Here is a 135,576-nt window from a genome sequence, read left to right on the forward strand (position 1 = left end):
GCGACGAAAACATGAGAGAACAACGTGCCAATTTTTTCACGAGTTAGATAACTAGAATAATATTGTGGTGCCTTTTGCTGTATGCTGAAGTTGGAGGTCCCATTGAGTTTTTGTAGCCTTTCTTATAAAGACTTCTCGTTTTTATAGACCAATCCTCTTCCTTCCTCTTGCGTTCTTTAGGGTTTTTTTTTTTTTTTGCCTGATTTTGGGATCTTCCTGTTTTCGAACTGTGATATATGATTACGTCATCATGCAATATGAATTCCTCCTGTGTAAAAGGTGTCTGTTTACATGAGTATGATCAACGCGACGCGCTCGTTTCACAGGGACATTTACCACTGACGCAACCGGATGTGTAGGGTAGTTTTCTCGGGTCCGCATGCCACGTGCGGAGCTGGTTATTTTGTTTCGGTTTTGTCTCTCCCGCTGAACACACGTTGGTCATTTGTGTCTTTGTCCGCTGCCTGTCAGTCATGTGTTGTCTCAGAGAGCCCGTTTACACTTGGTTTTAAAATGCGGGGGGTTTTTTTGTTTTTGCGATCGGATCACAAATGGGCGGGGCTAAATGCGCGCGTAAACCACCAGCAAGTCGTTTTGTGACGCGGTCACGCCAACCGCGCGCCGAGGTGGTCTGGGCCGCATTTCACCACATGGCTCTTGTAGCGTAAACGCTGACGCGTGATTTTTTTTTCGTACCCGTTTTCCGGGAACTCTGCCTCTGATTGGCTAGTACTCGTCGCCTCCGTTGGTTAAGGTTAGGGTTAGCCAATCAGAGATAGAGTAGGGGCGGGTCTACCCGGGATCCAGGTGAACGCTCTCTCAGCGAGTACTGGTCAATCAGAGGCAGACTTCCCGGAAAACGGGTACGAGGAAAAAAAATCACGCGTCCCACCAACAAGGACGTAACCGGAAAGTACGTCATCAACGCAGGATGTGGAGGTTGTTTTGGGGAAAGCCGCTGCTTTTCTAACCCACTTCCTTGTTCGCCTTGTCCTGCGCTGTTCTGCGAGTCCCAGATGACCTCCAGCAGCCGCAGTAGTCCGTACCTGTTTATTAGTGCTTGACACACCTTCAAACGTTAGCTAGTCACAGCTAGTAGGCAAATCCGGCGCCTGGCCGAGGCCCTTTGACCTTGCAGCGGAAGTGACGTAGACGGTAACGACATCTTCTTCGGAGTAACGAAATCTGATCGCAAGTGGTCAGCGGGACGCATTCGGAGACGCGTAGTCGGCACAGGTGTAAACGGCAATGTGTCTCGCGGTCCACTTGGGATCCGGTCGGCCAAAACGCGTTTCAAGACCAAGTGTGAACCGGGTGCGAGTGTTAGGGGGGTTGTTTCGGGGAAAGGGATTTAACACTATAGAGAATCTTGCACGGGTGTTCAGGGCGGTGTCGCCGGTGGTTCCGGTGTGTCGGTGTCAACTCGCAGTCCGTGAACGCCGGCGATTCGCCGGTCGTCTCGCGTGCGCCTCTCGACAAGGCCGCGCGGTCTCGGTTTGACTTGACACGCCCCTCCCACCAGTCCCCGCGCCGCCAGGAAGCTCCGTTGCACCGTAAGAACCGCCCTCCTCTCCGTGAGCGGCCATTGGCCAGGGAGCTATCATTCCAAAACCGACCCAACCAATCCGGTTTGTAATCCAGCCTGACTCTGGCCTCCCGCGGACTGCCCAGACCCACCCACCGCCCGTTTCCTATGCCAGCAGTTTAGAGCCGCACTGTGTCTCAGGACTTACCCATCACATCACAGCCGAGAAAGACTCAACAAGCGGAGAGAAGCAGCACGCCGCCGCCCCTCAGCCACAGCCCAGTCCGCAGGCCAGAGCCCCATCTCCTCATCGCCCCGCCCTCCACATCTGTCCGTCCGCCGGTTGGTCCGTTTGCATTGGCGTGTCAACCGCGATGTACGGGAATTTGAATGTTGTTGTTTCGTTTGTTTGTTTTTGTTTTTTCAAGGCCGCGTGTGTGTGTGCGTGTGCGTGTGTGCGTGCGTGCGTGTGTGTGTGTGTGTGTGCTACTGCGCGGCTCTGACCAACGACGATGAAAACAGTATTAATGCTAATGAGGAGTGACGATGAAAACTATTAATGCTAATGAGGAGTGACGATGAAAACTATTAATGCTAATGAGGAGTGACGACGAAAACAGTATTAATGCTAATGAGTGACGATGAAAACAGTATTAATGCTAATGAGGAGTGACGATGAAAACCGTATTAATGCTAATGAGTGACGATGAAAACAGTATTAATGCTAATGAGGAGTGACGATGAAAACCGTATTAATGCTAATGAGGAGTGACGATGAAAACCGTATTAATGCTAATGAGGAGTGACGATGAAAACTATTAATGCTAATGAGGAGTGACGATGAAAACTATTAATGCTAATGAGGAGTGACGACGAAAACCGTATTAATGCTAATGAGGAGTGACGATGAAAACTATTAATGCTAATGAGAAGTGACGATGAAAACTATTAATGCTAATGAGGAGTGACGACGAAAACAGTATTAATGCTAATGAGGAGTGACGATGAAAACTATTAATGCTAATGAGGAGTGACGATGAAAACAGTATTAATGCTAATGAGGAGTGACGATGAAAACTATTAATGCTAATGAGGAGTGACGATGAAAACAGTATTAATGCTAATGAGGAGTGACGATGAAAACTATTAATGCTAATGAGGAGTGACGATGAAAACAGTATTCATGCTAATGAGGAGTGACAATGAAAACCGTATTAATGCTAATGAGGAGTGACGTACTCAGCGTGGTCGCGGCTCGCCGGAGGGGACAACCGTTGGCTCGGACGCGCCGGAAGACGCGCACGCGTTCACGCGCCGCGTAGGGCGCGAATTTGAGACCAACAGACTTTCTTCGCCTTCTTCCTTTCTTCCTTTCTTCCTTTCTTTTAATTCAGCTCACAGCCAAATGATAGTATACAATGATCCTGACTACTGCATCCTGACTGCATCTCTGTACCTTTATTGATCGAACATACTTTGCTTGGTCATATTGACTGAATGATCTGTTACGTGTCTGTCTGTCTGCTCGCCCTCCCCCTCCCCCTCCCTGTCCGTCCCCCCCCCCCCCCAATTAACCTTCCGGAAGCAACTAGCGCACGTGGGATAAAAGTTCTGCCCTCCTCGGAAGTAGTATTTCCTACCTTTACAGTGGCAGTTGTAGCTCCCGTCAACAACGAAATGGCGACACAACTCACGCATCGGTCCACTCTACAGGACGGGAGGAAGTCCTGTCCTTCACTTCCGGGCTACTGCGCATCTGGCTTTAGATAGAAGAGCTTCGCAAGGTCCTGTTAGCAAAACGCTAGAGTCAACTATAAAACACCTGAGCCCCGTATGTGAGCCACGCTTCAGACGAGCACGAGGCGTGTTTTTTTTGGGTTTTCCTCGAACGCAAGACGCGTGGATCACAGAAGGGGTCCTAGAGAGGGTCTTCCGAGCGAAGACGCCCCCCTCTGGCCAACTCGGAGGAGGTTGCTCGTAACCATACTAGGGACAATACAAGAAGAAGAAGGAGAAAAGAGAATTAGATGAATATGTTCGTTTTTTTTGTTGGTTTTTTTTTTCATGGCCCAAAAAGGTCAGGCTAGTTTTGTCTTACGATCACTGTAAACAATCTGGAATTTGCAACGTGGAATTACTGCAAGTGAGGGTAGTGTGCTTCTAGAGGTAGCTGAACTGTAACCCCCTACCCCACCCCACCCCCAACTAAACCTCCTTCTGATCTCTCTCTCCCTCCTCCACTTCCTCCTTCTACCCATGCACAACACACACTCACACATCTCACACAGACACAAACACCTGCTCAGAGATAATAAAGCACACACACGCACGCACACGCACACACACACAAGCCATGCACAACGCGAACCATGAGCTCCCACCACACTGACGTTTGTCAAGTCGTTGACCTTCGTCTTTTCTACCTTGCCAACCCCCCCCTTTTCTCCCTTCTTACCCCTGCTCTCCCCTCTTCCTCGTCTCACCCACAACCCCTGCATGTCCTAGTGGTACTGGTAGTTGGGTGCATGGAAGAAAAAAAGCAGCAAGCAAATCATTTTTCCACTTGGTGAAAATAAGAAAAAAAAAGTGTCTTCATTTTAACATTCAGCAATAAATCCCCTTATCTCATGTTCATTACTCTTGGAATATGCTAGAAGATTTTTTGCAAGTTTTATCAACAACATACTACTTGTAAAAGAAGAAAAAAAACCCTCCAAAACCACCCCTTCATATGAAAAATAAATCTTTATTCCTACCATTTTGAAGCCTCTCGTCCTTATGAGGATAAAACGTAATTCTTTGTTTTTGTAGTCCATATTTCTGTAAATCACGACAGGGATCCAAAGCTGGTACAATGCTCACACAGAGAGGGTACTTGGGGCAGCACGGTGGCCCAGTGGGCAGCACTGTGGCCTCACAGCAAGAAGGTCCTGGGTTCGAACCCCCAGGCCATCCCAGCTCCTTTCTGTGTGGAGTTTGCATGTTCTCCTCATGTCTGAGGTGGGTTTCCTCTGAGTGCTCCGGTTCCCTCCTACCATCAAAAAGACATGCATGTTAGGGTTAATACTCCTGCCTGTACCCCTGAGCAAGGCAATGGAAAAGAACTGGAGTTTGTCCCCGGGTGCTGCAGCTGCCCACTGCTCCTATAAGTGGGTTAAATGCAGAGAACACATTCATTGTAAAAATGCTATTTGTTATAAGAACACAATGTGGAATAAAGGGGCTTTCATTCATGATCTCTACTAACAGATCAAGTGAAGTAGCAGGAGCTCGGAATAGAATGTAACAAAAACACAAAAGAAGTGTGGTGTTTGACTGCAGACACTAGAGGGCAGTATTGGCTGGGTCTTCTGTCTGGCCTGCCATCCTGCTGCCAGAGCTCCAGAAACAGCTTATCACGTGCTCATCCCAACCCGGCTCTGAAGTCAACTGAAAGGTTGCAGGAGGTGAAAAGAGTGGGGTTGCACAAGGGAGCAGGTGAGAGAGAGAGAGAGAGAGAGAGAGAGAGAGAGAGAGAGAGAGAGAGAGAGGACATGGCTGGAGAAAGGTTAACACAGAAAACGCCCAGGTAAAATGACTACCCGAGCCCCACGTCTGCCTGTTTCAGAAGTGCTGATTTTAATGAACAGTAAATAAAAGTCAAGTCAGCTTTATCAGAAAGCAGTTTAGAGGAATAAAGGATCCAAAGGTCCGAAAGTACCGGAAACACAAACCAGTCACCAACATCACAAGGACGACTGGAGATAGATTAGGCAATGCCGCGTGTGGGAAGAAGTAAGTATACGCACGCACGCACGCACAAACACACACACACACACAGAAATTATTAAAAATGGGAGTAATCAGCTTTACTTCATAAAAGTTAGCCAAACCAAGGCAGAGATGAAATAATATCCATACATAAACCAGCTACCGAGGATGCACAAGCCAGGGTATTCTTAGTGCCGGAGGGTTGCGTCAGGAAGGGCATCTGGCATAAACACTTTGCCCAATCAAATATGTGGATCATAAATCAGATTTCCATAGTGGATCAGTCGAGGCCCGGGTTACCAACGATCAACACCGGTACTGTTGGCCAGCAGGGTGCCGGTGGAAACTGTGCTACTCTTGGGCGAAGGAGAAGGAGAAGGCATGCCCAGAGGCAGCGGGAGAGGAGGAAGGGTAGGAGTGTGCAGGAGAGAGTCAGAACTTTGAATATTGGCACTATGACTGCCTGATATGATGGAGAGAAGGAAGGTCGGCATACTGTGCGTGCAAGAGACCAGGGGGAAGGGGAGTAAGGCCAGGAGCATCGGAGGAGAGTTCAAACTCCTCTATCTACCATGGTGCGGATGGGAGGACAAATGGGGTAGGGGTAATTCTGAAGGAAGAGTATGTCCGACGAAGTGATGAGTATGAATCTGGGTGTGAGATAGAAGAGAAAGAATAATGCTGGAGTGAGTTGGATGAAGTGCTGGAGAGTGTACCCAAGGAGGGGAGCGTAGTTTCTTTCCGCTCCCAGTGTGGGAAGATGACGGCGCAAATTCACGTTTGCGGCGGCCTCCCCCAGTACCGTCCATGCAGTGTCTTCGTCCACATCGGCGTCTGAGTTTGTCTTCGTTTGATGGCGTCCTGTGGGCCCAGGGACCACGGCCCTGCCTGGAGCTGTGACCGAAGAGGAAACACCAAGGGCGGTTTTACAGGACGCGGAAGCGGGGCAGGCTAAGCTAACTGCTAGCCCATGCAGACCAGCAGTTCCAACAGTCATCCTGGCTGGCGTTCGTTCTCCTGGACAGTGATTTTTTTTTTATTTTAGTTTAGTTCTATGTGTTAGTTTGGTTATGTGTTCTTGTAGTTCTTGTAGTTTTTGGATATGTGTTTTTGTCTTTGCTGTACTGCTGTTGGAACGGCAGGGGGCAGGGCTGGGGGAAACGATGTTTCGTTTCATGGGCGCAAGTGCATGAAATGAAATGACAAATAAAGTGTTTCTGATTCTGGTGATTGGCGCTTAACTTAAATGGGCATCTTGGTGAAGGGAACAGAGGTGATGAGGAGGTATCTATACACGCCTTCACCCGAAACGAGTAAGAACACAGGTTAATGTGAGGCTGCACCCTAGATGACGACACTATTTGGTGCTCTATAGTGTCCCTTGGCAAGATTTTCTGTTGTTCGGTGGCACAGCGTAGCTGAGACGGCCGCAGAAGAATCCTGTTGCTTTTTGCCAGAACCGCTGCCGAGTTGACTGACCGGAGCTGCCATGGTTTACCCTGACAGCTGGGTAGACTGTGCCAGGGGATTTGAATTCAGAGTTACCTTCTCCTAGCCTTTGCCTAAAGAGGCATCAACCCACAAGGCAGCAGGTGAATTTGAAATCAGACTTCCCTTCTCCTATCCCAATGTGGTGGCTGAATGGGGCACCATGGGAATTACCATACAGGCATGTAGGAGGACCAGATCTACCAGTAGGGACGTCGTCCTTAGCCAAAGGGCCCTTGCTGGGGTAAGGTGCTGCCCCTCTACAGCCTGCGGTTGCAGTTTAGCATCTTACCCAGGACAAAATGGTAGGTATTGTGTCAAAGAGAAAAGTTAAACGACAGACGGTGTTGGATTTTGCAAAAACGATGGAAATGGCTGTGGTGAAAATATATTTCAAGAAGAGGGGGGAACACAGGATGCCACATAAGAGTGGAGGAAAGTGCACACAGGTGGACTATATCTTACGCAGGAGGCACGATCTGAAAGACATTGGAGACTTCCAGGATGATGACATGGGAGAACATAGCTAGGCAGCATTGGCTGGTGGTCTCAAGGATGACTGTGGAGATAAAGAAGAGGAAGAGAGTGAAGGCAGAGCAAAGGATCAAATGGTGGAAGTTGAAGAAGGAAGACTGTTGTGTGGAGTTCAGGCAGGAGTTAAGACAGGCACTGGGTGGTAATGAAGCGTGAAGAGTGGCTGGGCAACCACTGCAGAGATAGTGAGGGAGACAGCTAGGAAGGTACTTGTGTGTCATCTGGACAGAGGAAGGAAGACAATGAGACTTGGAAGTGGAATGAGGACGTACAGGAATGTATACGGAGGAAGAGGTTAGTGAAGAAGAAGTGGGATAGTCAGAAAGATGAAGAAAGTAGACAGCAGTACAAGGAGATGCAGGGTAAGGCAAAGAGGTGTATGGTGAGTTGTATGAGAGGTTAGACGCTAAGGAAGGAGAAAAGGACTTGTACCAATCGGCTAGACAGAGCAGCCGAGCTGGGAAGGATGCACAGCAGGTTAGGGTGATGAAGGATAGAGGTGGAAATGTGCTGACAAGTGAGGAGAGTGTGTTGAGAAGGTGGAAGGAGTACTTTGAGGGGCTGATGAATGACGAAAATGAGAGATAGAGAAGGTTGGATAATGTGGGGATAGTGAATCAGGAAGTGCGGTGGATTATCAAGGAGGAAGTAAGGGCAACGATGCAGAGGATAATAATAACTAAATTAAACTTTAAAGCGCTTTTCTAGAACTCAAAGTAGCTTTACAATAAACGGGGTGAAACAAGACAACAGATAAACATAACGCAGACATACAGGGGTGGGTGGGAAGGGGGGCTACGAGAGGGAGAAGCGGCAGCCACACACGACGCCAGCAGTACTCTCCCACTTGGACAGATACAAAAGGGAAAGAAAAACAAACATCATGAATCACAGATGAAGTCTGAAGAGGTGAGTCCTGATTAATGACTTGAATGTGGGCAGATCGCAGCAGTGTCGCATGTGTTTGGGGAGGGGGTTGAGGGATGGAGCAGGTCAAGTGCTCGGTCCGTAGTCTGCCTCAGATTAGGGGTGGATGAGAGGACGGGGGGGGGGGTGCACGAGAAGGCAGTGGAGAAGGGGTGTGTCTTGAGACGGGATTTGAAGAGTTGGAGGGATTCTGGATCTCTGATGGTTTGGGGGAGTGAGTTCCAGAGCCTGGGAGCCGCCCTGGAGAATGTGAAAGTGAAAAAAGGCAGTTTTGGTGATTTCTTTAATGTGCTTATCAAAGGAAAGGCTGGGGTCAAACGAACACCAAGACTTTTGGCTGCCACACTTTGTGAAAACACAGAGTTGTCGATTGTCATCGTTACTTGATCAAATTGGTGTGTGTGTCTAGCAGGGCCAACAAATGCAGAAGAGAGGTGAAGAAGAGAGTGCAGGCAGGGTGGAGTGGGTGGAGAAGAGTGTCAGGAGTGATGTGTGACAGAAGGGTACCAGCAAGAGTTAAAGGGAAGGTTTACAAGATGGTAGTGAGACCAGCTATGTTATATGGTTTGGAGACAGTGGCACTGATGAAAAGACAGGAGGTGGAGCTGGAGGTGGCAGAGGTGAAGACGTTAAGATTTTCATTGGGAGTGATGAAGAAGGACAGGATTAGGAACGAGTATATTAGAGGGACAGCTCAGGTTGGACGTTTTAGAGACAAACCAAGAGACGCAAGATTGAGATGGCTTGGACGTGTGGAGGAGACATGCTGGGTATATTGGGAGAAGAGGAGGTTTATGGATGTGGTGAGGGAGGACATGCAGGTGGCTGGTGTGACAGAGGAAGATGCAGAGGACAGGAAGAGATTGAAACGGATGATGCGCTGTGGCGCCCCCTAACGACAGCAGCCAAGAAGGAGAAGAAGGTAAACATACATCTACATATACATTTATATACACTACACACATACGTATCTTCTATTATACATATAAAGTGAGTATGTTCACTTAAAACTCCGGAAATGCTCATTGTAGAACAAAAAGAAGGGTATCTTTAGAATCAGCACTTTCCAGTGATTGCACAGTTCGAAATTATTTCAAAAACAAAGTAAAAATTTTATTTGCCAAATTGAGTTTATTTAGCTCGCTCTGGTTGTTCTTCTTCTGTCCCCTTACAGCAGTCCCTCCCCGCCATCCATCGTCTCACAGTGCCACCGAGTGGCGACGGAGTGTAGTGTCCACACATGAAACATCTCCCCTAGTATTCATGGAAATACTACTATGTCACTCTGACTGAACTTAGCCTAAGCGGCTTTAAACATCTTCCATCTGGAGAAGCAAGCAAAAAAAAACAAAAAAAAAACACGTGACCTCCAGATGGACCACATACAACTTAAAAAAAGAAACTGAAATACTGGAGCACAATTTGGTGGGTTTGTAAAATGACAGGTTAGGCTTCTTACACTGTGAAATTGCAGTTAGTGATGGGGGACATCTGATTGTTGGTGTTTACCGTAAACCAGGGGCGATTCTAGGATCAGAGCTTTAGGGGTGCTGAGCACCCAGAGTGCTGGCCGGCCAGGCAAGATAAATTTGGGGGGGTGGATCAAACCATTTTCGAAGCATGGGGGGTGCTGTATTTTTGTTGTTAAAATGTTACGTTTAAACCATATACTGGATATGGTTTTGACATTTCTTCAGCTTATTAAACATGGACATACAGTAAAAAATAAAAAAATCTCTTCAATTTTAGGGGTGCTGGGGTTCAATTTAGGGGTGCTGCAGCACCCCCCAAAATGGGCTAACGCCTATGCCCTAAACCAATACAGACTTTTAAAACGACTGGAGTAAATCTTTCTGCTCCATGTTTCTCACACGGCCAGTTGTGTGTAGCTGCCTCCACAACTGGTAGTGCAGAAAAGCTTTCTATCCCAGCTCCAAACAGTGAGACACGCAACGTGGTTTACCCTGAGGCGCGTCAGCACTGAGCGACTAATGCACACGCTGGCAAAGAAGCTCGAGGAATGGATTGAAAATAATGACATTTGATCATTTTCGTTAATAACAGTCGTTTATTGCACATTCGTGTGTCCATATATATATATTTATTGTAGCAAATTCGGGGGGCAGTCGGGGACCGGCACAGCCGGGACGCGAACCCGTGGCTCCCACACCGCAAGCGACAACGTTAACCAGTCAAGGACTAACGTGTCTACTTATCCATGCATGTTACATTATCCCCCCTCCTTCGGGAAGCGCGTCTCCGCACATCAGCTCCTTCACGCCTCTGGGCACATACGCTTCCGACGGCCTTACGATCTCACCATCCCACTTCTGACACTAATGTAGCGAATTCAGGGGGGCAACCACAGGAACTGCCGCGGCCGGGACGCGGAACCATATCGCCCGCACCGCGGGAGACATCGCTGACCACTCGACTAAAGTGTCCGACCCGTTTGCCGAGGACCAACGTGTCTACTTATCCATGCACGTTACAATATAAAAAGTACATAAGAAATAAAGGACGAAATAAAACAGGACCAAGTCGGGCACATTAGAGGGCTAGGAAGTACAAATAAAAAATAAGAATTATTGTTTTTATTTTGATATACTTTAATGATCCCAGAGGGGAAATTACACTCTGCATTTAACCCATGCTAGCTGTGTAGCTAGCAGCAGTGGGCCGCCAGGGACCAATTCCAGTTGGTCTTGCCCTGCCACGGTCAGGGGCACAGGCAGGAGTATTAACCCTAACATGCATGACTTTTGATGGTGGGGGAAACCGCAGCACCCGGAGAAACCCCACCGCAGACACGGGGACAACATGCAAACTCCGCACAGAGGACGACCTGGGATGACCCCCAAGGTTAGACCACCCCGGGGTTCGACCCCAGGACCTTCTTGCTGCCCAAAATGGGCTTTTTGTCAGTTTTTTTGTAAAAATTAATCAACACATAACTACTGTGATGCTGCCGAGGAGGCGGGGCTGCTGCTGGGAAGGTTTTGTGGCCCTCAAGCTCTCCATGACTCCCACGGAGCAGACGTGAGGGATGTGAAGGGCACACGTGGGAGTGGGCGGTAAGCGGGCGGGTAGGTTTGTGTAGTACAGGTAGGTCTGTGTAGTACAGGTAGGTTTGTGTAGTACAGGTAGGTCTGGGTAGTACAGGTAGGTCTGGGTAGTACAGGTAGGTTTGTGTAGTACAGGTAGGTCTGTGTGGTACAGGTAGGTCTGTGTAGTAGAGGTAGGTCTGTGTAGTACAGATCACACATCTAGCAAAACACACGACACGCCAGCATGTCAGGCCCTAACCCAGGGGGAGGCGGGGAGGGGCAGATACTGCATCACGGCCCTAACCCAGGGGGAGGCGGGGAGGGGCAGATACTGCATCACGGCCCTAACCAAGGGGGAGGCGGGGAGGGGCAGATACTGCATCACGGCCCTAACCCAGGGGGAGGCGGGGAGGGGCAGATACTGCATCACGGCCCTAACCCAGGGGGAGGCGGGGAGGGGCAGATACTGCATCACGGCCCTAACCCAGGGGGAGGCGGGGAGGGGCAGATACTGCATCACGGCCCTAACCCAGGGGGAGGCGGGGAGGGGCAGATACTGCATCACGGCCCTAACCAAAGGGGAGGCGGGGAGGGGCAGATACTGCATCACCGCCCTAACCAAGGGGGAGGCGGGGAGGGGCAGATACTGCATCACGGCCCTAATCCAGGGGGAGGCGGGGAGGGGCAGATACTGCATCACGGCCCTAACCCAGGGGGAGGCGGGGAGGGGCAGATACTGCATCACGGCCCTAACCCAGGGGGAGGCGGGGAGGGGCAGATACTGCATCACGGCCCTAACCCAGGGGGAGGGGGGGAGGGGCAGATACTGCATCACGGCCCTAACCCAGGGGGAGGCGGGGAGGGGCAGATACTGCATCATGGCCCTAACCAAGGGGGAGGCGGGGAGGGGCAGATACTGCATCACGGCCCTAACCAAGGGAGAGGCAGGGAGGGGCAGATACTGCATCACGGCCCTAACCCAGGGGGAGGCAGGGAGGGGCAGATACTGCATCATGGCCCTAACCCAGGGGGAGGAAGGGAGGGGCAGATACTGCATCACGGCCCTAATCCGGTTTCTCTCCGGGTGCACAGCACGGCCTGCGGAGCCAGTAAGGAGGGATGCCGGGTCTAGCGGGCGAACGCTGCAGTCACGGGGTGAGGCTCAATCCAGATTTCCCAAATTCAGCTTGGCAAGGGCGCGAGCAGAGCACGTGAAGACGTGAGGCACATGTGTCTGGGATGGGACCCACCTCAGGGTTCATTGCAGCATGTTTTGTTTTGGAAATTTCAGCGCGGTGTCTAGTTCGATCTGTCCCGGTGCATGGAGGGCACATGTAGAGAGGAGTGTGTCTAGCTGAAGGCCCCGGTCCCAAGCGTCATCTGAAACATACAAATCTAGGGGGCACCCCTGTGGCCTGGCAGTCTATTCCGTTGCCTACCAACACAGGGATCACCGGTTCGAATCCTCCGGCTTGGTCGGGCGTCCCTACAGACACAATTGGCTGTGTCTGCGGGTGGGAAGCCGGATGTGGGTATGTGTCCTGGTCGCTGCACTAGCGCCTCTTCTGGTCGGGGAGGGGGGTAGCGTGATCCTCCCACGTACTAAGTCCTCCTGGAGAAACTCCTCGCTGTCAGGTGAAAAGAAGCGGCTGGTGACTCCACATGTATGGGAGGAGGCATGTGGTAGTCTGAAGCCCTCCCCGGATCGGCAGAGGGGGTGGAGCAGCGACCGGGACGGCTCGCAGGAGTGGGGTGATTGGCCGGGTACATCCATCCATCCATTATCCAAACCACGTATCCTGCTCTCAGGGTGGCGGGGATGCTGGAGCCTATCCCAGCAGTCGCTGGGCGGCAGCTGGGGAGACACCCTGGACAGGCCACCAGACCATCACAGGGCCTGGCCAGGCACAACTGGGGAGAAAAAGGGGGTGAATTTTTTTTTTAATCTAGGTGCTGTTCCCATGCCGTTCCCCTAATAGTCGACAAGGGGGAGGAGCTTGAGTTTGAAGTGGAGGACTACAGACCTGACATTGATCCTTTCAGGGGAGGATTTACAGACAAAAATTAGTCTATAGGGGGTTGTGGGGGGGGGGGGTCTGGGAACTGGGATATAAGGCGTTTCATGCAATCCCTGACTTGTAGGTATTTGAAAAAAAAGCGGGTCGTGGGTAAACCAAAATGATCTGTTAGCTGTGAGGAAGATGCAAAACCATTATTGAGAGGTTTGTGAATTTTAAATTCAAGTCTATATTCATATGGCGGTGCGTCCACGTAGCAGGAATATGAACCACTCGTTTGTAATTCATAATTAGGTTAAAAGCAAGAAGGTCGTGGGTTCGAGCCCCGGGGTAGTCCAACCTTGGTGGGTCGTCCCGGGTCGTCCTCTGTGTGGAGTTTGCATGTCCTCCCCGTGTCTGCGTGGGTTTCCTCCGGGGGCTCCGGTTTCCTCCCACAGTCCAAAGACATGTAGGTCAGGCCCAATGACTGCTGGGATAGGCCCCAGCATCCCCGCGGCCCCGACAGCGGGATAAGCGGGTTTGGATGATAGATGGACATCTATATTCAACAAGGTGGGGCTGTAATGTTGTCCCCTATTTCAGATCTACACCGCATCCGTAGGAGTCACATGCGAGAAGCGGAGGCTGGAATGACACCAATGTTCTGCAAGAAGAAGAGCACGGCGAGGACATGGCGGAGTGGATCGACCTCACCTGGTCACAGGAAGGAGAGACATGTCTCACCTGGCACATACTGGATCTAGACTGAACAAATCTGAGAGAGCTCAAGCCGAGAGTCTTCACAAAAAAGGGGGAGGTAGAGAGAGAAACCCCCCGCTGTACCTACTGCAGCTGTGAAAGGCCACACCTCCCACTGACATGACTACCTTTTGACTCCTCTTGTATCAATTAACATGGCTTTCTGGAAGTGCGTGGTCTCATCTCATCTCATCTCATCTCATCTCATCTCACCTCATCTCATCTCATCTCATCTTCAGCCGCTTCTCCGGGGCCGGGTCGCGGTGGCAGTAAGCTAAGTAGGGCCCTCCAGACGTCCCTCTCCCCAGCAACGCCCTCCAGCTCCTCCTGGGGGATCCCAAGGCGTTCCCAGGCCAGATTGGACATGTAGTCCCTCCAGCGAGTTCTGGGTCTACCCCGGGGTCTCCTCCATGTTGGCCGTGCCCGGTAAACCTCCAAAGGAAGGCGCCCAGGAGGCATCCTGATCAGATGCCCGAACCACCTCAACTGGCTCCTTTCAACGCAAAGGAGCAGCGGCTCTACTCCGAGCTCCCTCCTGTTTCATAGGTATTAATACTGATTTTATCTAATAATCAGTGATGGGTGTTGCGTTACGATGGTGAGACAGATGTAAGGACACACCCAAACTAACACACACACACAAGGTATGTGAAACGGGTTTTTATGGATGTTAATTCTTTGGTATGTAAATTTCCATCGTGACGTCAGATAAACTGGCTCCGACGCCATTGGGCCCCATGATGCTCTGTTATTTGTGGAAAAGTTGCGTACCTTACCTGAATAAAACACACAGAACAGTAATTTACCGCCACGTGGTCAGAGCCAACGTCCTCACACCTGCACTCAGTACAAAACGAAAATGAAAATACCAATATAAGCTCGATGAGCCTCGTTTTTTCAGAACCAGACTGGGGCTTACATCTCTAAACGGTCTCATAGGGACATAAAGGATTTATAATTTAGGGACTAAAAAAAAACAAAAACAGTCACGTTTCTGACCAACAGGCTTGAAACATGTTTTGCAAGACTAACCCTAGCTAGCTATTCACAAGGGGGGGTCAGTGTCCCACTGCTGAAACACAGAAGGATGCAACATACATTTGCACTGAGCTAAGACCGATGCTCGAGCCTACGCTCACATTTCCAGTTTAACCTGATCAGCAGTAAGAAAAGACAGACAAGGACCAGGGTGGAGCAGAAAAGAAAGGCTTTCCTATTGTGGTTGACTGCTACGCCGCAGATGTATCATCACTGCCACAGCAGGGGGAAGATTTGCAGACAGATAAGACAGGGATCTCTGCACAGACAAGAGCAGAGAAGAGCTCTGCCCTGCACACACAGAAGAAGAGTTCTGCCCTGCCCTGCACAGAGAAGAGCTCTGCCCTGCACACACAGAAGAAGAGCGCTGCCCTGCACACACAGAAGAAGAGCTCTGCCCTGCACACACAGAGAAGAGCTCTGCCCTGCACACACAGAAGAAGAGCTCTGCCCTGCACACACAGAAGAAGAGCTCTGCACCTGCCCTGCACAGAGAAGGACTCTACCCTGCACAGAGAAGGGCTCTGCCCTGCACACAGAGAAGAGCTCTGCCCTGCACACACAGAAGAAGAGCTCTGCCCTGCACACACAGATAAGAGCTCTGCCCTGCACACACAGAAGAAGAGCTCTGCCCTGCACACACAGAGAAGAGCTCTGCCCTGCACAGAGAAGAGCTCTGCCCTGCCGTGGTGACTTGGCTAAGGGCAGCATGTGCTAACATCCAGCTCTCGTGGGCGGCACGCGTCTGCATATCTCCAGTTACCAAACAAAGTGGGCTCACTCTCGGGGTCAAGGGTCAGTCATGAGGAATGAAACCAGTGTTTTCTTTATAAAACGGAACTACGTCAACGGCTCACCTGGTGAAACCCTTTTGCCCCCGCCCCGCCCCACCCCCCTTATACAGCCCTTTGTTATGTTGAATATGCAGGCGTCCCAGACCCACGCCTGATGAGTGAGGTAGAGAGCGTCTCTGCCCCCCCCCTCCTCCCCCTCCCTTTTTTTCCCCTGTTTGCACAAGTGAGAGCAGGCATTTCCCTCGAGCGCATCCCAGCCGCTCGTGCCATCTTCTCTCGAGGCGCGAGTTTCCTCACAGCCGCTTCGTCTGTACCGCAACCGACGGGGCCCGTGGCAGATTTCCATCAGCTCACCCGGCGCACGAGCTCGGCACCCCGCGGACGAAGATAGCCCCCCCCCCTCCAGACGGACCACGGAGTCGCCTCCACTTCTTCATCCACCCACCCGTTTGTCCTCTGGGGAGCATCTGTTGTTGACGTCGCCTCCTACTAGTCAAGAAACCCATAGTCAGTGGATGAGAGAGAGGTCGTTTCTTTAAAAAAAAGAAAAGAAAAAGGTAAGTAAAGACATTTATGGATCATTGATTGGTAATTGGTTGTACCTTAACCTAAGTTGGTGTCTCGAGTGTAAGCGTTGATCGGGGTTGGTAAGACACTTCCACAAAAGTCATCAGAGGAGATGTTATGGCGCGACACGTGCGCTGTGGTAATGGTTGAATGGCACTCAGCAGGGGCGATTCTAGGGTCAGAGCTTTAGGGGTGCTGAGCACCCAGAGTGCTGGCCCGCATGGCAAGATAAATTTGGGGGGGGGTTGGATCAAACCATTTTCGAAGCATGGGGGGGGTGCTGTATTTTTGTTGCTAAAAAATTACGTTTAAACCATATATTGGATATGGTTTTGACATTTCTTCAGCTTATTAAACATGGACATACAGTAAAAAATCAAAAAATCTCTTCAATTTTAGGGGTGCTGGGGTTCAATTTAGGGGTGCTGCAGCACCCCCAAAAATGGGCTAGAAACGCCTATGGCACTCAAGTTTGAGAATCCGTTTATGTTTGAACCCCTTTCCATCACTCCTCTTATTATATACTGAAGCAAATGCCCTTCCAGAAACACTGCGGACAGACTCTGTCTCTCTCCTCCTGTCTCGGCCTCGCTGTCCTGCTAGATGCCGCCTGTCTCTCCGGACTCATCTCTTAATAACTCCACAGTGTATATTATATATATATATATATATATATATATATATATATATATATATATATATATATATATATACCCGTTAACTCCTCTTGCACTTCTTCCCGACATTCCCCACATTCCCGTCCTCCGCGACAACCCACATGGTCTGTTTCGCCCCTTTAAGGTTGAACGTTGGGAAGGGCGGGTGTGGTGCGTTGCACGCTTCTTTTGTTTAGTAGTCCATGGGCCAGACGATATTTCGGTACACTCAAGGTGGAAAAACTTACTTATAATTTTTGAAAGGATCCATGTCTGTAGATGATATTTTGGTATGATAACCATTCCTGAGTGGCAGCTGTATCACAGTTATCAGCTCATGAAGTTAACCACCTGCTAAACTAAATTGCATTTTAGACGCTGGTGCATATCCTGGTTTAGCCTCATGGTCAGGACATTTTTCAATGTTCTATAATATTGTCTTTGGTGTCATTTTAAAGGGGACCTTCTTAGCTTTCATTCAAGCCCTGTTGTGGATATTTCTCACAAATATAGAGGTCACTTGAGCTCTTCAACCCGTCAATAACACACATCTTTCTGCAATGTTCGCCTAAACTATATACTTTCTTTTAGCCCTGTGGCATCTAGGAATATCAGGGACACAAAACACAAAAACTGGAATACTCACAGGACTGTAAAGATTCAGAAAATGTATAATATACCCATACTATTTCATTGTGTGAGGTGACTGTGAGCCTTAAATGAGAACTAGACCAAAGCCAGTTAGGTCACAAACTGGTCTCTATACATTTGTTTAAATACACAATCAAAATACATGATAAAAAGGAATACCATAGTGAGGTAATGAACTATTTTAATATTTTAAACAACATTGACATTTACATATACTTAGTCAATGATACATGTAATCCCATATCATTAGTGGGTATATGTAATGGTAATGGGTAGGGTAATGGGTATATGTCAATATGGTTACATTATTGTTATCAAGCTCTGGGTAACCAAGTCCAGAATCAACATCCTGTGCATCAATAGACTACTACCACAGTAATACCATCAGAATCATCACACTGTCATTCATCAAACTGCTCGTTTCTCTCATCATCTGACTCCCCAAGTTCAAAGTCCAGTTCTGGACCATCCTGCTGTTTTTGGTTACTGCAGGTCTGTAACCTGCACATGTCTGTGCATGGAAGTCCATTTGACAGGCACATGCAGCTTGGCATTTTGCATGAATGCACACACTTGCATGTTAGCATTTCCAAGACCACATCTGGTGCAGGTGGGGAGCGCATCCAGTAAATGGCCAGCTTGCCTTCATCGTCTGTCCATCCATACTCAGTAGGGCTTGGCACCACAGGGTTAGCCTGCAGACAGCACTTCCATATTGCTGCCTGATAGTTGGCTCGTTGAACATGCATAAAGAGACAGTCTCTACATGGTGGCAGCTGGCTGGACTCAACCTCTCCCCTTTTGGTGCAGAAGAGCTGGTAACGCAGTTTGTTCACCTCAGCAGTGCTGCTATTAGCAACATACATCCGACAGGTGAACTGCTCAATTTTCTGGAACAGCTCATCACTCACATTCCATGTCTGCCCCAGTTGACTAAAAGTCTCTTGGCAGGAAGTGTGCTTTCTCACTATCTTCAGGGCATTCAGCTTCCCTCGACCAGCGAATGCACTGACAGTGTCGCAGCCTGTGAAGGCATGTAAGCCAATTAGGCTGTCACAGATGCTGTCTCCAAGTGAACTTGCCAGTTTGGTGATGTCGACAAACCGTGTGCGGTTCTGAGTCCCACACTTCTGGTAGATGGGACAGGTGATGTCCTTCTGGAAGCCAAGACAAAGCACCATGACATCAGTGTCCTCAGCTGTGATGATAACTGACTTTGAGCCCGCATTTGCTGCATGCAATGCATGCAGGAGCAGACGGGTGTCAGCTTCTTCATGTGTGGAGTGCAGTTCTGCTGCTTCCTCACACCCATCTTCTGTCAACTTGTAGCAGGTTTCCTCACAGGTCATGTACAACACCTTGCCATGCAGCATAGCTCTGTATCGTGGGAGTTTCCACTCTTCCACCAGAAGAGTGTCATAAGCAAAGCACCATGGGATCGTTGCTCGAATGCTAGCCAAGTGTAGCATCCAGTCTCCCTCTCTGGATGCTCGGATGAGCCCCAACAAGATTTCAACCATGTCCAAATAGGACATCCAGAAGTTCGAGAGGCTGCCGTTTCCACCTCTAAGGAACTCACGGTAGACTTCAAATAGATCCATGATGCGTGTACAAGAGCTGTTCTCGAGGACCTCCTTCAAAGCATGTTGTGAGACTTCTTTCCCAAGGCTGTCAATGGTCTTCAGTGTCTCATTCAGGTGAACCATGTCATTCCTGTGAGTTTCTTCCAACCAGGACAGGAAACCATTCAAGGTCAGTCGCATGAGAGCCTCATACAGGAGCTTGTGTAGTCGCACTGCCCTGTTGTACTTGCGGCCATCCATAACACCAGCAATCGAGCCTTCTGCAATCATGCCAGACTCAATGCAGAGGTCTTTGAGTCCAGCATCTTGGAAACGCTTTCCTATTATTGCCAGCAGTGTGCAGATGGTGTGGAATACCCCAAGCCTAACGATGATATCATGGAACTTGTCATGGTGTTTCCATGTGATCTCGACAGCCTTCGCATACAGGGCTTGGTCAAAGACACAGACAATCTTCCTCAGGCCTAAGCACTGCATGATGCTCAGTGACTGGTTAAGCACCTCGTTGACAGTAGACATTTGTGTCGCTGGAGCATTGATGGTAGGCAGATAGCCTATATTGTCGGGGATGACCGTCATCTCTCCTCGAGTCAGGATGTTGAAGCCTGTCCAGCTGCTGACTGACTGTTCTTCTTGTTGTGACATGCGTGCTAGGACCCAAAGAAGGTTTTTCTCTCTGGCAAGCTTAGTATTGGCTGCAGTATCGGCATCTGACTTTTTGCTTTGTGGTGGCCCTACCCGTTGTCCAGCATTGTAAGTTGGTAACATTGGTGGGGGTCCATCAATGCTTCTCTTCTTTGTTTTGGGAACAGTGGGCATGGGTTGGACAGGAAGTGGGTTGACTGGCTTTGCTTGCACAGCAATCCCATTGACTCTGTGAGATGTTCCCTCACCACTGACAGTTTCTTCAAGACGGTCGATATTGTCCCAGGCTAAAGTTGTGAATATGCCAGGATGGATGTTAGCTGGAAGGGCAATGCCACTCCCTGATGATGAGAGTTTCTGGAGACACAGGGCAGTGTTGATCTCTTCCATCTGTGAATAGGACACACTGTGACCAAGTCGGTTGAGGATGTTTATCAACTCTACATTTCCTGTCAACGATTTGACACTGAATGGCAGAACAATGTGCTTGGAAGGCTTGGTATTTCCACATGTCACTGCATATACTATGTCATGGCCAAATGACTGCAGAAGGCACTGCATTCTCTGGGATGCATGATCAGGATCATTTGAGCCTGTGAGTAGAGAGTACAGGAAGATAATGAGCGACTCTGGAATGGTAGGACATTCTGCTTCTGGTTTGACTTCAGGCGGCCAGGTTTGAGGAACATCTTGACTTTTAATGTCTGCTCTCAATTTGATGGCTGCTTTGGCTATAACATCTTGTGCACTGACACTTTTCAGGGTCTGCAGCTCCCTTTTGAGAGACTGATTTTCTTTGGCAAGTTCCCTCATGGACAAGTTATCGGGATAGAGGAGGAATTTTCCTTTCTCATCAGGGAATATCTGCAAGGCTCCAGCAAACTCACTCTCCAGGTTTCGCCTTATGTGCTTCTTGGTTGATTCCTTGACTTGGGCAATGCCTTGGGAGTTCATTGAAGCTACCAGTCTAGAAGAGAGATCAGTCATTGTCATCACTTGAGGATTGCCAAAAAGCTCCATCCTGATGAAGAGGAACAGCTCATTGTATGCCTTATTCACAGCAGCTTCATACTGGGCTGCAGCATCATCATCTTCATTGCTGGCAACCTCTCCTTTGGAAACCTCTTCTTTGGTGTAAAGTCTATAGCATGACCTGTGGTAGTGCCCTTCAGCTGCTACAAGGTCTCTACTCACAATGGCAAGGATTCTGCTGTCCCTTTTCTTTGTGGCTGCACTCCTGATCTTTGCATCAGCTCGCAGTTCTCGACACTGCACCAGTACTTCTCTCGTATTCTGTCTCTTGGAATACTTGCTGTTTTTCTGACAAAATATGCACTCTGCATCATAAGTCCTAGATGTACTTGGAGCATGTCGAGCTACTCTCTTAGATTGTTTCTCTTCAGCAGAGACACAACTTTTCTTTTCTTTTGCAAGGAGGCCATCAAGAATTTGCTTCATAGTGAAGATACTGCGACACTTTCTGTGGTAGTAGATTGCTGGAATCTGTCCCTCAGGAATGTCTTTTGCCAGTTTCAAAACTGGTGCATGATTTCGTATCTGAGCTGCCCTGAGCAGAGTTCTCCATGAGTCGACACTTTGTAGTGAAACCAGCTTATCTGTATCATCAGAACAGTGGATAATGCACTCCACCCGTGGGCGCTTTGGTATTGGGTAAAAACGTGCTTGTTCACCAGTGGCCATATTCAGTCAGTTTTCACCTGCCACATACAAACAAATACATGTAACTTAGGTGTATGAACACTACTAAAACAAAGTTTACTTTGCTTCACCAGCGTCATATTACCATTATTTATCTTACATAGCCACAAATAGATACATTACCTAGTTGCTATGCAACAGCTGTATTTTGTCCACATGAGGCCGGTAAAATCAACACAAGATGAAAGTTCCTCGTAGCCACTTTAACTAATCATATTAACATATACATTAAAAGAACATGCTAACATTATGGGAAATTAGCTTACAATCTTCTCCAGAGTGAGACAAGAAGATAGATACCAGTTTCCTCTATATGTGTTTAGTAGAAAGCTATCTGGCTGCACGTTAGCCTAGCTTAGCACAATGAATGGAAGTACACAGTACTGGTTATCCTTGGTTGTTGGCCAACTAAGAACTGTCCCAGAGTTTAAGCTAGGCTAATCAGTACCAGGGGTGTTGAAATGCTATATTTGTAAAAATCTGGGCAAATACACAATCGTGAGAGGCACAGAAACAGGTTTCCTGAAAGAAAAATGAAATAGCTGCTCATTTGGAAAGGTTATCATGTATTATTTTACTTCTGTTAGTGTACCAAATAAAATGGCACCAGTGAAGTTGTGTCACCTTGGGTGATATCGATATCTGGTCTGACCCATGGACTAACTGGCTTTGGTCTAGTTAGTTTCTTAGTAATAATGCCCTTCTAATTTAAGGTTCACAATCACCTCTCACAATGAAATAGTATGGGTATATTATACATTTCCTGAATCTTTACAGTCCTGTGAGTATTCCAGTTTTTGTGTTTTGTGTCCCTGATATTCCTAGATGCCACAGGGCTAAAAGAAAGTATATAGTTTAGGCGAACATTGCAGAAAGATGTGTGTTATTGACGGGTTGAAGAGCTCAAGTGACCTCTATATTTGTGAGAAATATCCACAACAGGGCTTGAATGAAAGCTAAGAAGGTCCCCTTTAAAATGATACCAAAGACAATATTATAGAACATTGAAAAATGTCCTGACCATGAGGCTAAACCAGGATATGCACCAGCGTCTAAAATGCAATTTACTTTAGGGGGTGGTTAACTTCATGAGCTGATAACTGTGATACAGCTGCCACTCAGGAATGGTTATCATACCAAAATATCATCTACAGACATGGATCCTTTCAAAAATTATAAGTAAGTTTTGCCACCTTGAGTGTACCGAAATAGGAAATTTTGGGCTCTGGCCCATGGACTATAGGTGTGGTTTACTGAACCACCGTTTCTCCCGGTGAAGCGCTGGCTTTCCAGCTTGTCTGTGGTTTACTGTCATGTACACGAGTTGATGATGTCATATGTGTTGGCATGCCCCCCCCCCTCCAGGTTGAATGGCACGGTTCTACCGCCGCTGTTGGAAAGCGCTGATCTGCGTGTGCACGCCGTGCATTCTCCTGTTGCTGCTCTTCCTCTACGTCACCCTGACGTTGTGTTACGTCATGACAAACAACTCGGCAGCCGTGCTGCACACCGACGGCTGGCAGCGGGCAACTCACTTCATCGCTCCAGGAACCCACGAGTCAGAGAACTGGGCCCTCCTGCCTGAGACCTTTTGGGACATCCGGCCACAGGGGAGTGCTGTTTGGAACCAAATCCAGCTGACCATCGACCGCTTTTACAATCCCATCCTGAGCCCTCAGAACTTCGAGACAGGATTCCAAAGGACTCGCAAAGGTTACGAGTCCGCGCTGGTTGAGAGCTACCGTGTAATTGTGGACTTGAGCAAAAGCATGAAGAACTTTATCAGTCTGCCGCTGCAGTTGCAGGAGTTTGTGAACCACATGCACGAGAGGGAGTACCCTGTGACCATCGGGCCACACTCGGCATGTGGTGCCGGGGCTGAAGGACAGACGGGGCCCCCCCTGCTCCTCCTGGCCATCAAGACAACGGAGCTGAACTTTCAGAACCGGCAGGTGATCCGCCAGTCGTGGAGCAAGGGGGGGGTGGGTGGAAGGACTGAGAGGGAACATCCACCGAGGCGGCTACATCCGCAGGGTGTTCCTGCTGGGCAGACAGACCGAGGAGCTGGGGGTCAACATGTCCAAGTTGCTGCAGCTGGAGAGTGAACATTACTGTGACATTCTCCAGTGGGACTTCAAGGACTCCTTCTTCAACCTCACCTTGAAAGACGTTCTCTTCTGGGACTGGTTCTCGCGCGTGTGCAACGGGACGCGGTTCGTCTTCAAGGGCGATGACGATGTCTTTGTGAACACCCCGGCCATGATAGATTACCTCCGGGATCAGCTGGGACGGCCGGGGAGCTATAAGGCCATGAGGAGCTTCATGGTTGGAGCGTTTCAAAGTATTTCGTCCCACAGAGCTTCTACAAAGGCCTTTATCCAGCATACGCAGGCGGCGGAGGGGTCGTGTACTCGGGCCTGTTGGCCAGACGTCTGAACCTCGTTTCTAAAAGGGTTCACCTGTTCCCCATCGATGACGTTTATGTGGGGATGTGTATGGTTAGGTTGAAGGCCTACCCCACCCACCACCCTGCGTTCCTGACCTTTGACTTCCCCGGCAAGGAAGAGGCGAAGCCATGCGCCTACCACACCATCTTGGTGGTCCACAAAAGGAACCCGTCACAGGTTATGAAGTTATGGGCAAGTCTAAAAGCGACAAAGAACCAGTGCTGGCATACAGCTCTGAGGGACACAGACAAGAAGAAAAAGGAGCTCCAAACAGCAACTCGTCTTGACCCGTTCTAAAAGCTGCCGTACTGGCGACTGATCGCCCTTTAACATTTTGACAATCGCTTCAGTTAGCCTTCATCAACACTTGGTGGTACAGAGGGAGCAAATGTTCCAGTTCAATTAAGCGGCAGCGAACAGTGAATGTGAGAAAGCACCCACAGAGCCTCAACATGCCAGTGGCATACGCCATTACTCAAGTTGCAGGTTCACTCGAGTATTTTAATCCTAACTATTGCTGGCTTTTAGTTTTGGGTAGGACCCAGAACCAGTGAAATCAGCCCAGTGCACAGTACAAACCATCCCTTCTTCGCCTAACAGACTCAAAGTCCTGAGGTGGGCGTCGATAAGACCCGCCAGGTACATAACACACTCCCCGAGAAACCTCCCCTAATTTAGGCGTTAACCTTAAAGGAAGGCCTTCATATTATGTTGCATTCTGGGATAGGCTCCAGCATCCCTGCGACCCTGAGAGCAGGATAAGCGGTTTGGACAATGGATGGGATGGATGTTGTACAGGATCAAATGAAAATAAGCATCCATCCATGCTGGCAGCCAAGCATGGCATACATTAACATCTGAAAGGTGTCCACAAAAACCGTATTTAATTCTCTTAGAAGACTGGAAGCGGACTTCCGGGTGATATTTGTGGCAGTCGTTCTGTTCTATACATGCAGAAATTTAAAAAAAAAATGTGGAAAACGTCTCCATTAACAGTATTATAGGCTTCTATGTTGAACCAAAAAGAAAAAATATATACGTTTATATGTCATCACTATGTAGTGTAGCGGGAACGTAGACTACGTAATGTGTTGAAGTATTGTCACCATCATGATGAAGGGTGGAATGTTTCTGTCATGGTCCAAGTATATGACATTATTATATTGCTATAACTGTGATGTGACATAGGTCCTGTAAAACCTGTTTTGATGCCGGAGGCTGCGTGGCTGCCAAACCGATTCAGTCAACAATGACACGTTTTGTACGGAGTCGCATGGTGTTATTTCCATGACCATGACGCTCATTACTGCTATACATTTTCTAATTATTCCTGCACACTTGCAAAAAAAGAACTTGCCAGTGCCCTTTCTGGAAATTTCCTGAATAAAAATCAACATTCAACACACTTAATTTTACATCGAGACCTACTTTCCTGCTTATGTCTGTGCTCTTTCAGCACAGAATAGTGGATGAGGATGAAGTGAGGGGGGAACTAAAAGCATCTGCGTTTATCAAAGGCTGACTTCAACGACTTGATTTGAGGCCAAGTGGGCTACCCAGTCTGGAAGGTCAGCTAGCTTACTAAACAGGACAAACTTACACACTTGAGTATATGATACAAAGCCAGGTAGAAGTTGGGCAAAGTAGGCGTCCAGGTAGCGTGGCGGTCTATTCTGCTGCCTTCCAACACGGGGCTCAGTGGTTCGAATCCCCGTGTTACCTCCAGCTTGGTCAGGCGTCCCTACAGACACAATTGGCTGTGTCTGCAGGTGGTAAGCCGGATGTGGGCATGTGTCCTAGTCGCTGCACTAGCACCGCCTCTGGTGGTCGGGGCACCTGTTGAGGGGGGAGGGGAACTGGGGGGAATAGTGTGATCCTCCCTCGCGCTACGTCCCCCTGGTAAAACTCCTCACTGTCAGGTGAAAAGAAGTGGCTGGTGACTCCACATGTATGGGAGGAGGCATGTGGTAGTCTGCAGCCCTCCCCGGATCGGCAGAGGGGGTGGAGTAGCGACCAGGACGGCTCAGAAGAGTGGGGTAATTGGCCGGGTACAATTGGGAGAAAAAGGGGGGCAAATCCAAAAAAAGTAAGCAGTTGTTGAACGGCTTCTTTAGCCTGCCGCACACAGAGATGGTGACAGAAGTTCCACCGGGACTTTCCAGGAGACCTGCAATACTGGGTAGACGTTCATCTTGGGGATGTTCCCCAACAACTGACTACTACTTCCTGACAACTTGGGACTCTGATAGAATCACAACTTCAAGATAATTTCATACTAAGAAATCCAACAACTGGGTATTACCTTGCTTATGATTCAAGTTCCCATCATAAATTATCATTTTTATTATTATTATTTTTATTGGGCAAACGCCATAAAGAACCCATGTTTCATTTTCCCCCCAACCATGATGTCTGACTTGTGACAGAAATGTATTCAATATCCTCACACTTCCAGTGGAGGTCAGCTTTTGTAGCATGTACACATGTACAAATCTGAAATAAAGTGTTTAGAATAAGAAATTTGTCCTCGACATGTTGATTTTGAGATCCTTTAATGAGCCCCGTAGGGAAATTCCTCTCTGCATTTCGCCCATCCTAGCTGTGTAGCTAGGAGCAGCGGGCAGCTGCCGGTGCAGCGCCCGGGGACCAACTCCAGTTCGTCTTGCCATGCCTTGCTCAGGGGCACAGACAGGCGTATTAACCCTAACATGCATGTGTTTTTGATGGTGTGAGTCAAGGCCACTGCTGGAACAGATCTTGCATCTTAGAAGCAGGAGTCGCTTCACTGCACTCCTTTGTTTCTAGCTGGGCAAGATGTCCGTGACTTCATGTTTTTAGAGCTTTAAAAAAGATTTTAAAGAAAAGAAAAGAAAAAAAGAAAAAAGCTCATCATCTCACCGGGAGACCGAGTGTTCGACTCCCCTGTAGTCGTGTCTGATTTCAGCACTAAGTCCATCAGCAACAGAAGAAGCGGATCAGAGCTCCCCACCACATTGTCCGTGTCCTGAATCCTCCCACTAGGAGCTGGTCCCCGTCCTTCCCTCTTTGTCCTCTCCATCCGACTCAGCCTCTCCCTCGTCTTCCTCGCTCTCGCTGTACTGGTAGTTGGCACGGTTGGTGTTGACGAAGAGGTCGCTCTCGTCGTCCTCCGACTCGCTGCCATCCTCCCTCTCCTCCGTCTCTTCCCTTGTTCTCTGCCGTCTGTCTCCCTTCTCCTGCGCCAACGGCTCCTCTGCAAAGCCCTGCGGCCTGGGTACGGGAGAGGGGGATGAAATGGGTTATACGTCCACTAGCACCAGCAAACAAAAACAATGACGACCGTGAAAGGCCTTGTGTACGTTTGCGGGTGTGCGTCTTCCCATTTACCAGAGCTGCAGTTTCTGCAGGTGCTGAATGTGGTCTTTGTAAAGGATGAAGCTGATCTCCGCCTTCACCTTTTCTCCCTCCTCAATGGGGTCCACTATCACATAGTCACCTGAGAGAGCACAGGCAACGTTAGCATGATACAATTAGCATGATAAAAGACGTAGCCACAAACCGCCATTAAAGGCTTCGAGGCCTGGACGGTGAAGCGGCCTACAACGGCGGTACTGCCAACAGGCCAAAGACAGATGCTCAGAATCACAATTACTGCCTAGTAGTGCAAGAACACACAAGGAACTTGGCTTAGTAGGTTGCTGCATGAGGGAAAAACTGACAGCAACAGTAAAGTAAAAGTTACAAGAATAAAATATTAATACAAGTCAAAAAAGAAATAGGTGCAATAATGTAGAAACACTGGGAATATGGTAAGTACTCTATTTACAAAATTTTCATTTTTGGGGGGATTTTTCTCCCCAATTGCATCCAGCCAACTACCCCACTCTTCCGAGCCGTCCCGGTCGCCGCTCCACCCCCTCTGCCGATCCGGGGAGGGCTGCAGACTACCACATGGCTCCTCCAGTAGCCAGCCGCTTCTTTTCACCTGACAGTGAGGACTTTCACCAGGGGGGACGTAGCACGTGGGGGGATCACGCTATTGCCCCCCAGTTCCCCCTCCCCCCCGAACAGGTGCCCCCGACTGACCAGAGGAGGCGCTAGTGCAGTGACCAGGACACATACCCACATCCGGCTTCCCACCCGCAGACAAGGCCAATTGTGTTTGCAGGGATGCCCGACCAAGCCAGAGGTAACGCGAGGATTCGAACAGGCGAGCCATGCATTGGTAGGCAACGGAATAGACCGCTACGCTACCCGGACGCCCTTTAAATGGGAAGTTTTAAACAGGTTCTTTACAGAATGAGTAGACCAGCTTATGCATAGTGCCCATGTCCAGAGGGCACCTGATACAGTAGGGCATGTCGTGGTGTGGAGAGAGGGTCAAAGGGCGTGGGGGGGGGGCAGTGTAAGGATAAGTATCTACAGGTGACTGAGGGCACTGCGGTGGGGAAGAAGCTGTTCTTGTGGTGCGAGGTTCTCGTTTTTATAGACCTGAACCTTGCTTGTTTGTTTGTTTACCCATAAGAAAATTTAAATAAAGACACAATATATATATAACTGGAAAGAGAAGGTGAAGAACGGCCCAAAAACCCTTGGGGGGGCTTGAAAAGTGACAGTCTCCTGGAAGCACGCCACAGGACGCACACTACAGCAATGTGGTATGTACAACATGTACGCATCTATCAATAATTCCAGACATAGCAAGAGACGGAGACACGCTTCAGCCTAACAACACCCCACACACACCCCTGTTACACAAGTACAATGAATCAGTCACACACACACACACACACACACACAAGCCAGTATACACAAAGGCTATCATTAACAGACCAAGAACACACACGTATTGGTTGGACCAGCTATACGGGCAGACCACATGGAAAATATTGGTGGGTTAGGAGAGGTGATTTCAGGGCTCTTTTAAACTGCTGTGAAGGCAAATTTTTATATATATATAAATAAAGGCAGAGAATTCCATATTTTAGACCCTAGGTAGAATATACTAAACTGAGATTGGGAAGTACGGGAATGGGGGGGGTCTAAGGAGAGAAGGACTACGTGTGGAATAAGTGTGAAATTGAAAATTTTATGCAAATATGTCATGAAAAAGAAAGGGGGGGAGGGTCTTTTTAACATGTAGTCGGAACAGCCAGAAAACAGAAAAGACATCTCAGCACGCGTATTGTGCCGGTCAGGATCAGTCACTCGAATGAAAACAGCTGAGGGATATTAACATTGATGATATAAAAATGCTTTTCTATAGATAAAGCTGACCCGCCTGCAAGCCAGCTGGGTGTCAGTAAGCAGTGTTTTACGAGTCAGCCTGTTGCATCACTACTACACAAGACTCGGGCCGTTTCACAACTTCGCAGGTTCGCATCGCCTCAGACTCGGACATCTTTGCACCAAATATTGGACTGGCTCTGAAACTTGAAACACTGACTAACTGTTATTCAACGACTCGGTGCGGCGGTGTCAAATATGAGCAGTATCAGTGTGACACTGCTCATCTGGAACCAAGTGTCCTGCAGTTGTGAATACTGCATGACACGAACACGTGACGGCTTTTGTAGTTTTTCAGCCAACGGCCACTACCATCCACATGACTGAGACGCGGACGTCATCACCTTTCCCCCCCTGGGGGTAAACCATGGGCGTAGTGCAGTACAACTGGATACGGCGCCGCCGCTCAGCCTTGCAGCCAATTTCCCCCCAGTGGTCACTCGCGGTATTGCGGCGAAAAAATCCCCTGCGGCCCGAAAAGCATTTTCCCCATAGAGACGCCTGTAAAACTGTTGCCAGGACACCTGCAGCCATAATCATAGTCAATCATTAATCTTTGTATCGTATATTTTCAAGCCATGGGGTTTTAATCTTCTTTTGAAAATTTCCAAAGCCCAGAAAAATCTTTTTTTTTTCCCCTTTTCTGCATGACGTCACGGCGGTGTACGAGACGTTCTCATAGCCAAGCGGCATGACGGGAGTAACGCCACTGCGCATATTCATTCGGGCCCGTGTACCCGGAAGTAATCCGGAAGACAGAAACTTTTTCGGCCTATGTGCTATTTTTAGCCCTTCCCTAGCGGAAGCTTCGCAGCAAACGGAAGTCAGGCATCTGATGCACTAGACTACATTAGAAGTAAGCAGTTTGTTGTAATTTTCTTCGTTTTTTGCGTAATTTAATATTATCGGATATACGGCAGCATAGACGTGAGTTGGTGTTGTAAACACAGCCATGCTGTACTGTCTAACGTGCTCCGCATGTCTGACTTCCGGTGACGCGTCCATAGCGACAGCAATGCTGTGACACCACTCGGACACTGCCCCGTTCTCATAGGAATGAACAGGCGCCATTTTTACATCCGGTATCCCGTTCTACTATAATACACCCACGGGTAAACACTGAAAACCAAGACAGGGTGTGTAGACACACAACACTGGTATCAGCATTTGTGCCACCCACAATGCACCAGCGCAGTGGTCAAAGTGAAAATTTCCACATTTACTCTGCAACACACCAGTGACCACAGACAAAGTTTTGAATTACAGTTGTGGTGTCCACAGTCATGACACACAGTCCAAATCCAGACCACCTTCCCCACCGTACTGGCATGTGTTCATCCATCCAGCCGTTATCCAAACCGCTTACTCAGGGATCCTGGAGCCTATCCCAGCAGTCATTGAGCAGCAGGCGGGAAGACATCTTGGACAGGCCGCCAGTGCATCACAGGGCCGAGACACACACACACACACACACCTAGGGACAGTTTAGTACGGCCGATTCACCTGACCTACACGTCTTTGGACTGCTGGAGGAAACCGAAGCCCCCGGAGGGAACCCACGCAGACACGGGGAGAACATGCAAACTCCACACAGAGGACGCCCCGGGACTCAAACCCAGGACCTTCTTGCTGTGAGGCGACCGTGCTAACCACTGCTCCACCATGTGAGGACTACAAGTTGAACAGCTTAAAACCAGCATGATGAGTTTATACTGCAGAGAGGAACCATCAGCTCGTCTATTAAAATAGGACAAGACTGACTGTCATGCCTGCAAGACCAAACAAAAGAAAAGGTCTTCACTCCAGACGCCCTCATCTACGAGGCAACCTTTTTGTGTTTAAAAAAGGAAAAGACGTGCCAGTCTGCAGCACACAAACACTTGCTTCTTGTGAGACTACAGAATACACAATGCTGTTGTATCCGTGCTCTGCATCAACGTGTTTAAAACACGCTTACACCTTCAGTAATGAACATTTCTAAACATAACACCGAGTCTCACTTGTTTGTGTTCTACTGTGTAGGGACGTCTTACCTCTAGGCTGTGGGAAACATGAGGAACAGAAGAGGAAATCTGCAGAAAATCTTACCCCTCTATTTGGTTCTTCTAATCTTTTCTTTGTCTCCGTTTCCTCAGTTCTTTGGCTATTGCTGTGTGTTTTGTGTAAACCCACACTGTCCTCTACACACACCGGAGCACGCCGTGTGATTGTAGGCACATACATAATAAAATAATCTACCTACCTATACCTACGAACACATCTGTATCATCACACATACCTACCTACACATCTGTATCATCACACATACCCACAAACAAGCCAGTGTTTTTTGAGATGTTAGACGGCTGGAAGTCAAACACAAAAATGAGACCGTCAGCAGTGGTGGTGGTCCAACACACCATTTCAAAGAATTGGGGTTATGAGCCGTCATATTACCTACATTAATAACTTGTTATTAGTCTGTCTCCACCTAACTCGCATTTAGAAAAAAAGGGTGTAGATGTAGAGGACAGTGATGAAGGTGTCCATGTATAGGATATAAAGGGGTGTAGATGTAGAGGACAGTGATGGAGGTGTCCATGTATAAAGGATATAAAGGGGTGTAGATGTAGAGGACAGTGATGGAGGTGTTCATATATAAAGGATAAAAGGGGTGTAGATGTAGAGAACAGTAATGGAGGTGTCCATATATAAAAGATATAAAGGGGTGTAGTTGTAGAGGACAGTGATGGAGGTGTTCATGTATAAAGGATATAAAGGGGTGTAGATGTACAGGACAGTGATGGAGGTGACCATGTATAAGAGATATAAAGGGGTGTAGATGCACAGGACAGTGATGGAGGTGACCATGTATAAAGGAATATAAAGGGGTATCGATGTAGAGGACAGTGGTGGTGGTGTCCATGTATAAAGGATGTAAAGGGGTGTTGTACAGGGCAGTGATGGAGGTGTCCATGTATAAAGGCTATAAAGGGGTGTAGATGCAGAGGACAGTGATGGAGGTGTCCATGTATAAGGGATATAAAGGGGTATAGCTGTAGAGGACAGTGATGGAGGTGTCCATGTATAAGGGATATAAAGGGGTAAAGCTGTAGAGGACAGTGATGGAGGTGTGGGTTAGACCGAGGGTGTCAGCATTGTAGTTGAAGATCTCCCAGCTTCTCAGGTTTATTTTCTAAAGCTGGTCAGTGGTCTTCCTACTCTGCTCTCATTGGTCTAAACGTTGTACCCCGTGTGTCGCCTGGGTCACGTGAGTCTCGGCATATATGAAGCCCTAAAAGCAGCCGTGTGAGGAGTCTCATTTTTGTGTGAAATGATCATTCATCCCTTTATCATGAGGACACTTAGGGCAGATTTGTAAGTTGTATTACAGGGCTACACAAATACAACTGACTTGGCTTGACAATTAGTTCTACCACCTTTTCAGCTTAGAAGAAAATATCTCCCGTTCCATGGTTTACCTCTTTTGATCCAGAGGTTCTTGCGGAACTTGGTGGGCATGCTTACGAGGAAGGTCTCACCCTGGGCGGTGACCGTTTCATGGAGGTTGTTGCCACGGCTACCTGTGACCTGGAAGTGCATAGGACCAGACAGAGCAGATACAACACAGGCTTTTAGGGGCATGTAGCGTGACAAAATACTGTGAAATGAATTAGTTTAAATACTTGGGGTCAACTGTCCAAAGTAACGGGGAGTGCAGGAGAGAGGTGAAGAAGAGGGTGCAGGCAGGGTGGAGTGGGTGGAGAAGGGTGTCAGGAGTGATTTGTGACAGAAGGGTACCAGCAAGAGTTAAAGGGAAGGTTTACAAGTTGGTAGTGAGACCAGCTATGTTGTATGGTTTGGAGACACTGGCACTGATGAAAAGACAGGAGGTGGAGCTGGAGGTGGCAGAGATGAAGATGATAAGATTTTCACTGGGAGTGATGAAGAAGGACAGGATTAGGAACGAGTATATTAAGAGGGACAGTTCAGGTTGGACGGTTTGGAGACAAAGCAAGAGAGGCAAGATTGAGATGGCTTGGACATGTGTGGAGGAGAGATGCTGGGTATATTGGGAGAAGGATGCTGAACATGGAGCTGCCAGGGAAGAGGAAGGCCAAAGAGGAGGTTTATGGATGTGGTGAGGGAGGACATGCAGGTGGCTGGTGTGACAGAGGAAGATGCAGAGGACAGGAAGAGATGGAAACGGATGATCCTCTGTGGCGCCCCCTAACGGCAGTAGCTTAAAGTAGTAGCAGTAGCAGTAGTAGTAGTAACAGTAGTAGTAGTAGTAGTAGTAGCAGCAGTAGTAGTAGCAGCAGTAGTGTAGTAGCAGTAGTAGTAGTAGTATTAGTAGCAGCAGTAGTAGTAGTAGCAGCAGCAGCAGCAGTAGTAGCAGCAGCAGTAGCAGTAGCAGCAGTAGTAGTAGTAGTAGTAGTAGCAGTAGTAGTAGTAGCAGTAGTAGCAGTAGTAGCAGTAGTAGTGGCATGACAAAATTAAAAATCAAAGTAAACCCAACAGATAAACAATACAGCCTGTGTGGTTCCCCGGTAAAGTACCGGTACGGATCAGCAGTAAAGATTTGAAGTTCTCCACACCGACACGCAGAGGCAACGCACCTTGACAATCTGCTGGTGTTCAGCAGGCGTGACGAAGTCCCCCAGCATCTCCTTCACGACGTGTTTGCGTTTGGTGGCCTGTGACATCGCGGCAGCTGGACTGGACCGAGCCGGACTGGACTCAGGATGCGTGAACGGGACTCTAGCTACGCGGCTACCTGGACAGACAGAAGCGGGCTAGCTGTCTCCGACACAAGGAGACGCGTTCCGGCGTCTTCACCCGCGTGTGTGAGTTCCCAACGCTGGCGTTAAAGAGGAGTCGCCACTGAGGGACTTCCGGGTTAAGACGTGATTCTTCTTCTTGTATTTCATGGCGGGTGGCAACTGGCGTTTAAAATGCATTACCGCCACCTGCTGTGCTGGAGTGTGAGCCAGCGTATTAAATGATGAAAGGCGGAGAGAGAAAACTAATAATACCCAGGGGGCAAACTGATTTTTGCTTTGTAAAAGGTTGTTCTCCAGAAATCATATCTAGGACCTACATGGGTCACAACCTGGGTGGACAACCCGGAAAACAAGTTGCAGGAAAACTACAGGAAGCGTGCAAAGTTGCCCACCGGGCCTATGAACATTAACCAATAGGGGTAGATAGGGTTAAAATTTTAACCAATAGATATCTGCATGAAAATCACAGTGTTGATTACTCACATTGAGACAAACAAAAAATGTATAGGAAGTTTTTTCAAAAATGTTTTTTACCAGAGTAAATGACGCATATATAATTAAGTATGTGCTAATTTGCATAAATATCACATATCCGGAGGAAATGGTTTTACAGACATGTTGTAAAGAGTTGTCTAGCAGAAATCATATCTAGGACCTACATGGGTCACAACCTGGGTGGACAACCCGGAAAACAAGTTGCAGGAAAGCTACAGGAAGCGTGCAAAGTTGCCCACCGGGCCTATGAACATTAACCAATAGGGGTAGATAGGGTTAAAATTTTAACCAATAGATATCTGCATGAAAATCACAGTGTTGATTACTCACATTGAGACAAACAAAAAATGTATGGGAAGTTTTTTCAAAAATGTTTTTTACCAGAGTAAATGACGCATATATAATTAAGTATGTGCTAATTTGCATAAATATCACATAGCCAGAGGAAATGGTTTTACAGACATGTTGTAAAGGGTTGTCTAGCAGAAATCATATCTAGGACCTTCAGGGTTCACAACCTGGGTGGACAACCTGGAAAACAAGTTGCTAAAATGCTACAGGGAGTGCCCAAACATGCCCCCCCCCCCATACGAAAACAGGCATTTAAGCTGGTTGGGTCATATTGCACAATCCTCCTTGTGAATGAATATCTCTGTAAGAGTTCACAGTAAAGACACATTGAGACAGCTTATGGAAATTACAAAATATGCTCTGATCTTATACCTTGGTTTGTTCCCAGTAGAAACATGAGATGGGCCTATACCTTAAATTAATCACGAAACAAACAAAATTCCTGTAACTGTAAATAATGTAAGATTTATTTCTTATTTTATACATTGAACACAATATACTTACTGAACACAAAGTAATTATCTGCGCCAAAACGATAACAAATTATTTAAAATAAATAAATAAATCATATCTAGGACCTTAAAGGACAACAATGAGATGGCTATATGCTTTAGTATACACATGAAACAAACAAAATAATTTATACTTTGAACACAATATGCTGAACACAAAAAGTTAGCCCAGAATTTGAAAAGCAGGACTTTTTAAAGAAATATTTTATAGAACTGTGCCCATGTTTTCTCACTCGCTTTCTGAGTCACAGCTGCTATCACTGCTCTCAACTCTAGCAGTATGTATTCTGCTGCATTTGCTCGCCAGTCCTTGGCAACGGCACCCGATGTAGCACGGAACTGCCTTCCTTGCACATGAACAGTTCTTCTGACAACCCTTGACACATGCACATGAGATTGTCGTTTTCATTGAGACAGGCCAGGCTGGCTTTGTTGCCGGAACAGGAACTGCATGTCCATCAACCAGAGACCAACCAAATTCAGTGCATGGGGGAATTTCTGGCTTGGCGATATGTGCATTCTTGTTAATGATAGTTGCCAGCACAGCCCTTTTCAGGTGTAGCATAAATGCATCTTCTGTTGGGGGTAGAAGCTTTAATAGAGTTGACTTGTTGTTCAAAAACTTGTACACTCTCAATTTGCCCAGATCGGCCCCCTCAAACTGATCAGCTGTGGATGTGTACACTGATATGGTGAGGTCCCGCGCCTGATTGAGAAGGTCATCGGTTATGGTATCGCTAGGGTTTTCACCAAAGTCTTCAAGTGCAGGGATGTCACGGCTTATGCTGCTCTTGAACCATACCTTCTTCCCAGTGAAATATGGGTAGCTAGTTGTGTCTCTACCACTCAGACTGTGGATGAATGGCATGGCACGACACTGTGAAGGTCCCAGAGCTACAACCATCTCATGTATAGGCAGGTATGCATTCTGACCTGTTCTAACCCACACCTCTGGTAGATCACTCAAGTGTGTTGCACCATAGTACAGACATGTTGTAATAATATCAGTGTCATTAGCATGTATGACAACTCTTTCAACTCCCTCATTCTGGACAGTGTAGAGTGTGTGGAGGATTATCCTAGTGTCAGCCTCCTGCTGTGTTGATTCCAGAGCAGGAACATCCATCACAGACCCTGTGGAGAGCACCACACTCTTTGTCTCTTCCTTGAATCCACCACCCAGGTAGAGATGAGTAGGGCCAAGATCACTCCCCAGTTGCTCCTCCTCACACCATCTTTCACAGAGAAAGCTCAGCAAGTTTGCTTTGTTAGTAGACACAGCAAAAAACGCATGTGGATCTGGAGCTGTGTGCTGCTCACTGACTTCATACACTTTGGCTGGTTTGGATCGAGCATATCTCCGTTGTTGCTCAGCTGACTTGATACTGCTTCCACTGTATCTGTCACAACAGAAGTGTATTATTTCAGTACCACGAGGCACATCAGTCAGCAGCAGGTGTTTGTATCCGTCAGCGATTGCTCCAAATCGTTCATCTTTGTGAAAAGACCAGTGTCTCATAGCAGACATAGCATCTACAAGTACTGCTGTCTTGAGGATGTTTTGGGGTAGATCAGCATTGATGGTTACTTTGGTCTCCTCTTTCAGGACCTTTACAAGGCTGGACTTGGTGCCAGTTCTCATACTGCCATCTTCCTTGAAGAGGGATGGGGGAAGGTCACCGTACTCGTGGTTGCCTACAAAGTCAACAATGTCGAGTTCTCCACCACTAGCAATGATCTGTGTCATATGCAGAAGGGCAGTAACTTCATTGCTCTTGCCAGCGGTGCAGGTTTTCCCCCCAGACTTCTTTGGTTTCATGTGTTGTGTGTGGAAAGTGTTAAGCTTAACAACACTTGTCTTTTTATGATGACTGGTAAGTGACTCAGACAGTGCCTTCAAACCAATTTCTTTTACACTTAACAGGTTGTCCTTGACTATAGCATCTGCACACTCACCAGTAGATATATTGATCAGGGATGATGTGGCTGTTGTGAATGGGTTGGTCTCTACTGCTGCTGTGACCTTGACTACCATCTCTGCATCCTTGTTGACACGACTCTTGCCAGATTCTTGGTGTGGGCTTGAGGTATGGAGGTGCAGCATAGATTTGAGCTCTGCAGAAACGGCTGCAGTCAGTGGTTTTGTGTAGATCCACTTCCTCCCGGCGGCAGGGTTGAGGGTAATACCATCCACACCACTGGCCTCTTTGGCATCTGCGTTATACGTCTGCTCTAGAATCATGTCAGGAGAGACACCATTGTGGTTTCCATTTACTCTCCTCCCTACAAATGCACCTGCGATCAAAGCTTCGTGTGCCTCTGGAGCTGTCTCTGGCAGTTTCTTCATCTCAGACAAATACAAAGGCAAAGACTGCAAATTAGTGCATACTTAATTATATATGCGTCATTTACTCTGGTAAAAAAAACATTTTTCATAAAACTTCCAATACATGTTTTGTTTGTCTCAATGTGAGTAATCAACACTGTGATTTTCATGAAGATATCTGTTCGTTAAAATTTTAACCCTATCTACCTCAAACGGTTGTGTTCAGGCAGGGTGGGCAACTTTGGACGCTCCCTGTAGCTTTCCTGCAACTTATTTTTTCGGGTTGTCCACCCAGGTTGTGATCCCTGAAGGTCCTAGATATGATTTCTGGTGAACAACCTTTTACAGCATCCGACCCGCGTTTTCCCCCAAAAATGGGGTTTTGCCCCCTGGGTATAATAATAATAAATGATAATAACAATAGCACTAGATCCTTTTCATTATGCCTATTTCTTTTAAGAACACAAACAATGGTTTATATTTCTACCCTTCAATACTGAATACATGTTTAAGATTAAATACTCCCACCCCAAACGTCTTGAGTTCCTTCCTCAGCTTTTCTCTACGTGCTGAGTATTTCCGGCAGTGCCAAATAACGGGCTCAACACTTTCTTCTGATCGATATCCACAAAGTCCTGATGGATGCTCCCCTAATAGCTGCATTGTTCCATTTAATCCTGTGTCTCCTAACCCCAATCTTGAAACGACTGCTTGTTCCCTAAAATGTTTCCCCTACTGATACCCCCCCCCACACTTGTGGTTTTATTTTATACAAGTGACGGCCCTTGTTTCCCTCGTCCCATAGCTTTTGCCATGCCATCATGATTGTGCTCCTTATTATTGCTTTAATTTCAGCTTTGCTGAAGGGCATCGTCATGACTCTGTCCTGCTTCAGGGCTTGTTTAGCCAGTGAGTCTGCCATGACATTCCCCTCTGTACCCCTATGAGCTGGAATCCACATAAACCGAACTGCTGTCTCTGCCTGATGTGGTCTGAATAGTGTCTCGTAGATGATATGTGGTCTGCAGTGAGATGATATCTGGTCTGCAGTGAGATGATATCTGGTCTGCAGTGAGATGATATCAGGTCTGCAGTGAGATTATATCTGGTCTGCAGTGAGATGATATCTGGTCTGCAGTGAGATGATATCAGGTCTGCAGTGAGATGACCTCTGGTCTGCAGTGAGATGATATCAGGTCTGCAGTGAGATGATATCTGGTCTGCAGTGAGATGATATCTGGTCTGCAGTGACATGACCTCTGGTCTGCAGTGAGATGACCTGGACTGTGATGATAGCAGAGCTGACAATGAGTCTGAGCACACGATGACCTTTTTAAGCTTGTTTTGCTCTGCCCACTGTAATGCCAAAGCAGTAGCCAATATCTCGGTTGTATATCCCGTTAAGTCGTGTGGTGTTCGTTCCTTGATTTGTGTATCTAACTCTGGGATAACATAAGCAAGTCCCGCGTTTCCTTTTTTAGGTTCCTTTGATTCCATCTGTAATGTATTGTGTTTAATCTGCTGTCCACTATCTCTGCCCAATTACCTCTTCCTTTCACTCTCTTCACTTCTTCTGGAACATCGCAATCTAATACCACAGGGGGGAATAAGCATGGCGGCGTCACCGGGTATGGCCCTGTGGAACAATAACTTCTCCCTGTATATTGTATATTGCACATTGGAGTGTGTGTGTACCCGTTGTACTTGTTGTTTGCACATCTCAAGGCTCGTACCTTTTTTCATTTCACTGCACTTGGGACTTGTACTTGTGTGTACGTGACAAATAAAACTCTTGAATCTTGAATGTTGAATCCCATGTAATCTCATTTCTTCAGCCATTTTATTTGCTGCACGAGCAAAACGTTCTCCCTTTGCTTTCCCACTTTCCCAGCATGGTTTGAGGGCCTCCACAGTAGGATGGCCTTCCCTATTATCATGTGATCGTGTTTAGAGGTCAATATTACAGTGTCTGTCTATGTGTGTGTGCAGGGGGTTATTTATAATAACCAGGTTATTCCGGTAAGCCTTGCTGACTCTAGGATTAAACCATAACATAAACCAGGCCATATTGGACATGTAGTCCCTCCAGCCAGTTCTGAAGTCGCTGGAGGGACTACATGTCCAATCTGGCCTGGGAAGGCCTTGGGATCCCCCAGGAGGAGCTGGAGGGCGTTGCTGGGGAGAGGGGCGTCTGGAGTGCCCTACTTAGCTTGCTGCCACCATGACCCGACCCCGGAGAAGCGGCTGAAGATGAATGAGTGAATGAACCAAGCTTGGAGAATACCATCTATATTGCTGTTGTAGCCAAGCCAAATGTCTTGTTTTAGTCTATCTGACTGAGTGATGAAACGTTTCTCTCAGTAAACGTTGGGTCCAGAAGAACTGATTCAACTTCCTGTGGTTTTCTTACCTGGATGATTGCATCAACACACTTGCACATTGAAGGAGGACGACTTATACGTCAGCTTGGTGTGAGTTACTGGTCATGTTGTTGTACTTCAGTTGATTTAAGTTGGCTAAACCCCGATTCAGTTCAGCCTGAACTGCTCTGAAACCTGTGAACTGGTGTTGGCCTCACAGGGTGCAGGCCCAACACCGAGGGGCCGACCATTTACCAATGAGCAAACTGCCATGGGTTCTGCACAGGCGGCCCATCAGGGGCCCTTGGTCCAGTCCCAACAGGTCCTCGGAGGGCCAGCGCAGGCTTGTGTGCTGGGAAAAGGAATAACCGCTCGCTCTGTGTGTTCGGTTTCATTCAATAACACATCTTTTTAAATCGTTCCTGTGATGCGTGACTAAACCACACTGTAAAAAATGCACTTCACATAAAATGGCCTTAAGATTTGCTGCTGTGCTCCCCTATTTTTACTTTTATTTTTAGCCTTTGTCTTGAAGGCAGGGTACCATGTCTTCGGTTTACACTCAGGGAAGAAACCAGGTTGTGTGCTCCTGACACCAGCTGCTTCAACAACGTCTGTGCTGGTTAGCATCGCCTTTTCCTGTTGTGTTGAAGGAAATCCACTTTTTTGCGGGGGGGGGGGGGGTCTCCCCTTTTCTCCCCCAGTTGTACCCGGCCAATTACCCCACTCTTCCAAGCCGTTCCAGTCGCTGCAGACTACCACGTGTCTCCTCCGATACATGTGGAGTCACCAGCCGCTTCTTTTCACCTGACAGTGAGGAGTTTCACCAGGGGGACGTAGCACGTGGGAGGATCACGCTATTCCCCCCAGTTCCCCCACTTCCCCACGAACAGCCGCCCCAACCAACCAGAGGAGGCGCTAGTGCAGCGACCAGGACACATACCCACATCCGGCTTCCCACCCACAGACACAGCCAATTGTGTCTGTAGGGATGCCCGACCAAGCCGGAGGTAACACTGGGATTCTAACCGGCGATCCCCTTGTTGTCAGGCAACGGAATAGACTGCCACGCCACTCGGATGCCCGGAAATCCACTTTAAAAAGCTTCGGATTTCAGGATCTGAAAACCTGCTTTCCCCACAGCATCTCCAGAATGATGCAGTATGAATTCAACTTCACCGTCAAATTCCTTCAACCAACATGTCCGGTTTGGTGAGCTGCATGTCTGGTTTGGTGAGCTGCATGTCTGGTTTGGTGAGCTGCATGGTCCGGTTTGGTGACCTGCATGTCTGGTTTGGTGACCTGCATGGTCCGGTTTGGTGAGCTGCGTGTCCGGTTTTGTGAGCGGCGTGTCCGGTTTGGTGAGCTGCAGCTGTGACTCGAGCAAATCATCCAACAAACTGCAAATGACTCGGTGACTTTTCATAAAGAAAACCCCCAGCTGTAATCCTGTTAACTTTCTTTCCTTCAGAATTAGTTTTGTTTCTGCATTTGTGGCCAGCTGTTGAAACATGATGAGGCGTAGGTTATTTACACGGTGAAATTATTCTCAATGTTTAGTGGTGGCACGGTGGTTAGCACGGTCGCCTCGCAGCACGAAGGTCCTGGGTTCGAACCCCGGGGTAGTCCAACCTTGCGGGTTGTCCCAGGTTGTCCTCTTGTGTGGAGTTTGCATGTTCTCTCTGTGTCTGTGTGGGTTTCCTCCGGGGGCTCCGGATTCGTCCCACAGTCCAGACATGTAGGTCAGGTGAGTCGGCCGTACTAAATTGTCCCGTGAATGTGTGTGTGTCGGCCCTGTGATGGAGACACCCTCTGTCCAGGGTGTCTCCCCACCTGCCGCTCAATGACTGCTGGGATAGGCTCCAGCATCCCCGTGACCCTGAGAGCAGGATAAGCGGCTGGGCTAACGGGTGGATGTTTACTTAATCGATCTGATTATTCAGATTCCCTTTCTGTTCACCCACATCACCTGGAAAATGACCACAGACCGCCCCCACCGCCAGGCTCATGCAGACTGCATGCAAAGAAAAGAGCAGAGAGTATTCTTTATTCATTCAACCTTAATTTACCACTGCATCACAACAGTTACCATAAACCATAAAACCCAGTTCATACAATCCAGGAGAACCTTGTGGGAGCATCTCCTGTCTGCAGCAGGACCACTACGGGGGAAGGTGTACGTTGGGGTGCTGCAGACGGCATGTCTACCCAGAGTACTCGAACACATTAGCACTAACACTGTTAAAGTAGCATCCAGCTAAGCAGAGGTTTAAAGTTCACCACAGCGTGTCCACATCTTAAAACACAGGCTTCACTTCCTGTCAGAATAAAAGTTACACATCAACACGGCCTACATGAGAGCAAACACTGCAGCCCGGAGGACTAAAACTATCACATTGAGGAAAAAACAAAACAAATCACTGCAGAGTTTCAGTGACACTCTACGTCTAGCTAAATCACAGCTGGGATGTGTTCTGGGAAATTCCAGTCAGCCTTTGAGGTATGCAGGTCAAATACTGTTACCATAGTGTGGATGAAAAGTAATGCCAGCAAGACTTGGTGTGGCTGTCCTCTCGTCTGCATGTTCATGTTCTGCACAGGTGGGGTCAGGTGTGCACAGGTGAGGTCAGGTGGGGACAGGTGTGTGCAGGTGTGCACAGGTGTGCAGAGGCGGGGACAGGTGTGCACAGGTGGGGACAGGTATGCACAGGTGGGGACTGGTGTGCAGAGATGGGGACAGGTGTGTGCAGGTGGGGTCAGGTGTGCACAGGTGAGGTCAGGTGTGCACAGGTGTGCAGAGGCGGGGACAGGTTTGCACAGGTGGGGACTGGTGTGCAGAGGTGGGGACAAGTGGGGACATAGTGTGTTTGTGCATGCCCATCTCATTGTGTGCAAGTGTGCATGTGTATGCATGTGTGCGTGTGTGTGTGTGTGTGTGTGTGTGTGTGTGTGTGTGTGTGTGTGTGTGTGTGTGATTAGTTGACCACAGCAGATGAGCACATCTTGTTGATCCCGCACAGATTGGAGCCCTTGTATAAGTAGTAGTAACCCTGTATGAGACAGAGAGGGGGGACAGGTACAGTATGAGTTAAACTTAAATGGTCGGCTTCAAAAGTACAGTAGCAACAGTAGTGTAGGTTCCAAACAACGATGCCATTAGCTTCTGACGCTCCCAGTGCTAAACTTCAATCTCCCGTCTTCCATTTCCACGTAAAAGGAAGTCCATGGACCATGAAGTAAAACTAACTGTTTAATCATCAAAATCAAAAAGGTTCATACATATTTTCACGATTCCTGACTTAAAGAGAGGGGGATAAATAAAGCTGAGCGATAGAGAGAGAGAGAGAGAGAGAGAGAGAGAGAGAGAGAGAGAGAGAGAGAGAGAGAGAGAGAGAGAGAGACACTGGCTCCACTCTCATACTTGGCCTGACTAACCGGATTAGTCTGGATATTTCTTACTAAACTACACTTGACCAGAATGCAATTCTTCCATCTGACGACAATAAAGTCCTATCTTCAAAACAAAAGTCCCCTATACTATGTCATACTAATATCATCTAAAAACGAACTCTACACATGAAATCACTGTCTAATCAATAAACATGAATTATTTCTTAACATTTTATCTCCTGTAAATACTACACTGTATCTCTTTACTATCAGGAATTATCTTATTGAAATCCCATGAACTAAGTGTACAAAATTATTTTCTTATTCATAAGAAATCCTGTAAATGAACTTAAATTCTTTTTATTTATACAAACTATGCATTTATGCACCTACAAGTTGGCTTGACTGGGCTACAACCAAACCACACTCATTTTCCACGGTTGTTCATTTTTGTTCTGAAGTGTTGTATATTTGTATATCCATCCATTATCCAAACTGCTTATCCTGCTCTCAGGGTCGCGGGGACGCTGGAGCCTATCCCAGCAGTCAGTGTGTGTGTATGTGTGTGGTGAATGAAAAGGCACGAGGTCTTTCCTCCTCTCACCTGCTCTCCGTAGTCCTCCCCCCAGCTGTTCTTGATGGCCCAGAATGGAATGCCTTTACCTGCAAGCACAGGAAGAGTCCACTCTTCATGTGTGGGCATGAGACTTAAACGTGAGCTCTGCAGCTGCACGGACATCAGCTCGCAGCAAAACACAGGTACAACATCACAAGAGAGTAACATTTACCAGTGACCGTGGAACCAGAACAGTGGTTCCCAGTATGCTGCCTGGGGGACCAGTCAGCTTCTGCTCAGACTTGGATGCCTGATCGGACCCCCCCCCCATTTGCCGGCTTTATTGATAGCACAGCTTGAGCAGGTTTTGAATTCAGATTCAGAAAATGTAAGGGGGCGTCCGGGTAGCATAGCAGTCTATTCCAACACGGGGATCGCCGGTTCGAATCCCCGTGTTGCCTCCGGCTTGGTCGGGCATCCTTACAGACACAATTGGCCGTGTCTGCGGGTGGGAAGCCGGATGTGGGTATGTGTCCTGGTCGCTGCACTAGCGCCTCCTCTGGTTGGTTGGGGCGCCTGTTCGGGGGGGAGGGGGAACTGGGGGGAATAGCGTGATCCTCCCACGCACTACGTCCCCCTGGTGAAACTCCTCACTGTCAGGTGAAAAGAAGTGGCTGGTGACTCCACATGTATCGAGGGAGGAATGTGGTAGTCTGCAGCCCTCCCCGCATCAGCAGAGGGGGTGGAGCAGAGACTGGGACAGCGCACATACACACACACAACACACACACACACACACACACACATTCACACCTAGGGACAATCGAGTACGGCCGGTTCACCTGACCTACATGTCTTTGGACTGTGGGAGGAAACCGGAGCGGAGACCCGGGAGGAAACCCACTCAGACACGGGGAGAACATGCAAACTCCACACAGAGGACGACCTGGGACGGCCCCCAAGGTTGGACTACCCTGGGGCTCGAACCCAGGATCTTCTTGCTGTGAGGCGACCACGTTAACCACTGCGCCACCGTGCCCACTGAGCACATGTTCTGGTCTATATCACATCTGTGATAGGACCCCCCCACGAGAAAAAAAATCACAAGTATCTGTTGGAAGTGTGTCGTCTTACGTTCTCCGTATCCCACCAGGAGCACAGCATGGTCGATCATCCACGGGTTACAGAAGATCTTCAGAGGGTGAGACACACCCCTCCGGTAGAACTAAGAGAGGCAGATATGAATTATTAGCTCGTGAACCTTTACACAAAACCAACACAAATGTTGGAAGGTGAACATTCGTTGATTAATAATTTCATAAACACAGCTTGTTAGTGGAGAATATGGTCTGAGTCTTAAGCTGCCAGGTGCCATAACTCAGGGGTCTCCAAGCTTCTTTGCACAGCGGACCGGTCTAATAATGACGATATTCTTGTGGGCCTGCCAGCAGGGAGCAGGGGTTGTAATCACGACCGGAGTGTAGGTTAGGTTTATAAGTCAACAGCATAACATTTAAGTAATGAATGGATGGATGGATGGATGTTTCCCTCACGTGAACATGTTAAAAACACTGCAGCTCATAAATGTCACTGAATCAGCAGGAAACCCGCGCTTGTTTCCCTGCAACAAGACGGTCAATATACGCGGGTCATCAATAGCAATAAAGCCATATTTTAGGTACGATTTGTATTTCCTTTTGAAATACAGTCTCAGCCTCTGCTGTCTCTGCGTTATCATCATCGTTAGACCTTTGATCTCCCCAACCTCCCCTGAAGAAATTCTCAAGTGTCATTTGTTTTTTTACTCATGCTAGCTAGCTAGCTATTACCTATTTGATCTGTGTGTTGCTAGGTAGTAGTACTACCTAGTGCGTGTTGCTACTAGCAAGCTAGCTAGCTAGTAGCAACACGCACATCGAGTAGGTAAGTGGGTGAAGACCTCGCGTGCATTGCATTGCTCAGGTTCACCGTCAGCATCCTCATCCTGTTGTGGGCATGACAGAGAATGGTGAGGAAAGGTGCAGCACAGATACACTGTGTCAAGTTCAATGTAATTACTGCACAAATAGTCTACAATGCTACATATTTATTATTCAGGTTTTTTATTTTTTATTTATTTTGCTGAATCTTAACTTTCCGTGTGGCCCGGTAGCAAATGTTTTGCGGCCCAGTGCTGGTCCGTGGCCCGGTGGCTGGGGGACCGCTGCCTTAACTTATTAATTAACCCTTTGAAAACGGACAAGCCGCGGGCGGCCCCCTGCTGGTCACCCGTGGACCTGCAGAGGACCGATGAACTATTTCTTTGCAGATGGAACTATCAAATCGCCTTTGCACTCTGCTTATAAAAATTAGTCACATTTCAAAAAAAAAAAAAAACAGTACATAGTTCAAATAAATTATGGAATGTTAATAAATATTTTGTTAAATTTTCTACATTCAGAATTGTTTTGCATCAATATGTTTTGTGTGTTTATTTAGAAAATTTGATGAAAAAAATGTCGGATTTTTGTATTTTTTTATTTATCAAACAATTTCAATACTTTTATCAGTTATTACGGTTTATTGACTTAATTGTTTGATAAATAAAAGAAAAATAAATTGCGAAGTTTTTGCTCCCAGAGGGAGCAATCCACCATTTTCTGGTTGAGAACCATGGCCTCAGAGTCAGCACCTCCAAATCTGAGGCCATGGTTCTCTACCAGAAAATGGTGGATTGCTCCCTCCGGGTCAGGGAAGAGTTGTTGCCTCAAGTTAAGGAGTTCAAGTATCTCGGGGTCTTGCTCACGAGTGAGGGTAGGATGGAGCAGGAGATTGACAGGTGGATTGGTGCAGCATCAGCAGTAATGCGGACGTTGTACCGGATCGTTGTGGTGAAGAGGGAGCTGAGCCGGAAGGCAAAGCTCTCAATTTACCAGTCAATCTTCGTTCCAACCCTCACCTATGGTCATGAGTTTTGGGTAGTGACCGAAAGGGTGAGATCGTGGATACATGAAATGAGTTTCCTCCATAGGGTGTCTGGGCTCAGCCTTAGAGATAGGGTGAGGAGCTCGGACATCTGGAGGGAGCTCAGAGTAGAGCCGCTGCTCCTTCCCGTTGAAAGGAGCCAGTTGAGATGGTTCGGACATCTGATCAGGATGCCTCCTGGGCGCCTTCCTTTGGAGGTTTTCGGGGAACATCCAAATGGGAGGAGACCCCGGGGTAGACCCAGAACTCGCTGGAGGGACTACATGTCCAATCTGGCCTGGGAACACCTTGGGATCCCCCAGGAGGAGCTGGAGGGCGTTGCTGGGGAGAGGGACATCTGGAGTGCCCTACTTAGCTTGCTGCCACCGCTACCCAACCCCGGAGAAGTGAATGATGATGAGATGAGATGACTTACATAACCTTGTAGTTTTGGTTGTACAGCTTTTTGGGATATGAAGTATTTGAAAATACTCCAAGAAATGACATCAGTGTACACAGAAATACCAATGTAGGCACTGGTGGACCATTTCCACTGTAGAGTTCACACGGTTAAAAACACGCAAGTGTTGCAACTGACACACACTTCCATCAAACTGACATGACCACGGCTTCATTTCTAAGTGGATTGTGTGTCATTTACCTGCATGGCGAAGGCATTCAGGGCCACAGACACGGGTCCATTCTTAGCCAGCCAAGCAGAAATTTCTGAATGAAAGACAATCAAGATCAGTCCAATCAAAAGATCCTATTGCTGTATTACAAACCTCTTGTCCATTCCAAACACCTAAATGCGGGAGCTTTTATAAACCTGAGGATATGCTGGAATAAGGGTTGAACAAATGCTACAGATATCCTCGACACTCATGCTGCTTTTATGTATTTTGGGCTGATGAGCAGAATTGGGGACAAAACTGGCAAACCTTTGACAGAAACTAGTGCCGTCTTACTGAATACACCTTCAAAACTGACCCAAGTCGGGCGACCCTGAGGGTGGGAAGCCGGATGTGGGTGTGTGTCCTGGTCGCTGTACTAGTGCCTCCTCTGTTCGGTAGGGGTGCCTGTTCTGGCGGGAGGGGGAACTGGGGGGGAATAGCATGGTAGTCTACGTCCCCCTGAGGAAACTCCTCACTGTCAGGGGAAAATAAATGGCTGGCGACTCCACATGTATCGGAGGAGGCATGTGGTAGTCAGCAGCCCTCCCCGGATTGGCAGAGGGGGTGGAGCAGCGACCGGGACGGCTCGGAAGAGTGGAGTAACTGGTCGAATACAATTGGGGAGACAAAGGGGGGAAAAAATCCCCCCAAAAAAACTAAACCAAAAGACATTTCTTTTTTTGGGGGGGGGGGTTCCTCGCTTTTTTTCCCAATCGTACCCAGCCAATTACCCCACTCTTCCGAGCCGTCCTGGTCACTGCTCCACCCCCTCTGCTGATCCAGGGAGGGCTGTGGACTACCACATGCCTCCTCCGATACATGTGGAGTTGCCAGCTGCCAATTCCCCCCCAAACAGGCTGACCAGGGGAGGCGCTAGTGCAGCGATCAGGACACATACCCACATCCAGCTTCCCACCCACAGACATGGCCAATTGTGTTTGCAGGGACGCCCGACCAAGCCGGGGGTAACACGGGGATTCGAACCGGCGAGCCCCGTGTTGTTAGGCAACGGAATAGACCACCACGCCACCTGGACGGCCGATATAATACAGTTCAATGGAAAGCAGAGGAAGTGTCTGTTCTGTTTGCAAACCAGTGATTTCGCGGTCAGGTCAGTACATACATGGCACACAGTTGTTCTGCTCACGGTTACAAAACGGGCCCTCTGCAGCCGTCGTTTTTATGACAGCTTCTGCTAAACAATGCAACAACTTTTCATTTGCTCTTGTATATTCTCTCTCTGCACACGCCTACCGTTCTCGTCTTTGGACAGCTCCATGGAGGTGTTGATGTAGGCGGCGACCTTCCCGCTGGCGAAGCCACAGCGCTGCTTGTGACCGGCGTAGGAGTAGTCGCTCTCTGTCTCCAGGCCTCCTGAGCCACACACAGTGCAAAACCACATCACCAACACAGTTCGAGATGTACGCAAGTTCGATAATCCTCTCTCGGAGGATTAACTACGTTTTGAAGTATCGATTACACACAAGTAGACTACGACATAAATGCGCTGAATGTGGCCATTTTTCACGATCGTACAGCAGGGTGGCTGGATAGCGAGGGAGACGGATGGGTTAGAAATGCTGTCTTGCGTTTGCAAATACTAACAGTGCTAAGTAGTGTGTTAAGCAATCAAGACTGCACACTGTCATCCACTTCCGGTGTGGGAAGATGGCGGCGTAAATTCACGTTTGCAGCGGCCTCACCCAGTACCGTCCATGCAGTGTCTTTGGCCATGTCTAAGTTTTGTCTTCGTTTCGATGGCTGGGAGAGCTGGCGCCGGATCGGCTGAGGGAGCCTGGTCTGCTGCGTCTTGTGGGCCCAGGGACCACGGCCCTGCCTGGAGCTGTGCCCGAAGCGGTAACACCAAGGGCGGTCTGACAGGACCCAGAAGCGGGGCTGGCTAAGCTAACTGCTAGCCCATGCAGACCGGCAGTTCTGATAACACCGAGGGCGGTCTGACAGGACCCGGAAGCGGGGCTGGCGAAGCTAACTGCGAGCCCATGCAAACCGGCAGTTCTGATAACACCGAGGGCGGTCTGACAGGACCAAGAAGCGGGGCTGGCTAAGCTAACTGCTAGCCTATGCAGACCGGCAGATCCGACAGTCACCCTGGCTGGCGTTCGTTCTCCTGGACAGGGATTTAGATTAGATACATGTGTTTGGATATGTGTGTAATTAGTTGCAGTACAAATCAAATGAAATGAAACTCTCTCAGCGTTTTAAACCTGTCCATCCGTTCCGTTCTTACCCAGCTTCTCAATAGCTTCATATGCGTTCGATGGCAGCCCGCCTCCGCAGGCATGGTCCACTCTGTCACAGTCCACCAACTCTGTAAGGACACACCGCCAAACGTACGTCATGTGTTTACCATTGATAACGCAGGGCGGGTGCTCTCGTCACATCCCGATTTCAAACGACCCCACCAACTGTGTGCTTCTACTCCACCTTGTTCAGAAAGTGACAGTAAGGTCCCGTTTTTCAGGAACCACTGGCCTTCGATGTTGCCTATGACAGAGAACGCCCAGCAAGACCCGCACATGCCCTGCAGAAGAAGCACACATATACACACACACACACACACACACACACACACACACACACACACACACACACCATGGCTTTAGTATCAAAGCAAGACCGTAGCTCATTAACGTGGCTTCTAGCACCAGTGTCCTTGTTTTCTACCTGGTTCTTAACAGCACTGACAGCTCCATGCTCCCTCCAGTCCCAGCTGGCGGGGGCGGGGCCACGGGCCAGAGCAGCTGGTTTCATTGGTCGATGGAGAGTCCACTGGCTCAAGAGGGGGTTCAGGTATGTAGAACGAAACTCTTCCTCTGGAGGGAGAGAGAAAGAGAGAGAGAGACAGACAGAGGGAGAGTTTGAGTTTCAACAACACTTTAATAAAAATCACAAGAAAATTACAACACAAAGACCAACATGGTCAGTAACATCAGATTCACAGACAGAGGGAGAGAGACAGACAGACAGACAGAGAGAAAGAGAGAGAGATCATAATCGTTGTTGTTGCTGTTATTATTATAATCATTGTTGTGTTGTGTTGTTTTTACAAGCTTTGGCAATATGTACACAAACGTATGTCATGCCAATAAAGCACATATTGAATTGAATTGAATTGAGAGAGAGACAGACAGAGGGAGAGAGAGAAAGAGAGAGACAGAGCGAGACAGAGAGAGAGAGAGAGACACAGGGAAAGAGAGAGAGACAGGGAAAGAGAGAGAGACAGGGAAAGAGAGACAGAGGGAGAGAGAGACAGAGGGAGAGAGAGACAGACAGAGGGAGAGAGACCATTTTAGCTCCTAACCTATAAATAACCTCATGTGCTCCAACCTGAGAATCACTAATGTTATATGATTGTATTATATGATATTTTTTGCAAAACAATTTAAACTCTCGTGTGGAAGGACCAGTAGGGTGAACATATCAGCAGAACCACACTGTGTGGACCATTAAAAACTCGTGTGGAAGGACCAGTAGGGTGAACATATCAGCAGAACCACACCGTGTGGACCATTAAAAACTCGTGTGGAAGGACCAGTAGGGTGAACATATCAGCAGAACCACACCGTGTGGACCATTAAAAACTCATGTGGAGGTCCGCGGTGGTGTAGCGGTCTAAGCATCGGCTCTGTGTCGATGCAGTTGCCCACTGGGGACTGGGGTTCGCGCCCCGGTCTCGTCAGATCCGACTATGGCCGGACTCGACGAAGCAGCGATCATCAGCAACGCTGTCTTCGGGAGGGGGGCGGAGTCGGCTTGTGTTCGTCACGTGATGCGTCTCTGTGTGTGTCGGAAAAACAGTGGTTCGGCCTGGAGTCGCCTTGTCACGGAAGTGGGGAGGGGGTCTCCTTCGAGACTGCCGGCCGGAGAGACGCAGTTGGCGAACGCATACAGTGCGAGGGTGGGTGTTTGAATTAAAATAGGGATCGATTGGCCACTAAATTGGGAGAAAAAAGGGAAAAATCAGAAATAAATTTATAAAAAAAAAAAAAAACTCATGTGGAAGGACCAGTAGGGTGAACATATCAGTAGAACCACACCATGTGGGCCATTTTAGAGTTCCAGATTTGTTGGGAGGTTCATTGCAGCATAAGACAATGAATCAACATGGAGAGCCGCCGCCATGTGAATACAGCAGAGACCTGCTCAGTTTGGCTGAAAACACTATTTCCCACGCCAACATGCAGACAGGCAGAGACATACTACCCACCAGTGAGGTCGCTGAACTTGGTGACCCCGTACTCAGCGGACCCCTGATCCATTGACTGTATCTTCTCCGCCGTCTTCAGGTTCTCGTGGAAGATCTGCAGGCGGCGATCCGCTTCTGCAAGGGTAACAGCTCAAATGAACACATGAAATAATGAATTCCCATACGGCAGGGATAGGCAACATGGTCCAGAAAGGTCCGGTGTGGGTGCAGGTCTTTGTTCCAACCAAGCACTTCCACACCTGATTGTATAGATCAACCAATAGTCTCCTCAGGACCTTGATTTGTAGACTCAGGTGTGAAACTCCTTGGTTGGAACAAAGACCTGCACCCACATCAGACCTTTCTGGACCATGTTGCCCATCCCTGCCGTACAGCGTGACAGATCATGGCCTGTTTCCTGACGTGTTTGCCTATCTGGGGAGGGCTACAGACTACCACATGCCTCCTCCCATACATGTGGAGTCACCAGCCGTTTTTTTTCACCCGACATTGAAGAGTTTCCCCAGGGGGACGTAGCACGTGGGAGGATCACGCTATTCCCCCCAGTTCCCCCTACCTCCTGAACAGGCGCCCCGACCGACCAGAGGAGGTGCTAGTGCAGTGACCAGGACACATCTGGCTTCCCACACACAGATTCAGCCAATTGTGTCTGTTGGGACACAATTGGGGATTCGAACTGGGATTCGAACCGGCCCTCGTGTTGGTAGGCAACAGAATAGACCGCTACACTACCCGGATGCCCCCATGCCATGGGAGCTTTAATGAGCACAGTGAGTCAGGACCTTGGTTTAACGTCTCATCTGAAGGACAGCATCTCCTACAGCACAGCGTTCCTGTCACTGCACTGGGATTTGTTGTTATTCTTTATTAGGACCAGAGGGAAGACTGCCCCCTACTGGCCCACCAACACCACTTCCAGCAGCAACTCAGTTTTCCCGGGAGGTCTCCCATCCAAGTACTAACCAAGGCCACACCTGCTTAGCTTCTGTCATTTGGCAGAGCCAGGGCACATGTTCAACATAACACCGAACCAACAGAAGATTTATTCCAATTGCCCCACACTTTTCTATTTAGAGCAGGGGTCCCTAATAGGCGGCCCGCGGGCCACGTCCGGCCCATGATGGGTTGATTTATGGTCCGCCAGAATTTTTGGAGAAATGCCAGAAGGAAGATTTTTTTTTATTTCCCTACCAAAAAAAAATAATAATTTCTTAGTAAAAGTAAGACTAGTAATATATCGAAAAATAGATGTTTAAATTATAATACCTGCAAAACAAACTAACGAACAACATGCTGCTGGAGGTTGAGTGGCCCGTGGTTTTAAAAGTGGCCCTAAAAGTGGCCCGCTATGAAAAGTAATTGGGGACCCCTGATTTAGAGCACTGCAGTCAAGTGTACTACTTACTAACTTTGGCATCTAAAAACTATTGATCACTTCTTGAAATCGTTTAACTATTATCTGCTTTTTATTTAAAAAAGAAAAAAGAAAAAAAAGACTCCTCTACTTGTGTCCATTTGTTTCTTGGTTATAAGGATCTGGGTAAAAATCCAAAACATGATGAGGAACGGTCTCAACATTATATTATATACCTCAAACCTGCCATCTGCAATGTTGTGGGCATGTGTATTTTATGTTATGTCCCAACCATGTCCATTCTTTCTCTACTGACAGCCCAGAAACAATGATTTTTAACCCTTATCACAGCAAACACATTCTCTGCTCCAGTCTAAACTTTACAAATGACTGGCAAGTCTGCAGTCATTACTCACATCCACACCTCATAAGGAACCCGGTCGCTCTGCTAGACGCCACATCAAATTATACCAGAATCAATTTGGGAATCAAAAATGGAAAAATTTCCTTTTTTATTTGGGGGAGGGGATTTTTCCCCCTTTTTCTCCCCAATTGTAATTGGCCAATTACCCCACTCTACCAAGCTGTCACGGTCGCTGCTCCACCCCCTCTGCCGACCCGGGTAGGGCTGCAGACTACCACATGTCTCCTCCCATACATGTGGAGTCACCAGCCGCTTCTTTTCACCTGACAGTGAGGAGTTTCACCAGATGTAGCACGTGGGAGGATGACGCTATTCCCCCCATTCCCCCCTGGAGCCCCGACTGACCAGAGGAGGTGCTGGTGCAGCAACCAGGACACATACCCACATCCGGCTTCCTACCCGCAGACACGGCCAATTTTGTCTGTAGGGACGCCCGACCAAGCCGGAGGTAACACGGGGATTCAAACCGGCAGTCCCCGTGTTGGTAGGCAACGGAATAGACCGCTACGCCACCCAGATGCCCCAACGAAAAACTGAAAATTTTTCAAATCCATATCTCTGTTCTTCAATGGCTGTTGACATGCAGCCAAGGGCCCGGGCTGGACTCGAACTCAGGCCGCTGCGGTAAGGACTCAGCCTTGTGTGGTACCGCGCCACCAGGGGCGCCCCAGGCTTTTAACTGAGCTGACTCGGGGGATAAACAGGTTGTCTCTACGCATGACTAGCTGATAGTACAGACGTGGGCCGTTGTGTCCTCGTGTGTGTTTGTGTGACAGCCACTCACCCTCCTGGCTGCTGTACACCTTGTTGTACTTCACCATGAACTCTTTGAACTGGCCCAGCAGCTGTGCAGACGCCTGCTGGACAGAAACACAAACACACAAGAGTCCACGAGGCAAAAGGTCGCAGCAGATGTGGCTTGTCTGCTTATGCAACAACTGAACCCTTTCACTGCAGATGTGCAAACAAGGTGCTGTCATCGAACTCATAACATCCCCATTACCTCCAGAGGCTGGCCGGCTGACGGATGTAGATCCTCCACCTTGTTCGTCTCCCTGGGCCGGGGCTCCTCTGAAGACAGGGACACGGGGAAAAGTGGATAAATGTCAGGTTGTGCTGCACGCCTGTACAAATGTGTCAACATCCAACCATATGATGACCAACACAACCCTGCCGGTTTAAATTATCATATAAATGTAAATATGATTTCTATATTGTCGACGCTAGCCCGTGCAGACCGGCAGTCCCGATAACACCGAGGGTGGTCTGGCGGCGGTCTCGCCTGGCGTTGATTGTGGTGTTTTTAGTGTCATCGTGTGGCGTGCGAGGAGGTGTGTCGAAGGTGTGTGACTGGGAGAGCCGGCGTTGGATCGGCTGGGGGAGTCTGGTCTGCCGCGTCCTGTGGGCCCAGGGACCACAGCCCCTGCCTGGAGCTTCACTCGTACAGGAAGCACCAAGCGCAGTGTGACAGGACACGGAAGCGGGGCAGGCTAAGCTAACTGCTAGCCCATTACTTTAGTTTAGATATACGTGTTAGTTAGTATGTGTGTTCTTGTAGTTTTTGGATGTGTTTTTGTCTTTGTGTTGCACTGCTGACATGAAACGACAAATAAAGTGTTCCTGATCCCTCCTGATCCTGGTCAGGGAATGCTGTTGCCCAGTCACCGGTATGTTGACAACGGGCAGTTTTAAAACCCAGAACCGTAAAGCTTTGACAAAAAGATCAACATGGAACACCACACTGCCCTCCACAGACTGACCTGTAGCCTGGCACTTCTGTTTCAGCAGCGTCGAGGTGCCCTGCCATGGAATGTCCCACACCTCAAACAAACACACCTCCCTCTGGTACACACACACACACACACACACACACACACACACACACACACACACACACACACACACACACACACACACACGTGAACAGAGATATTCCCGTCATTCCGTGTACAAAACAGACGTCCTTCTCATTAAAGTAATCTGTATTTAAACCAGATCTGAGCTGTGAGTTAAATGACCCTGGTTGTGAGTTAAACAACATTAGTTGTGAGTTAAACGACCCTGGTTGTGAGTTAAACGACCCTGGTTGTGAGATAAATGACCCTGGTTGTGAGTTAAATAACATTGATTGTGAGTTAAATGACCCTGGTTGTGAGTTAAACAACACTGGTTGTGAGTTAAATGACCCTGGTTGTGAGTTAAACAACACTGGTTGTAAGTTAAACGACCCTGGTTGAGAGTTAAACGACCCTGGTTGTGAGTTAAACGACCCTGGTTGTGAGTTAAACGACCCTGGTTGTGAGTTAAATGACCCTGGTTGTGAGTTAAACAACACTGGTTGTGAGTTAAATGACCCTGGTTGTGAGTTAAACAACACTGGTTGTGAGTTAAGCAACCCTGGTTGTGCAGGCCAGAATGAGTCCAACCTCAGCCAGATGAGGGCGGTGTTACGTTACAACACTTGGAAAAGCATATTCTTACATGCTTAAGGGCAATTTTCTACAAAGTCATCAGAGCACAAAAAACAATTAGTTCCTTTATGTGTGTGGGTGTGTGTGTGTGGGTGTGTGAGAGAGAGATCTGTCTTTGCAATTGCAACCATTTGTGTTAATCTTGCGTGTCTGCATGAGGAAGGGCATGTGTGTGTGTGTGTGTTAGAGGGGGTCACTCAAAGTCAAATCCAAGTCACAAGATCAGATGACTGGTGGAACCATGTAGGGCTGAACAAATGGGACTACATAGAACCTATTCATGGATCGATAAATCCTCAGCCACGCTCACTCTCTCTCTCACACACACACACACACACACACACACACACACATGCTTACTGCAAACCCACCTTTAGTTGATGCGGCTCAGGATAGAAGTCACAGGTTCGAAGCATGGCAGACTTCTTGCACTGTGTGTTGCTCATCTCCACTGTGATGGTGTAGCGGATACCCTTCACCAACTGCAACACACACACACAAGTTGAAGAGCTTTTATTGTACCAACATGAATCTGCATCCCCTTTTAGGTCACTTGCCCAGGCCTGATGCGGAAGCGGGGTAGGCTAAGCTAACTGCTAGCCCATGCAGACCAGCAGTTCCGATAGCACCAAGGGCGGTCTGGCAGCGGCTTCACCCAGCTTTGACTGTGTTTTTGGTGTTGTTGTGTGGAGTGAGGGGGGGGGGTGTCGAAGGTGTCTGGGAGAGCTGGCATTGGATCGGCTGGGGGAGCCTGGTCTTGCCCATCCGGTGGGCCCAGGGACCACGGCCCTGACCGGAGCTGTGCCTGAGGAGGAAAGACCGAGGGTGGTGTCTGACTGGGAGAGCTGGGGTTGGATCGGCTGGGAGAGCTTGGTCTGCTGCATCCTGTGGGCCCTGGGACCACGGCCCTGCCTGGAGCTGTGCCAAAGGAGGAAACACCGAGGACGGTCTGACAGGACGTGGCAACAGGGAAGGCTAAGCTAACTGCTAGCCCATGCAGATGGGCAGTTCCGACAGTCATCCTGGCGTTCCCTCTCTTGGACAGTGAATTTTTTTATTTTTGGGGGGGGTGGGGTGGGGGTGGGGGGTTGATATGTTGGATACATGTGCTTTTGTAGTTTCTGTAGTTTTTTGTAGTTTAGATGTGTGTTCTTGCAGTTTGGATATGTTTTTGTCTCCGTGTTGAGGCTGGGGGAAATTATATTTCGTTTCATTTCATATACGCAAGTGCACGAAATGAAACGACATATAAACGTTCCTGATTCCTGATTTGATTCCTGATTCTGGGTCTGCTCCAGTCTTCAGACTTGAACAGAAGAAAACTTCACAGGTCTATTTCATAAGACCGGTGCGTAGGTGAGGGACAAGCAGACAGAAGTTGCAATAATACACTCCTGTTTCGGTGCTGGACCTTCATCAGACAAATGGTTCGATGTGAGAAGCCATCTTAAAGAGAGGGTGGCTGTAAGCCTGCAACCAACCACATCCCCCACATGCACCAGGAAGGCATCAATGCCAAACACAAACTTCCTATATGAGAGTCTACAATATCAACATGGATCTAGAAAAGTAAAACACTGTAGTAACAATCATAAATGTACCCAAAAATATTCAGATTAAATGGGTAGATTACTATAAAATGAATGCTTAAAGCCCCAAAGCCCCAACTGAATTCTCAAAAGGATATATTCCCAAACATTCCAGGTTGCATTCGTAGATGAACCTGTAAGGATACAGTTATATCTACTACTACTATTACTTTCGGCCGCTCCCGTTAGGGGTCGCCACAGTGGATCATCACTTTCCATCTCTTCCTGTCCTCTGCATCTTCCTCTGTCACACCAGCCACCTGCATGTCCTCCCTCACCACATCGATACACCTCCTCTTTGGCCTTCCTCTTCTCTGGCAGCTCCATATTCAGCATCCTTCTCCCAATATACCCAGCATCTCTCCTCCAAATGTCCAAACCATCTCAAGCTTGCCTCTCTTGCTTTGTCTCCAAACCGTCCAACCTGAGCGGTCCCTCTAACATACTCGTTCCTAATCCTGTCCTTCTTCATCAATCCCAATGAAAATCTTATCATCTTTACCTCTGCCACCTCAAGCTCCACCTCCTGTCTTTTCATCAGTGCCACTGTCTCCAAACCATACAACATAGCTGGTCTCACCACCATCTTGTAAACCTTCCCTTTGACTCTTGCTGGTTCATTCCTCTTCTCTCCAGTGCATACCTCCACCTCTCCAGGCTCTCCTCCACCTGCACCCTACCCTCACTACAGATCACAATGTCATCCACCAACATCATAGTCCACAGAGACTCCTGCCTGATCTTGTCCGTCAACCTGTCCATCACCATTGCAAACAAGAAAGGGCTCAGAGCCGATCCTTGATGTAATCCCACCTCCACCTTGAACCCATCTGTCATTCCAACCACACACCTCACCACTGTCACACTGCCCTCATATCCTGCACCACCCCTACATACTTCTCTACAACTCCCGACTTCCTCATACAATACCACACCTCCTCTTTCAGGACCCTGTCGTATGCTTCCTTTAAATCCACAAAGACACAATGTAACTCCTTCTGGCCTTCTCTATACTTCTCCATCAACATTCTCAAAGCAAACATCACATCTGTGGTGCTCTTTCATGGCATGAAACCATACTGCTGCTCGCTGATCATCACCTCTCCTCTTAACCTAGCTTCTATTACTCTTTCCCATATCTTCATGGTGTGGCTGATCAACTTTATACCTCTGTAGTTGCTACAGTTCTGCACATCACCCTTGTTCTTGAAAATTGGTACCAGTATGCTTCTTCTCCACTCCTCAGGCATCCTCTCACTTTCCACTTTAACTAGATTGTTAAACAATCTAGTTAAAAACCCCACTGCCATCTCTCCTAAACACCTCCATGCCTCCACAGGTATGTCATCAGGACCAACTGCCTTTCCACTCTTCATCCTCTTCATAGCTGTCCTCACTTCATCCTTGATAATCCACCACACTTCCTGATTCACTATCCCCACATCATCCAACTTTCTCTCTCTCATTTTCCTTATTCATCAGCTCCTCAGAGTACTCCTTCCACCTTCTCAACACACTGTCCTCACTTGTCAGCACATTTCCATCTCTATCCTTCATCGTCCTAACCTGCTGCACATCTTTCTCAGCTCGGTCCCTCTGTCTAGCCAATCGGTACGAGTCCTTTTCTCCTTCCTTAGTGTCCAACCTGTCATACAACTCACCATACACCTTTTCCTTTGCCACCTCTCTCTTTACTTTACGCTGCATCTCCTTGTACTCCTGTCTACTTTCTTCATCTCTCTTACTATCCCACTTCTTCTTTGCCAACCTCTTCCTCTGTATAATTTGCTGAACTTCCTCATTCCACCACCAAGTCTCCTTGTCTTCCTTCTTCTGTCCTGATGACACACCAAGTACCTTCCTAGCTGTCTCCCTCACTATTTCTGCAGTGGTTGCCCAGCCACCCGGCAACTCTTCACTACCACCCAGTGCCTGTCTTAACTCCTCCCTGAACTCCACACAACAGTCTTCCTTCTTCAACTTCCACCATTTGATCCTTGGCTCTGCCTTCACTTTCTTCCTCTTCTTGGTATCCAAAGTCATCCTACGGACCACCATCCAATGCTGCCTAGCTACCTTCTCCCCTGTCACCACCTTGCAGTCTCCAATCCCTTTTAGATCGCGCCTCATACATACGATATAGTCCACCTGTGTGCACTTTCCTCCACTCTTGTACGTCACCCTGTGTTCCTCCCTCTTCTTGAAATATGTGTTCACCACAGCCATTTCCATCCTTTTTCACAAAATCCACCACCATCTGTCCTTCCACATTCCTCTCCTTAGCACCATACCTGCCTATCACCTCTTCATCACCTCTGTTCCCTTCACCAACATGCCCATTGAAGTCCACTCCAATCACTAATCTCTCTCCTCCTTGGGTACCCTCTCCACCACTTCGTCCAGCTCACTCCAGAAAGGGATACAATTACATGGCAAACGAAAAATTAGTATCAATAAAGAGAACGCTTCGTGATAAAAACAATACTCACACAATTCCAATGGGTAAACAGTATATCAATGTGTACAGATGTTAAGTAACAATAATCAAATCTATCTCTGCCCTATCGAGACTGCATACATTAAATTAAGTAGGTACTTGTAAATAGATTCTACAGGCTGCAAGTGAAGTGCAGCCAAAAAATGCACATATTTAGCAGGTTACATTTGTGGTGGAACTTAACAACCTTGGTAAATTAACCTGATAATTATGTATGTATTCAAGTGTATCCAGGACTGTCTGGAGCTGGACAAGGCACCCCCTTGGATGATTCTTTAGTAAAAAGGATCATATACGCTGTCCCTGTGGCTTACATTGCATTACACAGTTCAAGAAGAAGCACATCCATCTATTCATCCATCCATTATCCAAACCACTTATCCTGTTCTCAGGGTCGCAGGGATGCTGGAGCCTATCCCAGCAGTCATTGGGCGGCAGGCAGGGAGACACCCTGGACAGGCCGCCAGTCCATCACAGGACATTAATCATGAAATATTACTCAATAAAATGGAAAGGTATGGTAACAGAAGGCAACAGGCCACAATTTTTACAAATAAGCGACTATATATCAACATTCATAGCTACTACTTGTTGAGTCCCACAGGGGTCAGCATTAGGCCCGAAATGGTTTATTTTGTACATAAATTACATATGTATGGTATCAACGATACTGAAATTTGTTTTATTTATGGATGACACTGATGACTCCTCATTGTAAAAGATAGGGGTCTAGTCTTATTGGTCTTAATTACTGCCCAGCACACTTCAAACATGGCGCCCGAGTGAACATCCTTCCTGGAGAGATGCTTTGGTATTGCTCAGTTTATATAACAAATAATGACGGCAGTGTCTGATGAATCTGTTTTAACACATTAGTCCCTCTCATAGTCACTTGCTTTTTTTCTTTCTTTCTCTCATGTGTTTTCAATGTTTTTATTTCTCTTTTTTCTCTTATTGTTCATAGTAGTTGAGTTTGTATTGTGCAGCACAACTTGCATTGGATGTGACCTATACAGTACACTGGGAATTGAGTTTGTATAGTAGCTGAATTAACTTAAGAGTAGGTGAGAGGGGGTAGGAAAAAATAAGTGTGTACTTCCTCCTGCTGCTTTTACAACACGTAACAAATAATCTGATGCATACGAAGATTTGTTCACTGAGTTTGATGTGTGGATTTGTTGATCGCATCAGATTATTGGCAATGGATTATAAATCATCATCATCATCATATAGATCACGTGTGTGGATGCACAAATGATGGTGCTGTAGATGGGATATGTTTTTCCCATGTGGAAATGAGAGAAGTGATTAGTCTTCATCGTGTTATTGTGCATTATTATAAATGTTATTGTTACTGGGCGGCATGGTGGCGCAGTGGTTAGCACGGTCGCCTCGCAGCAAGAAGGTCCTGGGTTTGAGCCCCGGGGTCGTCCCGGGTCGTCCTCTGTGTGGAGTTTGCATGTTCTCCCTGTGTCTGTGTGGGTTTCCTCCGGGTGCTCCGGTTTCCTCCCACAGTCCAAAGACATGTAGGTCAGGTGAATCGGCCGTACTAAATTGCCCCTAGGTATGAATGTGTGTGTGTGTCGGCCCTGGGTGATGGCCTGGCGGCCTGTCCAAGGTGTCTCCCCACCTGCCGCCCAATGACTGCTGGGATAGGCTCCAGCATCCCGCGACCCTGAGAGCAGGATACGTGGCTTGGATAATGGGATGGATGGTGTTATTGCACCGTGCACAACTCCTGCGATGGTAGTTGCAGTTGGGAAGAGGGTGCAAGCATGTCTGTGTTACTGGACAGGATTTGTCTCCTCTTGTGGTCAATACTGGCATGGACCAAGGGCTCCGTTATGTTCTTCCTCTTTTTATTTACAAACGGAGGTGGATCTTCAAAAGTGGAAGGAAGTTCAGGGTCAGACTTTAAGCTATGCCAGTGTTTTTTTTAAGCTAATCTTACCGCAGTAGAGTGGACAGAGTGTTGAGTGATACACATAATAGAGAATGTCTTTTGTTTTTGTAGCACTCTTTTTAAGTAAATCAGGGCACGTCTTCTTCAGGGCCAACTCATATGCTTGATTAATCCACTTTATTTTTGTCATTGTATAGGTTACAATGACATGTGTTCTCTGCATGTAACCCATCCTATTGTATAGGAGCAGTGGGCAGCTGCAGTTCAAGATAAATACCCAGTTGAGATATTAATGCATTACATATGTTAGTATGTCTGTTAAGAAACTAACTGTCACCAAAATTAACATTTTAACAACTTTAATACTATTTTTCAAACAATTTAAAATAGCCGCTGTCCAACGCCTGTAAATACTGCAGCACCTCGGTGGTAGTCATGGTGCGTCTGTAATGGCGTCTGTAACCAGACATGTTGGACGTAATCACAAATCACGTGTGGACTATTTCTCTGCACTGGAGGGCGCTAGTGTACTTTTAGGGCAGAGTAACGAACTTCACGAAGGAAATGACGCGATCAACACACGTCATAAATAGTCACATGACGCACACGATGACGCGCAAATTACAAGGGTGGGCCAGAATGGGGGGATTCAGGAGTCCCCGAGAGGAAGGAAGGTGTGGGGATGAGTCAGAATGACAAAACAAGCGAGAAACAAGGAAATTCTTTTGGCAGAACAGGTGCGAGAACTTACAGTTAAGTGATGAGGAAGTGGTGAAACGGGGGGGATTTGAGTTAATAATCAGATTTAACGAAGATAATGGCGTTCACTGTATGAGCCCAGTGAGGTTGACTACGATGTGAACGACCAAGACGGTCAGTGGATTGTCAAAGTTTAATAACGTTGTGGGGGAGAAAAAAAGGATACAGACCTGCCGCTCCCCGAATTCCCCTAAAAATATATATAATTGCATTAAAACGAGTTTTAGACCAATTGCACAAAAAAGTTATAAGATCTATCTAAAACGACCATAACTGCAGTTCCAGTTCGTCTTTCCACTGCCTTGCTCAGGGGCACAGGCAGGAGTATTAACCCTAACATGCATGTCTTTTGGATGGTGGGAGGATACCGGAGCACCCGGAGGAAACCCACCTCGGACACGGGGAGAACAAGCAAACTCCACACAGAGGACGACCTGGGATGACCCCCAAGGTTGGACAACCCCGGGGTTCGAACCCACAACCTTCTTGCTGTGAGGCGACAGCGCTCACCACCGGGCCAGTATAAAGCCTTATGACGTCAAGAGTTAGAAGGAGGATATCCGGCAAATCGTTAAGACAAGAATGTTTTTTTCAATGAAGTCAGTTCAGTACCTGAAGTAGGCTGGCAGGGTCTGGAGCAGTGGTTCTCAACCTTTTTGGGGTCCTGGACCCCCTGCGTATTTTTGATCTACCCTGAGGACCCCTCCACCTGATCTTGGGGGAGGGGGGTTGCAATTTGATAGAAACAGTAGAAACTGCATTTTAAATTGCATTATAGCATTTATTCACTCTTTGGGGCAAAAATAAGAGCTTTCAGTTGTAACTTAGATATAGTTAACAAAACAGAACTCTTATGCAGTAACTTTCAGATATATGTAACAACACAGAATATGTATTCAGTAACTTTCAGATATATGTAACAAAACAGAATTTTTATGCAGTAACTTTTAATAATGCAAACGGGAGCGAGATCTCTTATTAAAATACAATAAATTACACTTGTGAAACAGATGTAATTAGAGAAAAAAGTCCTGTTACCCTTTATAGTTTAGGTAGCTAAAGGTCTCAGTCACATTTGAGTAAAATAATCCTATTTCTATAAATGTCATAGGATCTTTTTTTTTTAAAAGATATTTTATTTTCACGGACCCCTTGCAATTACACCACGGACCACTAGGGGTCCGCGGACCCCCGATTGAGAAACACTGGTCTGGAGAACGGGCTTCATAAGTGATCCACAAACTATGACAACTGGGACCCTGGGCCACAATGGGACGGCCTGGAGGGTTGTTGCGTGATTTGTGTGCTTTGGGCAAAGGGTATTGAACCTGGGCTGCAGCGATGAAAGGACCTGGCCGGCCTGCGCCTTGAAAAGAACCCAGAGTCCATTCTCGGACGTGTGGACGCCCAATGAGCCACATGGGCATCACGGGCGCGTGCACGCGTGTCGCGCACTCCGACAGGCCAGAACGTGCTGGTGTGCTGACGCAGGTCATTTAACTGGACCCTACGTCAGTAGGCTGTACAAAATGGCAAGATATTATTATAAAAACACCACAAAACAAAAAGTGGGTGAAACGAGACGACGCCTCATTGCCATGCCCCCCCCCCCATCACCCACCGGGCGAAACGGGGCAGTTTACCTGTTTCGACGCAGAGATAAATTTGCTGACTCTGCGGACGTGCATGGCGTTTGAACCCAGGTTGTAGCGATCCTCCGCGAACTTGAGGGCCCTCTTCAAGCCCGGGTCCGACTCGCGTAGCTGGACGGGGGAGCCGGGGGCTCCGAACGGCGGCCGGTCCAGGTCTTCACCCGAGCCCGGCGCCGAGCCCACGGCGGCCAGGGCCAGGCAGAGGAGCGCAGCGCGCGCACCAAATCGGCTGTCAGTCATGCTTGGACGGCCGTATTCGCTCGGGAAGGGGGACGAGGTCGAGACTCCGGCGCGCTTATAAAAGCCGAGATGTTTGTTTACCCGGATGACAGATGACGTCCAGCGGCAAACGAGCGGTTACACAACAGCCGGCCTCCGCAATGTTGCCAAACAAACAAGGCTGAGGCGACCGGGGGGAGGAGCCACAGAGGATCGGCGGGGGCGGGGCTATGTTCAAGAGCAGGACGCCGTTCCTGTATGCTGCACACGGTTGCTCGTAAAGCGCAGCAGAAGCAGAATCGTGTTTATCGACCATGTAAAGGTGTCGTGGCTCTCTCGGCGTGCTAAACATAGAATAACAACACTACAGCACAACAATCTTGAGGCAAGGATTGACCATATACAGGCGAAATAAGAGGCGATAAAGCGCAGTGGTGCAGAGAACATGCTGAAACAGGGGCGACACGGTGGCGCAGCAAGAAGGCCTCTGGGGGGGGGGGTCGTCCCGGGTCATCCTCTGCGTGGGTTTCCTTCGGGGGCTTCCTCCCACAGTCCAAAGACATGTTGGTCAGGTGACTCGGCTGTGATAAATTGTCCCTAGGTATGAATGTGTGTGGGAGTGTGCGTTTGTCGCGGCCCTGTGTGACGGGCTGTCCAGGGTGTCTCCCCGCCTGCCGCCCAGTGACTGCTGGGATAGGCTCCAGCATCCCCGCGACCTTGAGAGCAGGATAAGCGGTTCGGATAATGCAATGCTGTTACTTGCATGCAGTGCCTGAGGGAGATGGACATGACAGGGTGGGCCAGTATACGTACAGTGTACACAACATGGGTGTATTTATTTGACAGTGTTAAATGCTCATCTGAGTGACAGCCTGCTGAAAGAAACTGTTTTATATCTGCTTGTTTTGGTGTACAGAGGGGAGGAGGTGGGTACATCGCTGCAGCCCCATCACGTGGGTTTGACCAGGGTGTGATGGGTCTGCAGTGATGCTGACTCTGGAGGTCCTGAACGGGGGGGGGGGGCAGGTTGGCGCCAGTGATTTTCTCTGCAGACCTAACAGTCCGTTGTAGTCTGTCCCTGTCCTGTTTGGTGGCCTAACCAAACCAGACAGTGATGGATGTGCAGGGGACAGACTGATTGTAACCATAACAAAGCTAAACCGCAGTAAATGCTTTATAATTAGTTTACATAATGATAACCCTATATAGAAAAAAACACCCAAACAACATTTGCCAGTCTGACAAAAAAAATAGCTGCGGTTGACATCCTGTCATCGGTCTCTGGGTGGCACGGAGAAACCCGACAGGGCAGGGACAGCAGGTACGGCGGCGGGGGGGGGCAGCTGTGAGGCGGCTGGGCCAGAATGGGGGGATTCAGGAGTCCCCGAGAGGGAGGAAGGTGTGGAGATGAGTCAGAATGACAAAACAAGCGAGAAACAAGGAAATTCTTTTGGCGGAACAGGTGCGAGAACTTACAGTTAAGTGATGAGGAAGTGGTGAAACGGGGGGGATTTGAGTTAATAATCAGATTTAACGAAGATAATGGCGTTCACTGTATGAGCCCAGAGAGGTTGACTACGATGTGAACAACCAAGGCGGTCAGTGGATTGTCAAAGTTTAATAACGTTGTGGAGGGGAAAAAAAGGATACAGACCTGCCGCTCCCGGAATTCCCCTAAAAATACATATAATTGCATTAAAACGAGTTTTAGACCGATTGCACAAAAAAGTTATAATATCTATCTAAAACGACCATAAGCGGTCAAAATGACCGCTTGTAATTTGCGCGTCATCGTGTGCGTCATGTGACTATTTATGACGTGTGTTGATCGCGTCATTTCCTTCGTGAAGTTCGTTACTCTGCCCTAGAAGCACACTAGCGCCCTCCAGTGCAGAGAAATAGTCCACACTTGATTTGTGATTATGTCTGGTTACAGACGCAGCATGACTACCACCGACGCGCTGCAGTATTTACAGGCGTTGGACAGCGGCCATTTTAAATTGTTTGAAAAATAGTACTAAAGTTGTTAAAATGTTAATTTTGGTGACAGTTAGTTTCTTAACAGACATACTAACATATGTAATGCATTAATATCTCAGTTGGGCATTTGTCTTGACAGAACATAGAGTTTAAAAACCGGTGGTAATTTTGACCGCCCATGGTCGTTTTAGATATCAATGAAGAGCAGAGAGAAAGGGGATGTAGCATGAAGAAGGTAGGAAGGCACAAGGGAACAAGTGCACGCTGTATGGAGAAGGGAAGCAGGTGAAATAAACCGGTGATTTGGGGAATAGCAGTTGAGTTGAGTTACTTCTCCTAGATCGCCCCCTTGCGTTTACCAATGATCCCAAGAGCTAGGCCGTCCGGATCTTGGCTCCTGGTAGGGTCACCCAAGGTGGACAGGTCAAGGGGGAGGTTCCAGGCGAAGCGTTATCCAACAAAGACCTTGTCAGTACTGAACCACAGGCTTGGACTCAAAACGCAGACTCAGTCCACAAAAAGCAGTCCTTTCAATCGCAAAGAGGTCGGTACTCAGGTGGTCAGATAACAAGGCAACAGCGTCCAAATCGGCAGGCGAAAGGCGAGGTCGAAAAGGCAAAAAACAGGTCAGGAAACTGTAGGGCTCAAGAAACTCACACAAGGGGAACAATGCTGGACCGCTGTCACAAGGAACAAGACGAACGGGCCCAGAAGGAAGGGAACACTAAGACTATATTGTAGCGAATTCGGGGGGACAACGCAACCACAGGAACTGCCGCGGCCGGGAAGCGAACCCTTGTCGCCCGCACCGCAGGAGACATCGCTAACCGCTAGACTAAAGGGTCAGACCCGCCAGCCAGCGGCCAGCGTGTCTTCTTATCCATGCACGTTACACTACCCCCCTCCTTCGGGAAGCGCGTCCCCGCGCTTAAGCATATCAGCTCCTTCGCGCCTCAGGGCGCATACGCTTCCGATGGCCTTACGGTCGCTCCATCCCACTTCTGACACCAATGTAGCGAATTCGGGGGACGACGCAACCACAGGAACTGCCGCGGCCGGGACGCGAACCCGTGTCGCCCGCACCGCAGGAGGCATCGCTAACCGCTAGCCTAAAGGGTCAGACCCGCCAGCCAGCGGCCAGCCTGTCTACTAATCCATGCACGTTACAATATACTCTGGAAGAGGGCAGACAATGAGACACAGGTGCAACACATTAGGGCAGGGCAGGTAATCACACAGGAGGGAGACACGTGAGGGCAGGAAGTAAAGGACCTGAAACGAGACGAGAGGTGAGTATCAAAATAAAACAGGAAGTACAAGACAAAGACCACTGGGAGAAACACAAGATAACTTAACTATCCAGACGGGGCGTGACAGACCTCAGCGGCGGAACTGGTGGAAGATGTCTCCAGGTCACAACGGCAGTGAGGGTGGATGAAGGCTACAACAGAGGGTTGTCCCCAGTCGTCTTGGTTCTCCGTGCCATTGGACTCTGGCCACCCCCTGCCGAGGACCGGGTGGTGGCTGCAGGTGCGTCATTCTAGCGCCTGTCTGTGTTTTCAAAGCAAATGCAATCAAGGAAAAAGAGAGAGGGTAGTCGTGTGGCTGGTGGCTACACTAGAATGCAGTTACCATGGGAACCAGGTGATTCTAGTCGAGGCGTGGCTTGTTGGGATGATAGCCGTGACAAGAGAAAGCGGGATTTTCAAGGACCCCCATGAGGTCGGAGACTTTGTAGGGGGGAAACTTTGAGATGTGCGATCGGCCAGGATAACTAGAAGTGGGGATGGTTAACACTGTATATCAAAGCGTCAGTGAGGTAGAGCCCTTCAGATCAAGGTCTTAAAAACAAAGACTTACAAGTCTCTGTGTGACTTGCTTCCCACTCAGATTAAAAGCAAAGAAGAAGTGAGTGATGAGTGGCGTGCCACTGTCAGTAGAGGCTGGGTTATTTCAGGATGTTGCACGTGTGTGTGTGAGTCAAGAAGCATGACTAGATTCCAATAAGTCTGTGTGTTTGACCTTTGAAGGGGAATCGCCAGAAAGAGCGGACCTCGATTATGTGCGTTACAGGGTGAGGCCACATGAGAGGGCCTCTTGGATGGTTTTTGGACATGCTGCAGCAGTATGTAAAGGAGTCAGAAGATGTGGGAAGGACAACTGCAATTTGGAAGATTGCGAAGTTGAGAAAGTGCAAGCACCTTGCACTGCAAGGGAAACCATGACACGGGTTCAGCGCAGTGTCCCAAAACAAATATTAAGGAAGAGAAAGTGACTAAGATGAGAGCAGAAAAGGGGATTGTCGTATGCTGAAACTGCTAAAATAATGGAGAGAAACAACGAGAATGACGTGAGACAAGAACCTAAGGAGGACAAGTCAGTCAGGAAGCACGATGAGTTTTGCTTTTGTAAGGACCAGGTGAAGTTTTTGGCAATGGTAATTAACTGTACTGCTGGAGTTGAAAGGAAAACGGAGAGAACTTACATAATTGTAGATGCAGCAAGGACATTTCTGGGTGTTGTAGGATTTTCTGGAGGACTGTGCAGCAGCTGCTGAGAGAGGCTTTTAGTCCCTCTCGAAAATCGGACGAATCTGCTGTTACTACTGCGGCTGCTCCCGCTAGGGGTCGCCACAGCGGACCATCCGTCTCCATCGCTTCCTGTCCTCTGCATCTTCCTCTGTCACACCCACCACCTGCATGTCCTCCCTCACCACATCCATAAACCTCCTCTTTGGCCTTCCTCTTCTCCTCTTCCCTGGCAGCTCCATATCCAGCATCCTTCCCCCGATATACCCAGCATCTCTCCTTCACACATGTCCAAACCATCTCAATCTTGCCTCTCTTGCTTTGTCTCCAAACTGTCCAACCTGAGCTGTCCCTCTAATATAATCATTCCTAATCCTGTCCTTCTTCATCACTCCCAGTGAAAATCTTATCATCTTCAACTCTGCCACCTCCAGCTCCACCGCCTGTCTTTTCATCAGTGCCGCTGTCTCCAAACCATATAACATAGCTGGTCTCACAACCATCTTGTAAACCTTCCCTTTAACTCTTGCTGGTACCCTTCTGTCGCAAATCACTCCTGACACTCTTCTCCACCCACTCCACCCTGCCTGCACTCTCTTCCCCACCTCTCTCCTGCACTCCCCGTTACTTTGGACAGTTAACTCCAAGTATTTAAACTCATAGGCCTTCATCACCTCTACTCCTTGCATCCTCACCATTCCACTGTCCTCCCTCTCATTCACACATAGGTATTCCGTATTGCTCCTACTGACTTTCATTCCTCTTCTCTCCAGTGCATACCTCCACCTCTCCAGGCTTTCCTCCACCTGCACCCTACTCTCGCTACAGATCACAATGTCATCCGCAAACATCATAGTCCACGGAGACTCCTGCCTGATCTCGTCCGTCAACTTGTCCATCACCATTGCAAACCAGAAAGGGCTCAGAGCCGATCCTTGATGTAATCCCACCTCCACCTTGAACCCATCTGTCACTCCAACCGCACACCTCACCACTGTCACACTTCCCCAACTTTCAGAAACCCGACCAATAACTAGTTTGATGGAGAAGACCGTGATATTATTATTATTATCATTATTATTATTATTATCATTATTTTAGTAGACATCGTGGTCCACTCACCATTCCAGTTGGTGGCGGTAATGTGCCACATCGTTGTATGCAACAACAACAACAGAAAAACCGCGAAGAAGAAAAAACAACGGTCTACGGAAAGTCCTTCCGCGGTCGCGTTAGCTCTACGTATGACAACAGTCGTTAGCCAGCGGGGGAGGGGCTAACGCGCTCGCTGGCTAGCCCGAGAAACTGTCAACGGGTCCGTCAGCCCCCCTCGACGCAGCGCTAACGTTAAACCTCCCTTCCAGCTACATGACTACGTTGTTCCTCTCAAAGTTATGAGTTATTTATTTCCAAGAGGCAAGTCGTCGTTTTCCACTCAGCGTTAGCTTGCGAGAAGAGGCCCCCGCTGGCTGCCCACAACGGACAGACATGGAGACCCGGGGGATCGAGGACATGTTCGACTTTCGTCGGTGAGTTATGCTAGCCAACGGCCGGCTAGCTAACTGGCTATCTGGCTAGCCGTCTGAGAAAAGTTAATTTCCCCTAACCCGTTTGAGCACGCCACATAAAGCCGGCGTTCATCGGCACGTAACATGTTGTTGTTTTTTTCTCTCTAATAAACAACATATCAGATAGTTTTCAGTAAAGTAAGCTAGCGTCGCTGTGTGCGCTGGGTGGCGGCGATGTTACCTGGCTAATGGGCTAGCCGCAAGGCTGCGTGCCGTAACGGTAAACAGCACGCTGGGTCTTTCACCAGCTAACTGGCTTGACTGGCCGTTACATTACGTTTGTGTTTGGGACGTGGATGAAGCGATCACGCATGGCTGACCAACCTTCACGCAACTAGGCTGAAGTCGCTCTCTAAAGGAGGTTGCACAATATCTGTGAATGTCGAAATTCTGTTTCCCAAGGTTGGGCATTTGACCGGCATGCATAGGCGCTGCGTGTGCGGTTTAATCAACCAGGTAACACTTAAGTATGGGGAACGTAGTCACCAGTAATTAGGTGCTCATTAGCATGCAAATGAGCAACATATTGGCTCTTAATTCGTCATTATTACGTACTCATTAATGCCTTATTCTGCATGGCCTTATTATACAACCAGTAAGCCATTAACTATGAGTTTTCCCTCTATAACCTCAGAATTATTGCTTATTAGTAGTACCATCTCAATATGCTTTGCTTAGTGTGGCCTTTATAAGGTGGTAGTACCACAAGAAGAGTTATTCTCCCTTACCAACACTTAATGAATATGGTCTGTTCTTACATAACAAAACACAAAACTACAAGTGTTCTAAGTGTTAAATTACTCTAAATTAAGTTGTTGTTACTTAGAATATGTTCCCCACACTAAAGTGACATCTTGATCATTACTAATTCACTAGTAATTAAGTTTTTTTATGTTCCCCACACTAAAGTGTTACCATAAACCACATTCCGAAGATATGAGAGTAGCGATTTACAGATCCAGTATTTACACTGATTCGCGACGATCGGATTGACATAGGAAATCAGAAGGTATCCATGATGTTAGTATGAGCCACGTCTGAGGTGTCGGATATCAAAACAGTTTGTCTGACATGGAGAGGTCTATCAGGTACACATGAGAATGGGTAACGGTGTTATCGTCTATCCCATAATCCTAAAGTTTAAAGAAGGAACCCCCCCTCCTCGTATTAGTTCTGGATAACAGAAAGGACGGGGTTTACCCACAGCAATCTTGGTATTTTGCAAGTATATTGGGAGCCTCGTTGGTTTGCCTTGCATCCATTCAGGTCACTGCTGTTTTCTCTCTCTTGACACGTTCTGCGTGACTAGGTAATATCAGTCTGTGTTTAAAATCCTCTTTGTCCACACTGTGCTTTCAATTTTACTATTTCAAACGTAACAAGAAGATAGAGATTTTGGAACTGTTAACGGTTCATCGTAAAATGCTCTGTCACATCATCAGCACTAAAGTTAATTCAAGTACTTTGCACCAGGTAAACATGGAAAGTTCAAAGTATGAGGGAAATTATGAATGGAGTCTAACATTAGCAAACAAATGTGTTGAGTTTATCTGCCGTTAAGAAAAAGACGCTTGGACAGATTCTCTTAGTCTTGCTGTTGGGGCGGGGGGGGGGGGTGATGATGATGGATTACATTTATATAGCGCTTTCTCTAGACACCCAGAGTGCTTCACATTGAAGAGGAGAAACTCACCTCAACCACCACCAATGTGTAGCACCACCTGGGTGATGCACGGCAGCCATTTTGCACCAGAACGCTCACCACCCATCGGCTTGAGGTGGAGAGAGAGGATTCATTGAGCCAATTACACGGGGGGATGATTAGGTGGTCAGATGGAGAGAGCCAGGTTGGGAACCCCTACTATTGGTGATAAGTGCAATGGCATCTTTAAGGACCACAGTGAGTGAGGACCTCTGTTTAACGTCTCGCATCTCCTACAGCAGTGTCCCCATCACTGCACTGGGGCATTGGGATTTTTTTTTCTTTTCTTATTAGTGCCAGATGGAAGACTGCCTCCTACTGGCCCACCAATGCCCCTTCCAGCAACAACTCAAGTTTTCCCAGAAAGTCTCCTTTACTAGCCAAGCCCATACCTTCTTAGCTTCTGTCATTCGGCAGAGCTAGGGTACATGTTGGTATGGCTGCCAGCAACTTGTGCAACAACATCAAACATGTTTAATGGTTATCATGGTCATTTTACATTTAATGGAAATAATGTAATGCCAGCTGCACAGCAGAGAACAGGAAGGACTTGGCCTGGGTGGTAAAGACAGCACAGAGGATTGTGGGAGCTGTGCTCCTGGACCTGGATGCTGTGTATGCTGGCCGCCTATAGAGGACAGCCAGCAACATCAGCAAAGACACAACACACCCGGGTCACTGTCTGTTTTTTCTCTTGCCATCGGGGAAAAGATACCGCACCGTCAAAACCCAGACTAACAGGCTGAGGAACAGCTTCTTCCCCGGAGCTGTAGCCTCCATCCCACCCCCCAGCCCCCCCACACACACACACCTGCCTATAGCTACTGAGGACTAACTGGTACTAAAGCCGCTGCAGTATGGACAAATATGTGCAATAACCCCATGCACTATTTTGAACTTTAAAAGCTGCTGCTATCTTTTATTGTCTCATCATCATTTTTGCTACCTCACTTATTTTTACTAAATGTTGTTTGTCCTTGTTTTTTTCTTGTTTTTTAATCATTTACTTGTCTAGTGCTGCTGGTCTGAGAGTCAGCAAATGAACTTTCCTTGTATGCACACAATGACCATAAAGTGTCTTATCTTGCGTGCTGCAGTCCCACAGTGATAATGTCTAAGAGGTTAATGGTTATTGGTAATGATCATTTCATAATGTGGCCTCGCTAATGAAGTGTCTTAATCACCAGTTGATATAGAGGACAGTTTAAAATGGTCCAGATAATACACCAAAATAAGAACAAGTGTTAGGTTATTGGGCTGCATGAATTGGCATGAATCTGATCAGTGGGTAGGGATGGGTACCGAAACCCGGTATTAAATGCGTACCAGTGCTAAATTATGAAAGAACGTATTATTTCAACAAGTCCTTTGCATGTAAGGACGGAAACACAAGCGGTCTTTATTCATTTGTTTTGTGTTTTTTGCTTAAAAAAAATAACACAAAGAAGCGATAAGAGTACCGTCAAGTACTGGCTCGGTAAGCAGTATCAGTAAGAGTAGTAGTACCGTTAAAATCTTAACGATACCCACCCCTGGGAATGGGGACGAGTCACAGCTCCACCGCTAAAAGATTTTTGTCGTTTTCAGGACCTGTGAAATTTGTGTCAACAGTAGAATCACTTTTTTTTGTCTATTGTCCTTTTTTTTTTCTGCACAGGGTTCCGAAAGATGGACTTGTTCTTCTGCTTCTGCTCCTCTACTCTCCCATCGGCTTGTGCTTGATGCTGCTGCGAGTTTTCATCGGCGTTCATGTGTTCTTAGTCAGTTGTGCGCTTCCAGAAAGTTTTGTTAGACGGTAAGTATAAAGAGTTAGTGTGTTTTTTAGGGCAGTGCTTTTATTTTTATTGTCTCCATCTTTAATCTTTATTAACCTTAATTATTAATAATTTTTGTTACTAATTGTTATTGATTATTTATTATCATTAATTATTTATTAATATGTAATTTGTTAATATATATTTGGTAAATATATATTTACGCTGGTTACAGCAAAGGACCTAATACAGCTGTTATAACTGTTATTAGTTCGGTTCAAGTTTTTGACAAAATTCAAGTATTCTCCAAAAATATTAGAAATATACTTAATGCAGTGTTAAGTTAAGAAGTGACATCTTCAGTCTAAACTGACTGCAGGCATCCCCCCCCCCCGATAAACAACACAGTACAAATACAGCTGCCCCACGACCGAAACCAACGACCAGTTTCATACGCAAACATGGGTGTGACCACTAACTAGAGTTTCGATGGCCACGTGTACTATTCACAGAGGGTTGGGGAATAGTTGCAATCACAGCATTGTAAGATGATGACAGATGCACTCTTAGCCCCCCCCCCCCGGTTAAGGGGTGGTCGTTCCCTCTTCACATAGATGGCTTCTTTGACTCCCCGTTCAAACCAGCGTTCCTCCTTGTCAAGGATGTGCACATCCTCATCCTTGAAAGAGTGGCCAGTGGTCTGTAGATGGTGTAGACTGTAGATGGTGTAGACTGTGGGGTCCTGGCCTGACGTGTTACCTCTCCTGTGTTGTGCCATCCTCTTGGCCAGCGTCTGTTTGGTTTCCCCAATGTACAAGTCACAGCAATCCTCCTGGCACTTAACAGTGTACACTATATTGCTCTGTTTGTGCCGGGGGACCCGATCCTTGGGGTGGACCAATTTCTGGTGCAGCATGTTTTGGGATTTGAAAGCATTTGAGACATGGTGTTTGGAAAATACGTGACTCAGCTGTTCTGACACTCCCACCACTTAGGGAATCACCACTGGTTTACACTGAGACAGCTGTTGTCCTTCTCCTCTCTTCGATTGGCTGGTGCACTGTTGGCATTTCCTGCTTTGACAAACGCCCAGTTAGGATAACCACACTTAACCAGGGCCTGTTTAATGTGGGGTTTCTCCCCTTCCCCGGCCGCTGTGTCGGTGGGGACGTGGTCAGCTCGGTGGTACAGAGTGCTGATGACTCCTAGTTTGTGCTCCAGTGGATGATGAGAGTCAAACCTTAAGTACTGATCAGTATGTGTTGGTTTACAGTAAACATCAACAATCGAATGTCCCCCATCACCAATTGCAATTGCACAGTGTAAGAAGGCTAAACTGTCATGTTCCCCATCCTCCTGGTGAACTTGATGTGGTGTCCACAGAGTTAATGTGGTCGGTGAAATGTGCTACATCCTGAGATTTAATTTTAACCCAGGTGTCGTCCACAAATCTGAGCCAATGGCTAGGTGGTGTCCCTGGATAGGACTTCACAGCCTCTTTTCCACTTCCTCCATATACAAGTTGGCCACTACAGGTGAGTCTGGGGAACCCATAGCGCCCCCATGCCTCTGCCTATAGTACTGCCCCCTGTATATGAAGTACGTGGCCTGAAGACACAGCTTCAGGACCGGACACACTTGGTCAGTGTTAAGGGTGGTCCTATTGCTAAAGGTGGCTTCATCTTGTAATTTCATACGGACTCCCTCCACTGCTTCATCAACAGGAACGCACGTGAAGAGACTTAACATCATAAGAGACCATTGTTTCATCCCCCTCCATAATGATGTCCCTCACCTTGTCCACAGAATCCACAGTGTTCTGAATGTGGTGTTCATTATTGCCTACCAGTGGGTTAAGAATAGATGCCAGAAACTTACAGATGTTACAGCTCACTGAGTTAATCATACTAACAACAGGCGGTGGTGGCGCATCCTGTTTATGTATCTCAGGTAAACCATACAGACTAGGTGTAGCGCCCCCTGGGTATAATCTGTGGTACAAACTTGTGTCAGTAGTATTGTCCTGTTCTAACAGCTTCAGACAATCTGTCACCTTTTTCTTGTAACTGCTGCCTGGATCTCGTTTCAGGGGCTCATAAGTATTCATGTCGCTGAGTCATGTCATGACTTTCTCATTTAGTCCATCTGGTTTAACACTGGTTTAACACTGGTTTAATGAGCATGCATCAACATGAAAGATTACGTTAATGACATTTTTAACGGAAAAATAAGTGCTGGAGGAATTATCAGCTAGATCATCAATACTGCCAGGAAACTATTGAATATATCAGTCACATAATTATTTTGTTAATAATAGTGGCGGGGTCTCAGCTTCCAGCTGTAGTTGGTAGATGCTCTGCTATTTAAGCTGTGAACTCCCACTGAGCAGATGCCGGTGAATAGCTGCCTAATGTGTTCTATAATGTGATATATAAATGCAGTGCTGTGAAAAAGTATTTGTCCCTTTCCTGATTTCTTTGATTTTTTTCCTTTTTTTTTTTTTTCTTTTTTGTTTTTGTTTGATTTTCACCCGCTTTTTCTCCCCAATTGTACCTGACCAATTACCCCACTCTTCCCGAGCCGTCCCAGTCACTGCGCCACCGCCTCTGCCGATCCGGGGAGGGCTGCAGACTACCACACGCCTCCTCCGATACACGTGGAGTCGCCACACAGGCCCCACAGTCCCCCGCCCCCCGAACAGGCGCCCCAGCTGACCAGAGGAGGCGCTTGTGCAGTGACCAGGACACACACCCACATCCGGCTTCTCAACTGCAGACACAGCCGATTGTGTCTGTAGGGACGCCCGACCAAGCAAGAGGTAACACGAGGGATTCGAACCAGCGATCCCCGTGCCCGGACGCCTCAATTTCCTGTTTTCGCATATTTGTTACACTGGTTTCAGATCCATCCATCCATTATCTCAACCGCTTATCCTGCTCTCAGGGTCGCGGGGATGCCGGAACCCATTCCAGCAGTCATTGGGAGGCAGGCGGGGAGACACTCTGGACAGGCCGCCGGGCCATCACAGGGCCCACACACACACACACACACACACACACACACACACCCACACCCATTCATTCCCAGGGACAATTTAGTATGGCCGATTCACCTGACCTACATGTCTTTGGACTTTGGACTGTGGGAGGAAACCGGAGCCCCCGGAGGAAACCCACACAGACACGTGGAGAACATGCAAACTCCACACAGAGGACGACCCGGGACGACCCACCAAGGTTGGACTACCCCAGGGCTCGAACCCAGGACCTTCTTGCTGTGAGGCAACCATGCTAACCACTGCACCACCGTGCCGCCCCTGGTTTCAGATTTTCATACAAAATGTAATACAGGACAAAGAGAACCTGATTAAACACAAAATACAGTTTTTAATTGATCGTCTCATTTATTCATGGAAAAAAGTTATCCAACACCCATTTTACCCATGTGAACAAGTAATTGCCCCCTGAACTGAATTACTGGTTGCGTCAACTTTCGCAGCAACAGCTACAACCAAACACTTCCTATAACTGGAGCTCAGTCTTTCCTGTGGAGGAATTTTGGCCTGCTCTTCTCTACAAAATTGCTGCAGTTAGGCGACATTGGATGGTTTTTGAGCATGATCTGCTGGTTTAAGATCCTGCCAAAGAATCTCGATGAGGTTCAAGTCAGGACTTTGACTAGGCCACTCAAAAACCTTAATTTTTTTTTCTTTTGAGTCATTCTGAGGTAGACTTACATTGGTGTTTTGGATCATTATCCCGCTGCATAACCCAATTACGCTTCAGATCACAGATTGATGACCTGACATTCTCCTTCAGAATTTTCTGGTCGAGAGCAGAATTCATGTTTTCTTTGCTGACGGCAAGTCTTCCAGGCCCAGACGTGGCAGAGTATCACCAGGCCACTATGTTTGTCTCCTGGTATGATGTTCTTATTGCGAAGTGTCGTTTGTTTTACCAGACATAAAGGGACCAGTGTCCTCCAGAAAGTGCCATTTTCGGCTCGTCTGTCCACAGCACATTATCCCAAAAGGCTTGTGCTTTTTTTTTGCATGTGTGGGACAACCATTGTTTCTCTTAGGTAGCAGTGATTTGCACTTTGCACCTCTCCCATGAAGTCCCAAATGTGCCCAGTGTCTTCTTTTCGAATCATGGACCATGTCCTTAGCTGAGGCTAGAAAGCCTGCTGTTCTTCAGACGTTCTTGTGTTGTGTTTTTTTGTGACTTTCTGGAGGAGAGATTGCTGCGCCCTCAGAGGAATTTTGGTAGGCTGGCCACTCCTGGGAAGATTCACCACTGTTCCGATTTTTACCCACTTTGAGACAATGGCTCTCTGTGGTTCGCTGGAGTCCCAGAGCCTTTTTTTTCTTCTTCAAGGCTTCCTGGTTAGCGAGGATTACCAGCACCATCAGGATGACATGCTTGCTGAACATGTCTCCACCTCCTCCTCCTGGGAGAAACAAGTCTCCCAGAGCCTCAGCAACGCCTTTTTAACCCTTTCCAGACTCATACCAAACAGTTTTTTTTTCTCGTCTCTTCCGGAATTTCTTGTGATGGTGATGTAGCGTGCTGCTTGTTGAGACCTTGTAGCCTACGTCACATTGTTGGTGAGGTTCTAGATAAGTCATTTTAAGAATCAATAGGGTTGACAGTAATCAAACTTGCGTGTCTGCTCTAATTGAATCCGGTGATAAATTACATTTGGGTAATTGGTTGATTAACTACGGGGGCAAGTAACTCAGGGGGCAATTGCTCTTTCACACAAGGTCATTTGGTGTTGGATAACCTTTTTCCTTAGATAAAATTTAAAAACTGAATTTTGGGGCGTCCGGGTAGCGTAGTGGTCTATTCCATTGCCTACTAACACGGGGATCTCCGGTTCGAATCCCCGTGTTACCTCCAGCTTGGCGGGCGCCCCTACAGACATTTGGCAGTGTCTGCGGGTGGGGAGCCGGATGTGGGTATGTGTCCTGCTTGCCACACTAGCTCCTCCTCTGGTCGGTCGGGCCACCTGTTCGGGGGGAGGGGGAACTGGGGGGAGTAGAGCGATCTCTCCCACGTGCTACGTCCCCTTGGCGAAACTCCTCACTGTCAGGTGAAAAGAAGCGGCTGGTGACTCCGCAGGAGACTCGTGGTAGTCTGCAGCCCTCCCCGGATCGGCAGAGGGGGTGGAGCAGTGACCAGGACTACTCAGTCATATATTACATTTTGCATGAAGATCTGAAACAACTGAGTGTGACAAATATGCAAAAACAGAGGAAATCAGAAAGGGAGCGAATACTTTTTCGTGGCACAGTGTAGAACATTTCAAACCACATCCACTTGTAAAGGATGTCCCTTCTGCAAGTATGATTTCCCTCTTAAGGCTCTAAAGGTTTGACTTATGAGCTGTCAAATATCACCTGATGGTGGCTGCAGATGGCTGTTATTTTCCAGAGAGCTCAACCTAGTTGAATAAATCCTGGCTATGATGACGTCTCGTTCCACAACCAAACAGTGCCTCAAACCAACCACTCACTTATTCTCTCTTGTTTTTTTTTCTTCTAGATGTATTGTAAGAATCATGTGCTCAGTCCTGGGGATGCACGTAAGACAGAAAAACCCTCGCTCAAGAGACAAAAATACCAAGTGGTACATCTGCAATCATGTGACAGAGTTTGACCACAACATCATCAACCTCCTGACACCATGCAACACTGTGAGTAACCAGCTGTTTTAATTCATATTTAACGTTGCAGCTGTTGTGTCGGCTTTAAAGTAAGATGCGTTAATCTGTCTCTAACCCCTCTGCTTCTGGACTTTTATCAGTCCCTGCCTGTGCATCATGAAGTATTACGAACTGTGATATTCTGACAAGCCAAGGTAGAACATATGCAATTATAGAGGGTGTGTGGTGTCAGAGCCATGTGAGGAACACAGTGGAATTGGAATTTATTTACTTTACTACTTTATTGATCCCCGTGGGGAAATTCTTCCTCTGCATTTAACCCATCCTAGCCATGTAGCTAGGAGCGGTGGGCAGCTGTCGTGCAGTGCCTGGGGACCAACTCCAGTTCATCTTGCCATGCCTGTCAGGGGCACAGACAGGAGTATCAACCCTAACATGCATGTCTTTTTGATGGTGGGGGAAACCGGAGCACCTGTAGAAAACCCACCTCAGACACAGAAAGGACCTGGGATGACCCCCCCCCCCCCCCCCCAGGTTGGACAATCCCGGGGTTCAAACCTAGGACCTTCTTGCTGTGAGGCGACAGCGCTAACCACTGCACCACCGTGCCGCCAAATCGGATAGTTTATTCAGGGTGGCACGGTGGCGCAGTGCTTAGCGTAGTCGCCTCACAGCAAGAAGGTCCTGGGTTCGAGCCCCGGGATAGTCCAACCTTGGGGGTCATCCTGGGGCGTCCTCTGTGGAGTTTGCATGTTCTCCCCGTGTCTGCCTGGGTTTCCTCTCACAGTCCAAAGACATGTAGGTCAGGTGAATCGGCCGTACTAAATTGTCCCTAGGTGTGAATGTGTGTGTGTGTGAGTGAGTGAATGTGTGTGTGAGTGATGGCCTGGCGGCCTGTCCAGGGTGTCTCCCCGCCTGCCACCCAATGACTGCTTGGATAGGCTACAGCATCCCCACGACCCTGAGAGCAGGATCAGCGGTTGAGATAATGGATGGATGGATAGTTTATTCAAAAGTAGATTGCTCAGTTAGACCTCTAAAGCCGCTTGTTCTCTTATTAAGACCAGTAGTCTGACTGGTGGAACTTGCCCCCCCCCCCCCCCAGCAGCCGTCGGTGGTGTATATGTGTAGGTATCTCATGATTTATGTGGTGTATGTCGTAGAAAAGAGAGTCCTCGCTGTATACGAGCACCCGGTATTTTATGACATATCCTGCAAAGAATGCTGGGATATAACTCTAACCCCAATTCCAAAAAAGTTGGGACAGTATGAAAAATGCTAATAAAAACAAAGGAGTGATTTGTAAATTGTATTCCCCCTGTACTATATTGAAAACACAATATTTTATGTTTTATCTTGTGAATCATTTTCTTTTCTTTTTTATTTAAAAATACACAGATTTCAAACCTGATGACTGCAACCCACTTCAAAAAGTTGGTAAAGTCAAGTGTTTACCCCTGTGTGACATCACCGTGTCTTTTAATAACACTTATTAAGGGTTTGGGCACTGACGACACCAGTTGGTTAAGTTTAGCAAGCAGAATTTCCCCCCATTCATCCTTCACCTGTACAAGGTATTTTTCGCTACATAATACACCACACATTCTTAATGGGAGACAGGTCGGGACTGTAGGCAAGCCACTCTAGCACCCGCGCTCTCTGCCTACACAGCCGTGCACTTGTAATTCTGCTGTACAATGCAGAGACATCCCTGGAAAAGACGGCGTCAGGATGGCAACATATGCTGCTCCAGAATTTGTACATATTTTCTGCCTTAAAGGTGCCCTCACAGATGTGCAAGTTACCCATGCCGTGGGCACTGACACACCTTCATACCATGACAGACGCTGGATTCTGGACCTGATGCTGATAACAGCTGGGACGGTTCTTTCCTTTTTGGCCCAGAGAACATGACGTCTTATTTTTTCCAGAAATTATCTGAAATGTTGACTCATTAGACTGCAAGACACGATTTCGCCATGCTACTTTTCATGTCAGACCGAGCCCAAAGAAGTGGGCAGCGCTTCTGGACAGTGTTAATGTATGGCTTCTACTCTGCATAGTAAAGCCTTAACCTGCGGCTGTGGATGCAGCAGTGAATGGTGTTGACTGACTGACCAAGGTTTACAGAAGTATTCCCGAGCCCATGTCATGTTATACATTACAGATGCGTAACGGTTTTTAAGACCGCGACATCTGAGGGATTGGAGATCACGCGCATTCAGAAGTGGCTTTCGGCCTTACCCTTTACCGAAAGAGATTTGACCGGTTTCCTTGGATCTTTTAATTGTATTGTGCACGGTAGAGGGTGAAATGCCAAGTCCTAATGATTTGTCTTTGGGGAACGTTGTTCTTAAAGTGCCGGCTTATTCGCTGACGCATCTGTTGGTAAATTGGCGAGCCTCAAGTTATCCTTGCTTTTGAAGGACTCTGCCCTTTTTTTGGAGGCTCCTTATGTATATACTATAAGAGGATTGCATCACCTGTTTAACATCTCCTGGTCACATCACCGGAGGTAACACGTGTCTGTTTTTGTTTTAATGCAAGTCAAAGTAAATTTACAAATCACTCCTTTTTGTTTGTATTCGCAAAGTTCATACTTTCCCAACTTTTTTGGAATTCGGGTTGTAGAAATAACTTGGCGTGGCAAAAGAAAGCGGCGTACCTAATCAGGAACTATCTGATTTGTTTGAGAGTCAAACTGATGGCAGGAAACCAAAAAAAGTAATTTGGGAATGCATCCTCGATCCATATCCCCTGGGCCATCTGATACTATTCTCCCAGTTTGTGGTGCTTCAGATAATCACTTAGCCCTGTTTATCTCGTTCTCCAGTGTCTTCTCCAATTCAGGAATGTGATAACAGATGTTGGCTAAGACCACCAAAATCGGGTGCAAAATGGGAGAAAAATAAAATTCAGCGATGTAACAAGTGGTTTATTGATAGTGAATAGACTTTCTAATATTAAAATAGGCCCAAATAATCTCATTATTATTATTATATGCACATTTTTCATTTTTCTTCTTTTTTTAACATTGCTAGATTGCCTTGTATCAAGGCAGCAGTGGTGTTTGGTCATAGGGGGACGGAAAGTTGTCACACAAGTTGAAAACCAACACATCTGTACCCTCGGTCGGACACAAAACTCCCTGCTCTGCAGAGTGTTGGAGCTTTTTGCATGTGGTTTACGACTCTCGATAAAAGATGAATGCATTTGGTGATTTGGTGGAAACGTGGCTTAACTGCGAAATTGCTGTTTCTTCACATTCTCCTTACCAAAAATAAACAAACCAAAACACCTTCTGATTGTTGTGGCTCTGTCTCCCCCTATTCATTAGCCACAGTTGGAGGGTTCCACGGGCTTTGTGTGTTGGGCCAGAGGCTTCATGGAAATGCATTCAGCATCAGGTCAGGGAGTTGTAGGGGAGTCTCTTCAGCAGTATTGCTCCACTGAAGGCACCACACCTCTGCTTCTGTTTCCTGAAGAGGACACCACGAATGGCCGAGCTGGTTTGCTCAAGTTCAGGTTGGTCCCACTATTCTTACTCAAAGGAAATTAGACTTAGTTTGGATACTTTTGTTTTAGCCCTATGGTCTGGAACAGTATGACTAATATTCTTTAGCCGAAACCACTTTAAAGCTGCTGCAGGTAAATTTGGTTAGGTGAGCAATTTTCACAAAACACCCTTCAAAAAATCTAGTCCTCGTTCTGCTTCCATTCTTCCCTCCTGTAACCCCTCCCTCCAAACCAGCTTCAGGTGCTTAAATGAGTATGCCCATTGCAGCTGGTAAAATTCGTATTGTCGTTGATGATGAAGATGAAGTGTTTACAAAGATAGTTATTTCCAAGGCACCAGTCCCACCTTGTGTGGTGACCTCTGTCCAAAAGCCATATTAATGTCATGAAGACAGCAAAATGTATCAGTTGTTAGTCCATGCATGTAAAAAAAATAAAATCTCAGCATATCTTCTAGTTAAACCAATATTGTTGCTATGAAGAACTGTTTTACTTACTGGTGAAATATGTATAAAGATTGTTATTTCCAAATTACTGGGCGGTCCTGCATCACATGTCATGACTGAGATACGAACACCTTAGCTGTGATTGATTGTTTCATTTGGACGGAATGGATTTTTTTTGCGAATCCAGCCCCAAGAGCAGCCAGAGAGACTAGATAGTATTTTTCACATGTAATTTACTTGATGGATACCTGTCAGTATACAATGGGAATTTCACTAACTATGACAAAATTGGGTTATAGTGGGGTGCATAAATTTGGGTACCCCTGGTCAAAATGCCTTTTTACAATTAATATCTAAGTGAACAGAATCTAACCTGAAATCTAAATGGTACCAAGGTAAACATGACACATTTCTTCAAATTTTAAAGCAAGATCAATTTTTGTTTTAATTTTTTGGGGGGGGATTTTTTTCCCCCCAATTGTATCCGGCAAATTACCCCACCCTTCCAAGCCGTCCCAGTCACTGCTCCACCCCCTCTGCCAATCTGGGGAGAGCTGCAGACTACCACATGCCTCCTCCGATACATGTGGAGTCACCGGCCACTTCTTTTCACCTGACAGTGAGGAGTTTCGCCAGGGGGACGTAGCGTGTGGGAGGATCATGCTATTCCCCCAGTTTCCCCCCCACCCCCGAACAGGTGCCCTGACCGACCAGAGGAGACGCTAGTGCAGCGACAAGGACGCATACCCACATTCGGCTTCCCACCCACAGACATGGCCAATTGTGTTTGTAGGACGTCTGCCCAAGCCGGAGGCAACACGGGGATTTCAGCTGGCAATCCCCATGGTAGGCAACAAGACCGCCACGCCACCCGGACGCCCCTTTTTTATTTCGATTATGGATAGTTTCAAAATAATAACATGGAAAAAGGCCCTGTGCAAAAGTTTGGAAACCTGTCAGTTGGTACTTGCAAGCCATTAGTTTCCTGAGGAGGAGTTACAAAGCTAAGACTCTTCCAATTCTTGCTTTTGGAATTCTTCCCCATTCTTCCTGACAGAACCTCTCTAGCTCAGAAATTTTCTGTAGCCGCCTTGCATGCATGGCATGTTTGAGAGTATTCCACAGATTTTCAATAATATTCAAGTCTTAAGACTGTGGTGGCCATTCCAAAACCTTCATCCATCTTTTCCTGAAGGTACTTCATGGTTGGTTTTGAGTTATGCTTTGCATCATTGTCTTACTGGAATATCCAACCTCTCTTCAACTTCAGTGTCTAGACTGACCTCTGAATTTTAGCCTCTAGAATTTCCTGATTTTTGGTGGAATCCATTCTTCCTTCCACCAACAAAATATTTCTTGTGCCATCAGATGCCACACAACCCCAAAGCATAATGGATCCACCTCCATGCGTAACATTTGGAAAGCGAACGATGTTCGTTTCAACAAATGCTTCACCCTTTTTTCTCCAAACTTGCCTTTTTTGGTTGTGGCCAAAAGTTCCATTTTGGTTTCGTCAGTCCAAAGCACGTTGTTCCAAAAAGGCTTCGGGCTTCTCAAGGTTTTCTTTTGCATACTTCAGACACTTAATTTTGTGTTGAGGTCGTAGGAAGGGCTTCTTCCTGGTAACTTTACCATGTTGGTCTTTGCTGCTTAAAGCATGTTGTATTGTCCTGTGAACAACTAGACCTGTGTCTGCTACTCTTTATTTATTCATTAAGCTCTTTTGCAGTGATGTGTGGGTTCTTCTGAGCATTTCTCACCAGATCTTGGGCCATTTTATCTGAAAATTTTTCTCGGTCTTTCAGACCTTGCCTTGACTTCACCTGTTCTATTTATCTTCCATTTTCTGATTTACATTTCTGAAAGTGGAAATATGTAGTTTGAAAAACAGGAGCTTTTTGTGGCCTTCTTGTTGGTGGAGGTGAACTGTCTTGAGTCTGACATTCTTGGACAACTGTTTAGATGAACCCATGGTTGTTAACAGCAGACAGAATAGCAACCGCAGTGGGATACTTTAGAAGGCATGGAGGTACTTCAGAATCAGTAGTTAAGCCCTGGAATTATATTCATACGAATTATTGAAGCCCTAACAAGTAATATATATATATATATATATATATATATATATATAATTATGATATTATAATAATAACATAGTCTTAGCAATTATCTCTTTAGAAAGTGACAAACAGTAATCCTAAAAGGGTTTCCAAGCTTTTGCACAGGACCCCTTTCCTTTTTTGTCATTTAAAAACGGTGAAAATTTAAAATAAAAAATAATTTTGCTTTAAAATTTGCAGAAAGGTCTCATGTTTAACTTGGTACCATTTACAGTTCAGATTTGCTTTTGATCACTGAGAGATTAAATGTAACAGACATTAAAACCAGGGGTGCCCAAATTTTGTACTGTATAAGAAAGTTGCCTACAGCAGCTTCAACATAAGCAAAGGCCAATGAAGGAAGACTCCTACCCATGTCATTAAACATGTTGAATTTTGATCTGCCTCTCTCAATTTAAAAAAAAAAGGCTACATAATGATTTTTCTATTTGAGTATTTATGTCAATGTGAAGAATTCACAAGCAGACCACATGGACATACATGCCTTTACCTCTCATTCATTTTGTTCTATATTAAAGACAAGTAAGATCTTGTGTTCCATAGGTATTTAACTGAGGATATATGCTTCAGTGTTTCACCCTCAGACTTTGGATATGAATTGATGGCAGAATATGAGTTTTGAAATATTTCCAACCGAGGTGAAAGAGCTTAAAAGGGGGGAAAGTGAGTTCCACCTACGTACCTTTTCGTTACCTGCAGGATTATTCATTGTTTGAACGACTATTGGGCGACATGGTGGCGCAGTGGTAAGCGCAGTCACCTCACAGCAAGAAGGTCCTGGGTTCGAGCCCCGGGGTATTCCAAACTTTGGGGTCATCCTGGGTCATCCTCTGTGTGGAATTTGCATGTTCTCCCCGTGTCTGCGTGGGTTTCCTCCAGGTGCTCCGGTTTCCTCCCACAGTACAAAGACATGCATGTCAGGTGAATCAGCCATGCAAATTGTCCATAGATGTGAATTTGTGGGCCCTGTGACGGCCTGGTGGCTTGTCCAGGGTGTCTCCCCGCCGCCCAATGACTGCTGGGATAGGCTTCAGCATCCCCGCGACCCTGAGAGCAGGATAAGTGCTTTGGATAATGGATGGATGGATGATTGTATTGAACAGTAAACTTACTACACCCCATCTTGCATATTCTTATGTAAAAGTTCATATTGGGTAAACAAGTTATCTTGTGATATCTGGGTTAAAATTTTCAAAAACTCACTCGACTGCAAAAATTACAGTTGAGATCTAATTTGTGTCTTTGATAGTGTTCCATTGCCTCTCAACTATTCAGAAGCGGTAGATTTGGCTTAAAATTACACTAGTATGCATTACATAGCTAGTTTAATGAATACAAGTAAACATAGATGTCAATCAAACAACCAAGCACAAATGATCCCTGTGCTGCAGAGCTTCAAGGTACTATAGATGAGTTACTCAGAAGTTCTTCCCCCCACTAATTTCCCCTTTGAACCTGATGTGGAGATGAGCAAGGAAACACAGTTGCTAAATGTAAATGTATCCATCTCCATCTGTGATCTCCGTAATAAAGCACCAAGTGTAGCCACATCTGAAAGTCACCCAACGAAGCGATGAAAACGACGAGGCTGGGAGGAGACCAAGTGTCTGGTGATGTTCGTGTCCCAGACTACTACATATCTGAATTAAGATCTGGTTATCTTGGAATTTTTGCAGCGTTGCTCCTCCCAGCCTCCTCCCACCAGATCAAGTATCTGGTGATGTTAGTGTCCGAGACTACTACTTATCTGAATTATCATCTGGTTATGTTGGAATTTTTGCAGCGTTGTTTCTTGTGACTGGAAGGGAAATCATTTGCATCCCCAGACTGTTATGGGAGCATCAAGGTGGACATAATATGAGAGTCTCCTACGTTTGTGGTGATTTGGCGTCATGTGGCAGTTTCATCGTGGTAGGTGCTGTGTGACCTCAGTAGACGTCTTTACAGTCTACTTTCCTCTAACTCGGCGTGCCTTCTCAACAGTCATTTGGTTCTTCAGACCGTAGTCTTCAGTCAATGCATCATTTCATAACCAAAGTACAGAACCAAAACATCAGTAAGTTACTAGCCTGAAATGCTAATGTGTTGACTAGTTTTTTTCCTCACCCTTACTTTATTCTTGTAAAAATCCTGCCTATGTTTTGTGTTTATTCAAACATGTCACAGTTTGCATTAAAAACATTTCATAGTGTTTTTGATATAAAATATTATCTGGAGTGGAGTATGTTTTATTGATTCCTTAAATACAGTCATGATGGCCTTGGTATAAAGTTCAATCGCAGATATTTCATGTAGCTACGTTGGCCTTAAGGTCCTGCATCCTCTGTATACAGGGGACTTTACAAGCCTTGACTTATTTGATGGGAAGACCAGGTCTTGTTTATGATGTCATTTCCTGTTTTATGGTCAGCTTGACTATGTTTCTCCTCTTCCTGTATGTGTTATTTATTTTTTAGTACATACAGCCTATTGAGGGACATGATTGTTGGCTGTCTTGTGCTTTATATATGTTGTGTTACAACCCTTGAGGGAGCTAATGTGCTGAAGCGCAAGGACGCGCTTCCCGGAGGAAGGGAGTACTGTAACGTGCACAGGCTAACGGGTCGGACCCTTTAGTCGGACTGGTTAACATAGTCGCCGTGGTGCGGGAGATCCGGGTTCGTGTCCTGGCTGCGGTGGTTCCTGGGCTGCTCCCCGAATCCCCTACATGGGGCTCCCTCACGCCTCTACATAGGTGCACGCTCTTCTGATGGCCTCACAGTCTCACCATCCCACTTCTGACACCCATGTAGCGAATTCGGGAACCTTTAGTCGACAGGTTAACGTAGTCGCCCCTGGTGCAGTAGACCCGGGTTCGCGTCCCGGCTGCAGCGGTTCCCGGCTGCCCCTCAAATTCACTACATTGGTGTCAGAAGTGGGATGGTGAGCCCGTGAGGCCATTGGAAGTTTGTGCACCCAGAGGCGTGAGGGAGCTGGTATGCTGAAGCGCGGGAATGTGCTTCCTGAAGGAGGGGGGGGGGTGTAGTGTAATGATCATGGATGAGTAGACTCGCTAGTCCTTGGCTAATGGGTTGGACCCTTCAGTCGACTGGTCAACGTAGTCGCCTGTGGTGCGTGACACCCGGGTTCGCGTCCCGGCCACGGTGGTTCCGGGGCTGCCCCCCGAATTCACTAAATATGATACAGCCTAATTTAGGGAAGTGATTGTTGTGTGCCTTCCTGTCCTGTGTCTGTGTCTATATTGTGTATATGTTATGGATGTTTGGCACCAGGTGTCGGATGGTTAGGCATCTTGTCTGCTGAAGTGGTATGTTTATGCTGTCTCTGTCAGAACTAGACGAAGGCTTGGGGATGAAACATTGGTCTGTTAGATATCGCTGCATCTAGAAGTGGAGTGTGTGACTCTTTTCTGTCTTCTGATATAAAATCTAACATTATTTAGCATGGTTGGGACTCATCACCTGACAATACTTTATTTCCCCTTTCTAGTTCCTTGCCTTTCTCATTGACTGATTCCATCCAGCCCATGGCCCTGAGGGTGACCAGACCGTTGCTCGCTCTGGTAATGTTGTGTACTTTAAACCACACTGAACTTGAAATTGAACCAGACTCACATTTCAAAATAACATACAATTAATGTACTTGTCACATACACACACACACACACACACACACACACACACACACACACACACACACACCCCATATCTCCTCTCTCAGTCTGGGTAGCGTGGCGGTCTATTCCATTGCCTACCAACACGGGGCTCGCCGGTTCGAATCCCCGTATTACTTCCGGCTTGGTCGGGCGTCCTTGCAGACCCAATTGGCCGTGTCTGCAGGTGGGAAGCCGGATGTGGGTATGTGTCCTGGTCGCCGTACTAGTGCCTACTCTAGTCGGTCGGGGCGCCTTTTCGGGGGGTCGGAGGAACTGGGGTCAATAGCGTGATCTTCCCATGCGCTACGTCCCCCTGGCGAAACTCGTCACTGTCAGGTGAAAAGAAGCAGCTGGTGACTCCACACGTATCGGAGGAGGCGTGTGGTAGTCTGCAGCCCTCCCCCGGATCAGCAGAGGGGGTGGAGGAACAACCAGGACGGCTCAGAGAGCGGGGTGATTGGCCAGGTACAGTTTGGGAGAAAAGGGGGCGGGGAATGTACCAAAGATGGATAAACAAGTCACTCTTCTTAACTGAAACATGAAAATTAGTTTTAGGTCTGATCTGGCAGCTGATGGACTGTAGGGCACATGGCCGAGTCAGAACACCACTGAGTTTTTTCCCTTCTTTTGTCTAAAGAACACACCAGAGTCCAGCTGGCTGACCGAACTCTTGTGGACATTTTTTGCTCCATGTACAGTGTATCATGTAAGGTACTAAATAATTTATGTCATTATTTCCATTAGCAAATGATTTTCAACTTTTGAAGTAATATTTAGTTGTTGTATAATACAAATGTATATTGTAGGATTAGTCTGGGCAGCACGGTGGCACAGTTGTTAGCACGGTCGCCTCACAGCAAGAAGGTCCTGGGTTCGAGCCCCGGGGTATCCAACCTTGGGGGTCATCCTCTGTGTGGCGTTTGCATGTTCTCCCCGTGTCTGTGTGGGTTTCCTCCGGGTGCTCCGGTTTCCTCCCACAGTCCAAAGACATGTAGGTCAGGTGAATCGGCTGTGCTAAATTGCCCATAGGTGTGAATGTGTGCGCCCTGTGATGGCCTGGCGGCCTGTCCAGGGTGTCTCCCCACCTGCTGCCTAATGACTGCTGGGATAGGCTCCAGCATCCCTGTTACCCTGACAGCAGGATGAGCGGTTTGGATGATGGATGGAATGAGTGTGTACCTAGACTGTTCTCTCTTAGAACTTCTTTTTAACAAAGTGATTTACTTGAAAATGAGCAGCTAATATGAGTAGTAGTGTTTTCCTTAAAGTACCTTCACCTGTAACTTGATCTTAGTAATACTGACAGTCCTGGGCTCATCTGAGGTTTAGTTTGCCAGAATGTTAACGTTGGTTACATACCCCAGGAGTTTTGCTGTTTGAGCAACATTTAAATATACTTAGTGACAACTAGAAATTCTTAAAATCTCCGTTGCTCAAAAATGTATTAGGGTAACCTTTATTTGTCCTTGTCTGTCCTAGCTGGCTCCCCCCGGTGTCTAGACAAGATGGCGAGTCTGTGCAAGAGTTTGCCAACAAAGTCCAGGAGGTAAAATTAATGTTTGTTTGCTAACACTTTTGAACATTACTGTTGAACCAAAAATATTTACATGTGGGGCGTCCGGGTCACGTGGCGGTCTATTCCGTTGCCTACCACCACGGAGATCGTCGGTTCAAATCCCCGTGTTACTTCTGGCTTGGTCGGGCGTCCCTACAGACACAATTGGCTGTGTCTGCAGGTGGGAAGCCAGATGTGGGTGTGTGTCCTGGTCGCTGCACTAGCGCCTCCTCTGGTCGTTCAGGGCGCCTGTTCAGGGGGGAGGGGGAACTGGGGGGGATAGCGTGATCCTTACATGTGCTATGTCCCCCTGGTGAAACTGTCAGGAGAAAAAAAGCGGCTGGCAATTCCAAATGTATCGGAGGAGGCATGTGGTAGTCTGCAGCCCTCCCTGGATCAGCAGAGGAGGTGGAGCAGCGGCCGGGTTGGCTCAGAAAAGTGGGGCAATTGGCCAGGTACAATTGGGGAGAAAAGGGGGGGGGTTTAATTGTCCAGTGGTATTTTTCTTCGCTTGGTATTTCCTGAAGAGGTCATATGTGGTAGTATTCCCCCTTTTTGGCTGATTATTTTGATTTGATTTTACGATTCAAAAACAGTTATGACGTGAATGTGATTATTCTGTACTGCCAGTCGTCGAGGGTACCGTCCACTTCTCCCCCCTAACAACATGTAGATGTAGATATGTCGATTGCAAAAGAATTGTAACCTGGCTATTATAACCACTTCATTTTCTTTTTTTTGACAATTACAAAAATCTATTTTAGTTAAAGTCAGTAAAATTAGATCAATACTGAATCTGCTGAGACAGAAAAATTTAACTATGGTTTGAGTGCGAGAACCACCGCTTCAAAATGAGTCTGAAGACCTGAACTAAAGTTCGGCCTAGCTTGTGTGTGCAGGTTTCTGTGCAGCTGTCCTCTATGCTATTATTATTGACTGCCTCCATTTTCAGCTCGTGGCCTGTGAGCTCGGCCTGGTCTCCACCAAGATAACTAAAGCAGATAAAGCCGAGCACGTCAAAAGGAAACGACACGTGACGCCACAAACCTCTACAGGTAACCCTGAGATCTGATGATGTCACGGCATCTGCAACACTTGGGGGTTTGTCATCATTGGGGTACCATGACGTGTGCCTTTTTATGCATTATGCATGCACACGTGTTTGTCACTGTGTGTTTGTGTGTGTGTGGGGGGGTGGGGGGTAAAGATGAAAATTCAATGGCAGTTTAATGTGTACATGCACTCTCTCTTCAAACCTAGGTGTCAGAGCCAGCTCCATTTCCCTTAGTTTCAGGGTGCAAAACTCCGGGGCGGAGGACTACAGGATTATTAGGATGGCCCAGCAAGTGAAGGACGTGCTGCCCGACGTCCCTCTGAATGTCATTACACGGGATCTAGGTAGGTCTGTGGTAAATTTGCCTGACTTTCACACAAAGGTCACACCGGTAGCCTGCTCCATTTGTACGTATAGAAATGTCATCGAATAACCAACGGCTTTTGCCTTTTTGTTATCCTCTCCATTTTAAAACTGGTCATTATAACCCCAACCCCCACCACACAAGTATTTTCTGTAGTTACCATCACTGTCCTCTCCATCTTTATATCCCTTTATATCCTTTATACATGGACACCTCCATCACTGTCCTCTACATCTACACCCCTTTATATCCTTTATACATGGACACCTCCATCACTGTCCTCTCCATCTACACCCCTTTATATCCTTCATACATGGACACCTCTATCACTGTCCTCTACATCTTCACCTCTTTATATCCTTTATACATGGACACCTCCATCACTGTCCTCTCCATCTACACCCCTTTATATCCTTTATACGTGGACACCTCCATCACTGTCCTCTACATCTACACCCCTTTATATCCTTTATACATGGACATCTCCATCACTGTCCTCTATATCGACACCCTTTTTACACTTTTTATAAATGTACGTGGATGGAGATGGGCAGAAAAGGAGTGCTCGCATGCTCTTTAAAGCAACAATAGATTGGTTCCTTTTAAAAAGTTGAACCATGCCTGTCTCAGAATGTGTTGTAGTATAAAAAAATATATACAAGGTTGTTTTACAATCTGTGTATACCCTGTGTTTGTATTCGCCCTTTGTAGTAAAAACCAATTGTGTTGACACCACCATAACAAATCTGCTGGAGAACTCGGATGACTCTCCATCAGAAGCAGCTGGGGCAGCAGCATTTGGTCCTTCCAGGAGTTCCTCCTCCTTTTCATCTGGTTCCCTCCCAGCTGTCAAGGTCTGATGTTTGCAGATTTGTGTCTTAGCTTGTTCACCTAGACAAGAATACACTGTTATCCAGTTGAAACGTTAATGCAGACATGCCGTGTGTGTGGATGGATGGAAGGAAGTTAAACCTACTTACATTAAATCTGATACAACTCAAGGGTTTTTTAAAGTCCCAACAAAACCTTTATATTTTTAAACTAATCTGACCTTGAGTTAGTTAAAACTCTCCTAGCTTGATCACTAGGATCTCTAGGATCAAGTGATCCTAGAAATCACTCCCGTATATCCAAAGCTGTAAAAGAAAAGTGAGAGTTTTCTTTGTAAACCGTCATACTTAAACATGTCTGGAAAATGGACCGACCTAGAAATATGAGAACTTTTTTTTAGTCCACACAGAGCATGACATCAATAAGCAGCTGTATAACAGCCTCCAGGAATGCAGAAATGTTAGTACGATAAATAAAAATATCATCGGCGTAATATATGAGCAGAGACGGAGGCAGAAGGCCCCATCATGTCATATGTGAGCAAACACTGGCTGTAATTCCTGCAGACAGAAGCTGTATGTGTGAACAGGGGAATTCATCGGCATTGCTGAAAAAATCATTCCAACAGAGAATGTCAGAGAATTGGTGAAGTTTCAGGCAGATGGCGGGCAGGTTAAATCTAATTTATTTTAAGATTTTCTGCTCGCAGTCATCTGAAAACTTTCTAACTTGTCCATGCAGTAAAAAAAAAGGATTCAAATAATTATTTTCAACAAACAACAGTATATGCCATACAGTGGAACCCACCGGAGGAGGGATAATATAGTCGACCAAACGGGGCCTGGAGAGAGAGAGGGAGAGAGAGAAAGGGAGAGCCTGCAGGGTGTTAGGCAACCGACAGCCACATGTAGAGAGAGAGAGAGAGAGAGAGAGAGAGAGAGAGAGAGAGAGAGAGGGTTATCAAAGGATGTTGAAAGGTTTTGTTGATCGATACTCATGGGGATGACCTCCAGTTCACCAATAGGTTGTTTGTACTCATTCATTCATTCATTCATTCATTCATTCATTCATTCATTCATTCATTCATTCATTCATTCATTCATCTTCAGCCGCTTCTTCGGGGTTGGGTCACGGCGGCAGCAAGCTAAGTAGGGCACTCCAGATGTCCCTCTCCCCAGCAACGTCCTCCAGCTCCTCCTGGGGGATCCCAAGGCGTTCCCAGGCCAGATTGGACATTTAGTCCTTCCAGCGAGTTCCGGGTCTACCCCGGGGTCTCCTCCCAGTTGGCCGTGCCCGGTAAACCTCCAAAGGAAGGCGCCCAGGAGGCATCCTAATCAGATGCCCGAACCACCTCAACTGGCCCCTTTCGACCCGAAGGAGCAGTGGCTCTACTCCGCGCTCCCTCCGGATGTCCGAGCTCCTCACCCTATCTCTAAGGCCGAGCCCAGACACCCTACGGAGGAAACTCATTTCAGCCACTTGTATCCACGATCTCACCCTTTCGGTCACTACCCAAAGCTCATGACCATAGGTGAGGGTTGGAACGAAGACTGACTAGTAGATTGAGAGCTTTGCCTTCCGGCTCAGCTCCCTCTTCACCACAACAGTCCGGTACAACGTCCGCATTACTGCTGATGCTGCATCAATCCGCCTGTCAGTCTCCCGCTCCATCCTACCCTCACTCGTGAACAAGACCCCGAGGTGTTGTTTGTACTCATGGTACCACAACACATTTATAGTTACAAATAGTACAAGTGTTATTTTACTGTGTTTCAAAAATTAAAGATTGAACATAGTTTTACAGCAGTTTATTAAATGTAATGTTATCTTTGGAAAAAATAAAGTGTGAAGTTTTGTGTTAGTCACCATTCCCATCTCCTGGCCTGTTTATCACATGGGCCACAATTTACTGTTAATGTATCGTTTTTCGTTTATTTTGTTTGTCATTTTACTCCGTGGACCTGTTAGAAAGTTTCCAGATGACTGCAAGCAGAAAAATCCCCGGAATAGCCCGAAAGAGCCCATTTTTATCCCATAACCCACTCACAGGGCCTCTATAGTCTCTAGCTGAGTGTGTGTTACACAAAACTTCTACTATTTCTGTGACTACAAATGTGTGTTTGCCATACCCAGAGTACCAAACAACCTAGTGGTGACCTCGAGGTCCATCCCCACGCGTGTCAAACAAACGGATCCTTCAACAACCTGTTGACGCCAGTCCCATCACGCTGACTGTTTTTTCCTTGCACTGGCGGGCTCGACTACACCTGGTTTAACTCTGTGTGTGTGTGTGTGTGTGTGTGTGTGTGTGTGTGTGTGTGTGTGTGTATTTAATATCATTATGAACTGTCCAAAAAACTCTTACAAATCCACTCTTGTCATCCACAGCCTGCTACCACATCGTTTGGGAAGTCGCCGGTTGACAGACACTTGTCTCTGCAGGAGAGGAAAGAAGCATTGTATAATTTTGCTAGAAGGTGATTTTTTTTGTGTCTTCTTCCCTCCATTACTTGCCTTGTCTGATCCTGAAGTGAAATTGTTTTTTAGTGAAATTATGGCGTGGTACTGTTTTGTGTTGAGCTGCGGATTGGAGAATGTTTCTTTCAAATCTCAAATTTCAAATATTACATTTATCCAGATGATGTCACTACTTGGTTCTCTTAGTTTCCAACACAGTTGGTGAAATCTGTAAATGAGGGCATCTGGGTAGCGTGGCAGTCTATTCCGTTGCCTACCAACACGGGGATCGCCGGTTCGAATCCCCATGTTACCTCCAGCTTGGTCAGGCGTCCCTACAGACACAATTGGCCATGTCTGCTGGTGGGAAGCCGGATGTGGGTATGTGTCCCGGTCGCCGCACTTAACACCTCCTGTGGTCTGCCGGGGCGCCTGTTTGGGGCTGGGGGGATAGCATGAGCCTCCCACGCGCTACGTCCCTCTGGTGAAACTGTCAGGTGAAAGGAAGCGGCTGGCCACTCCACATGTATCGGAGGAGGCATGTGGTAGTCTGCAGCCCTCCCTGGATCAGCAGAGGGGGTGGAGCAGTGACCAGGAAGGCTCGGAAGAGTGGGGTAATTGGCCGGATACAATTGGAGAGAAAAGGGGGGGGGACCCATATAGCCATATTTAGTGTTGACTTCTAAACTTCAGCCCTTCGTGATCTTGCGACTACCTTCACTACCACCACTAACTTCTCATTTCTTCTTTTCTCATCCAGACGCTATATCGAAAAACACGGACTGGAGTAGAACGATAGTCGTTGAATACACCACGGGTCAAGCCATTACTCAACCTCTGTTGGAAAGGAAAACATTAAACTTGCATCGCTGTCAGATTCAAATGGTGAATTCATATTTTGTTAACAGGTTTGTTGAAAACAGATTTTGTTGATCACAAACGCTGTGGACAGTTCTCTGAACACGTGTGAGTCCATGGGATGGTGAATATGCATGTTAAATTCATCATTCTGGTGACGACATAATTTTGATAACAAATTTGTATTATGATCCACTGATTGTGAATCATCTATTTATTTTTATAATGTCCGGAGCCCTTGATGACAATAAAGCTGAGCTTGATCTTGCTTTTAAGAAAACATCGAAATTAATTTGTTCTAATTTTTACTGCAGAGTTTTTTTTTTGTTTTTTTTTATAAGATGCTGTAGAAGGAAAAGTTAGGATTATGTAGTTTGACACAGCTTTCATTAAGCTGGTGTCATTTTAGTGCAGCTCCATTCAACACAAGCCTGCCAGCAGAGGGAGCCCGTGAGCACGTTGCTATAAGTGTGACTGAGAAATTATCTATGTTGCTGTCTCATCCCCTAACCTATCTTGAGAACATTGTTTGAGATCTTGGCTCGTGTCTCTGACTTTTTTAGAGACATATCTTCGTCCACAAATCACGACTGAACAGTTGAGAGCTGTGCAAGTACCATAACTGCAAGTCAACTTGCCATAAATGTATTTTTAAATGCGCCGATGCCAGGATGTGAACAAACTGTCCGCCAGTTGCAGGACTGAGTAGGAACACGTTCGTATTTTGACGCCGGGGGTGAAGGATAAGGACCCCCACAGAGCAGCAAATTTCGGGCCTGGCTTGGCAGACTGCATGTACCAAGTCTCCTGATCCAGGTGATGCAAACCTGCTGAGTTGAAACATTTCAAGGGTATGTCAGTTTAGATGCTGCAGAGCTGCCAGATGGGGAAGATGTTATTATTACATGCAGGGGGGGGGGATGCTTGATCAAGTGACCTACAGTCAATCTGAAACTTAAAAGTGGTTTTTGAAAATGCAACTGGTCAATTTTATTTTCATTCTCGGATAACTTATGCAGATTACATACATATATAAGCTTAAAGAAGATAAAATGTGTGTTGTATGGTATCCTTTAATGTGAAGGCAAGGGAGGGGGTAGGTTGCCGTAACCATTTCTGAGGTATACTTTCTGGCTTAGCTTTTCATGGGTGCAAACTAAATACTAATGGCTGATAATTACTGTGCACGTGAATACATGATCACTGCATATCAGCTCATCAGTATATAAACCCCAGTCAAGTTTAATGATAAGATGCATACACAGCAGATAAGACGCATACATAGCAGATGAGGTATCTGTCTTAAAGATGAGATGGTCACATGTAAAGTACGGGGGTGTTGCTGTGCTCGGATGCACGGGCCTGTCAGTCTACCACACCTCTTGCTCGTTTTGATGACGACGGCATAAAAATACCATTAAAAACAACTGATAAACCAGCAGTTAATGTCATTCTGCCTCCCTGTGAATGATAGTGCCCCCGTGGCTTGGTGTGTGACAACCCAGGGGTTATAACCTGCCCCTCCTTCCCAGTGTTTTTACCCAGAGAAACCGTTTTAACTCTTAATAATGGCAACATATTGTAAGTGGGCAGATCTTATTGCTCCGAGAGGCAAAAATGCTCCGGTTGGAGACGCGCACGTGTCTAATTTCAAGACCGGCTGCAGTGGCGAGGATGTGATTGTGTCGTTTGCGGTCTGTGTGGCGTGCAGGGGGCACCGTCTTGGACCAATCGTTATTTTGGAAATGCCACAGTAGTGGCGGGGTGCAGCATTACCCCAAATTCCATCCAAACTGGACCGCTGGCGCGTCTGAGGTGCTGTGTGTTATGGACGGACAACGACTGGTCCACAGAGACATCTCTCTCAAGTCTTTAAGGCGTGAGCCAAGTCCCAGTTCTGTCGAGTGACTGAAGGCCACTGCTCTGCTCTGCCGTGGTCCGTGACAGGTGCTGCTAGGATTTCTGGGGCCCCAATCATGGTGCAGCTACATCTGTAAATCTATGGGGCCTGCTGTTGCTTGGGGCCCAGTGATAGTACTCCCCCTTTCTCAAACCTTAAAAGGGCTCCTGGTGTGTGACGGGTTCCGTAGTTATCCAGGATTATGTGAGGTCGGCTTTTGCATATTTTAAGAAGGTCTGAGTAAAGTAATAAGTCTGCAACACGGCAGCTGTGCCAGAACCATATGAACCAAGACGTCACAGGCATTTCTGTTCTACAACCAGTGACCATTTCCTTGGCACACAAATTAGGAGCTCAGATCAAATGTAGTCACACAAACACACGCAATGCCAAGACTCGGCCTCGGGTCCAGTTCTAGGATATCGCTGACTTCACGGCGGAGTCTTGGAAGAACACTTTATTTATGAGAGGCTTTTCTCTTATTCGTGTTTCATTCTCTTCTTCGCGAGTTTATCAGGGTTCCAGTCCTCCAAGCAGCTGAACTGGTTGGAGGAGCCCCATGGTAAAACCCCCGTCCTCTTTCCAGAACTCAGCCTGGTCGACCTGCTGCTGCAAGACCTGTTCTGTTTCACCAGTAAAACGAATGAACTCTGATGGCCTCCTCGTCCAGTTGTCTTCATCGGATGAAGAGCCTTGTGTGATCAGGAGAACAAGTCGGAAGAAGACCTTATTCCATGAAGAGAACGGATTTTACAACCGAGGCCTTGAAGGTCTTGAACTGAGTAACCATTCGGCTCGTTGGCTCTTTGTCACTTTGTTGCAGTAATTTGAACTTCCTCAGGTCACGTTCACTATACCCAGTAGGTCCCAATGCACCTGATTGTTTTTAAATAACACTTTACTGCAAAATATTGAACTGTACAAATATGACAGACGTGCTCCACCAAACGGTACAGTTAGGAAGGACTTTGAATGAATAATAATTGCAAAACACATCTAGTGGGGATTATGCAAATGAGCAAACAACTCGTACCAACAAAAAGAAAGTAGAGAGACAAAAGGAGCAAGTCGTATCGTTCCTCTTGTACGCCTTAATGGCTGTTACTTTTTTTATGTTATTTAAATTCGTGTAAGAAACCAATAAATTGGGGGGGGGGACCTTTGTAAATCGGCGTTTGTGTGTGTGTGGAATTTACCACACAAAAAAATTACACGAATTCACACGGTACATTCGCCTCGTTTCAAAGTCGAGCCGAAGCCACACCGGATGTGACGTCATCGGCTGCTCCCGGGCTACGGAGGCTAATTGGCTAGCGGCTAGCCAGTTCGCCATGTCTGGACTTGAGGAGCCCTCGAGTGAAGCGGCAGAACGCAAAGAGGAGAACGATTTAGACATGGAGGTCGAGGGACATTCCGGAGCGGACTACTCTAGCGACCCGTTCCGATATGTCTTCTACAGGTACCGCTGCGGCGACTTTTAAACTAACTCTCGCTGCCGGCCGGCTGGCTACTTGCCGGTAGGGCTGCTGGCCGGTAGAGCTACTGGCTCGTAGGGCTGCTGGCCGGTAGGGCTACTTGCTCGTAGGGCTGCTGGCCAGTAGGGCTACTGGCCGGTAGCGCTACTGGCTCGTAGGGCTGCTGGCCGGTAGGGCTGCTGGCCGGTAGAGCTACTGGCTCGTAGGGCTGCTGGCCGGTAGGGCTACTTGCCGGTAGGGCTGCTGGCTGGTAGAGCTACTGGCCGGTAGGGCTGCTGGCCGGTAGGGCTGCTGGCCGGTAGAGCTGCTGGCCGGTAGGGCTACTGGCCGGTAGAGCTACTGGCTCGTAGGGCTGCTGGCCGGTAGGGCTGCTGGCCGGTAGAGCTACTGGCCGGTAGAGCTGCCAGCTGGCTGGCTACTGGCCGGTAGGGCTGCTGGCCAGTAGGGCTGGCTACTCGGTGCACTTGCAGTTTGCTCCCTAGCCATCCTGAACGTTAAGTAGCCTTTACTTGAAGTCCACTGGAAATTGGAAGGCCAGCTTGAGAGAAGTAAGGACGACGGAAACGTGTCATCTGTTCTGTGTAGTTGGTGTCCAGCTTCAGGGAGCTGGTGTGTGTTGTCAGCTGTTTGAGCTAAGCCGAGGAGAGGCTGGACTCACTGGTCAGAATGGAGCTTTTTGTTAATGTAATTGTGGCCTGGCAATGAACCGTAGTTGATAATGACTTTTATCACGACTTTCCCTGTGAAGAATAGTAGGCAATGCAGCCGGTAAGATGAATTTACACCCTGATTTCTCTGTTTCAGAGATCGAAAAGAATGGGAAGACGTAGAACCTGTCCCCCAAGACGATGGACCGAATCCTGTTGTGAAGATCGCTTACTCTGAAAAGTGTAAGGACGCTGTTGAATGTCAATCAGATGAGGCTCTACTTAACCTGCAGCCTACTCTCACTACAGATCACAGTGTCATCCGCGAACATCATAGTCCCACAGAGTCCTGTCTGATCGCGTCCGTCAGCCAGTCCGTCACCATTGCAAACAAGAAAGGGCTCAGGGCCGATGCTTGATGTAGACCTCACCACTGTCACACTGCCCTCATACACATCCTGCACCACTCCTTCATACTTCTCTGCCACTCCCGACTCCCTCATACAATACCACACCTCCCCTCTCGGGACCCTTTCATGTGCTTTCTCACAATCCACAAAGACGCATAACTCCTGACCTTCTCTATACCTCTCACCAACGTTCTCAAAGCAAACATCACATCTGTGGTGCTGTTTCCTGGCATGAAACCATACTGCTGCTCGCTGATCGTCACCTCTCCTCTTAACCTAGCTTCTATTACTCTTTCCCATATCTTCATGCTGTGGCTGATCAACTTTATACCTCTGTAGTTGTTACAGTTCTGCACATCACCCTTGTTCCTGAAAATCGGTACCAGTATGCTTCTTCTCCACTCCTCAGGCCTCCTCTCACTTTCCAAGATTGTGTTAAACAATCTAGTTAAAAACCCCACTGCCATCTCTCCTAAACACCTCTATGCCTCCACAGGTATGTCATCAGGACCAACTGCCTTTCCATTCTTCATCCTCTTCATAGCTGCCCTCCCTCCCTCCTTGCTAATCCACCGCACTTCCTGATTCACTCTCCCCACATCATCCAACCTTCTCTCTCTCTCATTTTCTTCATTCATCAGCCTCTCAAAGTACTCCTTCCACCTTCTCAATACGCTCTCACTTGTCAGCATTTTTCCATCTCTATCGTTCATCACCCTAACCTGCTGCACATCCTTCGCAGTTCGGTCCCTGTGTCTAGCCAATCGGTAAAAGTCCTTTTCTCCTTGGTGTCCAGCCTCTCATACAACTCACCATATGCCTTTTCCTTTGCCACCTCTCTCTTCGCTTTGCGCCGCATCTCCTTGTACTGCTGTCTACTTTCTTCATCCCTGACTATCCCACTTCTTTTTCGTAGATTTCCCCCTCCGTATACTTTCCTGTACTTCCTTGTTCCACAACCAAGTCTCCTCGTCTTCCGTCCTCTGTCCAGATGACACACCAACTACCTTCCTAGCTGTCTCCCTCACTATTTCTGTGGTGCTTGCCCAGCCATCTGGCAACTCCTCCCTGTCTTAACTTCTCCCTGAACTCCACACAACAGTCTTCCTTCTTCAACTTCCACCATTTGATCCTTGGCTCTGCCTTCACTTTCTTCCTCTTCTTGGTCTGCGGAGTCATCCTACAGACCACCATCTGATGCTGCCTAGCTATGTTCTCCCCAAAATTTCACCCAAAAGTAGCATAGTTTCCACCGGCACCCTGCTGGCCAACAGTACCGGTGGCGGTCGTTGGTAACCCGGGCCTCGACCGATCTGGTACGGAAATCTGATTTATGAGCCGCATATTTGATTTGGCAAAGGTTTCACGCCAGATGCGCTTCCTGGTGCAACCCTGCCCATTTATCTGGGCTTGGGACCGGCACTAAGAATGCACTGGCTTGTGCATCCTCAGTGGCTGGGTTCAGAATGTCAACCAGATGGGTACAGAAGACTTACTAGAGCTTGACAGGTCACCAACAACTCACAAATCAACACCGCTTGTCAGAGCCACGGACTTTTTAAATATGCTGTGATTCATCAGTTATGTCACGGGCAAAGCCCTGTTTATAAAGCACTCTTTATACAACACTTTAATTAGTATTTGTTCAGTTAAAACTCAGTATACAATATGCACTATGGAACAGATAAAAGTTCACGTGGCTGTTCAGGGCCCTGAGTTATAAAAACTATTCTCAGTAAGCCTCACATTACAAACAGTTTAGCGTGCCTTGTCAGTGGTTAAAGAACAATGAGTTATCGTTTGCAGGACAACAGGCTGACAACTGGTGACCATCAGAGCTGTCGTCTTCATATCTAATGTCCTCATTTCTGCCACAGTTACAGATGTTTACGACTATTTCCGTGCGTTGCTGAAGAATGATGAAAGAAGTGACCGAGCGTTTGCCTTGACGGCGGACGCCATTGAGCTCAACGCTGCAAATTATACAGTATGGTAAGCCTGTTCTCTGGAATAAAACGAAATGTTTGCGACATTTCTTTCCTCAAGGTGGCTACAGTAGCGAACGTGACGAGATAAGTTGTATTGTCTGTTATTTGGGACATTTGTAATTGGCTTAAAATGAACCCAAGCTGCAAATATGACGGGAATCTTACAATTGTACGAAATGATAAGGCGTCAGTTCAGATAACTGCTTTGAACCTTGAAATCGGCTTCCATGAAATATTGATCATCTAAAAACAATTTCAGAAGCACAGAAGAAGGCTGGCGGCACGGTGGTGCAGTGGTTAGCGTGGTCGCCTCACAGCAAGAAGGTCCTGGGTTCGAGCCCCGGGGTAGCCCAACCTTGGTGGGTCATCCCGGGTCGTCCTCTGTGTGGAGTTTGCATGTTCTCCCCGTGTCAGCGTGGGTTTCCTCCGCGTGCTCTGGCTTCCTCCCCCAGTCCAAAGACATTTAGGTCAGGTGAATCGGCCATACTAAATTGTCCCTAGGTGTGTGTGTGTGTGGGCCCGGTGGCCTGTCCAGGGTGTGTCCCCGCCTGCCGCCCAGTGACTGCTGGAATAGGCTCCAGCATCCCCACGACCCTGAGAGCAGCATAAGCGGTTCAGATAATGGATGGATAGATGTCTGTCAAGTGGCTCTGGTGGTGGGATTCCAGTCTCGGTCAGCTATAGTCGCGCATTGTGAATCTTTTAAAGCTATAATCCAGAAGCTCTACAATGCCAATAAATATCCGCTTGATATACTGTCGCTGGTGTATTTAGGACAGTAGCTAATCGATGAGTATATAAATTGCGAGTATTTTTATAGTTAAATAGTTTAATCGTTATTGTCAGGAATAGCTTTTTTGCCCTGTGATGGCCTGGCGGCCTGTCCAGGGTGTCTCCCTGCCTGCCGGCCAATGACTGCTGGGATAGGCTCCAGCATCCCCGCGACCCTGAGAGCAGGATAAGCGGTTTGGATAATATAGATGGATGGATGGATGATAGTGTATTACATTTTACAACTTCACCATAGCAGCCAAATGCAAAATAGTACGGTTGCTGCAGGTTTGAGGGAGAACCGAAATTCTTGTTGCTGTCGTGCAGAGAGGGCACGCTTAAATTTGTAGAAGACCTTTACCAATAGATATGACAAGGACAGCTGCTAAACCTGGTGTTCAACCTTGTCTTTTTGTTCAGCACTTGGGCAGGTGCTTGCACAATAACTGTGGGATCTTTGAGGTTTAGTTGTCAAAAAGCATACGGTTACCAGCAGTGACCCACAGGTGTCCTTAAATGCTTCAAGATCATGGCTTTGAATATCAGTACACTTGTAAAAATGTCACGTTCATGGTAGTTTGATGTCCATTAAGCCATGAAAGGATTGTGTCCTGTTACGTTTGACCGAAACATACAACAGAATGTGTATTTCTGAACAACTGCAGGCAGTACAGGCGTGTGTTACTGCAGGCCCTGGAGAAGGACCTGAGGGAGGAGATGATGTACATTACTGCCATCATCGAGGAACAACCCAAGAACTACCAAGTCTGGTGAGTGAAGATGAAGTTCAAGCCTTCGTCCATGTATTGTTGCTTTCTCCTGTGATGATACACAAAATGATGTTAAGCTTTAATTATTATGGTTTAGAATATTTGCACATGTTGTGTATGCATGTTTAAACCAAGGATCTATTTTAGAATGGAGATGTTGGGAAGGTGGCAGTTCACTGATGGGTAGAACAGTTATGGGGAAAAAAAAACATTAATAAAACACAGCAGGGGAGGGAGAGGCATAGCCCACTAACCACTTAATCAAAATGTGGTCCAATGTGAATGGTTTTCCAAACATAAGGCATCACAGACGTATGGTGGTAGAGTGGCTGAACGATCCCTCCGATGAACTGGAGTTCATTGCAGACATTCTAAGTCAAGATGCAAAGAACTACCACGCCTGGCAGCACAGACAGTGGGTCATCCAGGTAGGTGTCACATCTCGCTGTGGTGCTCATCTCTAGCCTAATATCCCCCCCTCCCTTTTTCTCCCCAATTGTACTTGGCCAATTACCCTATTTTCCGAACCGTCCCGGTCACTGCTCCACCGCCTCTGCCAATCTGGGGAGGGCTGCAGACTACCACATGCCTCCTACGATACGTGTGGAGTCACCAGCCGCTTCTTTTCACCTGACAGTGAAGAGTTTCGCCAGGGGGACATAGCGCGTGGGAGGGTCACACTATCCCCCCCCCCCCCCCGAACAGGCACGCTGACCGACCAGAGGAGGCGTTAGTGCAGCGACCAGGACACATACCCACATCCAGCCTCCCCACCCAGGAACACGGCCCATTGTGTCTGGAGGGACACCCGACCGAGCCGGAGGCAACACGGAGATTCGAACCAGGATCTCCGTGTTGGTAGGCAACGGAATAGACTGCCACACTACCCGGACGCCCACATAGTCTAATAATTTTAACCTGGCCCATTTCAAACCCTCCAAAAACAAGACACTATTTTGATTTTCTGCCAGTGAGCTTGACACCTTCCTTGGCTGGGTTGTATAATTTGTGCGATATCCTTTCAGCCCCACTTGTTTTATTTCTTTATTTTGCTGGTTGAGGGCCATTCTGGTCCAACTTTTGATTAATGTTCGTCGGTATTTTTTGCGCCAGTGACAGCTAATTATAACCAGTGCCAGGACAGCTTTCTCCTGAACGATACCTTACTTAATTCCAGAACTTGACCAACCTCTTGTCTTAACCACTATTCAGGAATACAACCTGTGGGACAATGAACTGGAATTTGTGGAAAAGCTCCTGGAAGAAGATGTGAGGAACAACTCGGCATGGAACCAGAGACATTTTGTTATCGTTCACACCACAGGCAACTCCGACCCGGCCGTACTGGAAAGAGAGGTTCAGTAAGTGTTTGCTGTCAGACTTGAGAGGTTGGGGGGCAAAGTGGTTTCAGCATAGCTTTGGTAGCTGCTCTCACACACTTTTTATGCTCGACAGGGACAAATGCAAGATGTCAAATTGTGTTTCCTATCCAGAACACTAACCTAATAGTGTGGTCTCTATTGTCTTAATGAGGATATACCGTTTCAGACCTTAGGTAGAACTTTTTTTGCTGTAAGTCACCACAGGTGATCAAACTGGCAATTTCTTGAATTTCTCAAGAGATTTTAGAGGATTACGAGAAGAAGTTCTGAAGACGTACTTTTATGTATTTAAGAGACTTCAGTTGAAATTGGCCAGGACCATTACAGTGACAAGAAAAAGTAAGTGAACCCATTGGAATTACCTGTATTCATGTAATCTGTTTTAACTAATAACACACAAATCGTTGTGGTGTACTACTACTAGTACTTTGAGCTGCTGTTGTTAGGGGGCGCCACAGCGGATCATCCATTTCAATCTCTTCCTGTCCTCTGCGTCTTCTTTCGTCACACCAGCCACCTGCATGTCCTCCCTCACTACATCCATAAACCTCCTCTTTGGCCTTCCTCTTTTCCTCTTCCCTGGCAGCTCCATATTTGGCATCCTTCTCTTGTTTTTGTAACATAGTTTCCACTGGCGCCCTGCTGGCCCATAGTACTGGTAGTGGTCGTTGGTAACCTGAGCCTCGACTGAACCAGTATGGAAATCTATTTGCCCCCCCCCCCCCTTTTCTCCCCAATTGTATCTGGCCAATTACCCTACTCTTCCGAGCTGTCCCGGTCTCTGCTCCACCCCCCCCTGCCGATCCAGGGAGGGTTGCAGACTACCACATGTCTCCTTCGATACATGTGGAGTCACCAGTCGCTTCTTTTCACCTGACAGTGAGGCTAATCACCAGGGGGACATAGAGTATGGGAGCAGTGGCGGCTGGCCAGTACAGGCTGCTGGGGCACCACCCTCTTCAGACATCAAGAGACGAAAATCTACTTAAACATGTTAAATATAATTTAGTTGTATGATGCAAATAATGATGAAATAAAAGTGTTTTCAGTCTGTGAGCGCCTGTCAGCAGCATTAAATATTGGTTCCAAATGATATTTGGTTGATTCCTGTCTGAATACATATACTTCCTGGGTGAGGGGCGCCGGCCAAACCATACCTTATGTAAGCCTTCAAACTTGTGATGAGCAGGTGACCTGAGGCTGCTGTCTGATTGGTTTCTTCAGATTTTCCATGGGGCGCAGTTCTGTGCCGCCCCAGACACGCCCACTTTTATTGGCAGCGAATTGGTATTGTTTTTATGGTTTTTGATCTAATGTGATTGGACAATTCTCGTGGCTGTCAATCATGTTCACACCCACCACGATGCCTCGTCTTGACTGTCAGTCATCCACCATCTACGAACCCTGATCAAATCTATAGACTACATTGTCCTTCTTAATAACTCTTTGACTGTGGACATTAAAGCAGCTGTCAGGTGTACTGCGCTAAAGTAAATTGCACCCCCCCGAAATTTTCATCACCAGCCGCCACTGCATGGGAGGATCACGCTATTCCCCCCAGTTCCCCTTCCGCCCTGAACAGGCGCTCCAACCAACCAGAAGAGGCTCTCGTGCAGTGGACCAGGACACACACCCAATCCGGCTTCCCACCCGCAGACTCGGCCATTTGTGTCTGTAGAGACGCCCAACCTAGCTGGAGGTAACACGGGGATTCAATCCGGCGATCCCCGTAGGCAACGGAATAGGCCACTATGCTACCCGGACACCCTGAATAATCTTTCTAACGCAACCCCCCCCCCCCACCCCACATTTATCCAGTCTTCGGACCGGCACTAAGAATGCACTGGCTTGTACGTCCTCGTTGACTGAGTTATAAATTATTGTATTGTACTTGTCCATATTTAATACTGTCACAGTGTAGGTTGGAATTTGTGACAGAAGGGTACCAGCAAGAGTTAAAGGGAAGGTTTACAAGATGGTTGTGAGACCAGCTATGTTATATGGTTTGGAGACAGTGGCACTGATGAAAAGACAGGAGGTGGAGCTGGAGGTGGCAGAATTGAAGATGCTAAGATTCTCACTGGGAGTGACGAAGAAGGACAGGATTAGGAACAATTATATTAGAGGGACCGCTCAAGTTGGACGGTTTGGAGACAAAGCAAGAGAGGCAAGATTGAGATGGCTTGGACATGTGTGGAGGAGAGATGCTGGGTATATTGGGAGAGGGATGCTGAATATGGAGCTGCCAGGAAAGAGGAAAAGAGGAAGGCCAATGAGGAGGTTTATGGATGTGATGAGGGAAGACATGCAGGTGGCTGGTGTGACAGGAAGATGCAGAGGACAGGAAGAAATGGAAACGGATGAGCCGCTGTGGCGACCCCTAATGGGAGCAGCCGAAAGTAGTAGTAGTAGTAGATGGTGTAGCTTGGAAAACGTATGTGATCTCTAGGCCTAGGCTAATAACTTCAACAAAAGCTAATTGGAGTCCAATCAATGAAATGAGATTGGAGATGTGGGTTAGAGCTACTTTGACTTTTTTTAAAATGCTCAAACAATTTGAGTTTGCTATTCATAGGAAGCATCTGCTGATGTGAGCCATGCCTTGATCTCAGAAGACCCACCATCAAACATTGTTAACCTGGGTTACAAATTAATCTCAAGAGTTTAGATATTCATCCGTCCACAGTTAGACAAATTGTCTGTAAATGGAGAATATTTAGTACTCTGGCTACTCTCCCTAGAAGTGGGCACCCAGCCAAGAGGACTCCAAAGGCACAACAAGGAATGCTCAGTGAGTTAAACCAGAACCCTAGAGTCAGGGCTGAAGGCTTGAAGGAATCATTGGAACTGGTTAACAGCTCTGTTCATGAGTCTACCATATGCACATGTTGGGTGGCACGGTGGCCCAGTGTTTAGCACTTTTGCCTCACAGCAAGAAGGTTCTGGGTTCGAACCCCAAAAAGACATGCATGTTAGGATTAATACTCCTGTCTGTACCCCTGAGCAAGGCGATGGGAAAAGAACTGGAGTCGCTCCCCGGGCTCTGCATCAAGGCGGCAGCCCACTGCTCCCAGCTATACAGATCACAGCTAGGATGAGTTAATTTACAGTAACTGAATTTCCACAAGGGGATTAATAAAGGAAACTTGATTAGTTTAAACTTAATAATTTATTGACCGATATGTTTCGTCACTCGTCTAAGTAACTTTTTTTTTTTTAAATTTATTTCTGATTTTTCCCTTCTTTTTTTTTTTCTCCCAATTTAGTGGCCAATTGATCCCTATTTTAATTCAAACACCCACCCTCGTATTGCATGCGTTCGCCAACTGCATCTCTCCGGCCGGCAGTCTCGAAGGAAAGCGCCTCCCCACTTTCGTGACAAGGCGAATCCAAGCCGAACCACTGTTTTTCCGACACACACAGAGACGCATTCACATGACGAACACAAGCCGACTCCGCCCCCCTCCCGAAGACAGCGTTGCCAATGATTGCTTCTTCACCGAGTCCGGCCATAGTCAGATCTGACGAGACCGGGGCGCGAACCCCAGTCCCCAGTGGGCAACTGCATCAACACCAAGCCGATGCTTAGACCGCTACGCCACCGCGGACTCCCGTCTAAGTAACTTCTGAGTATCTGTCAGTAAACGTTGTATCCAGATGAACTGGTTCAAACTTTGGTGTTCTTGCCTGGATTATTGAGCACGCATCAAGACATGTTGACTTAGGTGAAGAGCAGATCACATCTTATGACTAATGAATGCAGAAAACCAGGTAAGAACCAAAGGGTTCACATACTTTTTCTTGCCACTGTAAATATGTAAAAGAAAATCTGTTTTTGGTTCAAAACAATGATGAACAAGTGTAGGTGGACTGTACGGGAACACAAAAAAAAAATGTTAGACCAGGAGATCTACTCTGCCTATTTGGAATAATGTTTGGGTTGCAAAAAAATCACATCCATTAATAATTTGATAAAATCTTCAATTTGAGGCCAGATATTAGATGACAAATAACTTCACGTTAAATACAAACTCAGCTGTGTACTAGAATTTGTCACTGCAGTAATCTGTGTCACCCCATCCCATCTGTCTCTTGGAGTCAGTTGATCCTACGCATCTTTCTCTTTGTTCAAGGTATTGTCTCCGTCAGATCCGGAAAGCTCCTCACAATGAAAGCGCATGGAACTATTTGAAGGGGTAAGTTGTGAGGCAGCTGAAGGGCGAACAGCATTCCACAAAGTCATGGTGCATATGTAAATCTCAGGGTGTCTCACTTGGCCAATTACTCCACTCTTCTGAGCCGTCCCAGTCGCTGCTCCACCCCCTCTGCCAATCCGGGAGGGCTGCAGACTACCACATGCCTCCTCCGATACATGTGGAGTCACAAGTCGCTTCTTTTCACCTGACTGAGGAGTTTCGCCAGGAGGACGTAGCACCCAGGAGGATCACGCTATTCCCCCCAGGTTTCCCTCCCCCCTGAACAGGCGGTCCGACTGACCAGAGGAGGCGCTAGTGCAGCGACCAGGACACATACCCACATCAGGCTTCCCACCCGCAGACACAGCCAACTGTGTCTGTAGGGGCATCCGACCAAGCCGAAAGTAACACGAGGCTTCGAACCGGTGATCCCCGTGTTAGTAGGCAACAGAATAGACCACCACACCACCCAGATGCCCCCTCTATCCCTTGTTTTAAAACATGCTTGCGTTCCAAACACTGGTTGCGCGTTTTCTTTTCTTTAAAGGAAGTGGAGGTGAATTTTGATGTTGCTATACACTGTCGCTTTTGCTCCAGTTTAGCGCTGATGTTCAACCCTGTACTGTCGCTTTTGCCCCAGTGCAGCGCTGATGTTCAACCCTGTACTGTCACTTTTGCTCCAGTGCAGCGCTGATGTTCAACCCTGTACTGTCACTTTTGCTCCGGTGCAGTTCTGATGTTCAACACTGTACTGTGGCTTTTGCTCCGGTGCAGCGTTAATGTTCAACACTGTACTGTCGCTTTTGCTCCAGTGCAGCACTGATGTGCTGATGTTCAACACTGTACTGTTGCTTTTGCTCCAGTGCAGCACTGATGTTCAACACTGTACTGTTGCTTTTGCTCCAGTGCAGCGCTGATGTTCAACACTGTACTGTCGCTTTTGCTACAGAGAGTGCTGATGTTCAACACTGTACTGTCGCTTTTGCTACAGTGAGTGCTGATGTTCAACACTGTGTGCCACTGGGAGATACAAAAAAAAGCGTAGCCGGCAATCTGCGATGGCACACTGAAGTGTAGGCATGCTTAGAATCAGCTGGCAGAAATGGTAAAGATCTTAAAACTGACTGACAACCCCCTTCCTTCTCTCCCCCCTTCTCCCGTTTCTTGGTTTCATCCCAGGATCCTGCAGGATAAGGGCTTATCGACACACCCAGGCTTACTGGACCAGGTTCTGGAGCTGAAGGAGACTCACTGCTCACCTTACCTCTTAGCGTTTCTCGTCGATAGCTATGAGGACGCCTTGGAGAACAGCAACCAGAAGGAAATGTTAAGCAAGGCACTAGAGGTAAATGTGAAGAAAAACAAAACCCTAATGATTAAGGCTGTTACGGCGCTTGAATAATTCTGTGCTGTACATAGTATTATTTTCTTTGCAGTACGAACAGGTTTGGCAAGACTTTAATCCTTGATGTCACTGTGCGAGCCTCTTCACTAGAGTCTTTACATGGCTTCAGGAATTTCAAGTGGGCTCTGCTGGTCACCACATGATAGTACTACTATTTATGTACTTAACAGCGAATGTTTTCAAGTGAGATTCGACTTTTTTGTTAATGTAATCAATATGTATAATTCAAAAGAACTGTAATCCATAAACCACCCCACACAGTCCAACAGGCCCCACTGCAGCTCATTTTGCAAGGTAAAACAGCTGCGTGGGCTACATCACAGAGCATTATGCACATATTATTTACATTAATCAAGTGCATCCCCAGTCCATGCATGCTTTGGGAATCAGTAGAGGAAACGGGATCCTGGGTAGTGGATGATGATAGACAATGTTCAGTTTTCTTGCAGTATACATTTACAGCTGTTTATGAACAAATTAAAGCTAAAACCAAAAACTCTGCCGCTGACCTTGACTTTTTTTTTTCCCTCCTCCGAAGATCTGTGAACTCCTGGCTCAGGAGAAGGACACCATCCGTAGAGAGTACTGGCTGTTTCTTGCGCGATCCTTGGAGAGCAAGTATCGACCCGTTGCCTCTGGCGAACCCCTGGCCGACAGTCCAGAACAGGCTGCGACCCCGGCATGTGGGAAGCAGGAGCTGAGCTAGGTGTGCAGGAGGCAAATGCCAGCTCTGCTCCAACTGTTCCACTGCATCATCATCGTCATCATCATCCCTCTTAGCATAACCAGCAGCTGCAGCTTGAGTTTACTGTAATGCTAATTAATGACTTCTGTTGGAGCAATTAACAACATGGAATGGCTAAGGTTAGGAATGCACCAAGACTGACATTAACCTAATCTACTACTACTTACTATTACATCCATTTCCATCTCTTCCTGTTCTCTGCATCTTCATCTGTCATGCCAGCCTAATACCCAATACTGAGCTAAAATAATGGAAAAGTTCCCCCAGGACGAAAATTTGACATCAAAAGCTGCAGGTAACACGTCCGAAATTCAACAAAAGTTAATTAGTCTTATTTCGTTTCTCATTAAAGCTACAATCCTTGAGAGTTACATTCAATCAAACGTCTTTTTTGATACTTTCCTCTGCTGGTGTATTTAAGATAAGAGGTAGTTCAGAAATATTTAAATCGTAAATTCTGTAGTTCCTCATTTTAATAGCTACGGGCAGGTAGAACGTTCTTGAGGAACGTGATACAGCTCATAGCATTTGCACAATAGTAGCCAAATACACAGACTACTGCAGGTACGGTGGTGCAGTGGGTAGCACGGTTGCCTCACAGCAAGAAGGTTCTGGGTTCGAGCCCCGGGGTAGTCCAAACTTGGGGGTCATCCCAGGTCGTCCTCTGTGTGGAGTTTGCATGTTCTCCCTGGGTCTGCGGTGGGTTTTCTCCGGGTGCTCCAGTTTCCTTCCAAAGTCCAAAGACATGTAGGTCAGGTGAATCAGCCATACTAAATTGTCCCGAGGTGTGAATGTGTGTGTCGGCCCTGTGATGATCTGGTGGCCTGTCCAGGGTGTCTCCCTGCCTACCGCCCAATGACTGCTGGGATGGAGTCCAGCATCCCCGCGACCCTGAGAGTAGGATAAGCAGTTTGGATGATGGATGGATGGATGAATAATGCAGGTAGTTCGTAGTGAGTCTGAAGAACAAGGTAAGTTGTGGCCAACAAGAAAATATGGCCACACAAGCTTATAGAGGACCTTGCCCAACAGTTACTGCTACATCAATAGCTAAAACTCAGGTCAAACCTTGGGTTCTTTTTGTATTTTTTTGGTGGCGGGACAGGTGCTGACAATGACATTGGCAACTTTGTCTTATTTTGAATGGAGCTCTGGGATTTGAAGTGGTTGGCGCTATCGCCTCACAGCAAGAAGGTCCTGGATTTGAACCCCGGGGTTGTCCAACCTTGGGGGGGGTCATCCCAGGTCCTCTGTGTGGAGTTTTCATGTTCTCCCCGTGACTACGGTGGGTTTTGTCCGGGTGCTCCGGTTTCCCCTGCCATAAAAAAGACATACTTGTCAGGGTTAGCGCTCCTGTCTGTGGCCCTGACCGAGGCATGGCGAGAAGGCCTGGAGTTGGTCCCTGGACGCAGCATAAAGGCAGCAGCCCACTGCTCCTTGCTACACAGCTAGTATGGGTTAACTGCAGAGAGTAATTCCCCTACGGGGTCAATAAAGTATCTCAGAATCAAAAATAAATTAGAGTAATTACAAGTATTACTATCGGTCTCAGTAAGTTCAGAAGTGCAGCTCTTCAGGGATGTAGCTCTTCAGGGTGTAGCGTGAATGAATTTCAGCTCTTTACCCCAAACAAAGCTCAAGTCCAAGCCTTCATTGTTCTACAAAGCTAAACAAAAGAAACTTTTAGACATTGTCAGTGACAGTTATTGGTGCATCCCTACGTTGACCTCGCAGTGTTGAGTAGATGTGCCCAAAATACAGCGGCCAGGGGGCGGTGATGGGTAAGTGTACAAGTTCAGTTGTTTCATACATCTGGAAGTAGATAAACCGGTTAATAAGCACCTAGTATACCTTTATCCTTGTGGACTTCTGAGTAGGCTCCAAGCTGTTTGCCGTTGGTTGTGTAGACTTGAGAAGGTAGGTGAGTTTTCTAGCAGTCCCGGTGTTGTGAGTCTTGAATAATGGATCCCCATGAGAGTGTTTGTGCGGATAACTGTTGTTGTTGTTTTTTGGAGTTTCTGTACGTTAACGTTTAAGTTTAAAACAGTCCGTTGATGAGAAACCTGAATATTGTTTTCTGTGGGATTTGTGGAGACATAAGATGCTCTCATCCCGTGTACACAGACTGCAGAAACCCTCGTGGGTCCACATGTAAAGGGGCGTTATCATGCAGCCCGTTAAGACGCTCGTGTAAATCCAAGCAGCAGATTAACTGCAAGCCTTTGGACGACCAGCCTTTTGTTGTTGCATAATATTACCAGAGACGGTAAAAATCAAACTGTTTAACTACACAATCACATGCGTTTGCCGAGTGGCCAGAGATGAGGGGATGAAAAGAAAGAAGGGCATCATACTGCATCTTCTGATCAGTGGCTTTCAGGAGATGCGAGCTTCTGCTCATCCAGATTGATATCGCGTAACCTGCTTTGTTGCTGCAGAGGAGGCGTTTCCTGGCTGCAGAACGGGGACGATTGTGTTTCCCTCTGGCGTGTGGAGCCACAGTGATGCTGCTGCTGCGATGATGCTCATAACTTCCTGCCCTAGCCTGTCCTTCAGAAGACCGCTGCTTTCAGGCACTTCTGCACTTTCTTCTGTACCGAGAGACGGGCCCAACCGACACTGTACTGATTGCTGTTCCCCACATTTCACTTTCTGACACGAGGAAGGACGAAAGAGTAACAGACGAAGCGGAGGAGGCGGTCTATTCTGTTGCCTACCAACACAGGGATCGCCGGTTCGAATCCCCGCGTTACCTCCTGCTTGGTCGGGCGTCCCTACAGACGCAATTGGCCGTGTCTGCGGGTGATGAGCCGGATGTGGGTGTGTGTCCTGCTCGCTGCACTAGCGCCTCCTCCGGTCAATCGGGGCGCCTGTTCGGGGGGAGGGGTAACTGGGGGGAATAGCGTGATCCTCCCACGCGCCACGTCCCCCCTGGTGAAACTCCTCACCGTCAAGTGAAAAGCGGCTGGCGACTCCACGTGTATGGGAGGAGGCATGTGGTGGTCTGCAGCCCTCCCCGGATCGGCAGAGGGGTTGGAGCAGAGACCGGGACGGCTCGGAAGAGTGGGGTAATTGGCCAAATACAATTGGGGAGAAAAAGGGAGAACCCCCCCCCCCCAAAAAAAGAAAGATTAACAGATGAAACGGGATTTGACTTTTATTTAGTCATCATCCGTATGTTTATAGCTGAGTAAACAATCTTCTATACTGCCCCCTTTGCCTTAAATGTGATCGCAGCAGAGTAAGAGTGCAATGATGGCTAATAAAGAACACGGTTGATGATCTAATTAGCTCTGAGAGCAGATCTCCCCTCCTTAGAAACACATTTCCATAGCTACTGATGTTTTTGTCGTCAGGGCCTTGACAGTCCTGTGTGTGATGAAGAGGCTGTTGGGCAGGCGAGGAAGTCGCCAAGCAGGAACGGTGCCAGGCCCATCATGCTGACTTGTCTGGAGATGACGAGATGCCTGCTACATTTCAAATCACGGGTCGGCCTCAGTCGGGTTTCCGTTGTACGTAATGTGTCCATTATATAGACGGCAGCGCCCCCTGCTGGTCACGATGAGCAAAACTTAAAAACAGGACCCGTAGCGCCTGGTTATCACGGCCAGTGTTCGGAACTAACCCAGTCTCAGACCCCAGACGAGTCTAGCAAAACAGATTCATATAAACATGCCTGCAAGTTCAGTGTGTGTAGATGTACTAAAGCTATAGACGGAAGGAACCAAAACGCCCGGCACGTTCAGCTTGTTTGTTCTGCAGTTTCTGTTGTTACTGGTCCGAATGTGAAAGCTGGGATTGATGTGTGTGTGTGTGCTGAAAAATTTCATCTGCAGTTGCAAAAACATGAGGTCTCACCATGCAAGGAGCCCTTTGAAGAAGCCTACAGCTTGATTTCACTGAAAGACCCAAGTCCTGGATGAAATCTCAAAATGTGTGCGCGTATTTCCTCTAAGTCTGCCAACATTGTGACCCACTGGTTGAACTTCGCCATATGCAGCACTGAATGCTCATATGTACAGAGACACAGATCCCAAACAACCACTCTTGTCTATTGTAGTAGCCCCGCCCACCAAGGATCCCCCCCCCCACACACACACACACACACCAGTCTTGTTTCTGAGCATCGAGTAAGGATGGGAAGGGGTTGGTCCCGGTGGATGCTGGGTGGGGGGTGTTGGACAGTAGTGTCGTTCCTCATAGGACTTTTATGTAAGTTGTGTATCAGTTTCTCTACTTGTTGATGTAACGGTTCTTTAAAACAGTCCGGCTGCGGTCGGCATCGCCCGCCCGCTTCTTTGTGAATGGCATTCTTTTGAGTTGTTGCATTTCCAGCCTTTTCAATATGTTCGATCTCTGCTGACTAAGCCTCTTTCTCACCGTTCAGTCCTCCACAAGGTCTGCCTTCACCCACTGTTACTGTTTCATAGCGCGGCCTCGAGGAGTGCTGTGTCAAAGCAATCCACGCCAACCAATAGACTGCACATGATACTTGTTAGGATTACTTCCTCATGAGAAATACTAGTTTAGAAAAACTGTAACCTGGTTTTCTTGGTCAGTCTAAAACTAAAACGGTCCTTCTCAGTGTTACCGTGGATGTCTTATGAAAGCCGTTTGCAGTAAATGCTCAGTGGCACAGCTGGCTGAGTGAAGCACGGCCTACGACACAAACCGTCATGTAGTTTTCAGCCTCTTGCCATGTCGTTGATCAGCGAACCTCACTCTTCACTGCTATGCTGATGATAGTCTTCTGTCCTTCTCAGTGACGTCCAACACTTGTGAGGGTCTCGGCCCTGAACACGTGTCTTACTGCACTGAACTGTTTGTAACGCGTCGTGTTTGACTCCTGTTTGATTTCACCGGTTAACAAAACTTTTTGCACGTGATCGGATCATCTCGCCCAGACCGGCACAGTTCCCTGTTTTTCTATCTCAGTTGACAACCCAGGACGAGACTAAACCTGTGGTTCTCCTTCAGGTCCTCAGGTTCCTCCAAGTTCTGCTGGTTTGCTTTCACTTGATGCTCACCCCTGACCGGAACAGCTGGTGGCAGCTGAGGACCTGATGGAGAACCGCAGGATCTATACATATGTAATGGAACATGTTACAGGCAGCCTTTATGGAATTCAAGAGTGGTCAAATTGTATTTATAATATATTCCCCTGCCCTCTCGGCTTGTGTTTGTTGTTGTTCACGTTGTCGGTCGTTGTTTAAACGCGCCACACAAACACTGTTGATACAATAAAGCACAGCTGATGAACGTTTCCTCGGGTTGTGGTCTATTCAACTGGGCTGTGTCCACTGGACAACCCTGCAGTGCAAGAAGAAGCGGCCGTTTCTCCTGAACTGGTCCCGAATCTTTCGGGTTTTGTTTTTCTTCATCCGTTGCTTTTGTCCACCCGCGCGTGTTGACGGAGGCACCGACTACACACGCGGCGGTGCGATGTGAAGCGTCGCTCCACCCTCACACCCTCCGACACGTGGGCTCTGCTGTCTTTCACTTATCAGCTTTTCCCCCTGATGAAGACACGCCAGGTTGGCATCGAGGCCTATGGGTCAAGTCAGGCTCCAGCAGCCGCCCCCCCCCGCCCCGGAGAACACGTGAGTCTGACCACCTGCAGGCTCTCCATACGGACCACAACTTTTCCTCTCTATTTGCGTGGATGGGGGGTGATGGTGGGGGTGGGGGGGGGTACAGGAGCGTCGCAGCGGTCTGCGCCTTCCAGTCAATGTGGATGTACTGATAACCAGCAGCGGTGCGTGTGAATAAGCAGCGGACGCGTTTACCCCGTTGAATATTAACGCATCATCTCCGGAGCGGGGGGGGGGGGTGCGAACAGGGACCTAACGCCGAGGCGAAGATCATCCTTTTCTTCCCCCCCCCCTTTTTTTTTTTGAAACGGAGAAAGGCAACCGGCGCGTCATGTCACAATCCGAAGGCGCTTCCAAGAGGATGGGAGGAGGAGGAGGAGGATGAAGGAGGGAGCGGGATGGAGTGAGGCAGAGGAGGAATATAATGAGGTTGAGTGGAAAAGGACTGTGTACCATCTTCACCAGCACCCTCCTCTTCGCGTGCGCCCTGAGCGAAGTTGTCGTCGGATTCAGATGCGTGTCTCTGGGCTCGGTGGTGAAGGCGCACTTCCACCTGGGCTCGGCGGCCGGGGCGTTTTACTCCGGGCTACTCGTGGGGACGGGCCAGATGCTGCTGGGCTCCGGGCTGCTGTGCTGCTCGGGGAAGCCCGGCTGCGGGAACCTGTCGCTGGCTGGCGTGGTGGTCTTCCTGCTGGGACTCCTCACCGCCTTCTCCGGCGCCGTGGTGGACGGAGACACCGTTTCCCTGGTGGAGAGGAAATACTCCCATTACTGCCTCCGCACCGCGGCGGTCAGCCCCCTCTGCGAGCAGCTGAGGGACTATCAGAGGAGCCTGGTCCTCTCCACGGTCCTCAGCACGCTGGAATGCGTGCTGGGGCTCATGAACCTGGTGGTCATCAAGCGCTACAAGGCGGCGCAGGTTTACAGGGACAGGCGGTGCCGCCGGCGGCGCAGCACGGCTCTCATCTTCCAGCGGGACGAGGACTTTTCCTCCGCCGCCAATTTCCAGCCGGTTTCCTACATCAGTCTGGATGTTTTTAACGTGTTCGACGAGACGGGCGCCGAGGTACAGTGCGGGGGACACCCGTCGATCGAGCTGCCGGGTTACTCCCCCGCGGACCCGGAGCTCAACCTCTCCTACCCGTTCTCGCACCCGCTCCCCGGTGAATTACCGCCCGCGTATGAGGACATCTTCCCCGGCCAGCCGCGCGGCGTGCCGCCGCTGCAGGCGGAGCGGCGGCACGCCGCGGGGGCAGCCGCTGACTTTGGACTGGGAGAATTTCCAAACCAGTAAGTTCTGCAGAAAGGGACTGAACAGCAGCGCATTTCAACATTGAGCCGACCCTACTTCTTTATCATGGCGTTTCTCTCTCTCTCTCTCTCTCTCTCTCTCTCTCTCTCTCTCTCTCTCTCTTTTCTTACTCCATCTGCCTGACCCCTCGCTAGTTTATTGTAGCTCGATGATCCATCAGATCGATGTATTAAAGCGCCACATCCCCACGTCGCAGGATTAGAGTCAGTGTCGAAGGCGAGGTTGAAGGCCTTTTAGACGCCGCAGCCCAGCTTGCCAATCATGAAAAGCAGATGTTGTGTTTGGGATGTTTGCTGTTGACATTTCTACATGTGAATAAAAAGTCTATTTAACCCAAACCCGAAGTCGTCAAACTCGCGCAGTGGATGATGGGACCTTGTCGAGGGTGTTTTAGCCACTTGTTGGTTTTTCTAACCTGCTGTCTTATCAACTCATGTCGACACAGGTCGCCGTTCTTCTGACAGGACCAAGCCCCGCGTTAAGGTCTGAAGGTCACTTCCACGTGTCCTTCTGATGTCAGGGGACACCTGGCAGGTGTATTCTAGTAAGTTGCATTGGCTCATCAAAAGCTTTACACTTTTAATTGTACCTTCTTAAAGACCATATTAGTGATGGATGATGTGAGCAATTTGGGGTTGACTGGTTTCTTTCCTAAGTTCCTCATTTTCAAAGCGTTGCTGCTGACAGTGATGTTCACGTGTTGAGGTCTTACTGGGTCGGTGGGTTTAGTGTCGGTCTGGCAGGGCGGATGTGAGGCACAGGGACCTGCATGTGTTTTCCTGTAGCAGAGCTGGGTGGGTGGGTGGTGCCCCCTCGCTGGGGATGTGTGGAAGCCTGAAGACACGTGGCAGGAGGTCCGTAAGGACCGCGGAACACACGGCCATGCTGTGAAGTACAGAGCCAGACGTCAGCAGCGCGTCCCGCGCGCGCACACACACACACACACACACACACGCACGCACACACGCACACAAAACCAACCTGACCACAACAATGATGCAACTGCAGCTGTGGTGGCTCGGTCCTTCTGGCCCTCGGTGTGGATTATTGTTCCCAGAGAAAATCAAAAACAATTTCAGCCTCGTTATCAGGACTAAACAGGCCAGTCCAGTAAAAGTTTTTGTTTTAAATCCAAGGTTATCCGAAACGTTTGTGCAAGTGGTACATTGCTTGCGATAAAACAGGGGTGGAAATATAAACATCCCATAATAAGTTAGAGACAAAAACAAACAAGATCAACCCGATCCAAGCAGATGGCGCAAACACACTGATTGTCTCGGACACAAGGGGGCAAGACCACGGGGTTTTGCAAGCTGGAGTATTGATTTAAGAGAGAATTGGTTTCGGGATGGGTGTCCTAGTTCATCTTCAGAACTTGCCGTTCTGCGTCAGAGCAAATCTAGCTGGCATTGTTTCCTCCATCTGAAGGTCTCGGCTAGGATCCCGAGCCGGGTGGAAATGTTTAAGGAGTATCGTTTTTACAAGAGAAACGTTTGGGATTTAGACCATTAGCTGTTGGTATGAAGTCCACTGCCATCCAGGTCTAAGCTATGTGATGGTGCTGTCCAGGGTACATGGCATCAGGTCGGGCTCATTTGTGACAGCACTGAACCAGGCTGGACACAAAGATATGGCTAAAACAAGGCACGAGAGTCCCCCAAGTTCAGCAGGAGTTCTACTCTAAAGCCTCGTGGGTCTCCTGAAAGCTTCTGTAACGGTCACGAAGGACTAGACTTGCTAGCCCTTGGGTCGGACCCTTTAGTCGACTGGTTAACGTAGTCGCCCGTGGTGCGGGAGACCCGGCTGCGGCGGTTCCCGGCTGCCCCCCTGCCCCCCGATTTCGCTACATTGGTGTCAGAAGTCAAGTCACTGGAGCAGATCCAAAGATTAATTATGAGCGCAATCTCCCCAAAGTGCACTAGCACTATCCACGAACAGGATACAGAAACGGGAATTCAAAAACAAGATGTCGACTCCACATCCCAAATAAGTCCATCCATCATCCGAACCGCTTATCCTGCTCTCAGGGTCGCGGGGATGCTGGAGCCTGTCCCAGCAGTCACTGGGCAGCAGGCGGGGAGACACCCTGGACAAGTCAATCTTTCAGAAGCAAAAGAAAGGAAGAAGAAAAGCAAAACTCCATCCTGTTTTCTTCAGTCACCTCATAGCTGTTAATTAACATGTATTAACTCCTATGCAATTAACTCCTCATGTGAACATCTTGTTAACCGCATTAAACCTCGTGATGGGCGATGTCTAAAGTTGCTGGGCAAATATCACATAAAGTCAGTTTTCACCTGAGAAAGTGGGGACACTTGTTTCTCTGTCACCTCTTAACATTTGGCAGTTCACAATATCTAACTTTAGCTAATTAACTTTAGCCTAACTAATTAGCAAACACTGTGGTTTATTACAACATGGGGTCCTTTTGCTGGCATCGAGGTGCTCTGTGGTGTAATCGAGCTATTTTATAGCCCGCTGCGGGATTCGATCTGGCGTTGAACTGCACCCCGAGGTGACATCGCTAACCGCCCGACTAAAGGATGCTGACCCCTGGCGACCGGCCAGTGAGTCTTTTTGTAGGTTACATCCATCCAACCTTTGTCTGAACCGCTCATCCTGCTCTCAGGGTGGCGGGGATGCTGGAGCCTATCCCACCAGCAGTCATTGGGCGGCAGGCGGGGAGACACCCTGGACAGGCCGCCAGTCCATCACAGGGCCGACACACACACACCAAATATGCCCCATCCAACTTGTTGCGATGTTCAAAAACACAAGAGACTTCATATTACAGCAAATTCAGGGGCAGCCGGGAACCCGCCGCAGCCGGGACGCGAACCCGGGTCGCCGCGCTAACCAGTCAACTAAAGGGTCTGACCCGTTGGCTAGCGAGTCTAGTCGCTCGTGATCGTTACACTACCCCGCTCCTTCGGGAAGCACGTCCCCGCGCTTCAGCATACCACCTCCCTCACACCTCTGGGCGCACGCGCTTCCCATGGCCTCACCATCCCACTTCTGACACTGGCAAATTCAGGGGGCAGCCGGGAATCCGCCGCAGCCGGGACGCGAACCCGGGTCGCCGCGCTAACCAGTCAACTAAAGAGCCCAAAGGGCCGACCCGTTAGCCAACGGGCTAGCGAGTCTAGTCATTCATGGGCGTTGCAGCATTATCAGTAGAGGTCTGTTGATAAGCCACCGCTTGTAAATAAAGTGACCCACCCATTTACCTTAGGAGAACTTTGTGATTTACGTAGCACTTTTTCCACTTATCAAATTAATCATTAAAACTTTAGATAAAATAATATTTGTACGACCACAGATAACTAGACTCGCTAGCTCTTGGCTAACGGCTTGGGCCCTTTAGTCGACCGGTTAACGTAGTCGCCCGCGGTGCGGGAGACCCGGGTTCGCGTCCCGGCTGTCCCCTGACTCATTGCAATATTATACATTTAATTTAAGGCCACATTATGTTCGTGTCCACCGGTAATGAGCGGACACAGGACTTCAGTCAGCCTACGTATTTACTTATGGAGGGGGAGTGTGATCGTCTACAACACTTTCATCAGCAGATGAAACTCTTAAGATGCATCTTAATCTGAGATAGTGTGGTAAACTGGTCACTACATCTTTAAACTTGGCCTGGACAAGAAACAACCATATAAGCGTGACACCTATCACTAACAATGTCTGTGAAGTCTGTTACAAATAACACGAATACATTTGCTATACAAATAAAAACCGACTCACAAAGAGAGAATTTTGTAGAGGTTGAACTTGGCGGCCACACGTAGAATGAAGGATCCCTTTTTTCCCCCAAGTGAAGCAAAGAATTTCGGCCTTTCCTGCGCTCACTTGCAGGGAAACGGGTCTATTCTGAAGCCTAGCGTGGACACAGAAACAGTAACCACATATTACTGTCAGTGGTTATCCATCCATGCATCCATCTATGCATCCATCCATGCATCCATCCATCCATGCATCCATCCATCCATGCATCCATCATCCAAGCCGCTTATCCGAAGTCTGGTCACGGGATGCTGGGATTGGGTCACTGGGCAGCAGTGGTTCTGACCGTACAGGAATCAACCTGTCCAAGACAACAGCCATCATGTCACGCTCACAGAGACACGGGGGAGCAGCTTTTCCTTCTTCATCTCTTTTTGCCTTTATTCAGCAATTCATGTGGACTTGATCTGGGACTCATCTTTTCGGCCGACACCACAAGCTTGCAAACCACTTTTCTGTTGAATAGTGCACTTTCAATGATCTCACCCAACTATGGTGGCTGTCCAAATGGACTCACCATGTACTTGGGGGGCAGAACCTGGAAAACAAACAAATAGTCAGACAGCAGTGTCTTAACAGAGCATGAAAAAATAATACTTCAGTAACGGTTTATAATTCTAGAGGGTTATTGATCAATGCAAACTACATCGCTTAAGTAGGCCCTCCTAAACCACTGTCCGTCATACACGGCATATTTCTGCGTTTGCATCGCTCGCCATCCATCCATCCATCCATCCATCATCTGAACCGCTTGTCCTGCTCTCAGGGTCGCGGGGATGCTGGAGCCTATCCCAGCAGTCACTGGGCGGCAGGCAGGGAGGCACCCTGGACAGGCCGCCAGGCCATCACTAAGGGCCGTCTTCTCACCATCCATCTACATCGCTCGCCAAACCACTGGAAAAGAATAGCACTTTTGCACCTTATTTGCAGTTGACAAATCTAGCCGGAAACTTCCCAGATCTCCTGCAGGAACACTTTGAAGAGGCTGACTGGAGCTTACGTATGAATGACAGGTGTGTTGCAGATGGAGTGCAGCATGGTGGCTCAGTGCTGCAACAGGGTGCTAGGCTCACTGTCAGCTCGTCTCCCTGTCTTGCATAGGTTTCCACCCACGATCCAAAAATAAACATCCACATCACCCTTATGACTGGTGTGTGTGTGTGTGTGTGGGGGGGGGGCTACAATGGACTGGGTGACCAGCCAAGGTGTTTTCCTACCTGCCACCCAGTGCTGCTGGGACAGTCTCCAGACCCTCTTTGAACCCTGAACTGGATTAAGTGGGTGTAGAAAAAAGTGTATCTGAAGCTGATACCCTCTAAAAAGCACCGACTGCGGCTCTGAAGACCTGATAGACTGTGTTACATCTTCCCCCCGCTGCTCTGAATGCTAATGGAATGATGAATAATTGGGCAATTTTAAGAGAGCAAAGACATGTCAGGACTTAATTTGGGGCAGTCTATTATCCTAAGATCTGTGTTTCTCCGTAGTTCTTTGACTGTTCTTCCCTCCCCTCACTGATTCCTTCTTGGATAGGAGTGCTACATTAGTATAATGACAGCCTCCGGCACCGGTCACACAAAGTAAGAATCGCTGACTTGCATTTCAAAGGTATTCACTGCGAGGGATGTGAAGGAGGGCTTCCTGCTGAACTCATTACACTGCAGATACTCAGATGAATGATGAACACTGGCAGGGGTTTGCAGTTACAGAAGAAGAAGAAAGCCACTTTATTTGACATTGTGTTCTTACAATGAACGTGTCCTCTGCATTTAACCCTTCCTATTGTATAGGAGCAGCGGGCGGCTGCAGCCAACTCCAGTTCTTCTTTCCATTGCCTTGCTCAAGGGCACAGGCAGGAGTATTAACCCTAACACGCATGTCTTTTTGATGGCGGGAGGAAACCGGAGCACCCGGAGGAAACCCACGCAGACACGGGGAGAACATGCAAACTCCACACAGAAAGGACCTGGGACGACCTGGGGTTCGAACCCAGGACCTTCTTGCTGTGAGGCAACAGTGCTGACCACTGGGCCACCGTGTAGTGTGGGCTGCTGAGGGCCCCAAAAGTGAACAAGTAAAATCAGCAGTAACAGGATCTTCTGGCGAGCTGGAAAGTCACTCAGTGTACCCACGTTTTTGTGTAAGAATTGTCTGAATGCCATCCAACCCTTTTTGGGATGGCTCCATGGAAGGAAATATTAACCTTGCTGTAGGAAGGGAGGGAAGAGGCACTAAAAGACAAAGAGTTTACCAATAGTGATAGTCAGCAAAATAAAACAACAAGACAATTTATATATAGTTTTTGTTTCCATCTGTACACGTGCCTATGCCAGTGCACACTGAGTGGAAAAGAGCCAGCCATACTTATGCACACAAAAATCAATAGCTTCTAAAAGCCTCTCATAAGACTGCCAACCATTTCTCCCTGCAGAGCTGTCCAGGAAAAGTTGCATCTGGACGAGTTCAAGCAGTTCCTAAAAGCCAGCATCAGACCTTTTCCTGACAAAAGGGTGCCGTTCAATACCCGCAAGCTTCCAAACCATCAGCCTTGTTTTCCATGGCCAGGATTTCCCATGCAGCGTCACCTGCACTCTGAAACATGTTCTCATGTCTCGACAGTTGTCCTCCTTCTCCTCCCGATGTGTTCCTCAGGCTCCAGGACAGTCCTCCTCATCCTCCCGATGTGTTCCTCAGGCTCCAGGACAGTCCTCCTCCTCCTCCTGATGTGTTCCTCAGGCTCCAGAACAGTCCTCCTTCTCCTCCTGATGTGTTCCTCAGGCTCCAGGACAGTCCTCCTCCTCCTCCCGATGTGTTCCTCAGGCTCCAGGACAGTCCTCCTTCTCCTCCTCCTCCTGATGTGTTCCCCAGGCTCCAGGACAGTCCTCCTCATCCTCCCGATGTGTTCCTCAGGCTCCAGAACAGTCCTCCTTCTCCTCCTGATGTGTTCCTCAGGCTCCAGGACAGTCCTCCTCCTCCTCCCGATGTGTTCCTCAGGCTCCAGGACAGTCCTCCTTCTCCTCCTCCTCCTGATGTGTTCCCCAGGCTCCAGGACAGTCCTCCTCATCCTCCCGATGTGTTCCTCAGGCTCCAGGACAGTCCTCCTTCTCCTCCTGATGTGTTCCCCAGGCTCCAGGACAGTCCTCCTCCTCCTCCCAATGTGTTCCTCAGGCTCCACGACAGTCCTCCTCCTCCTCCTCCTCCTGATGTATTCCCCAGGCTCCAGGACAGTCCTCCTCCTCCTCCCGATGTGTTCCTCAGGCTCCAGGACAGTCCTCCTCCTCCTCCTCCTCCTGATGTGTTCCCCAGGCTCCAGGACAGTCCTCCTCCTCCTCCTGATGTATTCCCCAGGCTCCAGGACAGTCCTCCTCCTCCTCCCGATGTGTTCCTCAGGCTCCGGAACAGTCCTCCTTGCCCTCCTGATGTACTACTCAGCATCCAGGACAGTCCATTTAACTCGCTCACCACAAATAAGGTCAAAATTAAGATGTGATCTGTTGCATTCTACATAAGGGATAATGTACAGCAAGCCGGTCATTACTGCAAAATAAACCCCTTCAGGGGGAATAGTGACTGGCTCGCTGTATGTTATGCCGCTTATTACACGGCTACTTCCTAAAGAAATCTAAATTTTGGCACAAAACATGGATTTAAAATGATTTTATTGATTAACAAATGATTTTATTGCTTCCTCTAAAAAAAAATAGTCTGTTAGATTCGTTAGTCTGTTAGAACTGTGTCACAGCAATGGTCTGTTATTCAGAAATAACAGACCATCGAACGCTGTAATTGACCAATCAGCATCGAGCATTCAACAAAGCCCTGTAATAAATTCCAATAGGAGTGGTTTACAATCCTGTAGTTGTGGAAATACGGCTTAATGTGGGTACCCTGTGGGTACAGATTAGCCGAGGGCAGGAAATCATAACCACGTCCTGAAAGGTTTGGAGCAGAATCGCCGTTAGTGTGTTATTTTATAGATTCAAATCACTCTGGTCGTTATGTTATTGATCAAATAAATGATCAGGCCTCAACAACACCATGGTCAAGCCCCATGTGAGATACGGCTTGGAAATGTGTCCACACCATATCGTAAACATGCCGCTGAAACTGTCAGACGCCTCGCCCAGGTCGTGGCCATGATGCTCAGCCAGTGTAGAGAACCACGTAGAGGACCATGTAGAGAACCACGTAGAGAACCATGTGGAGAACCATTTAGAGACCATGAAGAGGACTGTGTAGAGAACCGCATAGAGAACCATGTAGAGAACCATGAACCATGCAGAGAACCATGTAGAGACCACATAGAGAACCATTTAGAGACCACGAAGAGGACCGTGTAGAGAACCATGAACCATGCAGAGAACCACGCAGAGAACCATGGAGATGTTGTCACGTGACGCATGTAAGGACCTTTACAACCTAAACTGAATGAAGACTTGCATATTGAGGAGGGACTACTTATTTCATGCAAAGGCAGACTTCCATTATCCAACCGAAGATGTGAAGATAATAAAAACGAACAGACCGTTTCTGACTAATAAGTGAAGGACTCTGACTCGATTTGTGTCTCAAATAAGGCAGCCATTATGTCCTACCTCACTGTTGTTACCTACTTTGTTTTGCTCAAAACCCCCCAAACCCTCTCTGACATCTGTCATTTATTGGTCTACTCGTCAGACATTTGAATTTGTACCTTTTGCCAACCAACAGTTTCATATTATAGCTCACCACTCTCCTTATCACTGACTGTTGATGACTTTGCTAGGTCCATACCAAAGCCCTGCTCCACATGTGCTGCTGGTCGAGCTCTTTGACGATCTAGGCATTATATATAGGCCGGGCCCCTAAAGACAGTAACACCGCAACTCAGTTTTATGTTGTCGACACATCCAGAAACCAAGGAAAAGTTAAAACAGCCTCTCAGACTGTTGAGAGATTAACATTTTGGATCAAAAATTTGAAGGAGGCTAAACATACGGAAAAAAAATTGCAGTAGATTCACATAAAGTTGCCAATCTGTCTGTTGAATGCCATATAATTCTTGAGCCGGTGGAATATTTATCAAAATGGCATCTGTTTTCCTTTTTTGGGGGGCTGAATAACACCCCTGAAGAGAGCTCTGTTTAGTCTCACTTCAGCAGGCCCGGAAACAGAACATGTGGCAGAAAAGCAGCAGAGAGGGACACCGGGGGGACCTCATGCACACACAATGAGCTGCTCATGGAATCGATCGCTCATGTTGCCGCTTCCCCCCCCTCCCCCTTTGGAGGAATTTCCATCCAAACTTTCCTTGTAATAACCCTCTGGGCTGGCTGCCACCCGCCACTTTAGCAGACAACCTCCTGCAGCATCCGAAGCAGCCAGAGCGGCAGCTGAAGTGAGGTGGCACTCAGGCGGCTGGAACTCAGAAACTCACTTTTCCTTTCCCCCAGCTGGTCTACTCCAGCAAAAATTCTGTATTTTCTTGCGAGGTGTCCGGAGCTGGTTAGGAACCTTGTCTCAGACCACACACTCACAATTAATATGCATCAAACAGTCACTGTAACGGCGTGGAAGCTTGAAAAGGACCAGCTGATCTCTTCCACAGGTGCTAAACAGCTAGCGCTTCTCAGCTGATGCCAAATCAAGTACTTATCTTATAAACCTATAATAAAGACTTTACATTTGTGATTTCAGAAGGACTATTGACATTGAGAACATTTTGTTTTCCTTCACCGGTGTGGACATTTACATCTTTATCTTCCTCCGTTAGCCACCATACAAGCTAAGTCCACCAGCAGAAGAACCTCCTGAGCAAAACTAGTGAAATCTTAAAACATGGCCTCGTCTAGATGTCTACTTTTATAGGGGATGTAGAATTTGTTCAGCAGAAGACGATTCCCAGTCCTAAACAGTCAAAACATCTGAGAAAAGATCAAAATGAGAAAAAGTGTCTGGAGGACTGGGTTGTAAAAGTGCTGACTGACCAAGATAGCTTCATAAAGCCATTTCAACAAATTGATATATATTTCCATTCCATCCGGGGAGACACCCTAGACAGGCCGCCAGGCCACATTCACACCTAGGGACAATTTTACGTTAGCTAAGGATAGCTAAAAGTTGTTTTTATAATGCTAATGTTGGCCACGCTAGCTACCGAGCTAAAGTTGTTTTACGTATTTACACATTTTGACTAACTTCAATCATAAATCTGAAAAAATATATATCGTAACACTTTACAACTACGTTAATCTATAAACAAAGCAGAAATACAGATAAGGACTGCTAGCTTGCTAGCTAACGATGAGCTCAACCCACCTTCAGTCCTTTGCAGCAACACTGGACCTCGACAACACGTTAGATAAACTTAACAATGACCTCAATTAACACCAATGCAACTGTAAAATTATGTCAAGCTGAAAATTTAGCTATGTGTTGTTGCCAACACAGTAACGTTACTTACTATATGTATATATATCTTCACATCAAGTTTTCCTCGTGTCAAGCTGGTTAAAGACCACGGCCTGCTCGTCATGGTTTCAGATGAGAAGGCCGGTGTGGATTCACTGGTCTCATCTGATCTAAGCCACCAGCAGCAAGTTGATGGAGACAAGTCCTGGAGGCAAAGGCACGCAGGACAAATGAAGGGTTTTATTTTTGATTCGTATCCGTGTTTATAAAAAATACATAAATAATTGAGATTGTTATCTAAAATCTACACAAAACACTTCTTACAATCTGTGTTATGGAAGCAAGTGCCCACTGCTGTACACTAGTGAACAGTGATCACACACCCTTGTCTCATACTGGACAAATTTATGTTGCTCAAAGTTCACATGTAGGTGGTACTTATGGGACGATCACCTGTGTTTTCCTTTCAAAACAGCTCAAATTCACCCCTGTTAAACCGCGGAACTCATCCTGTAGGTGGTGTTCTGCTGAGAACACCACCTATAGGATGCAGGAAGCACCAGCATCACAAGATGTGGCGTCCTGCAAGGATGGCCTTGAAGTCCGTGTCCCGAAGAGATGAAATAATAAGTAGTCAACCACCCAGCTCTCACTGCTAGGAGGGGGAGTATTTTGGGCAGACTTTGAGGGTGGCTGCAGTTTACACAATGGGAGTCATTCAAAAAGAAACTGAATTGAAGAAACTCCTTCTAAGTGGAAGGTGTGTAGTCCGTTTTCTAGTCTGGGCAATATAGACGGCCCTCGGCATAGCCAGAGAAGATCTTCAGCCGAGTCTGATATGAGCCTCTAAATGCCAACAACAGACTGTTAATGAATTCATGCCGGGGGGGGGGACTCGTATTTGAGGAATGTAACTGTTGATCCGAAATACAGCTTTTAAAAGACACAAGTTCCCTTTTTTACCCCTCTCTCCCGGGCCGTCCCGGTCGCTGCTCCACCCCCTCTGCCGATCTGGGGAGGGCTGCAGACTACCACATGCCCCCTCCGATACATGTGGAGTCGCCAGCCGCTTCTTTTCACCTGACAGTGAGTTTCCCCCAGTTCCCCCCTCCCCCCCTCAAACAGGCGCCCCGAAACGACCAGAGGAGGCGCTAGTGCAGCGACCAGGACACATACCCACATCCGGCTTCCCACCAGCAGACGCGGCCAATTGTGTCTGTAGGGACGCCCCACCAAGCCGGAGGTAACACGGGGATTCAAACCAGCGATCCCCGCGTTGGTAGGCAACGGCCACGCTACCCGGACGCCGCACAAGTTCTCTTTTTATGAGTTGTTAGGATGAAAGACTGGTGAACAAAATCAGACATTAAACATTTTACACAGCCTCAAGAAATCATTTATTTCAAGATCAGCAACAGTAAAGGATGCACAAAATCAGACCTGTAGACCAGTCTGTCCTGGTTTCTACAAAACACGTTGGTCAGTAGTCATCTGGTACTGGTTCTTCCTGGTTTCTAGAAAACACATGTTGGTCAGTAGTCATCTGGTACTGGTTCTTCCTGGTGACATAGAACACATGTTGGTCAGTTGTCATCTGGTACTGGTTCTTCCTGGTGACATAGAACACATGTTGGTCAGTTGTCATCTGGTACTGGTTCTTCCTGGTTTCTAGAAAACACATGTTGGTCAGTAGTCATCTGGTACTGGTTCTTCCTGGTTTCTAGAAAACGCATGTTGGTCAGTAGTCATCTGGTACTGGTTCTTCCTGGTTTCTAGAAAACACATGTTGGTCAGTAGTGGTTCTTCCTGGTTTCCAGAAAACACATGTTGGTCAGTAGTCATCTGGTACTGGTTCCTCCTGGTTTCTAGAAAACACATGTTGGCCAGTAGTCATCTGGTACTGGTTCTCCCTGGTTTCTACAGAACACGTTGGTCAGTAGTAATCTGGTACTGGTTCTTCCTGGTTTCTACAGAACACGTTGGTCAGTAGTCATCTGGTACTGGTTCTTCCTCACCACCGGTTGGATGCCCGTCGTGTTGTCGTGTTGTGTGTTTGCAGCAGTCTACCAGCCATCTCAAATGCACCGATCACTTACAGACAACATACAGTAAAACAATATAAATACCACAGGACAGAGAAACCAGCGTTTTTCTTACTTTAAGCATCACGTGTGTTAAGTCACAACACCTCCCGCAACACGTGTGATTACAAACAAACACAAATATACAAATATATTGTCAGAATTGCATAGATGTAATACAGTAATAAAACATCGATGGGAAATGAAAGAATTGGATAGTAAAAACTACAACAACCAGTTAGAATAACTGGAATATTATGATGGAGCCCAACCTGCAGCTGTTCTGACTGGTTCTGGAAAGCTGTTGACTCTTTCTCCTTTTTTTTTCAAACTAACAAATAAAATACAAGAAAAAAAGTAAAAGATTGGCTGAGTCCTCAGAGTGGTGTAGAGGACGAGTCTCAGACTGCCTGACAGACTGACTGACAGACTGACTGACTGGCATCAGGACGCAGTATAAATTATATAGTAATCATAAGGAAATGGTGAGTGCAGAGTATTTCTGATCAGTCCATGCACGTACATGAACAGTATGTTACATGTACAGTAAGTTACATGCATGTACTTAAAGTAAGTTACATGTACATGTACAATAAGTTACATGCACGTACATGAACAGTATGTTACATGTACAGTAAGTTACATGCATGTACTTAAAGTAAGTTACATGTACATGTACAATAAGTTACATGCACGTACATGAACAGTATGTTACATGTACATGTACAGTAAGTTACATGCATGTACTTAAAGTAAGTTACATATACATGTACAGTAAGTTACATGAGCGTACTTACAGTAAGTTACATGTACATGTAGAGTAAGTACATGCATGGACTTACAGTAAGTTACATGTACTTGCACAGTAAGTTACATGCATGGACTTACAGTAAATTACATTTACATGTACATGTACAGTAAGTTACATGCACGTACTTACAAGAAGTTACATGTACATGTAGAGTAAGTACATGCATGGACTTACAGTAAGTTACATGTACTTGTACAGTAAGTTACATGAACGGACTTACAGTAAGTTACATGTACTTGCACAGTAAGTTACATGCATGGACTTACAGCAGTTACATGTACAATAAGTTACATGTACAGTAAGTTATATGCATGTACTTACAGTAAGTTCAGCACTCGGCGGGAACACTGCTGTGCACAGGAAAGCCTTAGAAATGAGCTCATTGAACATTTTTGGGGAGAACATTTTTTGGTAAAATTACCACAATGCAATGCTTCACCTCTTCTCCGCTCTGCTCGTGCAGTTTTCTCTGTCAAATACCACGTGATGAGATGAGAAGAAGCTGCAGAGGGAAGATTCAGTAGTGTCCCACACGTCTCCCCATGTCCCAGACATGTCCCCGTGTCCCAGAAGCCTCCCCATGTCCCACACGTCTCCCCTTGTCCCACACGTCTACCCTTGTCCCAGACGTCTCCCCGTGTCCCACACATCTCCCCGTGTCCCAGATGTCTCCCCATGTCCCACACGTCTCCTCGTGTCCCACACGTCTCCCCGTGTCCCAGATGTCTCCTCGTGTCCCACACGTCTCCCCGTGTCCCACATGCACACCGCACACTGGTCCCGTGTGGGCTGTGTAGTGTGTTCACACAGCACACTGACAAGATGAAGTACACCTAACAGTTCCAACATGCATACGAAATCTGCTCCATTCTTTAGTGTGCTGATGGTAGACACTATTGTCCCATAATGTAATGCATTTCAGAAATGGACGACCTGGGAAATAAACCAAATCAGCTTGGCTGATTTGGAATTTATCCAGAGTTGCAGGCGTATTTTTTTGCAACAGCCTACACAGCCAACAAGAATGAGCTGGATCTTCAAGAAGAATGGTAAATACAATAATCATCCATCCATCCATTATCCAACCGCTTATCCTGCCCTCTGGGTGACCGGATGCTGGAGCCTATCTCAGCAGTCATTGGGCGGCAGGCGCGGAGACACCCAGGTCAGGCCGCCAGGCCATCACAGCCCCCCCCCCCCCCCCACACACACACCTAGGGACAACTTAGTACGGCCGATTCACCCGACCTACATGTCTTTGGACTGTGGGAGGAAACCCACGCAGACACGGGGAGAACATGCAAACTAGACACAGAGGACGAACTCCAAGGTTGGACGACCCCGGGGCTCGAACCCAGGACCTTCTTGCTGTGAAGTGATACAAAAACAAACAAAAATAAATCCAGACATCTTACTAACTGCTTTTGTTTGAAACTGGCAGATTATCCATCATCTTATGAGTTGTGTTATTTCCTTTTCATTTCTGACATACTGCAAAATAGTGTACTATTTCAATTAGTACATAGTAGATAGTATATACAATACTACGACTATGTGTAGTAGTTCTGGTGTTAGTGTCTAATATGGATTTGGGACACAGCATCCATTTATTACTCCCAGTAAAATACCCTATTATCCAGGGTACACTAGTTGGGCGTGGTGAAGGAGGGATGGTAGCAGACATCCTCCCTTCTGCGTTCCCCACCCTACCGAGCTTTACTGTTAACGCCGTGCCAGACAGCGGCAGCAGCAGCTTCTCTTCTGACTCATTTTAACGCTTAAGAAACAGGCAGAACAGAAACCAACATGTAATCCTGAACGCAGTCATCCTTGACAAATCCTTTTACCCCAGTAATAATACCCGCAAGGTTTTACTGTATTGTAATTATGAGTATGAAAGTTTGATGGCGACATTTTTTGGGACGAGTTGAAAATATTTTTGCTTGTGTAATAACGATATTGTCAAACGTGCCCAAGCCCAAATTTACCGGAGATATTCAGAACCCACAGTCGTGGTCTAAAATACCGTGCCAGCCTGGCGTAGAGCTGGGAAGCTCATTACATTTACACAGTGTGAATGTTCTTTTGTCAGACTTATTTTATCTTCAGCTCTGTGGAAAAAATAAAATAAAATACAGGGGTGTCTACAGCACCAGCATTTTTATCTCTCTGAGCGAGCTATGTGTTCATCTGAGAAATGTAACACAGGGAAACTACTGCAGCCGCCTGACAGGTGACATCCATACAAAGTAGTTCCATGGCAATGGCACAATACACAGCAAGTGGCTGACTGTTGCACGGGCAGGAAGGCTGACTGGGTACCATCACCTCCTCCATGAACTGTGGTTTTCACGTTAGGCACAGTTTCTGACAACCATGGCGCCATTAAATCGAGATATTAATGTAGCAGTATGTTCTCGGTGATCAGCGGCTGGTTTCATCAGGCAAAGTTAGCAGAGAACAGTACTACAGTGCCGTGCAAAAGTATTCAACCCACTTGGCAGTCATCACTAATTTCTGGGTTATAAAAGATACTCACACATCTGTTCCTGAACAATATTTTTTTTGTGAACCCATAAGCTCTAACATCATGTTCCCAAAGCTAAAATAAGTTATGTTGCACTGACTTTTTATTCCATCCATCCATCCATCCATCCATCCATCCATCCATCCATCCATTATCCAAACCGCTTATCCTGCTCTCAGGGCACTCTTGTGACAAGAGTGCCATGTCTCTACATCAGCATTGGCTCTGCAAGATTAAGGGCTGATTTAAAACAGTAGACTTGGGCGTCCAGGTGGTGTGGCGGTCTATTCCGCTGCCTACAAACACGAGGATCGCCAGTTCGAATCCCCGTGTTACCTCCGGCTTGGTCGGGCGTCCCTACAGACACAACTGGACGTGTCTGCGGGTGGGATGCCGGATGTGGGTATGTGTCCTGGTCGCTGCACTAGCACCTCCTCCGGTCAGTCGGGGCGCCTGTTCGGGGGGAATAACATGAT

The 135,576-nt window shown here is 47.5% G+C and overlaps 4 protein-coding genes and 1 pseudogene across 5 annotated transcripts; 3 read left to right on the forward strand and 2 right to left on the reverse strand.

The window, feature by feature from the left end:
• Positions 1 to 23,050: 23,050 nt before the first annotated feature.
• On the forward strand, positions 23,051 to 24,424 carry LOC130110708 (N-acetyllactosaminide beta-1,3-N-acetylglucosaminyltransferase 2-like; annotated as a pseudogene).
• Positions 24,425 to 26,662: 2,238 nt separating this feature from the next.
• On the reverse strand, positions 26,663 to 34,246 carry eif1ad (eukaryotic translation initiation factor 1A domain containing). The gene is made up of 4 exons (XM_056275548.1): positions 33,991 to 34,246; positions 32,854 to 32,962; positions 27,494 to 27,602; positions 26,663 to 27,376 (listed from the first exon to the last, which is right to left on the reverse strand). The coding sequence occupies exons 1-4, from the start codon at positions 34,075 to 34,077 to the stop codon at positions 27,145 to 27,147; spliced, it is 537 nt and encodes a 178-aa protein (XP_056131523.1). The 5' UTR covers positions 34,078 to 34,246; the 3' UTR covers positions 26,663 to 27,144.
• Positions 34,247 to 43,115: 8,869 nt separating this feature from the next.
• Positions 43,116 to 65,017, reverse strand: ctsf (cathepsin F). 2 transcript variants are annotated; one of them, XM_056280915.1, is made up of 14 exons: positions 64,631 to 65,017; positions 56,611 to 56,721; positions 55,529 to 55,610; positions 54,772 to 54,839; positions 54,553 to 54,625; positions 51,991 to 52,104; positions 50,448 to 50,596; positions 50,208 to 50,304; positions 50,011 to 50,091; positions 49,017 to 49,136; positions 47,750 to 47,814; positions 45,280 to 45,370; positions 44,194 to 44,252; positions 43,116 to 43,249 (listed from the first exon to the last, which is right to left on the reverse strand). In XM_056280915.1, the coding sequence occupies exons 1-14, from the start codon at positions 64,877 to 64,879 to the stop codon at positions 43,175 to 43,177; spliced, it is 1,434 nt and encodes a 477-aa protein (XP_056136890.1). In that variant the 5' UTR covers positions 64,880 to 65,017; the 3' UTR covers positions 43,116 to 43,174. The 2 variants fall into 2 exon arrangements, with proteins under 2 accessions (XP_056136890.1, XP_056136882.1); XM_056280907.1 differs by having other exon boundaries at positions 54,553 to 54,628.
• Positions 65,018 to 70,625: 5,608 nt separating this feature from the next.
• On the forward strand, positions 70,626 to 97,188 carry aup1 (AUP1 lipid droplet regulating VLDL assembly factor). Its single transcript, XM_056287380.1, has 12 exons — positions 70,626 to 70,895; positions 74,294 to 74,431; positions 79,937 to 80,087; positions 83,395 to 83,582; positions 89,629 to 89,701; positions 90,432 to 90,505; positions 91,274 to 91,340; positions 92,302 to 92,404; positions 92,610 to 92,747; positions 93,479 to 93,621; positions 95,987 to 96,075; positions 96,816 to 97,188. The coding sequence occupies exons 1-12, from the start codon at positions 70,855 to 70,857 to the stop codon at positions 96,844 to 96,846; spliced, it is 1,236 nt and encodes a 411-aa protein (XP_056143355.1). The 5' UTR covers positions 70,626 to 70,854; the 3' UTR covers positions 96,847 to 97,188.
• A 2,945-nt stretch (positions 97,189 to 100,133) lies between these two features.
• On the forward strand, positions 100,134 to 117,859 carry fnta (farnesyltransferase, CAAX box, alpha). The gene is made up of 10 exons (XM_056281611.1): positions 100,134 to 100,272; positions 101,093 to 101,178; positions 103,223 to 103,337; positions 104,770 to 104,874; positions 105,176 to 105,302; positions 106,087 to 106,235; positions 110,390 to 110,452; positions 111,632 to 111,797; positions 112,396 to 112,563; positions 117,580 to 117,859. The coding sequence occupies exons 1-9, from the start codon at positions 100,145 to 100,147 to the stop codon at positions 112,561 to 112,563; spliced, it is 1,107 nt and encodes a 368-aa protein (XP_056137586.1). The 5' UTR covers positions 100,134 to 100,144; the 3' UTR covers positions 117,580 to 117,859.
• The last annotated feature ends 17,717 nt before the right edge of the window (positions 117,860 to 135,576 follow it).

The sequence above is a fragment of the Lampris incognitus genome, chromosome 1 (genome assembly GCF_029633865.1).
Source record: "Lampris incognitus isolate fLamInc1 chromosome 1, fLamInc1.hap2, whole genome shotgun sequence".
Taxonomy (NCBI): domain Eukaryota; kingdom Metazoa; phylum Chordata; class Actinopteri; order Lampriformes; family Lampridae; genus Lampris; species Lampris incognitus.

Excerpts from the sequence above, each read along its gene's own strand:
- fnta (XM_056281611.1), top strand. The coding sequence starts at position 100,145 with ATGTCTGGACTTGAGGAGCCCTCGAGTGAAGCGGCAGAACGCAAAGAG. Across the intron at positions 104,875-105,175 it reads CCCAAGAACTACCAAGTCTG|GCATCACAGACGTATGGTGG; the intron begins GTGAGTGAAGAT and ends TCCAAACATAAG. Across the intron at positions 110,453-111,631 it reads GCATGGAACTATTTGAAGGG|GATCCTGCAGGATAAGGGCT; the intron begins GTAAGTTGTGAG and ends GTTTCATCCCAG.
- eif1ad (XM_056275548.1), bottom strand. The coding sequence starts at position 34,077 with ATGTCACAGGCCACCAAACGCAAACACGTCGTGAAGGAGATGCTGGGG. Across the intron at positions 32,963-33,990 it reads AACACCAGCAGATTGTCAAG|GTCACAGGTAGCCGTGGCAA; the intron begins GTGCGTTGCCTC and ends ATGCACTTCCAG. Across the intron at positions 27,603-32,853 it reads GAACCTCTGGATCAAAAGAG|GTGACTATGTGATAGTGGAC; the intron begins GTAAACCATGGA and ends GTGCTCTCTCAG.
- aup1 (XM_056287380.1), top strand. The coding sequence starts at position 70,855 with ATGGAGACCCGGGGGATCGAGGACATGTTCGACTTTCGTCG. Across the intron at positions 90,506-91,273 it reads TGTACAGTGTATCATGTAAG|CTGGCTCCCCCCGGTGTCTA; the intron begins GTACTAAATAAT and ends TGTCTGTCCTAG. Across the intron at positions 92,748-93,478 it reads TGTCATTACACGGGATCTAG|TAAAAACCAATTGTGTTGAC; the intron begins GTAGGTCTGTGG and ends CGCCCTTTGTAG.
- ctsf (XM_056280907.1), bottom strand. The coding sequence starts at position 64,879 with ATGACTGACAGCCGATTTGGTGCGCGCGCTGCGCTCCTCTGCCTGGCC. Across the intron at positions 54,840-55,528 it reads ACAGAAGTGCCAGGCTACAG|AGGAGCCCCGGCCCAGGGAG; the intron begins GTCAGTCTGTGG and ends CCCTGTCTTCAG. Across the intron at positions 52,105-54,552 it reads GGTGTACAGCAGCCAGGAGG|AAGCGGATCGCCGCCTGCAG; the intron begins GTGAGTGGCTGT and ends TTACCCTTGCAG.